The sequence below is a fragment of the Notechis scutatus genome, chromosome 2 (genome assembly GCF_049901735.1).
Source record: "Notechis scutatus isolate UNSWTSFEM ecotype Mainland chromosome 2, rNotScu1.2, whole genome shotgun sequence".
Lineage (NCBI taxonomy): Eukaryota > Metazoa > Chordata > Lepidosauria > Squamata > Elapidae > Notechis > Notechis scutatus.
The window spans coordinates 3,596,641-3,740,819 of record NC_142010.1 but is presented as its reverse complement, the minus strand read 5'-3'; the positions used below and the strand labels follow the sequence as shown (position 1 = coordinate 3,740,819).

The 144,179-nt window shown below is 44.1% G+C and overlaps 3 protein-coding genes across 5 annotated transcripts in view; all 3 read right to left on the bottom strand.

Annotated features, from left to right (window-relative positions):
- Positions 1–28,234, bottom strand: part of SLC44A4 (solute carrier family 44 member 4) — a 92,818-nt gene extending 64,584 nt beyond the window's left edge. The window contains exon 1 of the mRNA XM_087952976.1: positions 28,048–28,234. Within this exon, the coding sequence (XP_087809102.1) occupies positions 28,048–28,093 (46 nt within the window). The 5' untranslated portion in view covers positions 28,094–28,234. The remainder of the gene's footprint in view (positions 1–28,047) is intronic.
- An 11,059-nt stretch (positions 28,235–39,293) lies between these two features.
- EHMT2 (euchromatic histone lysine methyltransferase 2) lies at positions 39,294–105,727 on the bottom strand. Of its 3 annotated transcripts, none has more exons than XM_087952880.1 (28): positions 105,602–105,727; positions 95,407–95,470; positions 95,038–95,277; positions 93,389–93,723; positions 89,807–89,879; positions 89,502–89,602; positions 81,624–81,767; positions 79,803–79,946; positions 75,323–75,437; positions 73,540–73,641; positions 71,421–71,566; positions 70,330–70,473; positions 69,597–69,826; positions 65,888–66,079; positions 65,548–65,630; positions 64,342–64,448; positions 62,222–62,344; positions 60,960–61,061; positions 60,749–60,853; positions 57,934–58,088; positions 57,516–57,683; positions 54,877–55,021; positions 51,444–51,521; positions 48,093–48,208; positions 45,309–45,395; positions 45,073–45,151; positions 42,825–43,000; positions 39,294–40,544 (listed from the first exon to the last, which is right to left on the bottom strand). In XM_087952880.1, the coding sequence occupies exons 1-28, from the start codon at positions 105,632–105,634 to the stop codon at positions 40,364–40,366; spliced, it is 3,768 nt and encodes a 1,255-aa protein (XP_087809006.1). In that variant the 5' UTR covers positions 105,635–105,727; the 3' UTR covers positions 39,294–40,363. The 3 variants fall into 3 exon arrangements, with proteins under 3 accessions (XP_087809006.1, XP_087809007.1, XP_087809008.1); XM_087952881.1 differs by lacking the exon at positions 105,602–105,727 and adding an exon at positions 102,117–102,202; XM_087952882.1 differs by lacking the exon at positions 105,602–105,727 and adding an exon at positions 99,816–100,301.
- Positions 103,475–112,681, bottom strand: ZBTB12 (zinc finger and BTB domain containing 12). The gene is given in 4 exon segments (XM_087953158.1): positions 103,475–107,740; positions 107,742–108,351; positions 109,832–110,404; positions 112,411–112,681. Coding segments are annotated over 3 exon segments (1,527 nt in total). The 5' UTR covers positions 110,329–110,404; positions 112,411–112,681; the 3' UTR covers positions 103,475–107,320.
- Positions 112,682–144,179: the final 31,498 nt, after the last annotated feature.

Here is a 144,179-nt window from a genome sequence, read left to right as displayed (position 1 = left end):
CCCCTTCCCCTGTTGTTAGGCTAGGATGGCTGGATGTCACAAACCCATCTTGCTAAACTCCCTAGCTTGTGGTTTTGTTACAAGTGAGACTAGGTTTCTTGGCAAATGTGACCAATAGATGATCCTTGTGCTTTGACTTTTCAAACTTCCTTGTTCTTTCTCTTGCTAATACCACATATCTCTAAAATTAATATATTTTTATGTCCTGCCTTACTAAGATGGGGCCCAACAGAGGGCATATAACTAAGGGTCTCTCAGCATCTTGGCCTTTTTTTCTTTCCCTTCACCCAACACCTTGAAGCATGTGATCGTCCTTTTCACTTTGGAGGCTCCAAGCCATGAGGTCCTGTCCACCATTAAACCATCTTTCCAAACAGCCTCCATATTTCCAGTGTCTTTTTTTCCCACTTGGAACTGAACCCAGAAGGATAATTCTTCCAACACAAGTGTTTTAAGTGTGATCTTATCAAGGGACTCTAACGCGGTACTCACTTTTCACATAAGTTTGATTCTATCTATCTATTAACGCAGCCTAGGATTGTGTTGGCTTAAAAAAAAAAAGACTGCATCAGGTTGTTTGCTGGCTTCTTTGTTGGCTGCAGCTGTAGGTCTTTGTGTTAAGTGTCCAAAGTAGGATAATTTGAGCTTGGTCATTTGTGCCTCCAGTGGCTTCAGGTTGATTTGTTTGATGTTTATTGTCTGGGCTTTTCCACAGCCTTCTCAAGCAACTAGCCTACAGCTTTGGAATTCCTAAGCGGCAGACTTAAATAGCTTGAACTCAACCCATCTGAGGCGATGCCTGAAGGGCTTTATGGTTCGGCAGGCCGGAGAGAAGCCTTCTCTCTGGTGTAGCATCTTTAAAGATAGGACAGCGTTGTTGATCCGGAGGCCATTCTCAGTAATCGATTCCTGGAATGAAGGGATCAAACAAACCCCTGGGTTTCTCTCTCCGCCTGCTTTCTTCTTTATTGAATGCAGAGTGCTGAGGGCAGGTGCTGAGGGGCAAAAGACCCAGGCTGGTTTTTCAACAAGAAAAACAACTTTTATTGAAGCTTCTGTGGGACTTACATATTCCCAACATCTTTGTAGGTTTTGTAGCAGGTTCCGGTGTTGTTTTTTTGTTCTCCTCCTCTGTCAATCTGATATTTATTTTTATTTTTATTTATTTATTTGATTTGCCAATTGTTTACAAGATAATAAGTATAAGTGTATACATAGTTGTGAATACATGAAATGGGTACATATAAGAAAAATAAAAGAATAAGAGAAACAATAGGACAGGGACGGTAGGCACGATGGTGCGCTTATGCACGCCCCCTCTTAGGAAAGGGGTGAGGTCAATAGTAGACAGTCTAAGGTTAAAGTTTTTGGGGTTTGGGGAAGAGACTACAGAGTCGGGTAGAGTATTCCAGACATTGACCACTCTATTGCTGAAGTCGTATTTCCTGCAATCAAGTTTGGTGCGGTTTACTTTGAGTTTGTATCTATTGTGTGCTCTTGTGTTGTTATGGTTGAAGCTGAAGTATTCATTGACAGGTAGGACATTGCAATGTATGATTTTATATACCATGCCTAAGTCAGACCGAAGACGGCGTAATTCAAGGTTTTCTAGTTTTAGAATTTCAAGTCTGGTGGCATAAGGAATTCTACAACGAGTAGAAGAGTGGAGAACTCTTCTTGTGAAATATTTCTGGACTTTCTCAATTGTGCTAATATCAGATACGTAATGAGGGTTCCAGACTGATGAACTGTATTCGAGTATTGGTCTAGCAAATGTTTTGTATGCTCTGGTTAGTAGTGTGATATTACCAGAGAAAAACTACGTAGGATTAGGTTAACAACTCTTAATGCCTTTTTGGCTATGTAATTGCAGTGGGCTCTAGCACTTAGATCATTAGAGGTGAGTATTCCAAGGTCCTTTACAGAGCTTGGGTCATCAACAAGATCTTGACTATTCAGCTTGTATTTTATTTTCTGATTTTTTTGCCAATATGTAAGACAGAGCATTTATTTGTTGAGATTTGAAGTTGCCATTTGTTTGACCATTCAGATACATAGTCAAGATCTTTTTGTAGGGTAGCAGTATTGTCTGTGGTATTGAACAGCTTTACATCATCAGCGAAGAGAACGCAATTGCTCTTAATATGATCACAGAGGTCGTTTATGTAGAGTATGAAGAGAGTTGGTCCTAGAACACTGCCCTGGGGGACACCACTATTGACAGGTACTGGATTTGATAGGACGCCCGATTTTGACCATTTGTTGTCTGTTTGACAGGAATGCTTCTATCCAGTTATTCAGTTGTCCAGAGATACCATAGGATTTTATTTTTAGGAGTAGTTTGTCGTGTACCACTGAATCAAAGGCTTTACAGAAGTCTATGTAGATTGCGTCTATTGCTTTGCCCTGGTCGAGTTGTGTCGTCCATATGTTTTTGCAGTGTAAGAGTTGCAGATTACAGGATAGTTTTTTCTGAAACCAAATTGTTTATTGGAGAGTAGGTTGTTTGTCTCTTAAGTGGAGGATGATGGATTGGTTAATAATTGATTCCATGACTTTACAGGTGACGCAGCATAAGGAGATTGGCCTGTAATTTTCAACTAGGCTTGGGTCTCCCTTTTTGAAGATGGGGATGACTGTGGCTTGTGACCATAGGTTAGGCAAGGAGCTGGTCCTGAAAGATTTTTCAAAGATTATGCTTAGAGGTTTGGCTATGGCAGTGGATAGCTTTCTTAAGAAGTAGGCACATATTCCATCCGGTCCAATAGATAGAGATGGTTTTAGATTGCGTAGTGATTTTTCGACATTGTCTTCTGTGAAATCGATATGTATTAGATCATTGTTGTTATCTGTGGTACGGCTAGGAAATACTGGGCATGATCCATTGCTGTTTACAAATACTGAGCCGAAGAATGTGTTAAAGATGTTGGCTTTAATGGTGTCGTCATTGCAGTCTTTACCATCAGGTCCTATCAAGGAGGGATGGACCTTGAGTCTTTTAGTTTGTTGTTTACAAAATTGTAAAAAGCTCGGGTGGAATTGGTGCTTAGAAGGTTTTCCTCTTGTTTAATGTGATAATTGGTGCATTCGGTCTTTATCTGGTGGCATAAATTTTTGTATCGGTTTTTGAAATTGGCAACGTGACCAGATTTGTTTTTCCGCCAGAGTGATCTCTTTTGGGATTGAAGTTTCCTTATTGATATGGGTAATCTGCTTTTTGTTTTGTTTTGGGAGTTGTTGTTGGAACATATAGTTTGATGACTCTTTTGACTTCAAGTAAAAATATGTTGTAATGGTCTTCAACGGTATTGCATCCAGTGAATAGAGATTGCCAATCAAGGGATGAGAGATCGTTGTCAATAAGATCATAGTTGCCTTTTTGAAGTTACAATAGGGGATTACATCATTGTGGTGATTTTTGTGTGGATGTATGTTGAGACAAAAGTCAATCATATTGTGGTCACTACTGGAAAAGGGTTCTTTAGTTTGTATTCCGTAAATTAGGTTCAAACTGTTGCAGAAGATGAGATCGAGGCAGTTGTTTAGTCTAGTGTTGTTGATTACTAGTTGTTCCAGTCCCAGATTTGTAATAGCATTGTAGAAGGTTGTGTGTATGATTTCAGTTGTACAATCATTTAGGGTCCAGTCAATATGAGGTAGATTGAAATCACCAAGAAGGATAAAAGGGTATGGGCAGGATGCAGCCCATGTTAGTAATGTATTTAGCTTGTTTACATGTTCGATGTCATAATCAGGTGCTCTGTAACATAGTAAGAATCGAATTGTGATATTTGAGGATAGTTCACAGATGATGGTTTCAGGAAGGGCAAGCTCCTGGGTAACTTGGATATTTTTAGATGTAAGGATTTTTATAGAATATAGCAACACCACCTCCTCGACGATTTTCACGATCTGATCTGTAAACATGATAGTCTCTTACTGTGGTAATGGAGTCGGGGAGAGATGCATTGAGCCATGTTTCACAGACAAATATAATGTCGAAGTTAGCCATATTTAGGAGGAAGAGAAATTCAGGTATTTTATTCACGAGGCTTCTTGCATTGAGTAGTTTGCATTTAAGGCTGGTAGTAGTTGGAATTGAGGTAGTTGGGGCCGTGCGTGCCTAGTCTTGGGTGATGGTGGATGGGTTGAGGTAGGGTTGTGGTTGAGGGTAAAAGCTGAGTATTGGGTTGCGTGGCTTACTTTTGATACAGTCAGCATGGTAGTCAATGTACAGGTCCTTCTCTCCATTGTCTAGACGGTTTTTGAGTTCGACGTTTTTTTCATTGTCTAGACGGTTTTTGAGTTGCACGTTGAAGAAATCCACTCCACTTTTAAATGTTGGCTTGAAATGGGTGTTGCCTCCAAAGAGACACCCTTCCCTTTTCATGTGTTGGAAGTTAAAACCCACCCCTCTCCTAGAAAAAAATGAAATGTTTTAGGATATATATTTTAAAAGGCAGAATATTTCCCCTAAAAGAGAAGTAGAACCTCAGAGAGGCAGAAACTCAGCTGCCAGGAAAAGGGAGTGAGGGAAAATAAGGCATTCCTTAAATGCCTAGATAATCACCCCAGCAGCCCAAAGTTGTCGGAGCATAAGAAGGTTATTGGAGAGCATAATGGAGGACTCTTGGAGATGGATGTGTCCCATTGGAGAAGTCACACCCAGGGGGTGGGGGAAAGGCCAGGGTCAAGGGGGAAATGTATGATGCGATTTAGTATCGGCTGCACCCAGCCACACCCCAACATGGCAACTGCTAGTAAACCAATTTACTTTTCTCTGAGATGTGGCTAAAAACTTTTGATTTGAATGAGGGTGGATTTGTTGGAGCCCTGACACACTTTTTACAACCTTCTGACAAGCAAAGTCAATGGGGAAGCCAAATTCATTTAACAACCATCTTACTAACTTAACAACTATAGTGATTCATTTAACAATCGTGGCAAAAAAAGGTTGTAAAATGGGGCAAAACTCACTTAACAACAGAAATTTGGGGCTCAGTTGTGGTTGTAAGTCAAGGACTACTTAATTAACTCTCATGCAACTTCAGGACGCCAAATAAATTGGCAATGGTGGCCTGCATCTTTGTTTGTTTGTTGATTAAATTTGTATGGCACCCATGTCTCCATCCATCACGCAACGTTCAACATAAGTAACAGAACAAAACAATTCCAGGATTAAAATATCAAACATTGAAAGCGGAAACATTACCATTTATATTAAAACGGATAAGCTAACCTTCAACTAGTGTAACTTCTTTACATTAAGTATAAAGGTTTCGCCCTAACCCATACATGATGTGGCTTTGTTAGTTTTGCGGTTGTATTATGGATCCTTTAGTACCAGAGGTCAAGGAAGATATTGCCAAGCTATCATGTTTAAACTGTTCTATGTACATTATAAATGCATATTTCTCTGGGCGTTTTCTCTTAAGGTAAGATACTCAGAAAAGAGGAAAGCAAATGTCATCTCATATTCAGTTTTTAAGCTTGCCTCACAGGGGGTGGGTCCAGTGGATTTTTATACTTTAATTGGATTGTATTAATATATACCAGGGACAGGCTGCAATGTCCCCTTTACGACCTGTGGACTTCAACTCCCAGCATTCCTGAGCCAGGCTGACTCAGGAATGCTGGGAGTTGAAGTCCACAGGTCGTAAAAGGGACATTGTAGCCCATCCTGGTATATACAATGCATCTATTTCCCTAATTCAAACTTGGCAAGTTTAAGACTTGTGGACTTCAACTCCCCGAATTCCTGAGCTAACATGACTGGAGAAGGGATTCTGGGAGTTGTAGTCCACAAGTCTTAAAAGCTTGAAGATTCCTGTCCTAGTTGGTTGTGATTGGTAATTTATTTGTTTATATCCTGCTTTTATTGTTTTCATCAATAACTCAGGCAGGTGAACATAGCAGATACTCCTTTCTCCTGCTTCCCCCCCCCCCCCAGAGAGAGAGGGGGGGGAATTGGCCCAAATGCACCCAGCTGGCTTTCATGCCTAAGGCAACCTGAAAGCTCTGATATAAACAATAAACATTACCAATAGCTGAGAAATAATTTATATAACCAGGAAGTAAAGCTATGATGAAGAAAGAATAGCAGAGACGCAGTCCTTAGCCCTCATTCCATGAGGTAATTACACTGGGATGAGTGTTTCAAGAACAGGGTGTGTTAAAAAAAAAAAAAAAACCACGACTCTCCTACAGCAAGAAATCCAATGAAGCAGATTTTAATAGGTCATTTACTTTGGTGATTATTTCTTGCTCAACGGCCATGCATTGTTTTTAGACAGAATCTTGATCTACCAGTTCCAGATTGTTGCTCTTACAATTCTGCATCTACCAGTAGGCACCTGGATGAGTTGCCACAGAAGAACAGCCATTTTTGGTCCTCGGTTATTGAACAATAGCAGTACACTCCAGGCCGTCCTCGACGTAGGGCCGCAGTTGAGCCCGGCGTTTCTTTTGCCTGAGAGAGACACTTGTTAAGTTTGCCCCATTTTACAATCTTTCCTGCCACGGTCATTAAGTGAATCGCTGCAGCTGTTAAGTTAGTGACACGGTTTTTAAGTGAATTTGGCTTCCCCATCGACTTGCTTGTCAGAAGATCGCAAAAGGAGATCGCATGACTCCAGGACACTGAAATCGTGATAAATACGTGCCAATTGCCGTCTGAATTTTAATCATGTGACCATGGGGATGCCGCAACAGTCGTTAAGTGTGAAAAAGATCCTTAAACCATTTTTTCAGTGCGACGTCAGTGTTCATATAGTTTTCCCATTCACCTACCTACGTGAACTTCAGTATAACTTCAGTCACTAAATGAACTGTTGTAAGTTGAGGACTACCCATATTGTCTTACATATATATGTGATATATATGTAGGACCTGTATTGTCCTAAGGTAGGTAGGTAGGTAGGTAGGTATATAGGTAGATAGATAGATAGATAGATAGATAGTAGGTAGATAGATAGACAGACAGAAAGACAGATACATACATACATACTTACATACATACATATACACACACACATATATGTGAGGATACACACACACACACACACACACACACACGTACTACATGTCAGGGTTCCAAGTAATACATCCATAGCAAACAGAACTCTGAGGCAGGTAGATTCCTCAAAGAACAGTTTTATTTATTTATCATATTGGCACAGACTGGTGAAAACCAACTCTTAAAGGTTCCCACGGTTTTCACCTAATTAAAAGTAAAAATTTCCCCCTTTTCCCAAACAAATGAATCACATGGTCCAATCAGATTGCTGTCCTGTTGCTTGGTAACTTCATTCCTCCTCCTCTTCAGCCACCTGGTTGGAATGTCCTTGGTTCCCAGGGGAAACAATTTTATTTTAGCTACAAAACCCCAGCTATCTCTATTTCCTAACCCTCATCACTGTTGTGGCAACACTGAAGCCTGAAACATGGCCACAGCCAGGCCATCTTCAAAGTTGACACTACCTGTAGGTGACTATATGTAAGCCACACTATGGTGGCTGGGTTCAGAAGCTACATTTACCTGTTGTGCGGTTTGTTTGAGTTGCGTTGTTAGGGTTCAGAAATTCTAGTTCAAGTCTTAGCATATTGCGTGAATGGCTGTAGCTTTTTGAATAAACATGGCACAGAATACATCCAATCCAGTGAGTTCTCGCTGTAAGCAAGATGATATCTATCGTCCTGGCCTTTTTCAGAGCAGCTCCCTGTAGCACAGCTGGTTGGTTTTTTTTTGCTCCTTAGCTACTTAAGATGTGCTTTACCTTATCATGCAGATCAACAGCATCTTTCACACTGGGAACTAAGCCAGAATTCAAGTTTCATTTCATAGCCAGTAACTGTCAGGCTAGATAAGCCAAGATGTAACTTCCAAAGCCTTAGAAGTTCAGGATGAGATGAAGGACTGAGGGGAGATGGTTGGTGGACTTCCACAATTCCCCATCAGCATGACTATGGACAGGTCCCCAGCTTACAGAAGCTTTAGTAGATCCATCCACCCCCTCAATCCTTGATGTTGATGCCGATATTCATTCAGTTGTGTTCAACTCTTGGCGATTCTATGGGCCAGGTCTTTCCCACATCTTGCACTACTTCTTTGAGTTGTTCAACATCTGCCCGGTGTCATGAGCTTTGATGGTGTCCAGCCATTGTGTTCTTTGATGGCCTGGTTTCCTTTTACTGCTAACTCTTCCAAAAGATAATTGCTTTTCTCCAGTGAATTCTTCCGCATCACATGGCCAAAATAGGTGAGACACAATTTTGTGGTTCCCCCTTCCCCACTTCCTAATTAGAATTAAGATCATAGCTTTTGAATTGTTGTTCTCCTAAAGAGATAATTAAGGGAGTGGGGCTCACTGCTTTCCCAACCTCTAGATGTGCTGGGAGTTATGGGATCTGAATTCCAACACTTCTGGAGAGGACAAACTTGGGGAAAGCCAAGGGCAATTTTCTGAGTTTTGCTTCCTGCAGAAACAATCACATGAAACATAATCTAGGGCAAATAATACACTTATTCTTATTTGCTTTGTTGCATTTCCTTGTTTTGCTTTCTCCTTTCTCTCCTGCTTGTAAGGCTACACCCTTCTGATCAAACATCCCGGTCAGTTTCCATAGATTCTTCATGACCCACCCACCCATCCATCCTCTGAAGAACAGGACATCAAGCCCCTTGGCCCAAAGGGGGAGATGGAAGTTGCTTAAGTTTTTGGGTAACTATTCCAAAGCTACTTTAGAACAACCTGTTTTTAAGAAATCATTAATTTGAGAAGCATTTGGAAGATGCATAATCATTCCAACATTAAGAGAAACAATTTGGGAAAAATGTTTGTTTGAAAATTGCAGAATACCACCCGAAACCTTCCTGCTAAGTATGATAGATTTAAACATGGAGAAAAAATATCAATATTTAATTTTGCACATCGTAACTGCGGCCAGAATAACCTACGCACAAAACTGGAAACTGTCTTTCATTCCTTCAGAGGATATGGTAATTAAAAAAATACATGAATGTGCTGAGATGGATAGCCTAACCAAATTGTTAAAAAATAAACAAGATAGTGACTACTATGAAATATGGAACATTTGGTATGATTGGTTAAAGAAAAGGTAAGATTTGATATTTGGATAAGTTATGGAAATGACAGAAGACGTGCATTTAATTATAAACTATATAGTGAAATTAAAACATTAAAAGAACGAAGGAGTTATTGTAACAAGGCAGATCATGTCAATGATAAAGAAAAAAAATTTAACCATTGCTCAATACACACTGTAAAAAGTATATATGTATATGTATATGGATCTTTGGTTATTCGGGTTTTCTCCCGCGTAAGATTGGCACAGAGCTGAAGACAGAAGCCTGAAGATGATGAATGAGACTTCATTGAAACGTTGCCTAGATACTTCCAATCTTACGCGGGAGAAAACCCGAATAACCAAAGATCCACATACAAATACCCGCGAGAACCTCAGAAAACATGTATATGTATATGTATATATATATGTTGATTTGTCTGTTTTAAATGTATGTCAAATAAATGTTTTTTTCTAGAATAAAAAAATTTTTAAAAAAAGAAAATTGCAGAATACTTCATGCCACCAGACTCGAAATTCTAGACCTAGAAAACCTAGAACTACGCCGCCTTTGGTCCGATCTAAGTATAGTATATAAAATCATACATTGCAATGTCCTACCTGTCAATGAATACTTCAGCTTCAACCATAACAATACAAGAGCACACAATAGATACAAACTCAAGGTTAACGGCACCAAACTTGATTGCAGGAAATACGACTTCAGCAACAGAGTGCTCAATGTCAGGAATACTCTACCTGATTCTGTGATTTCTTCCCCAAACCCCAAAAACTTTAACCTTAGACTGTCTACTATTGACCTCACCCCTTTCCTAAGAGGGGGCGTGCATAAGGGGGCGTGCATAAGCACACCAACGTGCCTACCGTCCCTGTCCTATTGTTTCTTTTATATATATATTTACTATTCTTATATGTATCCATGTATTCATAACTATGTTTTTACTTATACCTATTATCTTGTAAGCCATTGACAAAATAAATAAACAAACAAACAAGCAAATAAATAAATAAATAATAAATAAAAATAAATAAAATTCACTACTGATAATATAACTAATGGGAGAGCACAGTGAAAAACATCACAACACATACAAAAAAGGGGGCTAACAGATTAACAGAGTTGGAAGGGGCCTTTTAACGTCATCTAGTCCAACTCCCTGCCTGTTCTGACCCAAACCTTGTTCCAAGGAAACAAACATGAAACAGAGGTAACAGCAAAACCTTTTAATGATTCTTTATGAATTCTGTTCCTTCACAGTAAAAAGGCTGTTTCAAACTAATTGCCTTTGATAAGAATGAGCCTTGCCAAGGTTGTGCAAGGCTGCCAAGAACACTAAAGTTACTAAGAAATATTTCAAAAACAAAGAGTCTCCAAACACCAACCAAGATATTCTGAACATCCACAAAGCTTGAGTGCAAAAACTTCTTTGCTTCCTGCAAAGAACTCCGGTTTCTCAGCTGGCTTTTATCTCTGAAGGGAGGGGCCATTACCTTGCAGCCTTACTCCCCAGTCACCTATGCTGCTGCAACGGCTCTTTCCTTTGAGCTGCCCTGCATGCACACGCACTGGGCACAGGCTTCTCGGGGATCTTTTCATCACTGCTGCCAGCCTCCACAATCTCCGAAGGCAGCATTCCACTCCCTGATGGTCCTGGCCCCACCCCTGAATCACACGCAGGCCCTTCTTCTGAGTCCTCACTCTCCGAGACCTCAGCCGTCCACACCTGCTGCCAGCGAACCACAACACTGCCCAAGCAGGAGACCCTACACCATTTCTGACAAATAGCAGTCCAATCTCTTCTTGAAAGCCTCCAGTAATGAAGCTCCCACAACTCCCAAAAGCAAGCTATTATTCCACTGATGGATTGTTCTCACTGTCAGAAAATTTATCCTTACTTCCAGGTTGAATCTCTCCTTGATCAGTTTCCATCCATTATTCCTTGTCCTTGGAAAACAGGTTGACCCCTTCCTCTCTGTGGCAGCCTCTCAAATATTGGAAGACTGCTATCCTGTCTCCCCTGGTCCTTCTCTTCACTAGACCACCCATGCCCAGTTCCTGCAACTGTTCTTCATATGTTTTCTTCTCCAGTCCCCTAATCATCCTGGTTGCTCTTCTCTGTACTTTTTCTAGAGTCTCAACATCTTTTTTTATAGTGTGGTGACCAAAACTGGATGCAGTATTCTAGGTGTGGTCTGGGGTTGATTTGGTTGTGACTCCTATCTTGACATTTTCAACCCTCTTCCTACACCCATTTTTGTCCATTAAAGCTAATAAAATGTGTGAAGGCACCCAGTTTCCCAAGAGAGAGCGTAATATTTGAAACTAACTACAAATGGTCCTCAACTTACAATCGTTTGTTTAGTGACCATTCAAAGTTACTTAGATAAAGTGACCTATGACCGTTTTTCACAGTTATGACCATTGCAGCATCCCCGGGGTCATGTGATCAAAATTCCGATGATTGGCAACTGGCTCATACTTATGACTGTTTCTGTGTCCCAAAGTCAGGCAATCCCCTTTTGCTACCTCCTGATGAGCAAAGTCAGTGGGGAAGCCGGATTTATTTAAGAGCCACATTACTAACTTAACAACTTGCAGTGATTCACTTAACAACGGTGGCAAGAGAGATAGTCAAATGGGGGGGGGGGAAACTCACTTAACTGTGCTGCTTAACAACAGAAGTCTTGGACCCAATTGTGGCTGTAAATCAAGGACTTTCTGTAGTCTCCAGTTCATACAAGCAACTTCAGGATGACCATCAACGAATTAGAAGAGAAAAAAAAACAGCCCTTGATTTGAAGGGCACCCACGATGTCTGCATGATGCTTCTCCAGCATTAAGTTAACCACAGTTTACCTAACCCAGAGGTCGACAATCTTGAACACTCAAAGAGCCATTTGGATCTGTTTCCCACAGAAAACACCGGGCGTCACAAAACCCTTCCCATGCCTGGCTATTTCCTAAGTGGCCACAAAATTAGCATATGTATTTGAATTAAACATTCTGTTTTCTTCTGACACTTTTTTTTCCTTGGATTAATCATGTTTGGTAAAAAAAAACTCAATAAATCGCCTGCCGGCGGGTGTCACACAGGGGCAGGATCCGACTACCGGTTCGGTAATATATGTTTTGCTGCACACGTATGTGAAAGGTCGTCAGCTTGCTGTCTCGACAGCTGAAAAGCGCTGCGCGCGGGTGCACAGCATTTGAAAAAGTACCACTTTCCTGCTTTTTCAACTGCAGCTGTGCTGCGCAAAGCAGCTAAGGTTGAAAAAGCAGGAAATAAAGGTCAGGTAAGAACCCGGGCGGGCGTGTAGGCCAAAACAGCAGCAGACACGGAACCGGTTCTGTGTCTGCTGCTCTTCAGAGCTACCGGTTCTACAGAGCCGGATAGAACCGGTAGAATCCCACATTGGCGGTTGTGACACATATTTTGAGTGACAGGGAGCCATAGTAGAGTGATGAAAGAGCCCCATGCGGCTCCAGAGCTGTGGGTTGCTGACCCCTAACCTAAGCCAACTGAACCAATTTCCTGTTGGTGGTAAAACACACCAAGCTACCCTATCATTAGCAATGCAGGCAGGTTTCCAAAGAACACCTAGTAAAAAGAAAAGGGCTGGTTTGTCTTTCAATGTGTCATGCCAACGTTACTGGAATTTGGTGTGAATATAAAAAAATGATCAAAAAAGAGCAGCTAAAGGATTTCCCACAGGTAGATCTACAAAGCCTGGCAATGCCCTGATCGCTGCCTTTCCCCTGTGGGGAAATAGTAATAGCACTTAGACGTACGTACATACCGCTTCACAGTGCTTTACAACCCTCTCTAAGCGGGTTTACAGAGTCAGCAAATTGCCCCCAACAATCTGGTTCCTCATTTTACCCACCTCGGAAGGATGGAAGGCTGAGTCAACGCTGAGCCTGGTGAGGTTCGAACTGCCAAATTGCAGGCAGCCGGCAGTCAGCAGAAGTAGCCTGCGGTACGGCACTCTAACCACTGATTAAATAAACCTATAAATGATGCAAGTATGGGCATATATACATGCACATGTGCATCTAGGCAGATCTGTAAGAATTAACCCAGGGCAAATTTAAGGCGTGTTTATTCTGTTTTTCCTTGGGGGGAAATAGAAATGGCCACCGTTCTGCTTGGTGCTTAAATCCAGAGGTGCTTAAATCCTGCAATCTGAGACATGATTGATCCAGCCTGTGCCATTTCATCTTGTTATGTTTGGAGAATAAGGAGACCAGACATCTGACCAGTGACTTCAACTCTTTAATAATAACAGGAATCAGAATGGAACAGAGCAAAGCTATGGGCAGCAGTAACCCTTTTATAGGGTTAGCTGCTACCTTATTAACCAATGAGCTTGCAACAGGTTCAAACTACTAACCAATAAGAAGTATTCCCAAAGTGGCCAATCAGGGTCTAGTTCTGGCCCAATCCCAAGTTGTTGTACAAGGACCAATCAAGTCTGCAGGTTTTCAACCCCTGATTTGCATTTAGAATATCAACTTTTATTGATTCACAACACCCCTCCCCTTGGGTTCCGTTTGAGGGGAGCTGTAATAAAATCCTCAAGATAGGCAGGCCGCTTGGTCTGCCTGGATGATTCGGGCTCCACCGGGTTTTGTCTAATGTCCGGTTCGGTGGAGCATTTGGATGACCTTTATTAAATTCTATTTCGCTGCACGGCGATTCCGTGCTGCATTCGCTGTGGTTGTCTCTGCTACTCCGTGTTTCTTCGGGTTTAGCAGTTCAGTTTCCCCGTATTAAAGTTCCCTGGAAAAGTCAACTCCCTTCCCGCTTCACGCTCCGGTGTTTCGCTGGGCTGTAGGGCCTCCGTTGGCCCGCTACTAATTGTATCAAAGTCACCCTCCTCGATGCTTCCTCCCCTTGAGTTGGAGAAACCGGGGGCCATGACCGCTGGGTGGTAATCTCGACCCGGAGCTGGTCTATGTGGCGTTTCCACACCCTCCCATCGTCTGTAAGCAGGTGGTAAGATCTAGGCCCGGTGAGGTGGGTAACGGTTGCGGGTATCCATAGTGGGTCGCCGGAAAAGTTTTTGGCAAAGATTAAATCGCCTACCTTAAATTCCCGGCATTTGCTGCTGGAACCGAAAGGCTTTTCTGGTGCGAAAGCGGGGTGGAGCCGGTCAAGGTGCGATCGGAGTTTCCGCCCCATAAGAAGTTCAGCGGGCGTTTTGTTGGTCACGCTGTGAGGCGTGATGTGTTGCAACAAGAGAATTGATTGATTTTCTCGTCGATGTTGCCAAATTCCATTTTGTGAAGGGTCTTTTTACGAATTGTACCATGCGTTCTGCACGTCCATTCGCCGCAGGGTGCGCAGGCGAGGTTAACGCATGGCGGATGCCCCGATCGGCAAGATATTGCTCAAAGGGCAATGCAGTGAACTGAGGGCCGTTGTCCGAGACCAACACGTCCGGAAACCCGGTGTGGCAAATAGTCTGTTTAATTTATTAATAACTGAGTCTGTTGTAGTTGTGTGCATTCGATGAATCTCGAGCCAGTTAGAATAGGCGTCGACAGTAATCAGGAAAGTGTGCCCTTTGGTAGGCCCCGCAAAGTCAATATGAATACGGGACCACGGTCCCCTCGGCGTTTCCCATTCGGTTGGGCTTGCTTTAGGTGGGGCGTTGCTGACGTCCTGGCAACGTGGCAAGTAGCGACCCAGGCCTCGATTCCTTTGTCGATTCCCCGCCACCAAGCGTAGCTGCGTGCAGTGATTTCATCCGCCACGATACCGGATGTCCCTCATGCAATACCGCCAAAACAGTCTGTTGCAATTTGTCAGGGATTACGACTCGATCGCCCCACAAGATACAGCCTTTTGGGAAAACAGCTCGGTTTGGCGGGCTTTGAAAGGCGCCCATTCAGGTGCTATTTGGTCCGTCGGCCACCCCCGTTCAACCCAGCGGAGTATGTGTCGCAGAACTGGGTCGCGTTTGTTTCAAAAGCAATGTCTCTAGCCGTCAAGGGTGGTGCCTGTAGAGCTTCAATCTGGAGCGTTGAGATGGTTGGGGCTGGATCCACAACAGAGTCTGGAAGCGGTGTTCTGCTCAATGCATCAGCGTGGAGAATCGATTTCCCTGGGCGGTGTTGCAAGGTGTAGTTGTAGGCCAAGAATTCGGACCATCGGGTCATTCTGGGGGACAATATATACGGGGTTGGTTTATTACCCGCAATGATCCCCAGTAGCAGTTTATGATCAGTGATTATTGTAAAATGCACGCCATAAACATATTCATGAAATCTTTTAACTGCAGCAACAATAGCTAAAGCTTCTTTGTCCAGCTGACTATAATTTCGTTCAGCTTTAGCTAAGGTTTGTGAAAAAAACGCGATGGGGGCTTCCGCTCCGTTTGGTAACACGTGGGCCAGGATTGCCCCAACCCCAAAAAGCGACGCGTCACACGTGATAGTGAGCGGCAGAGTCTTGTACTGCATAAGTACTGAATCCGAAGTTAGCAATTTCTTTACTTGTTGGAAAGCATGTTGTTCCCGTTGCCCCCAAACCCACGTTGCTTTTTGTCTAATAGTCTATGCAATGGTTCAGCTACTGTTGCTTTGTGGGGTAAAAAACATTATAGAAATTGATAAGTCCAAGGAGGTCTGCCTTGTTCCTTGGAGTGGGTGCCTTTTTAATTGCTCGTAATTTGTCTTTGGTGGGATGAATTCCTTGGCTGTCCAGGAGATATCCCAAAAATTCTACTCTTTCGGTACATAACTGGCATTTATCCTTTTTTACTCTGAGGCCTGCATTCTGGAATCTTCGTAAAACCTCTCTGAGTCTTTTTCTAGAATGTCTCTGTTAGGGGCGGCAATGAGTACATCGTCGAAATATGGGACAACGCCTTTTATCCCCTGTAACAACCTTTCCATTAAACTCTGGAAGATTCCAGGGGCGACGCTTACCCGAATTGGAGCCAGTTGCATTTAAATGCGCCCCTATGTGTTACGATCGTTTGTGCCTCAGCTCTGGTTGGGTCTACCGGCAATTGTTGATACGCCTGGGCTAGATCTAGTTTGGCGAAAACTTTCCCGCCGCCCAGGGAATGGAGCAAATGTTGTACTACCGGTACTGGATAAGCACTTTGCTGTAGTGCGTGGTTTAATGTAGCCCGGTAGTCTCCATGAAATTCTTAAGGACCCATCAGGCTTGATAGGCGTCACTATTGGGGTTTCCCAACGGGCGTGGTCGGTGGGTTCCAGTACGCCCTGCGCTATTAGCTTATCGAGTTGTTCGTCGATTTTAGGCTTCAAGCGACGGCACCCACGCGGTTTAAGGCGAATGGGTGCTATCTCAGGGTTCAAGTTAAACGAGATTGGGGTCCCCTTATACTTGCCTAGTCCATTCGCGAAACGTCTTGGAATTCTTGCACGAGGTCTTCCTCCCAATCGACGCTTTCGGCCTTGTGGACTCCGGCTACAGTGATTCCGGCGGCCCGAACCATTGAAGGCCTAGAAGACTAGGCCTGTCTCGATCCACAACAGTCAGTGGTAGTGCGACGGTGCGGTCCTTGAATGAGACCTGGAATCTGCAGGGACCTGATAACGGGAATTCTGTTTCCCTGATAATCTTTGATTATAACCCTTTGAGGGTTAAGGTCTTGGCGGCGGATCGCGGGAATGAGCTGTTGGAGCGTTTTCCACGAAACCATCGAGAGGGAAGATCCGAGTCTACCTCCATCACGCAAGGTTTGTTTTCGATGGCGACCTTCACTCGGATTTTCCCGGCATCAAGGGATGTGGCGTGGCCTATGGTGATTGTTTGGTGGGTCTCTTCCCGCCCGGGTTTCTTCGCGCCTGGTGGAAGTGGTGGACGATTTGTTTCTGTAGGAGTGGTTCACTTTTTCTCAGTGTGTGCCGAAGAATCCTGAAGACTGGCTTTTGGCCTGTCGGGTTTTGGAATTCTGTTTGCTTCTGCAAACCTTTGCGATGTGACCTCGTCTCCCGCAATGGCGGCAGAGTGCGTCAAGGAATTTGCAGCCGGCTCGTGGGTGATTGGCTCCACAGCCGGCGCACGGTCGAAATGAGTGTTGTGTGGACTGGTCTCTCTCTGTTCAAGTCGGTTGACCTCTTCCTCATCGCTGTCGGACGGGGACTCTAGGTCTTCGTGGTGAGTTGATACCGGGTGTCTCTCTGAGCGAGGCGAGGTATCCGTGGCGAGTTTGCGTAGCGGTGCGTCGGTGCGGCGCATTCGGGCTGCCGACTTCTTGGTCGCCTCTGCTGCCGAGGCTTCCTTAAGGGCGTCGGTGAGGCTGATGTCTCCCTTAGCCATAATTTTACTCTGGATCGTGCCGTCTTCTAGGCCCAGAACCAGGCGATCCCGGAGAGCTTCTTCTAAATTTGCGAATCCGCAGAGGCCTCCCAGGTTTCGGAGGTCCGCGATGTAATCGGCAAGGCTTTCACCTTTCTGTTGGTCCCTCCGGTAATATTCGTGTCTTCTGATGAGGGTCGGCACCATAGGTGCGTAGTGAGCCCGTAGTAACGGCTTGAGGACGTCCCAGTCCATCTCTTTTACCTCTGCTGGCCTGGCAAGTGACTTTGCCATCTTAAACACGGTCGGCCCGCAGTGAGTTAGAAAGATAGCTCTTTTTTTCCCGCTGTTGCATTTTTTAGGTTGTTGGTCTCCAGAAACATCTGGAACCTATCCATGTATGACTCCCAGTCTTCGGTTTCTGGGTCGAATGGAGCGGGTGGTACGACACCGCTGGCCATGTTGCCGTTGATGGTGCGTGATCAACCACGTGCTCTGTAGGTTGCTCTGTAGGTTTAGTCAGCTCTTCGGTCTCCGAATCCCATCCTCGTCGCCAGTGTTATGTTTGGAGAACAAGGAGACCAGACATCTGACCAGTGACTTCAACTCTTTAATAATAACAGGAATCAGAATGGAACAGAGCAAAGCTATGGGCAGCAGTAACCCTTTTATAGGGTTAGCTGCTACCTTATTAACCAATGAGCTTGCAACAGGTTCAAACTACTAACCAATAAGAAGTATTCCCAAAGTGGCCAATCAGGGTCTAGTTCTGGCCCAATCCCAAGTTGTTGTACAAGGACCAATCAAGTCTGCAGGTTTTCAACCCCTGATTTGCATTTAGAATATCAACTTTTATTGATTCACAACACATCTCATGCCTCTTGCCCTCAGGAAATTAAAGAAAGTTCTCACCCACCCTCGTTCAGGAGAAAATGCTCCTTGAAAATCTCAGAATGGAAGGCTTGAACCTGTTTGTGTAAAACTCTGTCCCTGAGATTTGATTTCTCTCTATTTCACACCTTCTGAGGCATGTTCAGCAAGTAGCCCCAAGGCTATGAATCATATGATATCCAAAGTATAAAATATTAATTTGAGAGCTTCCAAAATAATGTCAGGGCCCAACCTAGGTGGCACAATCATGCAAAAGGCTCAGGACTAATATTTCTTTCTTTCTAAGATTGGGGAAAGGAAATTGAGTGGATTCATTTTTAAAATAATAATGTATAACCCAAAAGTAAATTAATTGTATTTTAAAGTCCTTCCTTCCTTCCTTCCTTCCTTCCTTCCTTCCTTCCTTCCTTACTTCCACTTCCACTTACTCCCTCACTCCCTGTTCCTTCCTTCTTTCCTCCCTGTTTCTTTCTCCCTTCCTCCTTCCATTCTTCCCTCCCTGTTCCTTTCTTCTTTCCTCCCTCCCTCATTGTTTCTCCCTCCTTCACTCACTCACTCACTCATTTCTTCTTCCTTTTTTTCCTCCCTCCCTCATTGTTCCTCCCTCCTTCACTCACTCACTCACTCACTCCTTGTCCCTTCCATCTTTCCTCCCTCCCTCATTGTTTCTCCCTCCTTCACTCACTCACTCACTCATTTCTTCTTCCTTCCTTTTTTCCTCCCTCCTCATTGTTCCTCCCTCCTTCACTCACTCACTCACTCACTCACTCACTCCTTGTCCCTTCCATCTTTCCTCCCTCCCTCATTGTTTCTCCCTCCTTCACTCACTCACTCACTCATTTCTTCTTCCTTCCTTTTTCCTCCCTCCCTCATTGTTCCTCCCTCCTTCACTCACTCACTCACTCACTCACTCCTTGTCCCTTCCATCTTTCCTCCCTCCCTCATTGTTTCTCCCTCCTTCACTCACTCACTCACTCACTCACTTCTTGTTCCTTCCTTTTTCATCCCTCCCTCATTGTTCCTTCCTTCCTTCCTTCCTTCCTTCCAGCTTCTTCCTCCCTGTTTCTTCCTCCCTTCCTCCTTCCGTTCCTCCCTCCCTCATTGTTCCTCCCTCCCTCCCTCCTTCCTTCCTTCCTTCCTCTTACTGCCTGATTCATCTTATTGGGGAATCCCATTCCTTTCAGAAGGGGCACCCAACAGTCACCGAGAAAGGAGCAAGACAGCTTAGGAATGTCTGCCAAGAAGATTTTTAAAAAGTTCCAGTTGGTGCACAGAATGGTGCGACAGAAACCATCCTCCTCCCTCCCGCTTTATCAATCATGTGCAATGGCCAATAAAAGGGAATGGGGCTTCGATCATACCATCATCCTGACTTCGACATCTACCCCTTCTCCCCCCCCCCCCCCATGACTGATATGACTGATCTAACGTGGCCTGTATAAAAAACCCCGTAGCCAATCTTGTTTTTCTGGGAAACAATTAATGTGAGATTAGACTTTGTTTTCTTCCCCACATGATTGCAGGTCTAATTTTAGAGCAACCAGGAAAGGTATCAAAGAATAAAACGAAGAAAAACATGCGGAAATCTTATTTAAGACACTGACAGAACATTATAAAAGTAAATTATTACACCAATTTGATTGCTGACATTTCTGGTATGGTGCTCCTCAGTACCTCAAGAACAGCTTCTCCTTCCTGATGACGCTCATTTTTTACAAGCTTGGAATGTTAGACTTCCTCATTTCTCATAGCCAAACTATTTTTTATAGCAAAAGACATTCCAAAAAGGGATTTTTCATCACTAATTCCTAGTACAATCGGAGCGTCAACAAGATCAGATCTTGGAGGTGTCTGCCAAACACCTGACAGATATTTTTCTAGGTCCTTCCATAACTTAAGTCAATTTACCTAAGGGACTCTATAACAGAAGAATTTACGGTATCTAAGATTAGTGAAGTGTTCAGAAATCTTAGTTACCTCAATGAGGAAGTATTGTTGTTGCGTATGAAACCTAGTAACCACACAGCCAGTTTTTGAAATCCTGAGGGAAGGAATTTTGAGTAGATCTCTCTTTTAGCAGAAGGAGCTATAACCCTAGATTAATTTTAGAAGGAATCAGAGAATCAACTACCAGTAATCCTCAATTTACAACAGTTCATTTAGTGAAGTTACAACGGCACTGAAAAAAGCAACAGGACCATTTTTCACACTAATGACCTTTGCAGCATCCTCATAATCACGTGATCAAAATTCAGGCGCTCGGCAATTGATTCATACTTACGGTGGTTGCCATGTCCCAGGGTCATGGGATCACCTTTTGCGACCTTCTGATAAGTGAAGCCAGGTTCACTTAACAACCACGTTACTAACTGATAACAACTGTGGCTAGACAGTTCGTAAAATGGGGCAAGACTTACTTCACAAATGTATCGCTTAGCAATGGAAATTTTTGGCTCAGTTGGGATTGTAAATCAGGGACTACTTGTAACTGAGATAAAAGATAAGCGTCTGATAGAAGTGCAAACAAAAGATCCCCAAAATATAGCAGTAGCACTTAGACTTATATACAGCTTCACAGTTGCCCCTTTCCAAGCGGTTTGCAGAGTCAGCCTACTGCCCCATATAATCTGGGTCCTCATTTTACATTCTACTATTACTATTAATCTTCTCATCACCCATCCCCTCCCACTTGTGACTGTAACTTTGTCACTTGTATCCTTTTTATTGACTGTTTCCTCGTATGATTTGATTGCTTATAACCCTATAACTATTATTAAGTGTTGTACCTGGCGAATGTATCTTTCTTTTATGTACACTGAGAGCATTTGCACCAAAGACAAATTCCTGTGTGTCCAATCACACTGGCCAATAAAGAATTTTAATTCTAATTCTATTGACCTCAGAAGGATGGAAGACTGTGTCCACCTTGAGCCACTCAGAATTGAACTCTTGGCAGTGAGCAGAGAGTTAGCCTGCAACACTGCATTTTAACCACTGTGCCACCATAGTTGTATATAAATAAAGTCGATATCAATGAAAGTTCAACTTTCACTCTACAATTAAAAATGTACATTCCATTTTCCAAGGCATTTATAAATACTACTAATACCCAAACCCATAAGTGATGATTTCATGTTTTCCTGTTTTGCACAGAAAGTCCAAAAGGGCCAACTGATATTAAATCCAAATGAAATTAAATTTCATGAATGAAGGTGAATATACATGTCCTGGGATAACATGAAAGGATCCAATCTGGGTTGGTCACCGGGATCAGAAGTTTTGCCTTCCAATCACACATTCAATTTTGCAGCAACTCAGATTGTTGGGGGAGCAGGCACAAAAACAGCCAGTGAAGGGATTGAAGCCTGGGAAACAGACTCCTTGTCAGTCAACCTGCTGATTTACCACCAGCCTATCAAGTAGCTAAAAGGCGAAGGCCGGGCAGCACAAACAAATGACAGGTAATGACTTAAAAGCCAGTCATCAACACACTCCAATCAACATCTAAAAAGCCACTTACAACAGGCACTATAAATACCACACACAAAACAGCACACACTGCAAGAAAGAAATTCCTTGAAGATAAGACTTCAACACGAATCTGAAAGTTTTGGAAGACAAAACCTCTGGTACTAGTGACCGACCCAGATCAGATCCTGGGAAATTAAATGTAGTCAACATCTATTCTCTAATCAGAGCCACAAGCCACAGAAGCCAAGCAACTCTATCAACTTTATCAACCATTCCTCCCTGTGGAATCCTACGAACATCAGGCATATCAAAATCCTGCTGCTGTTGTCACATATAAGAACAAAACACCATGCAATTTTTCCAAGACTTTTGTCCATTAGCCCAACAAAAATCTCTCTGGTTTGAATTGTATAATGACCTTTTGAATTAATATATGTATTTCAGTCCAATGATTTTTAGCTTGTTTACCAAATATGATAAATACTGAACTTATTTTTCATTTTCCTTATTAGCTTTTTTATTTTTTTACTTTTAAAGACTTTATCAAGTTATATATAGATATATAATATAGATTATATATATATTATATATATATATATATATAACAAAGCTGAATACCATACATGTAAGTACCCGTGAAAACTTAAGAAAATAAATATATAGATTTTTTTATTTTCCCACGTCATTATAGTTGTGCTTTTAAAGTTGTAGCAACCTTTCGGCAGAATTTCATCTGCCATCATCAGGCTTCTGTATTGTGTTCATCTGTGAGTCAGACTTTCACAGCCGTTTCTGTTTTAAAAATTCTGCCGAAACGTTGCTACAACTTTAAAAGCACAACAATAATGACGTGGGAAAATACCCAAACAAAGCTGAATACCATATATATAACCCGAATAACCAAAGATCCATGTGTGTGTGTGTGTGTGTGTGTGTGTGTGCCTGAAAAGTGAAGCAGGGCAAAAAAATTAAGAGGATGACTGCAACTGCACAGTTCAAGCTCTGCTCCTCTTTAACATACATGATGTGTATAAAATGGATGTAGCTTTGATCACATAATCACAGACATTTATTCACACACATTAATTATTTTTTTACCTCCCCCATGTACATCCAGTTTGATATGTCTGGCATAATATCCGATAATAAACTAAGATGCATGAAGCAATTTTAGTTTTTGGTCAGTGGGTTGGGTGAACCCAGATAATCGTGTTTGGGAACAAACCATGAATGATCCTCATTTGATAATCTAGAACAATGTTTATCAAACCTCAGCTACTTTCAGATGTGAGTTGAAGTCTACACGTCTTAAAGTTAGACTTTTAGACTTTACAACGACTTTATTGTCACTTTAAATGTTACTGAGGATGTGAAACATTAGGTGAACCCATCTCCATGATTAACATTGACACTGTGCCTCATAAGATAACCTTTATTGTCGTTTTTTTTAAAATTGTGAATGCACTGACACACATTGAAAATGAAACTCTGTTGCCTGCTCTCAAAAGGAAGTATATATCTTACCCACACACATTGGTAACACACGTATGGATTGACATTAAAAGGGGCCTTTCTTTCTGATATGTTTTCAGGAGAGTCAACCCATCAAACAGTTTAGCACTTAAGGTTTCATTCTGACTGGCAGAAAGGATCAAAAGGCAGGTTGAAGACTCTTTCATGCTGAGGGCACCAGATATTGAATTCAAAATCCTTTTGCAAACCAACATTATGTTCTGCTATGCAGAGCCACTTTGGTCTAGTGGTTAAGTTGCTGGTTTCGGAAGTCGAGAAACTGTGAGTTCAAAGTCCCATCTTAGGCATGGGAAATAACTGAATAGTTTTGGGGGGCGGAAATTCTCTCAGCCCATTTCATCTCACTGGGTGGTTTGTTGTGGGGAAAAGAAGAGGAGGAAGTAGTATTAGGTAAGTTTGTTAGTTGAGTCACGGCAAGTGGACCTCATTTTCTTTTTAGTTTGAAATGTTTTGCTGCTTGTCCCAGGATCTTCTTCCATCAAGCTGGTTAGGGGGATCAGTTGCCATTACTCAACTTCTAGACAATTCTACCTGGATGAGTGAGAATCTTCATCAACTAGTATTAGGTATGTTTGCCACATTTAATAATTTATATCTATATATCTATCTCTATCTATCTCTATCTCTCTACCTACCTATCTATATATCTGTGAAATACCACTCACGCACAATCACAAAATCTCCAGAACCATAAAGCCTACAAACTTGACATTTGGCACGAATGTTCTTCTTGGCTTCAATAAGAAAAGATTTTTCAAAATGACCATCAGAACATTAGTCTTTCCTATATTATTATTAACACGCTCTGATGCTAAAGAGTTCTACCCCCCCCCCCACCTGAAAAGAAATCTGTTCCAAATGCAAAACACAAGCACAGGAGAGGAGTTTCAGTTTTAGTTTCACATCAGCAACCAGCTTCAGTACAGAACAGTTGAGCTAAGCAACGCCCAGGCTCCTTGCTGTCTCCTTCTTGCTCACCCAGCAAATACTGTTTCAGTTTCCAAACAGCCCTCAACTCTCTCACACACTGACAGGACGCTAGCCAGATGAATACCGATGGATGCTGGTAGGCAGAGGCAGAATCCCCAGCCCTTTATTTTCCTCCCCAAAAGCTAAGACCTATTTTAATTAGCTGGATACCTGTATCCAGCTAGTAAAATAATAAAGGTGGAATAAAGATCAAATAAATAAACACGATAACATTTGCCTTCCCACTTCAAAATGCAGAGAGTCCATTTGATGTAGTGGTTAAGGCACAGGCTAGGAACCATAGGAGATTGTGACTTCTAGTCTTGCCTTGGGCTCAAAGCCAGTTGGGTGACCTTGGGCCGGTCCTTCTCTGTCAGCCCTAGGAAGCAGGCAAGGGCAAAGCACTTCCAAAACCTGGCCAAGGTATTTCCAGGAAGTTGTCAGGACTCTGACCAAAGGCACACAAGTCCATTTCCAAAATGTTGCCAAGCAACCTGCAGAGATCCATCCACTCAGGAAGTTGCCAGTGACACTGGCTCAAAGGCCCACACGCATATCACTTCCAAAATCTTGCAGGGAAAAAAAAAAATCTGCAGAGACAGTCCTGGAAGTTGCCAGCCAGGAGTCAACACTAGTCAAAGTCACACACATATACACCATCCCACATCCAAAATCTTGCCAGAAAATGGGCAGGGACTAATCTAGGCATTTGCCAAGAATCCACATTGATTTCTGTGGCATACACTTATCCACACCCATACCGATACACACCACTTCCAAAATTGTGCCCTTCCACACCCCCCACACATGTCTAAATGCAAGGACAGGTAGTCCTCGAGTTACAACCACAAAACTTCTGCTGTTAAGTGAGACATTTGTTAAGGGAGTTTTGTCCCATTTTACAACCTTTCTTGCCTCAGTTGTTAAATGAATCACTGCAGATGTTACCTTAGTAACCTGGCTGTTAAGTGAATCTGGCTTCCCCATTGACTTTGCTTGTGAGGTCATCGCAAAAGCAGATCCCATGAACTTGGGGCACAGCAACGGTCGTAAATATGAACCAGTTACCAAGCATCCGAATTTTGATCACGTGACCGTGGGGATGTTGCAATGGTCGTTAAGTGTGAAAAACGGTCATAAGTCACTTCTTTCAGCACCATTGTAACTCCTAACATAAATATTAGGAGCCTCTGTGGCGCAGTGGTTAGAGTGCAGTACTGCAAGCTACTTCTGCAGCCAGCTGCCTACAATTTGGCAGTTCAAATCCCACCAGGCTCAAGGTTGGCTCAGCCTTCCATCCTTCCGAGGTGGGTAAAATGAGGACCCAGATTGTTGGGGGGCAATAGGCTGACTCTGTAAAACACTCAGAGAGGGCTGTAAAGCAGTATATAAGTCTAAGTGCTATTGCTATTGAAGGTCGCTAAATGAACTTTTGTAAATCAAGGGCTACTTATACCAGGGGTCTGCAACCTGTGGCTCTGGAGCCACATGTGGCTCTTTTGAGCCTCTGTTGTGGCTCCTTCTCGGCTGATCCCACCACTGGCTGTCCCCTCCCCGTCTGGCCTGAGAAGGTAAGGGTGATGGCATGGGATGGAGACTTACTCCATATTCCAGAGCAGGAGGTGACTGGGTAGGTGGGAATATGTGACGTGGAGTTGGCTATGCCCACCCAGTCACACTGGTTGTTCAATTTTTGGCTCCTGGTGTTTTCCTTTCAGTGGGAAACTGGTCCCAATCAGAGGTGGTATTCATCCGGTTCTGACCAGCTCTGGAGAACCGGTAGAGGAAATTTTGAGTAGTTCGGAGAACCGGCAAATCCCACCTCTGACTGGCCCCATCTCCATCTCTTCTCTGCCTCCCTAGTCCCAGTTGATTGGCTGGGTCTTCTTTTGTTGCCCTGCATAGGAAAACGGAGCTGGAAAGCAGGTTAGTGGGTGAGGAGGGAATGGAGATTTTACAGTATCCTTCCCCTGCCACGCCCACCAAGCTATGCCCCACAGAACAGGTAGTAAAAAAAAAAATTGAATCCCACCACTGGTCCAAATGGTTCTTTGAGTGTTTAAGGTTGCAGACCCCTGGGTTATACTGTAGTAGATTAAGAAACTTCTTAAAATTAAAATTAGTAGGCTGTCTAAAACCTGGAGAACAACAGCCAGAACACACCTGCTTTAAGTGAAGTTAAAATACATGTAGCCTTTACAATTGTTCATTTAGTGGCCGTTCAAAGTTCCAATGACACTGAAAAAACTGATTTATGACCATTTTTCACAGGGACGACCTTTGCAGCATCCCCCATGGTCACGAGGTCAATATTCAGGCGCTCGGCAAACTGTTTCATACTTATGACCATCGCTGCATCCCCAGGGTCGCCGCGACCTTCTGAGAAGCGAAGTCAACGGAGAAGCCGGATTCCCCTTAACAATGGGGTTACTAACTTATCAACTGCGGTGATTCACTTCGCAACGTTGGTGAGAAAGGTCGTAAAACGGGGCAAAACTCGCTCAAGCAGCGTCTCACTCAGCCATAGAAACCTGGGGCTCATTTGTGGTTGTTAAATCGAGCGCCACCATGTAACAAAGATATCAGCTGAGACCGAGTTTGCATTTATAGTTTCTTCCTCTTTCCTGGATGAATTCCAAAGTTTCTTTTGCCAGCAGAGCCAGGAATGTGTCCACCCAAAAGCGTGAAGAGATCCACCAAAAGTTGTCAGCGATCAGCTCTCCATTTTCCCTCAACAGCTCCAACTTCAAACTTTCTTTCTTTTTCTTTCTTCCTTCCTTCCTTTCTTTCTTTTCTTCCTTCCTTTCTCTTTCTTTCCTTCCTTCTTTTCTCTTTCCTCTCTCTCTTCTTTCTCTCTTTTTCTCTTTCTTTCTCTTTCTCACTTTCTTTCTCGCTCTCTTTCTCACTCTTTTTCTTTCTCACTCTCTCTCTTTCTCTCTCATTCTCTTTCTCTTTCATTCTCTCTTTCTCGCTTTTTCACTCTTTTTCTCTTTCCCTCTTTCTCTCTCTCTTTCTCTCCTTCCTTTCTTTCTCTTTCTTCTCTCTCTCTTTCTTTCTCCCTTTTTCTATCTCTTTCTTTCTCTTTCTCTCTCACTTTCTTTCTCGCTCTCTCTCACTCTTTTTTCCTCACTCTCTTTCTTTTTCATTCTTTCTTTCTCGCTCTCTTTTTCACTCTCTTTTCTTTCCCCCTCTCTCTTTCTCTCCTTCCTTCCTTTCTTTCTCTTTCTTCTCTCTTTCTCTCTCTTTCTTTCTCTTTCTCACTTCTTTCTCGCTCTCTTTCTCACTCTTTTTTTCTCACTCTCTCTCTTTGTCTCTTTCATTCTCTTTCTCGCTCTCTTTTTCACTCTCTTTCTCCCCCTCTCTCTTTCTCTCCTTCCTTCCTTTCTTTCTCTTTCTTCTCTCTTTCTCTTTCTCTTTTTCTATCTCTCTTTCTCTTTCTCTCTCACTTTCTTTCTCGCTCTCTTTCTCACTCTTTTCCCCACTGTCTCTGTCTCTTTCATTCTCTCTTTCTCGCTCTCTTTTTCACTCTCTTTTTCTCCCCCCCCTCTCTCCTTCTATCTCTGTCCACCCCCCCGCCCCATATCTTTCCCACATCCTCCTAGTTCCAAAGCTCCCCTTTGCTCTCTCCCTTTGCTCGCCCTTCTCACACGCCGCACCACGGGTCTTAAAAAGTCTAGGAAAGAAAGGCAGCGGGGAGGGGGGGCGGAGGAGGTAAAAGGCGGGATCAGCGCCAACCACTAGACTTTCCAGCCTCAGCCCACTTTTTTTTTTATTTCCTTCCTTCCCCACCGGGACTCACCGTACTGGTCGGAAGCCTCTTTGCCTTCTCTTTTTTTGCCCGCCATGTCGAAGCCGGAGAAAGCGGCTTCCCCCGCTGCGACCCTGAGCAGCCCCGGGAGTGATGGGGAGGCGAACGAACGGAGAAGTCTCCGAACGGGGCGATTCTGAGCTGGAACCTGTTGCCTGGCAGTGCTCCGCCCACGCTGACGTCACCGCGGCCCCGCCTCCCGCCGAGCCACACACCTGCGGGGGGCGGCTATGCTCACCTGCCGCTGGCCTCGGCCACGCCCCCTGCCGCTCAGGCCGCTTTAACCCTTTCCGCGCCGGCGCCTCGGAGCTGCTCGACAGATGAACAGAGTTGGAAGGGACCTTGTAGGTCATCTAGTCCAACCTCTTCTCCTCCCCTTGCCTCTTCCCTCCCCACCCCACCCCTTAGATTTCAGGTCAGGACGAGCCAGCTTGACTTTTCGGGGCACCGAAAAAGGAAGCACTTTTAGCTATGCCATTTGGGATGGTCACCCTTTGAATGGTGTGGGAGTAGGAATGGATGGCCGGGAATGGTGTGGGGTGGTGTGGGGTGGGATTGCAGACTACAGAACCCAGGAGGACAACTCAGGTGACCCTGAGGACACAGATCAACCTCCAAGGGCTTCAACGCCCCTCTTACACGGTGTCTTCTATTTTACTCCTACGACAACCATCTGTGACAGAGTTGGCTGAGAACTAGAGCACCCAGGTTCCTAATGTTTTCCTTTAATTGAAGTGTGAGTAGAGCAGAGCAGAGCAGAATAGAATAACAGAGTCGGAAGGGACCTTGGAGGTCTTCTAGTCCAACCCCTTGCTTAGGCAGGACACCTGCTCAGACAAATGGTCTACCTCTAAAAGGATGCAAATAGCAATAGCACTTAGATTTATTTATTTATTTATTTATTTGATTTGCCAATTGTTTACAAGATAATAAGTATAAGTGTATACATAGTTGTGAATACATGAAATGGATACATATAAGAAAAATAAAAGAAGAATAAGAGAAACAATAGGACAGGGACGATAGGCACGTTGGTGCGCTTATGCACGCCCCCTACAGACCTCTTAGGAAAGGGGTGAGGTCAATAGTAGACAGTCTAAGGTTAAAGTTTTTGGTGTTTGGGGAAGAAACTACAGAGTCGGGTAGAGTATTCCAGACATTGACCACTCTATTGCTGAAGTCGTATTTCCTGCAATCAAGTTTGGTGCGGTTAACTTTGAGTTTGTATCTATTGTGTGCTCTTGTGTTGTTATGGTTGAAGCTGAAGTATTCATTGACAGGTAGGACATTGCAATGTATGATTTTATATACCATGCTTAAATCAGACCGAAGACGGCGTAATTCAAGGTTTTCTAGTTCTAGAATTTCAAGTCTGGTGGCATAAGGTATTCTACAACGAGTAGACGAGTGGAGAACTCTTCTTGTGAAATATTTCTGGACTTTCTCAATTGTGCTAATATCAGATACGTAATGTGGGTTCCAGACTGATGAACTGTATTCGAGTATTGGTCTAGCAAATGTTTTGTATGCTCTGGTTAGTAGTGTGATATTACCAGAGAAAAAGTTACGTAGGATTAGGTTAACAACTCTTAATGCCTTTTTGGCTATGTAGTTGCAGTGGGCTCTAGCACTTAGATCATTAGAGGTGAGTATTCCAAGGTCCTTTACAGAGCTTGGGTCATCAACAAGATCTTGACTATTCAGCTTGTATTTTATTTTCTGATTTTTTTTGCCACTATGTAAGACAGAGCATTTATTTGTTGAAATTTGAAGTTGCCATTTGTTTGACCATTCTGATACATAGTCAAGATCTTTTTGTAGGGTAGCAGTATTGTCTGTGGTATTGAACAGCTTTACATCATCAGCGAAAAGAACGCAATTGCTCTTAATATGATCACAGAGGTCATTTATGTAGAGTATGAAGAGAGTTGGTCCTAGAACACTGCCTTGGGGGACACCACTATTGACAGGTACAGAATTTGATAGGACGCTCCCAATTTTGACCATTTGTTGTCTGTTTGCCAGGAATGCTTCTATCCAGTTATTCAGTTGTCCAGAGATACCATAGGATTTTAGTTTTAGGAGTAGTTTGTTGTGTACCACTGAATCAAAGGCTTTACAGAAGTCTATGTAGATTGCGTCTATTGCTTTGCCCTGGTTGAGTTTTGTCGTCCATATGTTTTTGCAGTGTAAGAGTTGCAGATTACAGGATAGTTTTTTTCTGAAACCAAATTGTTTATTGGAGAGTAGGTTGTTTGTCTCTAAGTGGAGGATGATGGATTTGTTAATAATTGATTCCATGACTTTACAGGTGACGCAGCATAAGGAGATTGGTCTGTAATTTTCAACTAGGCTTGGGTCTCCCTTTTTGAAGATGGGGATGACTGTGGCTTGTGACCATAGGTTAGGCAAGGAGCTGGTCCTGAAAGATTTTTCAAAGATTATGCTTAGAGGTTTGGCTATGGCAGTGGATAGCTTTTTTAAGAAGTAGGCACATATTCCATCCGGTCCAATAGATAGAGAGGTTTTAGATTGCGTAGTGCTTTTTCAACATTGTCTTCTGTAAAATCGATATGTATTAGATCATTGTTGTTATCTGTGGTACGGCTAGGAAATACTGGGCATGATCCATTGCTGTTTACAAATACTGAGCCGAAGAATGTGTTAAAGATGTTGGCTTTAATGGTGTCGTCGTTGCAGTCTTTACCATCAGGTCCTATCAAGGGTGGGATAGACCTTGAGTCTTTTAGTTTGTTGTTTACAAAATTGTAAAAAGCACGGGTGGAATTGGTGCTTAGAAGGTTTTCCTCTTGTTTAATGTGATAATTGATGCATTCGGTCTTTATCTGGTGGCATAAATTTTTGTATCGGCTTTTGAAATTGGCAACGTGACTTATATACCACTTTTAAGTGCTTTACAGTCCTCTCTAAGTGGTTTACAGAATAGAATAGAATAGAATAGAATGGAATGGAATGGAATGGAATGGACGGGAAGGGAAGGGAAGGGAAGGGAAGGGAAGGGAAGGGAAGGGAAGAGAAGAGAAGAGAAGAGAAGAGAAGAGAAGAGAAGAGAAGAGAATACTTTATTGGCCAAGTGTGATTGGACACACAAGGAATTTGTCTTCGTGTAAATACTCTCAGTATACATAAAAGAAGAGATACATTCATCAGGAGTCGAGAATCATAAGATACGACACTTAATGATAGTCATAAGGTACAATAAGCAAGAGTCAGCCTATTGCCCCCAACAGTCCGGGTCCTCATTTTACTCACCTTAGAAGGTGAGTCAAGCTTGAGCCTCGTGAGATTCGATCTGCCAAATTGCGGTAGGAGTAGCGTGCAGTACTGCACTCTAACCACTGCGCCACTGACATTCATTCACCAGCTAACTACAAGAATATAAATCTTTCCACTCCCCACTATCCTGTCAGAGCTGAAGAAGCTTCTTGGATGAGAAGCGAAACGTCTTCAAAAGAAAAAAAACAAGAAAGTCCAGTTGCCTCCTGAAAATAAAATCACCTTTGGAACAACCATGACCCGGATGACTAAGAATCTCTACAGACTTTTAACTTGGGTGTAAATGTTTATGGAGATTCTCAGTCATCCGGGTCATGGTTGTCTCAAATGTGATTTTTTTTTCAGGAGGCAACTGGACTTTCTTGTTTTTTCTTTGAAGATGTTTCGCTTCTTATCCAAGAAGCTTCTTCAGCTCTGTTGAAGCTGAAGAAGCTTCTCTGCATGAGAAGCGAAACGTCTTCAAACAAAAACCAAAAAGTCCAAGTTGCCTCTTGAAAATAAAATCACCTTTGGGACAACCTGTTGGATCAGTCCCCTGAAAAGATGGAGAGGCAGGCCCTTGGATGATGGGTTTACTGTTGCACCAGAGCTGGTGTTTTCAATTGCAATTTGGTTGACTGGAATAAATCGTCGATAGCCGGGCTAGGTTCCAAATATATAAATATAAGTAATGCCTCTGCCAGTGGAAATGGATCTTGTGATGGCAGTGTGTGGCCCTCCTGGGCTCTGTTTTCTTCCACAATGGCCTCCTGTAGCCCTCTGACAGTGAAAATGGAGCACACACACACACACACCCCGAGCTCTGTTTTCATGGGCAAAGGGCTGAGGAGGTCATTGCAGCTGAAAATGGACTCGATGAGTGACGTCGAGCTGGTCATGCCCCACGCCTCCCTGAGGTCAAACACAACCTTGATGCAGCCCTCAATAAAATCAAGTTTTGACACCTCAGCTTTAGGTGAATTTAGGTGAATTAGGTGCCTTAATTCAGAGCAGGGGTGAGAGTTCACTGCCCAGTTGATGGGTGGGCATGGCCATGGTTGGCGTGGCCTACCAGAACGTCCGAGAGGGCCATCTTTCACCTTCCTAAGGATCCAGAGGCTTCCCTCGGGCCTCTGGGAGGGTGAAACCAGGCCTTCCCCGGGCTCTGGAGACCCACCAGAAGCCAGAAACAGGCCTGTTTTGCGACTTCTGGTACTTCCGGGAGGGGTGTTTTTCGCCTTCCCAAGGATCCGGAGGCTTCTCTCGGGCCTCTGGGTGGTGAAAGCAGCCTCCCTCAAGCTCTGGAGGACCACCGGAAGCCAGAAACAGGCCTGTTTTGCGACTTCTGGTACTTCCGGGAGGGGTGTTTTTCGCCTTCCCAAGGATCCGGAGGCTTCCTCGGGCCTCTGGGTGGGTGAAAGCAGCCTCCCTCAAGCTCTGGAGGCCCACCGGAAGCCAGAAACAGGCCTGTTTTGCGACTTCTGGTACTTCCGGGAGGGGTGTTTTTCGCCTTCCCAAGGATCCGGAGGCTTCCTCGGGCCTCTGGGTGGGTGAAAGCAGCCTCCCTCAAGCTCTGGAGGCCCACCGGAAGCCAGAAACAGGCCTGTTTTGCGACTTCTGGTACTTCCGGGAGGGGTGTTTTTCGCCTTCCCAAGGATCCGGAGGCTTCCCTCGGGCCTCTGGGTGGGTGAAAGCAGCCTCCCTCAAGCTCTGGAGGCCCACCGGAAGCCAGAAACAGGCCTATTTCCGGACTTCCGGAAGGCCCATTTTTTTCCCCGCTCTCAGACCATCCGCACGGACCCTGCATTTACCTGCATGGAAAATTGGCAGTGTGGAGACTCCTGGGAGGGATGGGGTGGGCGGGGACAGCCAGTCAGTTCAAATATTGGTTCAGTGAACCAGATGCAAATTTAACATCCGGTTTGCCCGAACCGGTCTGAACCAGTAGAATCCCACCCGATTCAGAGGCATTGCCAGAAAGAAAACAGAATGAAATTTCCTCCTTAAATTTTTGCATAGAAGGAAGGAATTTGATGATTGGGCACTCTGTCAGTGAAGAACGTTGGTACACTTAGTAAAACCTTGCCCTTCCGGTCCACATAAAAATATACAGAGATCGGAGGATCTATCCCGGAGTTTTCAACCTGCTGTGAATCTCATCTTGTTCTGAAAAACAGTTGCAAGCATATCCGGGCTGTATATTAACCATATCCTCAATCTCACCCAAATCCTGTGATGTAACCTTGCTAGAAAATGTTGCAACTGGGATTTGTTGGAGGGGGGCGGGAACAATATTGTAAAGCAGGCATCGGAAACAAGCCCCAGACTGTTAGTAAGAAAACGACATACTCTTGCCTTATAGAGTTGGGCAACGTTAGGAATCGACATCTTTATTTATTTATTTATTTGATCTGTCAATCGCTTACAAGATACAGAATAAACATACTTTTGAATACATGAGATGGATACTTATAAGAAAAATAAAAAGAAACAATAGGACAGGGACGGTAGGCACGATTGGTGCGCCTAACCACGCCCCCTCATCTCAATTAATCTTAATCTTGAATTAATCTTAATTCATCTTAATCTTGAAGCTCAAGGAGTTTGGAGCTCAAAGTCTCAAAAAACGTTCTACTTAGTACATTAGCACAGGGGTCCCCAACCCCCAGTCCATGAACCGGCACCGGGCTGTGGCATGCCAGAAACTGGACCACGCAAAGAAGCAATCCCCTCCATCGGCGGGATGCAGGCAGCACATGAAACTGTGACCCGACTGATCTGCAGAAAAACCTCTCTCCAAGGAACTAGTCCCTGGTGCTCAAAAGGTTGGGGGCTGCTGCATTAGTATATGGATCGTCCTTGAGTTATGACCATTAGTTCAGCACCTGTTCAGTGATATACAGTGGCACTTAGCAATAGCACTTAGACTTATATACCGCTTCACAGTGCTTTATAGGCCCTCTCTAAGCAGTTTACAGAGTCAGCCTGTTGCCCCCAACTATCTGGGTCCTCATTTTACCGACCTCGGAAGGATAGAAGGCTGAGTCAACCTCGAGCCTGGTGAGATTTAAATTGCAGGCAGCCGGCAGGCAGCAGAAACAACCTGCAGTACTGCATTCTAACCACTGTGCCACCATGGCAGAATGATATAAAATTACAATTTTAATGATTGCAGTAGTGTTTATATTGTTGGTTGTACAGGTAGTCCTAGACTTACGATCACAAATTCACAACTGAACCCAAAATTTATAGTTAAGGGAGAATGTGTTAAGTGAGTTTTATCCCATTTTACGACCGTTCTTGCCACAGTTGTTAAGTGAATCACTGCAGTTGATAAGTTAGTAACCTGGTTGTTCCGTGAATCTGGCTTCCCCATTGACTTTGCTTGTCAGGAGGTCGCAAAAGGGGATCCCATGACCCTGGGACACTGCAATGGTCGTAAGTATGAGCCAGCTGCCAAACATCCCGTGGCCATCAAGATGCTGCAAAGGCCGTGGGTGTGAAAAATGGTCATAAGTAACTTTTTTCAGTGCTGTTGTAACTTTGAACGGTCACTAAATGAACTGTTGTATGTCAAGGACTTCCTGTGTTTACATTTCAATAGATTTCAAGATACTAAGAATTTTCTAATACCTTTAAAGTCACGTGCTTTACTTTTGTGCATTGAAGCAGCTCCAAAATATCTGTAATCAATCATTGGGGATTAAGAGAGCTGCTTTCCAACTGATCTAAAGTGGGGATTTGGTAGGTCAAACGTGTGTTCTGTAAGTGAACAGCCAGTTCTCTTTTCCTGATCCATTTCATCATCCCTGAAGAAGCCTTGTTTTCTTCTACTTCCACCCTCTGCTGGCAGTTCTCACTGTACAAGGAAATATACATCTACTCATTTCAAGGACACGCATCACTTCTCTATTCAGTATCGTAGTCACGTCTTCCAATTTCTCCATCCTGGTTCCAGATGCCTGTTGTGTTGCACTTCAACTCCCATCAGCCTCAGCTGCTAGCCCTATACCTTTTTATTTTCCACTTGCCTGCTTTCCTCCCCTTTTGTAGAGGAAAAATCTCTCCTCTCTTTTAAACGTACTTTAAAGGTAAAGGTTCCCCCTCGCACATATGTGCTAGTTGTTTCTGGCTCTAGGGCAGGGGTGGGCAAACTTTTTGGCTTGGGGGCCTCATTGACTTTTAAAATTTGACAGACGGGCCGGGTCAGCACAAGATACGATACATATAAAAAACTGAAAAATCTCCCATAAAATCAAGTCACTGCGCCTAATGCACCACCTGGTGTCGAAATGCCTGTCATTACAAGTCAAAATCAAATGAATGCAATCATTCAATCATTCACATCAAACCTTAATTCTGTACCAATCTTGGCGGGCGATTAAAAAGACCAACGGGCCGGATGTGGCCCGCGGGCGTAGTTTGCCCACCCCTGCTCTAGGGGGTGGTGCTCATCTCCGTTACAAAGCTGAAGAGCCAGCGCTGTCCGAAAATGTCTCCGTGGTCATGTGGCCGGCATGACTAAAAGCCAAAGGCACATGGAACGCTGTTACCTTCCCACCAAAGTGGTCCCTGTTTTTCTATTTGCATTTTTTACATGTTTTCGAACTGCTAGGTTGGCAGAAACTGGGACAAGTAACAGGAGCTCACTCCATTACGCAGCTCTAGGGATTCGAACACTGAGCCACCACATCCGTAGTTCTAAATAGTATGGGATGAGAAAGAACAGGCAATGATTTTCACTGGAAGATTGGAGTGGGACATAACATGACCAGCAATAATGGGACAATGACAACAATACTATTGTTTTCTTTAAAACAAGGAAATTAATGTGTATTTGTACACATTTGTACACATTTGGCGGTGCTAGGGATTCGAACCGCCAAATTGCCGACCTTTCTGATCGACAAGCTCAGCGTCTTAGCCGAGCCACCACACAAAATAAAAATATAGATGCTTTCAAAGTTCTGGCTGGCTCATTTTGATGCCACCTTCTACGTCAATCTCTTCCAGCAGTTCCCATACCCAAACTTCCTCCAGTTTAAACAGGTAGTTATAATCGACAAAGGCCCCCGTGGCTTGAGACCAGCTTCCTGGCAAGTTTAATGACTTTCTGAGCTGGCCATGCCTTTTGTGCTCTCTGTCCCCCTGGGAGTCAGTGAACCACAACTGCTGAATACGCGAGGTGCTGTTTTGTACGCTTCAAGGAACAAACACATAGAACAAAATGTAGAACCTTTCTTGCTGCCCAGGGGAAAAAAATGCCAAAGCTTTCCCCGCCGATCTCTGCCCTCTGAAATTAATCCAGAGAGCCTTGAAAGTTGGGCACTCAATGAGTATCTTATGATCTTTTGCACAGGTCTTAGGTTACAAAAGAGCAAGCTTTTTTTTTTTTTTTGGCAATGGGAGCCTTAACTTCCAAAACTTACTTCAAGCCAGATAAGGTAATCCTTGATTTACGACTGTTATTGAGCCTGTCCATTATGGTCATTAAGTCATGACGGTTGCAAAGTGGGTTACTATCAACTTGTAAAGCATTCCTATGCCTGTTTTAGAGTTGCCATAAATGGGAGGAGGGAATGAAGGAGCAGGCGGCAGTTTAAAACCAGAAGTACATTCCACACTTATCTCACAAAGTGTTATTGGTTAGCCAGCAGCAGGTGCGGATGGTGGAGGAGAGAGAGGACTCAGATGAGAGGCCAGGACCATCAAGGTTAGGGTTCAGATATTCTGGGGGCTGGTAGCAGTGATGAGGTTCCCGAGGAGCCTGTGCCAAGTGCGCACAGGAATGCTCATAGGAGAGAACAATTACAGCAGCATGGGCGACTCGGGAGTAAGGCTGCAAAGTAATGGTAAATTTTATCCTCAAGATGATAAAAGCCAGGTTTGAAAAAGCATTCTTTGCAGAAGGCAAAGACGCTCTGAAACTCAGCCTCATGGACATTATAGTATTTGAAAACTCTTGTAACCTATTTCTTATCTGTGGGTTTTTGGCAGCCTTGAAGAACAACTTGGCAAGGCTCTTTCTTGTCGGAGCTAATTTGTTGGAAGCAGCCTTTTATCTGTGAAGAGGATTAGTGAATGAAACCTTAAAAGGTGGGGGCTGCTGCCTTTATCTTGTGTTTGCTGTCTTGGAACCAGGTTGGGTCAGAACACAAAGAAACTATCCGGTCTTCTACCCCTGAAAATCCTTAATTGGAGAACGTGATCGATGACACTCAGCACATGCTTCATTGGAGAATCTGATTTATGATACATACGGGGGAGGGGGGAAACAGGGTCACGGGTGACTAAATACGTATGCCATACAGGCTAATGCTGGACATGTTGCTCCTAATAAATCTTCTGGATTCTTTTGAAGCTTGGCTTGAGGCTCATGATTTAATTAGGGCAATTGCCGGAATCCTGACAGTTCCCTCCGTTATGCAGATTCAAACTGCTGACCTTTCTGATTGACAAGCTCAGCATCTTAGCCAGAGTCACCACCATGTCCCCTTATAGGAACATTAGGGGATCGTATACCTGGTGCCAAGGGGTTTGGATTACCTCTGGGTCTTGTAGATTTGGAGACCTGGTTTATTTTTTGTCCGACAGTGAAATGAGATATAACTGGGCCAGTTCTTGGAAAGATATGGGAAATATAACCGAGCCAGTTCTTGGAAAGAACTGGAAAGATATAGGAAGAAGAATGCAGGTTGCAGGCACTTCCTTGACTGAGGAACGGAGAACAAAGCGATGAAATCATATTCAAGCTGCTGCCGTTGCTTTTCATCGTATCAAAATCCACCTGGTTGCCAACTTTTATTGGTTTTACGGTGCGGATAAAATTACATTATAAAACCCCCAAGTTATGAAACCCATACAAAAAGAGACGGAGATAAGGCTGGCCCTCAAAACCGAGTCAAACCTCTCTTGCCAGGGTCGAAGAGGGAGGGAGAAAAGAACTTTAAAAAAACAACAAAAAAGCCTCGAAGACAAAGAAAGCAGACAAGCTGCTGCTCCGACTCCGAAGTAAACCTTGATCCAAAATGAACTTGGCCCCCAAGGAGAAGGGCCACTACAGACATAGGTCCTGCCAGATCGCCATACACATTTTCACACACGAGCAAGAATGTACTAGGTCAGTGATGGCTAACCTATGACACGCGTGTCACTCGTGACACGCCGAGGCACTTTGACTGACATGCCTGTTGGTGTGGGGAAAACCTGCACATTTAGAGGCTGCCTGTGCTCTGCTCCAATCCCTGCTCCCTGCTTGTTGCGTGGAGGCGTGGTGTCACCGCTGCCGCAAGATCTTTGCAGCAGAGAACCAGTTTTAACCGCCATAAACTGAGGTTTGTCAGTTTCATTACCTCAGGAACAGGAGGAAAGGAGATCCATGAGGTTCACAGCCCTGTAAGGTGGCCTTCCGATCCCCACATCCTGCACCTGCAGCCCTGAGACCAGGGAGACGAGTTTCACAGCCCTGTGTGATCACCCCAGCCCAGTCCGTCATAAACCAAATTGTTGATATTTCTTGAAGTGACACACAACCCGAGGAAGGCTACACTTTTCCCCAATTTTCGACACACCAAGCTGAAAAGGTTAGCCATCACTGTACTAGGTGATGGCAAAAAAAGGCCTTTCAAATTGATGCTTGGTTTTTAAACTTCTATGCCTTCCCAGGATGAGTTGATGCACAAAACAAAACAAAAACCCACGTACAACCTGTCTGCAGTAGAATTTGGACAGCCTCCTTGCTTCTCTACTCAGAAAAATAAAATAAATTGAGCATTCCCAAACCCCCGAGAGGTTGCTTTTTTGGCCCAGAAAGCTGGAGAGCGCTCCCAATTTCTTGCTTTTGCTGTTTTGCCTCCAGGATAGGGGAAACAGGGGCACAAAATGGGACAACTCGCCTCAGCCAACTCGCCTTGGGACAACTCAACAATTTCATTTACTTATTTAATCATTTAAAAGTTATTTTAAGATTTGCCGTTCATGTTTTATTTTGTCCCTCCTTTGGCATTCCTTTCTTTAATGCAGAGGTCTTCAAACTTGGCAACTTTAAGGCTTGTGCACTTCAACTCCCATAGCTGGCTGGAGAATTCTGGGAGTTGAAGTCCAAAGTTGCCAAGTTTGGGGACCCCTGCTTTAATGACTCCATTTGACTATTTCTCAAAAAAGCTCTCGTCCTGCGGCGAGTTGGCCCCCAGTCAGTTGGCCACAGCAATTTGGCTGTGGCGAGATGGCCATGGTGAATTGGCCACATCGTCGTAGACCAAAGATGTCAAATTCAAGGCCTGCAGGCAGGCCCGATCCGGCCCCTGTGGGATGCTTTAAATCTGGCCTGTGGGGAACGGCCTAGAAATAACAAAGATCCAGCCCGCACCCCATTTTGGCTGGCAAGGTGCCGCAGGAATCATCCATCCGGTCTCCCCCTTGGCCTCCTCTCAGCCGGCCCACGGAGGAGAACTACAATGCTGATCAGGACCTCGAAGAAACCCAGTTTGACACCCCTGTCGCAGATCCAAGTGTCAAAAGATTTGGCTGGGTCACGTAAAGTTAGTGAGCTCAGGGAAGAGAGAGAGAGAGGGCAAAATGGCCACCGCCTCAGCCTTCACATCAAAATAAAATCAAATGAAGATGACACCCCACCCCCCCACCCCCGCCGGTTCTCTGGTCTCCCATGGATGTTTCTCCAGCAGACCACGAGAGTCAGACATTGTGGGCACATCAATTGTGAGGAAAGTCCTTCAGGAGCTCAGATCTCTCCTGGGCCAAGAGTTGTCTTTGTTGCAGAGGTTTCATTTCCTTTCACACCCAACCCGCCCCTTCCTCTCCAGACACGCTTCTTCCGTCTTCTTCTCTCCTTTCCACCAACGTGGCGTTTTCTTAAGGCAAATTCTTCTTGGGAGCTGAGCAGCTTCGGTGTTCCACAAATGACGAGACGAGAGGAAGTCCACACGGTGGGGGTGGAAGAAAGGGGAAGTCAGGGGTGGGGCCCGGGAGGAGAGGCGATTTCACATGCAGAAGTGGGCAGCGGGAACCAGGTTTAAACCTGAGAGGGAGGGAAGCTGCTGCTGTCCGGCAGCACGTCCTGGTGGGCCTCCAGGCGAGCCAGGCGGCTCTGTTCCAGCGCAATCGCTTCCGCCGAATGTTTGCATTTCTCCGAACCGCACTGGCAGGTGAAATATTTGCTTTTGATGTCCCAGAAACGGTCCCCGTAGTCAAATCTGCAGCACAGGTTACAAGGAAGAGGGGGAAAAAAAGAGAGAGCATAAAAGTGACTTAGTTCACCCTGAAAACTGGAACAATCTAGCTTTTCAAAACCCAGAAAAGCTTAGGGACAAAACCGTCTCCTGCTTGGGCAGGGTGTTGGATTAAATGACCGACAAGCTCCCTTCCAGCTCTAATCTAATCTAATCTAATCGGTCATGTCTCCTCCTCTCTTTTATGGATGGATGGACTCCTGTCAGCCTCCCCAGGCAGACCAGGCAAGAAATACAACCCGACGAGCTAATTCTACTTTATTGTAAGCCTATCTTAACAGAATCTTAAAAGTCTGAACATACAAAGCTCCCACTGTCTCTTTTTAAAGCCTGCTTAAATTAGGAAGCATTTTGCTAAATTTCTTTCTGTGCCTGTTATGCAGCTAGGGGCTCTCCTTATTCCCCAGATAATCCTTTTATCTGATCTGCCAGCTGTGGGACACGCGGGCCGCCATTTCGGGGGTGGTGGTGCATGACTCGCTCGGCACTGATAACGAGCCGGAGAGCCAGAAGGAACTAGCCAACAGCTGAGAGGCACTAATTCAGAGGCCGATGGCGTTTCCCTTATTTGGCTGTTGGGAGTTAATCACCAGGTGATTTTGGGGGAGGCTTTTGCGCGGGGTTAAAAGGTGGTGGGGAGCACTAGGTAGGCAGTCCTGACTAAATTTGCATTACATGATCGTGCTGCTTGCAAATAGAAGATTAAACACTTCAAAGCCAAGTCAAGCGTGCTTGTGATTATTGAAACGGAACCTGACAGGTAACCAGGACTCTTTAGCTACTTAGGATGGCAGAGGGTTCTCTAGGCAACATCCCTTCCTCCTCTTCCAAAGTCATCCCCTTATACCATTACAGCGGAACCTCGGGTTGCGAGTGCTTCTGTCCACGACCAAATTGGGTGACGACCAAAAATTTCAGAAAACGTTTGCATCTGGTCGCGAACACATCTTTGGGTGGCAACCAAACACAGCCGCAGCAATTTCCCCTTCCGCACCATTTTTTTTTTATTTTTTGCCTGCGCATTCTCCACCAGCCGTGCTTCCGGTCACGACCAAATTGGGTTACGACCAAAGTCCTGGAACAGATTACGGTCGTGACCCGAGATTCCATTGTATTTGTATGAGCCACGGTGACGCAGTGGTTAGAGTGCAGTAACTGCAGGCTACTTCTGCTGGCTGCCTTCAATTTGACAGTTCGAATCTCACCAGGCTCAAGGTTGACTCAGCCTTCCATCCTTCCAAGGTGGGTAAAATGAGGACACAGACTGTTGGGAGGCAATAGGTTTGACTCTGCAAACAGCTTAGAGAGGGCTGTAAAGCACTGTAAAGCGGTATATAAGTCTATTGCTGTATCTCTCCAGTCCACTTTTTCAAACACCCTCCCCCAGCAAAAGAAGGCAGAAGTTACAAAGGAAAGGAGCCTCCCAAGTTATATTTCCCTACCTAGGGGAGGGTCCGAGCCCACCTTCATGCTTGTTCAATTCCTGTAATGGTACGTGAGACTGACCTGTGGTGACAGAAGGAAGAGCCGCAGACCGGACACCAGTCAGATAAGAGGCAGCATAGCCTGCAGCAGGAATGTGGGTGTGGCAAACATCTCGTAAGAGACTCACCCTAGTTTCTTGGACAGGAAAAGCAACCGGAGAGAACCAGGGGTGGGATTCAAATTTTGTAACAACTGCTTCTATGGTTGTGGCTAGGTGGGCGTGGTCATGTAACTGGGTGGGCATGGCTTTTTTGGGCAGCCCCCCCCACCCCGATGGTTGTTTTTACTCCCAGAAGGCTCCCCTGGGGCTCAGGAAGAAAAAAAATGGAGCACAAGGATAGCATTTCTGAACAGTGGTGGGATTCAACATTTTTACTACTGGTTCTGTGGGTGTGGTATGGCTTGGTGGGCGCGGCGTGACAGGTGTGGCCAGGGAAGGTTACTGCGAAATCCTCATTCCCTCCCCACCCCACTAACCTGCTTTCCAGCTCCGTTCTCCTGTGCAGGGCAACCAAAGAAGACCCAGCCAATCAGCTGGGACTTGGGAGGCAGAGAAGAGATGGGGGTGGGGCTAGTCAGAGGTGGTATCTGCCGGTTCTCCGAACTACTCAAAGTTTCCGCTACTAGTTCTCCAAAACTGGTCAGATCCTGCTGAATACCACCTCTGATTCTGACTCTGCAACCGTTTCCTGGCTAATTCCACACAATGCTCTTTCATCCCAGATACACACTCAACACACAATTTCCCTTAAGACTGACCCAAGCTCTTCGCCAGTCTGAATGTCCCGGCTGCTGAAGAAAGCAATGCGTGGGAAGCGCAGATCCTGGTGCAACATGAACACTCGTACGGGGATGATATTAGGGTCACACAAGTGGTTGATGAATCGGCTGACATTGCCATAATAACGGGCATCGATGCAGTAAACCTCGCCATCCTGTAGGAGGAAAAAGCAAGCATGATCCAAACTTTTCTTTTTTGACATTTAACTTTTTAATTAGTTGATCCAAGTATAAAATATGAAGAAAAAAAAGCGTGAAAAAATAAGAAGAGAGGGAGGGAAAAAGAAGGGTATATAGTGTAACAGGAGAAAAAGGAAAAAGAAAAGGGCACAGACTTCCGACTCTCTTTAGCACAGTAGAAAATAACATTACAATCACAACTTTTTGCTTTTACACAACGGTATGAACAAGCAGTTTCTATAACAATAAGCCTGTCTAGTTTACAAAAACAGAATCAAAGTTTCATTTCCCCCCCTACTGTAAGCACAATATCCGGAAGCAATTTCAAAATAAATAAAATAGAGACAAAATTAAATATATTCTCTTCTTCGGATAAACTATCTCTTTGCTGTGGGGGATAATATATCATTCATTCTCATATTTTCAAATCTAGTCAAAAATATTTTACAAACTTTGGGATATTATCCAAACTCTTCTGAATGGTAGTAGAATCCTAGGGTTGGAAGGGAATTTAGAGGTCATCTAGTCCAATTAGATGACCTGATTGAACTAGAGGACCGATAAGATGAAACGAGAGGGATAAGGATTAGGATTAATAATTTAATTGAAACAGATATGAAAATAATATTCTAAGATAGGATTACTAATTAAGATATATAAGTGTACACGGAAGATATTCGAAATTAATATGCAGTATGGGGAAATATGTGGAACCTGAGAGGAGATATATATATATATATATATATATATATATATACATATATATATATATATATATATATATATATATCTTTGGTTATTCGGGTTTTCTCCCCCGCGTAAGATTGGAAGTATCTAGGCAACGTTTCGATGAAGTCTCATTCATCATCTTCAGGCTTGTGTCTTCAGCTCTGTGCTTCTCAGAGCATGTGTGGCTGAGATATTGGCTGTGTGTCTATCAGTCTCCTGTGTTGTAATGACCTGGGTAATGGGCTGTGCGATGAACATCGCATCACAGCCACCTGCTCAGGATATCACATCACAGAACTCAGGAGGTTACACCACAAAACCTCAGGATGTTATAACACAGCCAACGACCCAGGAGATTACAGCACAAGATCCAGGATGTCACAACAGTAGAACCCAGAAGGTCATCACACAGCCCATACCCAGGTCGTTACAACCCTAACCCTAAAGATGGAGCTGATGGGGAGAAGAAAGGAATTGTTATTTCCCATAGCAAAGGTGTCTTTTAGAGTTGCCAACAGAAAGGGAGGGGGGAGCAGTGCAGCAGCTTGCAAACCGAACCTGCATTCCATAAATGTTTTCAAAGAGAAACTCTAGGTGACTGAAGTTTCTGCCACACAAAATTCTAACTGGAGAATATGATTGATGACTCCTGGCTATGGATGTGTCCCATTGGAGAATATGAATTACGATACACCCAGGGGGTGGGGGGGAAACCAGAACCAAGGGTGACAATGAATGATGTGTCTCAGAGTCGGCTACACTCAGGCAATGCCAGACCTTTTAACTTCCAATAAATCCTTTTTGAAGTTTTGGAAGTTTGGCTCGAGACTCATGATTTAAATGGGGTTAAGTGCTGGAATCCTGACAGCTAGCTGGGCTCAGAAGGTCGCAAAAGGGGATCGCATGACCCCGGGACACAGCAATCGTCATAAATACAAGTCGGCTGCCAAGTGTCTGAATTCTGAATGGTCATAAGTGAGAAAAATGCCACTATTTTCAGTGCTGTTGTAAACTTTGAACTGTTATAAGTTGAGGGCTACCCGTATGAAGATAGGTGTAAGACACAGTAATAAGGACAAATAGGCTGAAAAACAGCTTCTATCCCAGGGCAGTAACTCTGTTGAATTCTACCGTATAGAATAATATTCATGCAATATCAGAGGTTTTCAATTCAATTGCACAGAATGTGAAGGATGTGTGTTTGTGTTTTATTTTCATAGTCATAATGTATACTGAAGATGGTCTTTAATTTCGTTGTACAAGGTGCAATGACAATAAAGTAAACTAAACTAAACTGATCCCCAATTTTTAACTTTACCTTATTGTCTAGATCAAACAGGTATGAATCGTCTTCCCTTACGTCAGCTTCGGCATCGGAAATTAATTCTCCTACATACCTTTTCAGACAATGAAACGTAACAAGGGGAGAGAGGTTAGCAAGGATGACTTTCCCCCTTAAGTCAGCATGTTACCAAAAGCCCCCAACCCTGAAGGCATACAGCAATCCTCCCTTCTCCCCTCCCCCATATATAAAATGAAAATAGTTTCACTCACTCGCATATGAAGGTTCCCTGGGGGATGGTCTGAAGGGCACGGACCCCCCAACCCATTTTCGCCGTTCGGTACAGCTGCAGGCGAACCCTTCAATCAAGAATATACCAAAGGTGCAGTTGTGAAAATGTAAAGCTTGCTTCCTTAAATGTTATTTATAGAGCCATGTTTGTCAACCTTAGCAGGTTTCAAATAAGTGAACTTCAACTCCCAGAATTCTCCAGCCACCATAGTTGGCTGGGGAATTCTGGGAGTTGAAGTCCACTCCGCTGAAAGTTGCTAAGGTTGATAAAGACTGCATAGGGTATTAAAAATAAAGAGGGAATCCAATTTAAAAAACTTCTAAAAAAACAACCGCCCTCTGGGAGAGTAGGAAATATTTAAGCCAGATTTCCTTAACCTGTACCCTTCAGATGTGTTGCACTGCAATTCTTCCCAATTTCCAAATAGTAAAAGGGTAAAGGTTCCCCTTGCACATATGTGCTAGTTGTTTCCAGCTCATCTCCGTTACAAAGCTGAAGAGCCAGCGCTGTCCGAAGACGTCTCCGTGGTCATGTGGCCGGCATTGACTAAATGCCGAAGGTGCACGGAACGTTGCTACCTTCCCACCAAAGTGGTCCCTATTTTTCTACTGGCATTTTTACATGCTTTCGAACTGCTAGGTTGGCAGAAGCTGGGACAAGTAACAGGAGCTCACTCCATTACACAGCGCTAGGGATTCGAACACTGAGCCACCACATCCCTAGTTCTAAATAGTATGGGGTGAGAAAGAACAGGCTATGATTTTTACTGGAAGATTGGAGTGGGACATAACAAAGACCAGCAATAATGGGACAATGACAACAATACTGTTGTTTTCTTTAAAACAAGGAAATTAATGTGTATTTGTAATAATACTTTGGAATGATCTTCGGAGATGGGAAAAAGATGCTGCCTAGGCAATGATTCGAGAAGAGAGAGCATAGCCCACAGTTGCATAATGGGCAGAGAAGAAAAAAAAACTAAAAAAGGAACTTCCTTATCTTCTCAGGCTGTAAATTAGATGGCAGGAGACTTGTACTATCAGACCTGTTAACAGTGGCCTTAAAATAAACAGAATTAGCTCATGTGGTTATGTTTCCTGTCTGGTTTATCTGGGCAGGCTGTCCCTATTATCTCGTGTTGTTGTAATTTGTAGGGTGTGTCAAATTTTTCAACTTTCAACTTCCAAACATTAGGGGTGCTCAGCAAGGCATGTGACATGCCTTGGGGATTGTAAAAATATTTTGGTTTAACATAATTTAGCCATGCTTGGTAAGTAGCTACATAAATATAACTTTTTAACATTTTGTTTCACAAATGCAGTAAATTCCACAGGTGAGAATTCATTCCCACATGCTACTAATTTCCAAGTCTCCACCCCCCGCCCACCCTCAATTTTTGCAATTTTCTATTTTCAGAAGTGTTTTGGCGTTTTGTTCCAATAGTTGAGGGGTTCCTACCAAGATGAGGTCAAACTATTTTCCAAAACACCAAAAGGCAAGACGAGAAACAATGCATGGGAACCAAGCAAGGAGAGAAGGAAACTAGAGCTAAGGTGAATTTTCCTAACAGTGAGAGCAATTAACCAAAAGAACAGCTTGCCTTGGGAAGTGATGGGTGCTTCATCCCTGGAAGCTTTCAAGAAGAGACTGGACAATTATTTATCTGAAATGGTATAGGGACTCCTGCTCAAACAGTGGGTTGGACTAGAAGACCTCCAAGGTCCCTTCCAAGTCTATTATTCTATGTTCTAATCTATGCTTTCTTTCTAGTGAGGAAGGGAGAGAGACAAAGGACGTGTATGTGCATGTGTGTGTGTGTGTGTGTGTGTGTGTGTGTGTAAGAGAGAGAGAGACACAGAGAGACAGACAGACAGAGAGCACAACTATGGACAAGAAAGTCCCAGTTGGATCACAAAGAAAGGAAGCAGATAGTAATCGATTTATAAGAGGCTTAAAGGAAAAGATCAATAGAGGGAAGGAATTACATAAGGTTGGTTCACTGTCATTAATGTTTACATGCATGGAGAGATCCCATATGGCAGGGGTCCCCAACCGCCGGTCCGTGGACCGGTACCGGTCCGTGGAACAAGTCTTACCGGGCCGCTGGTTGCTGGGCGCCGCCATCTTTTTTTGGTAAAAAAGTGCTTCCGGTGAGCTTTTCCCAAAAAAGCTCACCGGAAGCGCTGGCGCCGCCATCTTTTTCGTCAAAAAAAGATGGCGGCGCCCAGTTGATGCCGGTACCGGGCCGCGGCGCCCAGCTGATGCCGGTACCGGGCCGCGGCGTCAAAAAGGTTGGGGATCACTGCCATATGGAACTTTCTTCCAATGTTTACTAAACTGACAAGGCTAACAAATGAATGTGTGTGTGTGTCTCTGTGTGTGTGTCAGAAAGAAAGAGAGAAAGGGGAAGGAAGGAAGGAAGGAAGGAAGGAAGGAAGGAAGGAAGGAAGGAAGGAAGGAAGGAAGGAAGGAAAGAAAGAAAGAAAGAAAGAAAGAAAGAAAGAAAGAAAGAAAGAAAGAAAGAAAGAAAGAAAGAAAGAAAGAAAGAAAAAGAGATTGGCCAGTCACCCAAATGGCTTTTGTGCCTAAGGCAGGACTAGAACTTGAGCCTTTATACTCCTACTCTAGCTGTTTAAGTGCTGGACCAAATTGGTCCTCTCCTGGATATTTTAGTCTCTGTTTCTTTAACCCAGAAACAATTTCTGCTCTTGCTTTTTCCAGTTTGGGAGACAAGTGAGAGTAATAAAGCAGTCAAAGATCTCACTTGATGCCGCCTTGCACCACCCGGTTTTTGCAGTTCCTCCAACAGGTGCAGGCCTGGTTACATTCAAAGATCAAAGGGGGTTCAATCTTGTTGAATTCTTGTAGCAAACGTCCATCCTGCAAAGAGGGAGAGAGGGAGGGAGATGCTGATGGTTCAATTGCCATGGTAACAGTTTCTCTTTCCTGACTTGAGGTTGTGGGGATGTATGCTGGCCTCATTTCCTCCCCCCGCCCTCCACAACTGCTGTCCAAATGAGGAGAAGAGTTGAGGGGAAAAGAGAAGTTGTCAACTTCATGTTTTCTTACATTGAAGTCCTAAAGGTGCCTTTTCAAAAGGCAACTGGACTTCGTTTCTCCTTGAAGATGTTTCGCTTCTCATCCAAGAAGCTTCTTCGGTTCTGACTGAAAGAAGCCCCTTTGGGACATATCCTATGACCTGAATGACTAAGAATCTCCACAGACGCTTAGATTAAAAGTTCCTCTCACTGGGCCGAGAATAATTTAGGCCTCAATTTTCTCACATAGTTAAGTCGAGGTACAGGAAGTGCTTGGTTTATGACCGTAATTGGGGCCATAATTTCTGTTGATGAGCAGGGTGGCTGTTAAACGAGACATGCCTGATTTGACCTTGACCGCCTTTTCTGCCACGGTTATTAAAATGAATCGCTGCAGTTCTTAAGTGAATCACATGGAGGTAAACCAGATATAGATTTAATTGAGATAAATACAGAAATGGAATTTACTATAACAATATTGATATTTAACAAAGCGATGAGTAAAGGAAAAATTGAATTATGAGAATTGCAATGGAAAGACTATTATCAGCTCCCAAAATGAAATGTATGTATGTATGTATGTATGTATGTATGTATGTATGTTATTCAGCTTTGTTCGGGTATTTTCCCACATCAATGTAGTTGTGCTTTTAAAGTTGTAGCAATGTTTCGGCAGAATCTCATCTGCCATCATCAGGCTTCTGTATTGTGTTCGTCTGTATACACATACACACACACACACACACACAACACACACATACCTATGTGATATGTGTAGTTAGGGGATTATTGTTATTAATGTAGAATGTGATAATTAAAAAATGACTATTATGGCAAACTTTTACAATGAATTAAAGGGAATAAAATGGGGAAATGCATAAGGTAAAGGGGTGACAAGCTCGAATTGACAATGAAAGGGGATAACTTTTGGTTAATTAGAATTAGGATGAAATTTATTGAACAATGAATGGAACAATAGTATGTGATAAACTTGCAAATGTGACAGATAAAAGGAAACATGCGTAATGAGTATAGAAATGAAACAAGAATTTAGATAGTATTGTAAAATAAGGCATGAGAATATTTAAAGAAAAATGAAATAAGCTATAATGTGAAGAATTTGGATAAAATGAGTGTAATGAATATAATAGTATATGAGAATATTTAAAGAAAAATGGAATAGGTAATAATATGATATGAAACTGAATATGAAAGCTGAATATGTAAACATGGTCATGTTTGTATTGAAGTGTAAAAACCTGGAGCCATATTGTTCACCCAGAGATGTTTTTTAAAATATAAAAATAAAAAATGTATTGCAAAAAAATATATCACATGGTGGTAAAACAAACATATTTCCCTCCACTCATTTTGCTCATCAGAAACTGGCTGTGATGTTCACACATGGCAAGAATATAATCCCAGAAACGCTACAACCGGCATAAATACATGCCAGTTGCCAAGTGTCTGAATTTTGAACCCGTGACTCTGGACATCCTTCTAAGAATCGCAAGTGTGATGGCTGGTTACTTTTTAGGGTGCCCTTGTAACTTCCCACTGTTGCTAAACGAATGAGTATAAGTTGAGGACTACCTGCATTGGTGGCTACCACTTCCAGAAAGGCAGACTGAACCTGGAAATTTGGAAATGTATAACCACAGTGCGTTTGGAAGGCACCAGATGTCAGGAAAGTCAAAGATATTGTACATGTTCTCCTTTTCAGGCACTGGCATTCATTGCTAAATCCACTGAGAAGATCTAGAGATCCTGTTAGGGATAACATTGTTTACCCTAACTGGTTTGGGTAAAAATAATAAATAAGTTATCATGGTTTGTTGGTTAAAGTGTGTGTAACTTTAACTACAAGAATGTAATTAAGGGTGTGGTTGTAAAAGCACCATAAAAGAAGCAAGTCAATTGCAGCTCGCTCTCTCTGGCTTAATGATCCCTAATTACTGGATGGATTGATGACTGCGTTTTTCCTTACTGGAACGGAGGAGAGAAAGGAGTGTTGATTTCTCAACGGAGAGAAGACATAAGAAGGACTGATTTATTGTAAGTGAACTGACATTGGCTATTCAACACGGATTTTGCAAATTGAGTATCCCCGGCTGGACTGACTGAAATGATACATGACTAATGGACCATTTATTTTGACTATGCTATAATTCCTAATGGAATAAACTATATTTTTTGATAGCACAAGCTTATCTGTTTTTTACTGCGTGTTAACTAAAATACAAACTTATCTCACACATTTACCTGTCTGCCTATCTGACTACGCTACACATTCTGTTTAGTTTGTTTTCCTTAACACTCGTTGGGGAATTCAGGCTTAACAGATCCCATTTCAACAAACAAAAGAATTACGAAGAGGTTTGTGCTACTAGGGAAGAAGCATAAGGATCTAGTCAGGCAATGGCCGGGATTAAAAAGAGACAGGACAGTCGTTTGTCTGAAATAGTACAGGGTCTCCTGCTTAGGCAGGGGGTTGGACTAGAAGACCTTGGCAGTCCCTTCCAACTCTCTTATTCTGTCCGTTATTTTCTCTCTCAGGCCAACCCACTTCACGGTGTTGTGAAGAAAATAAGAAGAGGAAAATATGTTGGATATGTTTGCTGCCATGAGTTAATTGTAAAACTAATAAAGGAGAGATACAAACAAAAAAACAAACAAATATATTCCACAATGCTCCTTCAGTAGATATGAAGCAGGATCCAGGTCTGTTCAGTTTCAAGGTAGCTTCCAACTCTGTTACAGGTAGTCCTCGACTTATAACCACAATTGGGGTTCAAGCCCTACTTTTAAACATGGATTCTCAAAATGATTTGGGGCCAGGGCTTCTCTTCAGCTCACTCTACCTTAAAGGACGAGGTTGGTGTCTGCTGCTTTAAATGCCTGATAAGAAATTTAAGTATTAAAAACCCAGGGAAACAGGTTAGCAAAGAAAAGATGGCGGCTGAGTAACATTTCTCACATGCCATCCAGGTAGATTTTTTTCCCCCACACGTCTCTCAATCGGAAGTTTCCAGTTTGCTTAAGCAGCTCTTCTGCCCCACACAAAGGTACCACCTCACCTTGTCGTACCAGCAGCGGATGCTGAGTTGTCCACAGAGACAGTTGCTGGAGGAACAGTCGTCCTGGCACGTGCAATGCTACCAACGTAAAAAGAAGGGAGGTGAAAACAGAGGTGACGTGGCAGGAGATGGTGCCGAACATCATCCAGCTTCTATGCCGGTGTTTTTTCAACTGTGGCAACCTGAAGACAGGGGAACTTCAACTCCCAGAATGATGTTGGCTGGGGAATTCTGGGAGTTGAAGCGCACCCAACTTAAAGTTGCCACGGTGCAACAAACACTGCTCTAGGCCAGGGTGGGCAAACTACGGCCCGCGGGCCACATCCGGCCCGTTGGTCTGTCCAATCCGGCCCGCCCCTGAAAAAAAATCGCTGGGCGTGGCGTATTGCCCTGCGCCGCGTGGCCTCCAAAGCTGCAAAACAGTGCGGAGCGCTCTCGGGTAGGAAAGAAAAGAAGAACTTTGCAAAGGCCTCGGCTGGGAGTTCGAAATCACCTTCGAGTGCGACCTCTCCGAAGGTGAGTCCCCGCCGATCCCCTTTTTTTTCCGGGGCTTCCAGGCTTAAACTTTGCAAAGGCAAAGTTTGCAGGCGGGAGCGTCTTCCAGCCGAGGAGTGGGAAGGGTTCCGCCTGGCGGGCGGGCGGGCTGCTTGGAGCCACCTAAAGCTAGGCCGCTGCTGGTGGAGACTTGCCCTGCCTTGGTGCCCCGCTTCCTGGCTCGGGCGGTCCTGCTCGGGCAGCACTTTAAAAGCCTGCTCCCAGCACCCGAGGAACTTCCCAGCAACTTGCGGCTTCCTTTTAACTCGCGGGCGCTCGCGCCTGGCCCCGAGCCGCACGGCAGAGGGAAACCTGAGAGCACCGCCGGGTCGCCTCCTCAAGCAGCCCGCGGAACCCTTCCCGCTCCTCGGCGGGAAGACGCTCCCGCCTGCAAAGTTTGCCTGTGCAAAGTTTAAGCCTGGAAGCCCCAGAAACCCGAGCAACTTCCCAGCAACTTTCGGCTTCCTTTTAACTCGCGGGCGCTCGCGCCTGGCCCCGAGCCGTGCGGCGGAGGGGAAGCCCGGCGGGTGGGCGGGCTGCTTGGAGGAGGCGACCGGCGGTGCTCCAGCAGCAGCAACAGGCAGTTCCGCCCGGGCTCCGCTCAGGTGTCCGGCTGGGGCTGTCAGGAGTTGCTACCGCCGGCGCAGCTCGCGCGCCCCAGTCCGCTTTGCCTTGGGAAGGAAAAGGCAAAACCAGGAGCAGCTGAGCCTGAGCCTCCGGTGCCGCTGCTGCCGTTGCAAAGCACCACCGCGGCTCTTCCTTTTTGCCTTTCCCTTCCCGAGGCAGCGGGACTGGAGCTGCGCGGCGCCGTGCCGGTGGTAGCAACTCCTGACTCAGGAGCCTCCGAGGGGAGGGGAAGGAGGAGAAGGGGGGAAGGGGTGGGCGATTCCCAAAAATCTTGTGCTGACCCGGCCCGTCTGTCAAATTTTAAAAGTCAATGCGGCCCCGAGCCAAAAGTTTTCCCACCCCTGCTCTAGGCTAAGGCAGCTAAGCAACCTCTCCATAGGCAGGCAACCTATACCGTATTTTTTGCTCCGTAAGATGCTCCGGAACATAAGACGAACATAGCTTTTGGGGAGGAAAACAAGAATATGAAAAATCTGCCTCTGCCTCCCAGCCCCACAGGGCTCTGCTCCGTTGCACCCACCCCAAGTCAGCTGAATGACAACTGGATCCTGGCCTCCCGTAGCCCCACCAATCAGCAGGCTGGCCAACCAGAAGGGGCGCTATTGCTGCCTCCTCTGTGTCTGCTGCCTCCGCCAGGGAACACGGGAGCCTTTGCCAGGGTTCCCTGGCTATCGCCGCTGTTATTCACCACCGCTGCCTATTGGTGGTTGGATCGGCCTCCCGGAATACTGCCGATCAGCTATTCCAGACAGTAGGGAACACCGCTGCCTATTGCTGGTGAACTGCGGGGCAATCCCTGCTGCCTGGAACAGCTGATCGGCGGCATTCCGGGAGGCTGATCCAACTGCCGATAGGTGGCGGTGGCGAACGGCGGTGAGGGTAGGCAGCAGCAGCGACAGGCGTCTTGCGTGGAGTCTGAAAACGGGACACGTGGAGGGCGAAAACGGCCAAAGGGTGGGGGCTGGCGGGGCTTTGGTAATATTTGCTCCATAAAAAACAGACAGACATTTCCACTGACTTTTGGGAGACAAAAAAGTGTGTCTTATGGAGCAAAAAAATATGGTAAATCATAGTTCTGTGCTACAGGCAAAGTCAGCCACTGAGAAAGCAAAGGTAGCAGAAATGGCAGCCCAGAAACTGTATCTAACAGGTAGCCTTGTACTAATATCAGATCTTCTCTGTGAAGGAGGTGGGCGGTAAAGAAGTTTGATACCTAAATAAATAAAAATAAATCTTCACTTTCACTCCTTTTCTTACACTTTTTAATTGTTAAGCCGATAGTCAGGAAGCTAACCAAATATTTCTTAAAGACTAGAGTCCATATTTCACAAGAGCTCAACACAGTCCTCTTGCAGGTTCTTTCTTACTAATACTATGCTTAACTCTTAAAAACCTTAATCAAAGCTCAGATTTGATCCTTAAATCACATTATTTGATTTGGAATGTTGGAAATGCCACATAAATACATTACAAATGTGGAGTCCTTGGTGCTTTTGGGGTTTGGCTTGTAGACCTTGACACGACTGCTAGTTGTCAAGCGTTCCAACCAAACTCTTGGTTTCACTGACAAAGCTCCAGGTCACCCATCTTAGCCGTAACAGTGTCTAAGTTCTCCTCAGGGTGCCTCAATTAGCACTTCCATCCCAACCCAGAGTCCTGACAACCTGGTTAGTGGCAAGGAAATCCTGCAAGGAATCCGCTGGAGGAACTCTTCTGGAGCATGAATGGTCGTCTCCGACAACCACACTTCCCACATCCCTCCTCCTTATATCCCAACCAGGGACGGGGCTTGTTAACACTTCCTTCTTTTCCTGGATAGCTGGCCCTCAGCCCCGAGTTGCTGTGCTCTCTGCACTTCTCTGCGCATGCGCATCTGGGACAGGGCCCAGCTGTTCCTCCCTCTCGCTCAGCTCAGGCCCTGAAAGCAGCTCTATCTCCGTCTGGGCGTGACTAGGTGGGAGCTGCTCTGCATCTGGCTCTGAGGCCTCCTGCTCCTCAGAGCCTTCCGTCGGCTCCGATGGTCATCCAGAAACCCCTCCACCTCCTCTGACTTGACTGCCATCTCCGCTGGCGGTTGACGAACCGCAACACGAACAGCCAAGAATCGGATCAGAGACCCTTTGCCTTGCAAAGAATCTACTCTCCCACCTTCCTGGGCTAAAATAACTCTCCCAGAGCCAAGCTATACTTCTTGCCTTTGACTTTCTTGCTTTCCCCTCTGCTGGCTGTGCCCAGGAGTCCCGCTGTTTCGGGAATGGATCCAAAAGGATACCTGTAAGTGGGTGATATTGCGATCGATGTTCATGGTGGAAGTCTCGCAGTTTTCCGAGATGTACTTGTAGTCATCTGGGCAGGGTTCATCATCCACAGAGTTGACACAGGGAATGGGCACGTTTTCGTAGCCCCGAGCCACATCCCTGGTTAAAGAAAGAGGGCAGAACCTATGACGGATAGCAACCGCACTTAGACTTATATACCACTTTACAGTGCTTTACAACCCTTCCTAAGTGGTTTACAGAGTCAGCCTATTGGCCCCAACCATCTGGATCCTCATTTTACCGACCTTGGAAGGATGGAACGGCTGAGTGAGCCGGTGAGATTTGAACTGCCGAACTGCAGGCAGCTGGCAGTCAGCAGAAGCAGCCTGCAGTACTGCACTTTTAACCACTGCACTCACCGCGGCTCTTATCGGATGCTACTTTTAAGCACACCGCCATGTTTTAACAGCTACCGCTTCCACTTCTATCTTGCTAAATGATATGTCATCCTGCTTAAAATGAGTATTTACTGTGGATGACTGCTGGGCAATCTTTGTAAGCCTCAGTTCATTTTATTATCATTTTATTTCTCACAGCCTATTCTCTTCGTTGTGCTTTATTCTCTTTATTATGCATTGTGTACCACAGGAAAAAAGAAACCGTAAGAATCCTAGGGTTCTAGGGTTGTGTGTGATCTGGTTCAACCCCCGTGCTGGGTAGGAATTTTCACACCACCCCAGGCAAAAGGCTGCCCAATCTTTTCTTGAAGACCTCCAATGATGGCACCCCCACAAGAGACAAGCACTTTTCCATTGCTTAATAGCTCTTTCACTAGGAAATTCCCCTAGTTCAAATTTCACTTACTCTGTACGCAACTGTTTGCCATTATCACAGGAATCAAATAGTAACTTTAAGACTAATCCTCACATGTATGACCTCACAGATGTGTAAAGAAAAGCTGCCCACTGTTTCACTTAACAGTGAAATTCACTTAACAGTGAAATCAGTTGATTTGCCGATCTCAATTGTGATTGCTAAATGAAATGAAGCTTCCACCTAGTTTTTTTGGCTTACTTTCAGATGCTATGCAGTATAAATCTAAACCCTCATTGCTATTAAATGTCGGGTATCTAGTTTCTCTCTGCCTCCTGATAAACTCCTCTGTTTGCTTAAATCAAGGGTCTTCAAACTTGGCAACTTTAAGACTTGTGGACTTCAACTCCCAGAGTTCCTCAGCCAGCTTTGCTGGGAGTTGAAGTCCACAAGTCTTAAAAGTTGCCAAGGTTGGAGACCCCGGATTAGAAGCAGAGGTTTTGCAACAGCTAATCTCCCGTCTTGCGATACAGGATCCAAAACAGAGACTTTATTGTCAGCTCTGCCTGTTGCTTACAGGACACAATTGTGGTAGCTCTCCCGGGCAGCTATATGCAGAGACACATCTTCCCACATCTTTTGTGAAGTGGTTTTCTTAAATACTTGCTCTATACCTACTGGAAGTGACGAAACGGGCCTATTATTCATCCTGCAAACCCTGCAGAGGCTTTTTTCAAGCCTCTGGGAGGCCGAAAAAGGCCTCAAACCAGCTGAAAAATCAGCTGTGAGGTGCAGTGCAGGTAAGGGGGCAGCGTGTGTGTGTGTGTGGGGGGGGGAAATTGCGCATGTATGCGCAGGGTGTGTGTATTGCCTTCTGGGTGCTGGCACGTGAGCGCAAGCGTGCCCACAATTTTTGGCACAGGAGCCCAAAAAGTTTAGCCACCACTGATGTAGGGGCTATAATAAAATGGAAAATACTGTATATACTGTATATTTGCAAATAATGTTAGAAATGAAATGTAGGAATAATTATACGGCATATAGAATAGTAACTTATACAATTAGAAACTATTTTATTATAAGTGAATACTGTTACCGGAATGCTGTAATGAGTGGAAATGTGGTTTTATGGTGAAATATGACTAATAAAAATTTACTTTGGGAAAAAAGCCATAAAATGGGGCAAAACTCACTTAACGAATTTCTCACTTAGGAACATAAATTCTGGGCTCCGTTGTGGTCATAAATCGAGGACTACCTGTACTGCATTCTTTTTTTTCTTTCTTTCTTTCTTTTTAAGTATAAGTTTTTTATTTATCCATGAACATTTTGAATACAGTGTATTGTCAGGGCATACCATTTGCAGAAAAGCGAAAAAAAGAGACAAACCAAAATATTAATGCACATACTGATAACAATAGTGGTGGTATAACAGAATAATTTTAACTAGTTTTCGCATTCTAAAACCACTGCGCCACCATCGCTCTATGAAACCGAAACTCAACCAAATGTGCTTGCTGTCAGCTCTGAGTTCAGCTGCCATAAGAATGTGAAAAATGCAATGCCAGTGGGGGCGAGGGAGTTGAACAGCCAAAGTTATTTAGTATGTCGCATTAAAAAATTCCACCTGCAGTTAATTGGTTCTCGTGATTTATGAAGTTTTTATGAATTTGGGAGACGGGCTGGAAATGAGTTTCAGTTTTGAAAATGCCGTCGATGTACCAGAGCTGTTCCTAATAAATCAATTGGAGATTAGAATTGTCTCGGAGTGATTGATTACCATGGACAATTTCTGGATGCCTAACACTTGTGTGCCTACGTTCCACCTGACCACCTTTACCTGCTGATGATGCGTTCCGTGCGCACCGAACGGTTAAGGATGCCTCGACGGATCTTGCGATTGAGTTGAAGGGCAAACCAAACATCCGAGTTCTCCAAGGTCAGGTCCACGGGCAAATCCCCCTCCTTGTTCCGGATTTCCGTGTCAGCTCCCCTTGACAGGAACAAGCTGTGGGAGGAAGGAGGACGTAGTAGATTAGAACAGGGGTCTCCAATCTTGGCAACTTTAAGACTTGTGGACTTCAATTCCCAGAGTTCCTCAGCCAGCTTTGCTGGGAGTTGAAGTCCACAAGTCTTAAAGTTGCCAAGGTTGGAGACCCCGGATTAGAAGCAGAGGCTTTGCAACAGCTAATCTCTCTCCCGTCTTGCGATACAGGATCCAAAACAGAAACTTATTGTCAGCTCTGCCTGTTGCTTACAGGACACAATCGTGGTAGCTCTCCCGGGCAGCTATATGCAGAGGCGTGTCTCCATGGAAATTGACCGCGTGGAGGTCACACTGGGCATTAAGCAAGACCTCGGCAATCTCCGCGCTTCCTGTGAAGGAGGCCCAGTGCAAGCAGATATTCTCTTCCTGGAGGGAAGGAGAGGAAGGCGTTAAAGAAAAACGACAGGCAACGGGACGGGTGTCCAAACTTCTGCATGTTCCCTCATAGAGGCCTGTAAAGATCTGCAGAAGGTCTCCTCTATCGCTCTCAGCAGTAGCCCCTAGGAGGGACCCCAAAAGGCAAGATGGCTTCCCTGACTAGCAGGCCCAAAGCCTGACTGTCCATCAATTTCGCATGCGCGTACAAAGAAACGAGACTTCAATGGCACTGCCATATCTACCATCCTTTTACTCCCCTTCCCCCTTAGCAGTGTTACTTTCCTAATTGCAAAGATTTCTTTTTAAGCAAGGGCCCAACAGCAACGGGGTGACCAAACCCAGAGGTCTCCAATAGCACTTAAACTTGTATACCGCTACACAGTGCTTTGTAGCCCTCTCTAAGCGGTTAACAGAGTCAGCATATTACCCCACCCAACAATCTGGGTCTCATTTTACTGACCTCGGAAGGATGGAAGCAGTGGTGGTGTTCTACCGGTTCGGCTCGGTTCTGGCGTACCGGTAGCGCCGAAGAGCAGTGGAGACCAAACCGTTTCTCTCCGATGCTCTAATGTTGGGCCCTCCATACTGTCCTTCATTCGCTGCTTTTGAAGCGCAGCTGCTTTGCGCGGCAAGGCAGATCGCCGCGCGGCAGCTGCTGAAGCGACAGGGAGAGTGCAGGATTGCAGGAGGTGAGTCGGAAAGCCTCTGCGCCTGCGCAAAGTGCATGTTTGGCACACGCACGCAAAGCCACGCCCACCGAACCGGTGGTAAACATTTTTTGAAACGCACCACTGGATGGAAGGCAACCTTGGTGTCAGCCAGCGGTGGGATTCAAAATAGTGTTGCCATCGGTTCGGTGGGCGTGGCTTGGTGGGCGTGTTTTGCAGAGGCATTTGCGCAGGCACAGAGGTGTTCTAACTCGCCTCCTGGAAGCCTGCACGATCCCAGTTGCTTCAGCAGCTGCCGCGCGGCACTATTCTGTGCCACGCAAAGCAGCTGCGCTTCAAATTCAATAGATAAATGTTGTGACTCAGAGGTTTGAACCTGCTCTGTCAGAAGACATAGGCTCGAGTGATGAGGAAGATCTGGCATTACGGTTTGAGCCTGCCTTGTTGAGTGACATAAATGGGAGTCAGGAGGAAGAGGAGGACTTGGCATTGGGGTTTGAACCTGCTTTGCTGGAAGTTTCGGAATCCTCATCCTCTCCAGGACCTTCCTCATTAGTTATGCCTCAGGTGTTGGCAGATAAGCAGGAGAAGGTGTCGGAGTCCTTGGATGAAGATCAAACCGAAGAATGTTGGTTTGATGCAAGGAACAGACGTAAGCAGAAACGTCAAGCACAAACTGGAAGGAGATGTCGAATCAGGGACTGAGGAAAGAGACTGACACGCCCCTCAGGGAATATAAGGAGGCGTGTTAGCTTTGAATCCCCGTTCGGGTCAAACTTGTTAATTTGCGTCTGCAGTTTGGACAAAGTAATTCTGTTTGCCGTTTGTCTCTGATTTATAGTTCTGCTCGTTATCAGAATTTGCAGACAGCTTCTGGGAAAACTGCCAACGACGAATTCAGCCAAAGGAAAGTTAACTCTGTTGTTCCTGATATTGTCTGTTCGTGTTTTTTCCTTTGGACATTTGGACTCTCACCTCGTGGCCACAGGTGAGACAGAACAGATAAAAGTGAGTATGGGAGACCAAGCGGGCGGGTGGGCCCAACAGCAGAAGCGGCGGAAAGAACGGGTTTGGTCTCCGCTGCTCGTCGCTCCTACCGGCTCGCCAGAACTGGGCTGAACCGATGGAATTACCACCACTGGTGTCGGCCTGCATCTTTGCTTGCTGCCAGCTGCCATGGAAATGGTGGGAGGGGGAGCAATGGGCACTTGAGAGGAGGAAGCATGCAGGAAGGTGCAAGTGGAAATTTTCCAGAAGCGATAAAGCTGCCAGCTTGGATTTTGTTTACCATCCTCACAAGGACAGCTGCCCTAGCTTCGGTATGCAGAAGGGAGGAACAGCGCACCTGAATCAGAGCCTTTCCCAAAACATCTTCTTGGCCGATGATTGAACTCTGGTTGCCTGGCTACAAGGGGGAGGGGCATATCTAAGACAGGGCTGTCAAACTCCCAGCCCACGGGCTGGATGCGTCACACACTGCCCACGCCCGGTTTAGCGAAGGGGGAAAAAGTCCTGATACGTCACGTGACGCTTCTGTGACGATGTGAGTTTGATACCTCTAGGGTTTGTTTCAATTTGGTACTTGGGGCGTTTTTTTGCTTCAGATCTTGTCTGACTTAGCTGTGTTCAGCTCCTTACTAGTAAAAGTACCTTTTCTCTACTTTTCATGGAGTCGAGGGTTTCCCTTTCCTAGGGATTGAACAGAGGCAGCACTGACACTTGGCAACTTTAAGACTTGTGGACCAACTGTGGCTGGCTGGAAATTCTGGGAGTTGAAGTCCACAAGTCTTAAACTTGTCAAGGTTGGAGATCCCTGGACAAACCAACCTTGTCCATTCTGTTTTGCAGATAAATCCAACCAGATATCCCACCCATCCCCCGGGCTACAGTTCGGGCTCCCGGGAACAAATCTCACTCGTCTCTGTTTTAACTCAACTTCGCAAAACCTGGTGCTTCCCCAGGAAACCCAAACTCACGTACGTTGTCAGTCAAGGTGACGTCAGCTCCTCGGGTGAGCAACATACGGATCACTTCAATGTGCTTATGCTCGGCAGCCCAGATAATGGGGGTCCAACCTCCATTATCCTAAACAAGGAATAGGAAAAACAAGTATTGTGTGAGAGTCCAGGGAGAGCTGGGTGAAGCTTGTAGCCACTGTCAGCAACCAAGGGAAACCAGCCTCCTCACTTACCTGGGCATTGACATCCACCTGTCCCGTGGAAAGGAGCAGGCTGACCATTTCCACATTTCCATTCTTGGCAGCATGATGAAGACAGGTAGATCCATCATCCTCCTTTTGGCAGTAACAAAAGGAGGATGAAACACCATTAATTTAAGTTGCATGTAGGCACTTCCACTCCCCGAAGTGACTCCCGCCCTACTTTTATCATTCTCATAACACAATGATGGAATCCCGAACTCTAGTCCCACAAGAAACAGCCTTACAAGCTTGGATTCATGCGTTACACTAATTTTTGTGTGATTTTTTTTTGGCTTTAGCTCAGGGTCTTTTATAAACCTAGTCAATATGGTTTGCACCCAATGGCTTGGTATTATGTGCAATCCAGCCCATTTCTGATAGGCTCAACAAACTATGGTTGAAGCAAACCAAGGTTTAACCCCATCACTGAGTTATTCTATTAAACCACCTGGAACAGTATTGTTAATCCAGGATGTTGGAAATGTGCGGTTGTTTTGGAAAAGTTAGTATTTTCTACCAAAGGATGTAGCAATATAGGTTACTATTGCAGAAATCAATCCTGTGATATCTTACAATAATATATTATGCTGTTTATTTCACCATTTCTCAATCTTTGGCAACTTTAGGATGTGTGGACTCCAATTCCCATGCTTGCCGGGGGAATTCTGCGAGTTGAAATTCACACATCTTAAAGTTGCCAAGATGAGGGAAATATTGTCGAAGTTTCAGTGGTGAACCAGTGGCTATTGATTAAAATATAAGATAGGTTTGGTTTTTTAAAATTTTCCTTTCTTAGTTTCTATGTTTGATTTTCTTAAGATTAAATACTGTTTTGTTACAAAAAAAGATGAAAAAAAAAAGCATTTTTGAGGTGAACGTCAAGTTTTTGAGGAGAAATTATTTCAATAGAGCGCAAGCCGGTTAAGGCACACACATTTGTTCCTCCACCAAACTATGATTTTTTTCAAACATAGCACACATTGCAAAGAAATGATACAATCAGCTACTTTGTATACATTATGTTGAAGACTCTCATTCTTTTAAAAGCAGCAAGACACATAGAAATGAAACCACAGTGTACCAAAACAACTGAACACATACAATTTCTTCTTGTCACATTAAGGACTTTTCCAGAAGAAAAAAATCTTGCACTGACCCCCATTAAGAAATAAAATACCCCCTCCCCCTCAATTCCCTTCTATACAGCCCTCCTTCCACCAAAAGATCATTTCTAAAATCATTTATCTCCTAACCTTTGTGTACACACAACCTCCCCTCTTGACCAAGTAACGTGCGAGCTCCACATGGTTGTTTGCAACCGCTTCCATTAAAGGGGTTCGACGCAACTTGTCCACCGTATTTATGTTGGCTCCAGCCTGCCGGAGGAAATATTTATGATTTATTATTAATTGATTTGTTGACTTGTTCAACTGGATACATAGGAAATCCTAGTTTAGTGACTGCCTTGGATAGTAACAGTTTGCAATTCTCGCGTTAAGGAAGAATAATTTTTCCACCAGTGCCTGTATTTAGGACAACAAAAATCTTCAGTGCGAAACTGATTAAGGTCTGGTCAGTTTCAGCAGCAGCTGAGAGACCGCCAGGAAGGTTCTAATGAACTAATTATAAGGTCCCAGAGCTGAGCTTGTTAATTAGCACATTTTAGGAAAGGGTTGGAAGCAGAGGTGGGATGTTACCGGTTCTGCCGAGCTGGTAGCGCCGAAGATCAGCTGAGTCAGAACCGTTTCTCTCAGGCGATCGGCTGCTGGGCCCGCCTGCTCAGGCTCCCATACTGACCTTTATTTCCTGCTTTTGAAGCGCAGCTGCTTTGCGCGGCACAGCAGATTGCCGCGCGTCAGCTGTTGGAAGACACAGGGAGCGTGCAGGATTGCAGGAGGTGAGTAGGAAAGCCTCTGTGCACATGCAAAGCGTGCGTTTGGTGCATGCGACGCATGCAAAGTGTGCTTGCGCGCCCACTGAACCAGTGGTAAACCACTTTGCAACCCACCGCCGGCTGGAAGGCATAGAAAAGTACCCCAGGAAGTGACCATTTGTTTAAGGGGCAAAAAAGCAGCAACCCCACCCCCCAAACAGAACAGGATACCATCCAAGTGAACTTTAATTTGAGTGAGACTGTAGGATCTTACAGCATCTTTGTCACTCTCTCTATCACTGGTTTGCTTAGTGACTGTGTCAGCAACCAGAACAATTGCAGTTGTTCAGCAAGGACTATTCTGTGCCAATTTGATTTGATGGTTTGATTGCTTATTGTACCCTATGACTATCATGAAGTGTCATACCTTATGATTCTTGACTCCTGACGAATGTATCTTTTCTTTTATGTACACTGAAAGTATTTACACCAAGACGAATTCCTTGTGTGTCCAATCCCATTTGGCCAATAAAGAATTCTATTCTATATTTAATATACTGAATATTCAACACCTCTGCTCTCTCGCTCTCAGCAAACCCAGAACTGTGTATTTCCCTCCTTTAACCTTTCCATCCCTTCCTCTTTCCAGAAGTTCATTTAGTGACTGTTCAAAGTTACAACGGCGCTGGAAAAAAAGTGACAGGTCCGTTTTTCACCCTTATGATCATTGCAGCATCCCCCAGGGTCATGTGATTAAAATTCAAACGCTTGGCAACCGACTCATACTTATGACGGGTTGTTGTGTCCCGGGGTCATGTGATCCCCTGTTGCGACCGCCTTGCAAGCAAAGTCAGTAAGGATGCCAGATTCACTTAACCACCGTGTGATTGTTAACAATGGCAGTGATTCACTTAACAACTGCGGCAAGGAAGGTCGTAAAATTTACTTAACAAATGTCTCACAAGCAACATCAATTTTGGGCTCCATTGTGGTCGTAAGTCGAGGACGCTGTAGAACTTCCACACAGAGGTTAAAATCAGGAGCAAGTGAGGAAGAGGTTCAGGTGGAGCTGTCTCACTTAACAACAGAAATCTGGGGCTCAATTGTGATCGTAAGTTGAAGACTACCTGCACATTCAAATCTACATGTGGGTTGCACGTAAATCTGAACTGCCCTTTCTCAAAACCGGCTGCAGAATTTCCAAACAGCAGCAAACCGGTGCAATGTATTTTATAGAGTAGAATACTATAACTGGAAAAGGAGTGAGATGATTCAAGGAGATAGTATATATTTCTTTTTACTGTCAAATTTGCCTGCAATGTTTAAACTGCTGAATGGGGGTTTACCTCCTTCAACTCAATAAGTTGGTGAAGGATATTTATTTACTTCTTGCTCAGGGGCTGGTGTTGCCAGCTCTAAAAGTCAAGCCCAGGACAAACCAAGGAAAAAAGGAAACCCAGTAGATCCCAGAGGCCCGGGTTTATTTACACACAGACAAACCTGAAGCAAAACATGGCAGATTTCCATGTAGCCCTTCTGTGCTGCAGCATGCAGTGGGAAACGCTTACTTTGTTGCTCAGTCTGGAAATTGGGGTCTAAGCTGTCTACTGAGGGGGAAAAAAAGAGAGAGAGAAGATAAGTGACAACTAAAAAGGAAAAGAGAATAAACAATTGTCCCAATTGGCTAGATTCATGAAAATAAAATGGTACATTTCAACCCCCTAAGGAAATACTGAAAGAAACACCTTTCTTTTACCAACTCTTGATGGCTGGCTGGGGAATTCTGGGAGTTGAAGTCTAGAGACATCTTAAATGTCTATGGAGATTCTCAATCATCCAGGTCATGGTTGTCCCAAAGATGCTTTTTTTCCAAGAGGCAACTGGAGTTTCTGGTTTTTTTCTTTGAAGACGTTTCGCTTCTCATCCAAGGAGCTTCTTCTTCATTGATTCATTCTTCAGAGCTGAAGAAGCATCTTGGATGCAAAGTGAAACGTCTTCAAAGAAAAACCCGAAAGTCCAGCTGCCTCTTGGAAAAGCACCTTTGGGACAGACAATCTTAAAGTTAGTAAATTTGAAAAACACTGAGGAAACCCAATAGAAAGCCCTTATTCAGGGGTGGGCTTCACATTTTTTAGCAAGGGGCTCTCTGCCCTAATGATTGGCTGGGTGGGCGTGGCTGGGTGGTCATGTGGCTGGGTGAGCATGGCTAGGTGGTCATGTGACTGGGTGGGTGTGGCCAACTCGATGTTGCTTCTTTGCCCTAACTACCTAAAAAAAGATATATACCAAAAAGTTGTTTATTATTTTGTGCATTTAATACTTAAATAAAAGTCTGGGTGAAACAAGGCTTAATAGCAGTGACTGAGAGAGGGATCTTGGAGTCTTAGTGTAGTTTCTGGTGAGTTAGGTGATTCTTCTTATTTGGGAATTAATCCCCTCGGAGGCTGGTGGCTATGTTATCTGATTTTCTCAATGGCTCTTACACACTTTTACGAGGTGTGAAATGTTCTTGGCTGAATGCCCAGAAGTTCAATTAAGCCTATTAAGAGCTTTCCCTTGCTGCTTGTCTTTCTGAGGTTACTGGGAGCTCTCCGAGCCCTGCACAGTCTTAGCTAGGAGAACCCCTAGCAGCTCACCCCTGCCCTTATTCCTATCCCCGGTCTCCCCATTCCCCATTCCAGCAGGGAAGTGGGCAAGGCAACTTACACAACATCAGGACCACTTTCTGCAGTTCCCCTTGCTTAACGGAGAGGTAGAGCTGACGCGGATGGAATCGCAGCTTCTTGCGCCTGGGAGCGATAGAGGAGAGACGAATCAAAGAGAAATAAGGCCAATGAAGCCTGGAGAGAAAGACAAACTGGAAGGCAAGAGACAGGGCAGAAGGGGAAAACCATGGCAACTCGGCACCCATTTAAGCGTTCTCACTTTGCTTTGTTGCCGAGGCCGGACCTCTGCTATCAAACAACGAATGTTTGCCGGAATAATGCTAATGATAATCCTGGTCTTAAAATCAAGGCAGAGAGGGTGAGAACAGTGGCTTGCTTACCTTTCGGATTCCTGTACCACCAGGGCTCGCTCTAGCTGCTCCCTTCCAGCCCCCACTGGCAATCCTTGTGCTGAAAGCACAGCTCCGTTAGGAAGAGTCAGCCGTGGTCCCGCGCTATCAATACCTGGGCCACCGAAGCCCGCCGTATCATTTGGCGGGTGTTCAACACCTGAGCCCCCACGCATCCGAGCACTGAGGGAAGAAGGCCAAACAGAGCCAGTAAGAAAGATTCCAAGCTAAGAAATCATAACGTCGTAAGTACAGGTGTCAACTCATATTTCTATGGTCTTTTTAGAGTTGCCAACAGAAAAGAAGAGGGGAGAAGTGGGCAGCTTGCATTCCATAAATGTTTTTAAAGATAGTTTCTAGGTGACTGAAGTTTCTGCCGCATAAAATTCTAACTGGAGAGCATGCTGGATGACTCTTGGCTATGGATGTGTCCCATTGGAGAATATGAATTATGATACACCCAGGGGGTGGGGGAAAAACCAGGGTCAAGGGTGACAATGAATGATGTGTCTCAGAGTCGGCTACACCCAGGCAGCGCTGGCATGTTTACTCCTAATAAATCTTCTTTAAGCTTTGGAAGTTTGGCTAGAGACTCATGATTTAAATGGGGGTAACTATTGGAGCCCTGACAAGAATGACCACAACTGCGTCACAAATTTCTGTTAAGCAAGACGGGTGAGTGAGTTTCATCTCATTTTACGATTTTTCTTTGCCACGGTTGTTAAGCTACCGTGGTTAAGTTAGTAACGTGGGTGTGAAGTGAATCCGGCTTCCCCATTGACTTTGCTTGTCAGAAGGTCACAAAAGGGGATCGCGTGACCTTGGGACACGGCAACCGTCGTAAATATGAGCCAATTGCCAAGAGTCCAAATTTTGATTGCGGGATTACGGGGAGGCTACAACAGTCGTTAAGTGTCAAAAAACGGTCCTGGCTCACTTTTTTCAATGCCGTTTTTACTTTTGAACAGTCACTAAATGAACTAAGTGAGTCGAGGGCCACCTGTATGTGGTGGAATTTACAGCTAGAGTGTGAAGTGGGAAGAGACTGGTGAGCTTGGAATCCCTGCAGTTGTGCAAGTGACCGAGATCTGATTCCCTCTAAGGCAGGGGTGTCAAACTCAAGGCCCGAAGGCCGGATTCAGGCTGTGGGGCTGCCCTGGAAACAGTGAAAGACTGGCCTACATGCCCCCCCACCCCCCGACCCTTTGCTGGCAGAGAGTTGCAGGAGGCCATCGCAGCTGGAAATGGAGCTTGGGAGCCAGTTTTCACCGGCAGAGCGCTTGGGCCACCACAGGCACCCCCGAGACAAGTGACGTCGAGTTGGCTCACCCTGGCCACGCCCACTCCAGTCCCCTCCCCACCCATGGTGGTCAAACACAACCCTAATGCGGCCCTCAATGTAATCGAGTGTCAGGATTCCAGCAGTTACTCCAATTAAATCATGAGCCTCAAGCCACACTCCCAAAGCTAAAAAGGATTTATTAGAAGTTAACATTCCGGCATTAGCCTGGGCGTTTGACACCCCTCCTCTAAAACACCTGAAGGCTGTTCCCAACAGAATGCAGTCAGCCTGGCAAAATTCTTCTAAACAGGCAAGCAACAATAAAGAGAAGCAACTCTGATCAGGTCACAGTGTCGTTCTGTTTCCTTGTGCCTGATAATTAACCTTCGTGTCCCCTTTGGTGTTGTGACAAGACACAGTTCATCAGTTTTGCGTCGTCGCAAGCTGTACAAATAACACAACGACATACAGAAGAATACAACCAGTGGTAACCAGTAGGAAAAAACATGGAACTTAAGTCTAGAAAATCAGGAAAATGTGAAAGAAAAAAACTCATGATGGTCCTGCCTTGATTTTCTTTGGTATAAGAGGAAGGAAAAGAGAAATGCTGGGAGGTTTCCAGATTCTGTGATTATAGCCGAAATCGATGTTCCTCAACCTCAACGAGTTTTTAAGAGGTATGGACTTCAATTCCCAGAATCCCAGCATGGCTGGCTGGAGAATTCTGGGAATTGAAGTCCACACCTCTTAAGCCTGCTAGACTGAGAAACACTGGCTTAGATCAATTAGGTAGAGTAGAGTAAAGTAGAGTAGAATAGAATAACTGATATGGAATAGAACACAAGAATGAGCATGAAATTGAATTTGTGTCTGTATGAAGAAGTGTAACCCGGGACCATGCTATTTTCAAAAAAAGATATTCTATTTGTATTATGTTTTTTGTGTGAAACCCCAAATAAAATTTTCACACACAAAAAAGAATAGAATAACAGAGTTGGAAGGGACCTTGGAGGTCTTCTAGTCCAACCCCCTATTCAGACAGGAGACCCTACACCACTTCAGACAAATGGTTATACAACATCTTCTTAAAAACTTCCAGTGTTGGAGCATTCACAACTTCTTGAGGTAAATTGTTCCACTGATTAATCGTTCTCATTGTTGGGAAATTTCACCTTAGTTCTAGGTTGCTTCTCTCCTTGGTTAGTTTCCATCCATTGATTGCTTCTTGTCCTGTCCTCAAGTGCTTTGGAGAAGAATTCTAGTATATCTTGGGGATCTGTTTCTTGATCTGGCCGACTTCAGAGGGCTAACAGGATGTCACTGGAAAGGAGTGAGGCTGAAAACCTTTGAAAGCTTTTGGGTGCATATTTGTGGAGAACGGTGGAATGGAGGAACTTTGGAGTTTACATCAACCCTCCTAAGCTTTGCTCAAATGTGGCCCTTTTGCCGCCTGCGAGTTCTAGCAGTGCCACTTTTCTTTTATGGGATTTAGGGACAGGAAAGGAGAAACTGCTTTCGCCACAGACAGTGCCCAAAGTTGGAAGATTTAAAAATATTTGGTCAATTCTGTGTCCTTTGGAGGAGTCCAGCAGAGATAGGCATCAATGGCCCCTTTATGACCTGTGGACTTCAACTCTCAGAATTTCTGAGCCAGCACGAACTCAACTCCCAGAATCCCTCAGGATGGCTGGCTCAGGAATTCTGGGAGTTGAAGTCCACAAGTCATAAAAGGGCCATAATTCCCCACCCGTTTTACAGCTTGAGAGTAATACTAGAGAAGACCTCTGGCATGAACTAAAAAGATTGCATTTATAAATAAAAAAATACATATCCTTTTAAATAGCCGGATACTCGTGCTTCACTACAAAACTATGCGGTCAGACTTAGTTTTTAGGGAGGAAAATAAGGAGAGAAAAATCCTGCCTCTGCCCACCAGCATCCATCGGCATTCATCTGGCTAGCTTCCTGTCAGTATGTGAGAGTTGAGGGCTGTTTGGAAACTGAAAGTTTTTGCTGTGTGAGCAAGGAGACAGCAAGGATCCTGGGCGTGGTTTAGCTCCACTGTTCTGTACTAAAGCTGCTTGGTACTGTGAAAACTGAAACTTCTCTCCTCTGCTTGTGTTTTGCATTTGGAACAGATTTCTTTTCAGGTGGGGAGGGGGAGTAGAACTCCTTAGCATCAGAGCGTGTTAATAATAATAATATAGGAAATACTAATGCTCTGATGGTCGTTTCGAAAAATCCTTTCTTAGTGAGCACCTAGAAGGCAAGAGGAACATACGTGCCAAATTTCGAGTTTGTAGGCTTTACAGTTCTGGAGATTTTGTGATGATGCGTGAGTGATATTTCGCTTTTATATGTATCGATTTTCTGAAAACCCAGGAATTGGGATCCCTGCCAGATGCAGCCTACTCTCACCTGGGTTGGGTGGTGTCAGCACGGCCAGTGGACTCGGAAGCGCTGTGGCTATGCGACGGTGGGATGGGGACAGGCGTGGAGGTGTCCGCCTTGGCTATGGTGATCTCCTGGGCCTCCGAAGCATCTTCTCCACAATGTGGACAGAAGATCATGCCGTTGAGTTGGGAAACGCAGGCCTTGTGGAAGCGGTGAGCCACACGGAAGTCCGGGTGGCACTCCAGAAAGGTGCCCTGAGAAGAAGGAAAACAGCCGTCAGGAATCTGATGGACTGGCCACACCTTGTGTATATTAGCGCTCAGCAAACAAATCCTAGGGTTCCTCCTCTGTCCAAGCTCGCCAAGACGGTTGGGGATTGTAATTTCCCAAACATTTGGAAGGTTAACTGGATAGCCAACATTGGAATTGACAGCCAAGCTTACTAGAAATGACAGAGTTGAATCTTCAGGAAGAGAAGATATGAAAACCCAACCTTTGCCATCAGCAAGCAGCCAAATTCTCCAGGAAGGCCAGGCCTAGATGTAACTGAAGCCGCCTGGTCCTCTCTGCTTTCCTGATTAATGTGGCCAGGCTTTCTTCTAGTTGACCTTGACTCAAAATGGCCACCAATGGATTCATTCAGGTAGAGACAGTCTTAGGACTGTGCTCTTCCTCTCAATATATCCCCAGAGGGTGGATGGTGACCCTCTCACCCCATTATCAGGTCCCCACACGCCTGCCGATTTCCGTTCCTCACCGCCGTGCAGAAGTAGCCACATCCAGGGCAGCAGTGATGCTTCACCATCCGGGCGCGATGGGTTTCACACAGGACCATGAGGGGAACCCGGCTGGAGGGACGCATCGTTTCTTGCTTCAAGATGCTGCTGCTGCAGCCATTTAGCTGTAAAGGCAGAAAGGAGAAGCTGTCGCCACCTTTTTGTGGGCCAGGTCCCACTGAGGTCATTTATTAGGGTAATTTGAAGGTGACTTCCAGAAGTGAAGGGAGATGAATGTCAACTAAAAAGTTACTCCTTTTTTTAGCTGCCAGAAAAAGGGAGTGCATTCCTTAAGTGTCTAGATAATCAACCTGGCAGCCCAAAGTTATCGGAGCGCAAGAAAATTACTGGAGAGCATGATTGATGACTCTTGGCGATGGATGTGTCCCATTGGAGAATATACATCCAGAGGGTGCGGGGAAAGACCAGGGTCAAGGGGGAAATTAACGATGTATTTTAATATCGGCTGCATCCAGCTAACACCAACATGGCCACTTCTAATAAATCAATTTTCTTTTCTCTGAGATGCGGCTAGAGACTTATGATTTGAATGGGGGTGGATTTGTTAAGAGTCCTGACAGTAATAACGTTTCAACCTTGGTGACTTTAAGATGTATGGACTTCAACTCCCAGAATTCCTCAGTCAACCATGCTTGGCTAGGGAATTCTGGGAGTTGAAGTTAAAACCCCTGAAGTTAAAACATATCTTAAAACCCCTCAGATTGAGAAACACTATTGGGGGCTAAGCTATTTTGTTTCAGATAGCAGAAAGCACTTAGCCGAGCAAAAGAAGACCCATTTCATTCAGATGTCAAGCTTGCCATCTTCAGCTGAAACTTAATGTCAAAGATCATCTTATAAAACTGGGCTGAGGGCTATTTGTATTGGACAGAATCCTTATTATCTGACAGGTTCTGACATTTTTGGTTTTCTGGAATGCTGACATGTATCATTATTTAGAAGCAACGGGGGGGCTGCAATGAATGATTTGACTTAAAAAATCTTCAGGGCAAAATGGCTTCAGCAAAGCCACCTGGAGCCTCTTCCTTCCCAATTCCCTAGCCATGCTTACCTCCCCATCAGCGCTCTCCGTTGCCATGCACTGATTTCCAGCCTGCTGGCTAAGCCGCTCAATGGTTGGGGCTTCCATGCGGCAAGAACACAACGGAAGTTCCTCAAAGCGTTCGGTTTCCAGCGAACTTGTCTCATTAGACACACCTGGGAAAGAGGAGAAGGAGATGATGTGTCTCCTCAAAAAGCGTACTTGTCAGCCATGCAGGTCCATGTTCTTTGCCCGTCCAGGTCGAGCTCTATCAATTGGGCATCCCAAAGTTTATTAGATGCTCTAAATCGGGGTCTCCTACTTTGGCCTACTTTACGAGTTGTGGACCTCAACTCTCAGAATTCCTCAGCCAGCCATGATCTGAGGAGCATGATGCCAGCTGGCTGAGGAATTCTGGGAGTTGAAGTCCACAAATCATGAAGTGGCTAAGGTTGGAAACCCCTGCTCTAAATTATGACGCTTGTGGCTTGAGTTTGAAGAGAAGATGGCAGCCTCTCCATGTACAAACCCTAATGCAACTATTCTTCAACACTGGCAATTGGAGAGGAAACTTCTACAGCAGATCTGTTCTGACCCAACCGAGTTCCCAGGGAGCAAACACAGACAAACTCAGTAACTTAAACTTTCACAACTTTAATCTGCAAACAACTTCTTCGTAGATAAAAGATGGCTTGAAGCCAATTAGTCCAACCAGAAAAGCCTTGACAGAATTCTTCAGATAAGCTGGAGTCTCCACACACAATGTTGAGTTCTTAGAGAGTTTTTGCCTTCCACAGAACAAAACCCTTTGAAACCAGGCTTATATTCCCTGGAGGGTGGGGGGGCATTAATTAGCATTCTTATTCCCAAATCGCCTGTGTTGCTCTTCTATGAATCATCCTGCGCTCACTCGCACTTAGCACAGGCTCCTTGGGAACCTCCTCCTCATTGCTGCCGGCTAACCACAACAAGGCCTGAGCGGCCCCCAGACCACATCTGGCCCTTTGGCTATCCCTGTCTGACCCAAATGGGTGACTATTTTTTTTCCAGTTTACATATGCGAGTGCATGCATGCATGCCTACACTCTTTCACATCTTATTGGTTCAGCCTTCCACAACTGTCCCAGTTTTTCACGTGGCCGCTTAAGACAAATTCATTGTTCTGCAGCATATGAAGGCACTACACTAGCAAGAGTATTTAGGCTTATATTCCACTTCATAATGTTTTACAGCACTTTCTGGGAGGTTTACAATATAAGCATTATTTGCATTATTGCCCTCAACAACCTGGATCCTTGTTTTACCCACCCCAGAAGGATAGAAGGCCGAGTCAATATGCTGCTTCACAGTGCTTTACAGCCCTCTCTAATGAAGTTTACAGAGTCAGCCTATTTCCCCCAACAATCTGGGCCCTCATTTTACCAAACTTGAAAGGATAGAAGGCTGAGTCAACCTTGAGCCGGGCAGGATCGAACTCCATGCTATGGACAAAGTTTGCCTGCAATACTGCACTCTGACCACTGCGCCACCTGAACTCTTCACCTACTGCTCTGGCTGCAACTTCCCATCGCACAACTCTGGGTCTTAAATCAACACCCTCCTTCTCAACAATGCTCCTTCCCCTGAGCTTGCAGGCTCTGCACAACTTATGGGTCCAAAAATGATGAGCCACAAATGATTCACAAACGATTTGCTGTTGAGGTTGCAATGGAGGAAGCCCACGTTGTTAAAAAAAAAAAAAGAGATTATTTAACGGAGGCGATGTTCAAAAGGTACCCCTTTCCTCTGCTCCGCATATAGTCAGATATGCCTTGATAGCTTTTCTTTTTATAGTCCCCATTTCTCACCTGCACAGTACAGTGAAAGCTGTGAACAATTCTCCCCTTTAAAAAAGGAAACTAAGATATCCACAAACCTTTCAAGAAGAGATTGGGCTCCTATCTGTAAGAAATGGTGTAGGGTCTCCTGCTTGGGCAGGGAGGGGGTTGGACTAGATGACCTACAAGGTCCCTTCCAACTCTGGTTATCTGTTAATATCTGTTCTACACTTGAGACTTTCAAGCTACGCCACCTCCCCCCAAGACAACGGGGCTTGAATTCTTGAACCCATTGCTCCAAAGGAAGAGGAGGGACGGATGTGGGCACACACCGGCATTGTTGGGGGACAGGGCCCCCTCATTGGGCAGCTCCAGGCAGCCAAGAGGCACCTCCGTGTACTCGCTCTGGGTGGCTGACGGGTCACCATTCAGACCTAAGGAAGGAAATGGAGAAAGAAAATGTCTCCAGTAAGGAAAAAGTACATCCATCAGATGCCCGTTGATTTCTTTCCATTAAGTAATTCCGATTTTGAGGGCCTTCTCCTCTGGAGGTTCTGAATGAAACTAGCAGCCCCTTCAGACTTGGTAACCTCCTAAATATTTTCAGATCAGGCCAACAGCTACAGGTAGCCCTCAGCTTACGACATTTCATTTAGCGACCATTTCAAAGTTACAGCAGCCCTGAAAAAAAGCGACTTACGACCGTTTTTCACACTTACAACCGTTGCAGCATGGGTCAGTCACATGTCCCAGGGTCACGTGATCCCCTTTTGAGACTGTCTGACAGGAAAAGTCCATGGGGGAAGCCAGATCCACTTAACAACTGTGATACTAGGTTAACAACTGCAGTGATTCCCTCAACAACGACGGCAAGGAAGGTCATAAGACGGGGCAAACACGTGTTTCACTCAGCAACTCAGTTGGACTCAATTATGGTCGTACGTCGAGGACTACCTGTACTACAGATACTCCTTGACTTACAACCATTCGTTTAGTGACGGTTGAAAGCTACGACGGCCCTGAAAAAAGTGACTCATGACCATTTTTCACACTTACAACCCTTTCTGCATCCCCATGGTCAAGTGATCAACATTCAGATGTTTGGCAACTGGCATGTATTTATGACAGTTGTAATGCCCTGGGATCATAGGATCACCTTTGGTGGCCTTCTGACAGGAAAAGTCCATGGGCAAGCCAGGTTCACTAAACAACCATGTGACCAGCTTAACAACCACAGTGATTCACTTAACAGCTGTGGCAAGAGAGGTTGTAAAATGGGGCAAAGCTCACTTAGCAAAATGTCTCAATACCACCACAGATATTTGGGGCTCAATTGTGGTCATAAGCCGAGGACTGCCTGTACAGCTGGTTCAGAGTGCAGTGGTGTGAGTAGTTAAGGGTGCACTTGATACAAGCCCTGGTCCCTGTGTACTTTTGCAAGCTTTACTATTTGGACTCTGGGTACAATTCAAGGTCCTGGTTACAGGTAGTCCTTGACTTCAGGGGTGGGTATTCAACAGGTTCTGACCAGAACCGGTAGTGGAAACTTTGAGTAGTTCAGAGAACCGGCAAATACCACCTCTGACTGGCCCCGCCCCCATCTATTCTCTGCCTCCCGAGTCCCAGCTGATTGGCTGGGTCTTCTTTTGTTGCCCTGAACAGAAAAACGGAGCTGGAAAGCAGGTTAGTGGGGTGGGGAGCAGTGGTGGGATTCAATTTTTTTTTACTACCAGTTCTGTGGGTGTGGCTTGGTGGGTGTGGCAGGGAAAGGAGACTGTAAACTCTCCAGTCAGAGGTGGTATTTGCCGGTTCTCCGAACTACTCCAAATTTCCGCTACCGGTTCTACAGAACTGGTCAGAACCTGCTGAATATCCACCTCTGTACTGCACCGAAGGGATTGGGTGGTCAATGCATTTTTTTTCTTTTTTCCTTTCTTTTCTACCCTTTTCCTTCCCCTTCTCCCTCCCCTATTTTTTCCACTATTTTTTTTTTTTTGTATTTTGTATTATAAACTAAAAAATAATAATGTAGATTTAGGATTGCAAAGGGATAAACAAACAAACAAACAAACGTTTTTGCATTCCTGATTTGGTTGCCTTGAGAGAGAAAATCACCTTTGTTTTCCTTGGGATGCGGCTCTTTGCGCTTCCGTTTTCGGGATGGTTTGATCCACGGACTGTCGTGCCGCCACCGCTTCCTGGCTTTACGTTTGGAGCTGGAGGCAGTGCTCTAGAGGGTAAGAAAAACAGAAGAGCCCCCCGAGAACGATGAGCAGGAATCTGGAACGAGTCTACATGCAGATGGCTACTCTATGCATCTTGGCCTTAAATGGGTACAGAGCCTCATCTACTACAGGCAGACCTCGGGTTACGACCACAACGGAGCCCAAAATTTCTGCTGCTAGATGAAACATTTGTTAAGTGAGTTTTGCCCCATTTTACGACTTTTCCTGCCACGGTTGTTAAGTGAAGCACTGGATATGTTAAGTCAGTAACATGGTTGTTAAGTGAATCTGGATTTCCTCATTGACTTTGCTGGTCAGAAGAGTCGCAAAACGGGACACCCCCCCCATGTCCCCTGGACACTGCAATACGTCATAAACATGAGTCAGTTGCCAAACATCTGACTTTTGAGAACGTGACCATGAGGGAACGCTGCGACGGTCGTTAAGTGTGAAAACTGGTCATGTCCCCATTTTTTTCAGCTCCGTTGCAACCTTGAGTAGTCACTAAATGAACTGTTGTAAGTTGAGGGCCACCTGCACAAGCCTGTTAGAAGGACAGGCAGTCCTCGACTTATGACCATTCATTTGAGAACCAAAGTTGTGATGGTGCTGAAAAAATGACTTCTGACTGGTCCTTGCGCTTACGACTGTCACAGGGCCCTCGAGGTCACACGACCAAAATGGGTTGCTTGGCAACCAGCGTGTATTTATATGACAGTTGCAGCGCTCTAGGACCGTGATGGGGAACCTATGGCATGCGTGCTACAGGTGGCACGCACAGCCATTTGTGCTGGCACGTGAGCTGCAGGCAAACTTACCTCACTGCACATGCGTGCGCCTCACAGCTGTTTTTCGGCCACTTTGAGGCCTTTTTCAACCTCCCAAAGGCTTGAAGAAGGCTTCTGCAGGCTTTGCAGGCCGAAAAGTAGCCCAGTTTCATCACTTCCTGTTTTTCCTAAAATACTGGAAGTGACGAAACAGGGCTACTTTTCGGCCTGCAAAGCCTGCAGAGGCCTTCCTCAAGCCTTTGGGAGGTTGAAAAAGGCCTCAAACCTGCCAAAAATCAGCTGTGAGGTACAGTGCAGGTAAGGGGCGTCGGGGCTGGGTGAGAATTGTGCATGCATACATAGGGGGCATGGGGGGGCGTGCATTGCCTTCTGGGTGCTGGCATGTGAGCGCAAGCGTGCAAGCGCCCGCACAATTTTTGGCACAGGATCCCAAAAAGGTTAGCCACCACTGCTCTAGGATCATCATTTATGACCCTGGCATGGGGTTCCAACAAGTAAAGACAACAGGGGAAGCCAGGTTGACCATGTGATTCACTTAACGGTGTAGTGATTCGCTTAACCATGCAGCCAAAATGGGTGTAAAGTCAAGCGTGACTCACTTAATGACTACTTCATTTTGTGACGGAAATTTCATTTACAACTGTGGTCGTAAGCCGAGGTCTACCTGTACGTTTGACTGAACAATAAATCACAGGTGGGTAACTGGTGCCTGAAAGTTGCACACAGGTCTTGTGCTTTCAGGCCCACAGAGTGCAAAATTGGTAGTTTAGTAGCAATCTCAAAGGTGCTTTTTTTTTTTTTTTTCAAAAGGCAAGTGGACTTTGTTTTTCCTTGAAGGCATTTCGCTTCTCATCCAAGAAGCTTCTTCAGTTCTGACTGAATAGTGGAGGATGGGAAAGATTTATATTCATCTGGTCGTTAGCATTCTTTCTGAGAGTCGTTGATACCACTTGGAGGTTCATCTTTGCCCTCATGAGGAATATAAATCCTTCCATTCTCCTCCATCCACTCAGAGCTGAAGAAGCTTGTTGGATGAGAAGTGAAACACCTTCAAGGAAAACCAGAAAGTCCAGGTGGCTCTTGAAAAAAACCACCTTTGGGACAACCATGACTTGGATGACTAAGAATCTCCGTTGAAGAAGGAGAATGCAAAAGTTGGCTTGAAACTCAACATTAAGAAAACTAAGATCATGGCATCCGGCCCTCTCAATTCCTGGCAAATTGATGGGGAAGAAATAAAGGTAGTGACAGATTTTATTATCACCGCAGATGGGGACTGCAGCCAAGAAATTAAAAGATGCTTGCTCCTGGAGAGGAAAGCTACGGCAAATCTAGACAGCATACTAAAAAGCACTTTAGAGAGGGCTGTAAAAGCACTGTGAAGTGGTATATAAGTCTAAGTGCTGTTATTATTGCTATCATCAGCAGAGATATCACCCTGCCAACAAAAGTGCGAATAATCAAGGCTATGGTTTTCCCAATTGCAATGTATGGCTGTGAAAGTTGGATCGTAAGAAAGGCTGAGCGCCAAAGAATTGAGGCCTTTGAACTATGGAGAAGACTCCTGTGAGTCTCTTGGACTGCAAGGCGATCAATCCGGTCAGTCCTAGAGGAGATCAACCCCGACTGCTCTGATGAAACTGAAAGACTTTAGCCATCTAATGAGGAGGAAGGACTCACTGGAGAAGAGCCTAATGCTGGGAAAGATTGAGGGCGACAGAAGAAGGGGATGTTGTGGTTAGCTGGCAGCAGGTGCGGATGGCTGAGGAGAGCGAGGACCCTGATGAAGGGCCAGGACCATCAGGGAGTGGACTGCTGCCTTCAGAGATTGTGGGGGCTGGCAGCAGCGACGAGGAGGTTCCCGAGGAGCCTGTGCCAAGTGCACGTGCACGAAGGATTGCTCGGAGGAAAGAACAATTACAGCGGCACAGGCGACTCGGGAGTAAGGCTGCAAGGTAATGGCCCTTCCCTCAAGAAGATAAAAGCCAGGTTTGAAAAAAGCGTTCTTTGCAGACAGCAAAGAAGCTCTTAAGCTCAACTGGTGGACGTCTTAGTTCAGTGTTTGGAGAATGTTGTAAATTAGTTCTTATCTCTGGGTTTTTGGCAGCCTTGACAAACAACTTGGCAAGGCTCTTTCTTGTCGGAGCTAATTAGTGGAAAGCAACCTTCAGAACAGAATTCGTTATTAAACCTTAAAAGGTGGGAGCCGCTGCCTTTGTCTATTTTTGCTCCTTGGGAACCCGGTTGGGTCAGAACAGGGGACGGCAGAGGGGACGTAATTAGTGGAAAGAACAGGGGACGAATGAGGTGGCTGGATGGAGTCACTGAAGCAGTCGGCGTGAGCTTAGATGGACTCCAGCAGATGGTAGAGGACAGGAAGGCCTGGAGGAACGTTGTCCATGGGGTCACGATGGGTCGGACACGACTTCGCAACGAAGAACAAAAGCAATACTTATCTGTTTGTAACTAAACATGGTAAATGTAAAACCAAATAGCAATTGACAGGATTAGATGCTGCAACTAATTGTAACACTAATGTAAAACAAGAGGCCTCTAAACCAGTGGTTGCCAACCAGTGGGCCATGAGAAAATTTTGGTGGGCCGCAGAGAAATCTCACCCCCAGAACAACCCCCCAAAGCAATTAATCCAGGCTGCGCAGAAACACAAGGCTGCGCCGCCCACATGGCCCGCGAGAACCCTCCCCGCCCACTCACTCCTTACCCGGCAAACTTGCCTGCTATTTTTCCTTTTTCCGACCATCAGTTTGGTGGTCCCTGCTGTGCTGGGAGATTTAGATTAGCTAGGAAGCAGAAAATGGTTGGATTTCTTGCTTTCTAGCTAGTCTTTAGATCTTTGGCTCTGCTTTTAAGCACAGCCGAACCTCTCTTAGGACTGAAGTTTTGCTTGCAAGCAAATTCAGTGCAGACTCACGGCAAGCAAATTGGAGAGACTGAGCTAGCCGATGGCAGATAGATAGATCACTGAATGATTCTGTGAGCAACTCAATCTGCCTGCTTTGCCTGATTTTGGGTAAAAGTTGCTCTTTTTAAAAAAATAAAAATTCAGTATTTACATGCATGGTGTGTTGTGAGTTAATTTTGTGAGTTTGCTTGCAAGCAAATTTTATGTGATAGACTGAGCTAGCTGATGGCAGATAGATAGATCTCTGAATGAATCTGTGATGCTGTGAGCAACTCAATCTGCCTACATGCTTTACCTGATTTTGGGTAAAAGTTGCTCTTTTTTTATAAAAAAATCAAATATTTATAATATTTACATACAAGCCATGCCCAGCCAGTCACAGTACCACCAAGCCACACCCACAAATTAGGCTACAGCCACAGAACCAGTGAGTGGTCCCTGGGATCTAAAATTATGAGTTTGGTGGTCCCTGAGGTCCAAAAGGTTGGCGACCCCTGCTCTAAACCAAATGGGCTGCAACGTATCAAAATATTAACCTCTGTGCATTAAAGCGAACAGATCTGAACTATATGAAGTGATTAACAGAAATCTTACAAATAAATAAACTGCGGGGTCGCCGAGAATAAATCCTTATCCAATCAAGATGAGGGTCAACTCACCCTATCAGAGATATTTCCCGACTCTTCCTCATCGTCTTCATCTTCATCTTCTTCATCTTCGTCCTCCTCTTCTTCCTCTTCTTCCTCCTCTTCTTCTTCTTCCTCTTCCTCACTCATATGTTCTCCAGTAACATCTGCATCAGACTATAATCAAAATAAATGAAGTAATTAAAAGATGAGGAGGGGGAAAAAAAACCTAAAATTGGAAGTCCTGCTTTCAATTCCAACCAGACTTCCTATCAGGGCTTCTTATCTTGATGGAACTTCCTAGGTAAGTACCAAAGAAAATCTGGAATATGCTTTCCCTGATAAATATTCTGAAGGTATACTTAACCAGCTGTTTTCCTAAAGGAATATCCGCTCATTAAATGCCACAAGTGCTATTGCTGTTACTACAGTTTGATCTATCAGTTCAAGTGTTGGACTAGAAACTGGGGTCAGCTCCGGACCGCCAGATGGCCTGGGGCCACCATTCGGGTGGGGGAGGAGTGGCCAGCTGGAACGCATGCGCATGGGCATCAACAGCCACACCGGGCAGCCTTCCTGGTAGGAAGGAGCCGCCAGCTAGGATGGTGTTCCAGATGCATGCCTGCGTCCTGTATTGCATGGATCCTGCATTCACGGGGCTACCGGCTCGCTAGCAGAAGCCCGGGCTTTACCTAGCTGATTGTCAGCTCATGGAGGAACAGCTGAATGTCGGACCGCAGGAAAACAGCTGATTGTCAGATCGCAGCTGGAAGATAGAGGCAGGGCATGATAAGCCGGGATGGGTGGCTGGGGGTGTGGCTGGACTGTGGCGGCCATTTTGGCATAAGCAATCAATGGGAGGGGAAGGGTGTAACATGGGGTGGTGGTGGAGCACAATATAAGGGGTGAAGTAATCACGGTAGCACAAACTTTGATTCCTGGAGGGCTATGTACGGAGCTGCCCCATGTGTGCCGCCATTCCTTTCTGGTTGGTCGCTTTGTGCCAGGTCTGTGTTTCCAGATAGACATTATCACATCGACCTGTGTTGCTGGTTTTTCTTTACGTGAGACATCGGAACCTGACAATTGGGAGGCCGTGATTTCTTGTATTCCCTGATGCACAAAAGGCAGCTGGCCGATTTGGGGCCAGTGTCTTTCGCTCAAGCCAACAACTTCACATAGTTGTTGTTGTTGTGGGGAAAATAGGAGGTGGATGCACCAACTGGAATGGCATGAAAGGCACAATATAAATCTCATAATAATAATAATAAATATGAAGAGCTTACAGCCAGCGACGATATCTGTAACATCATCAAACATCCACATCTGCCTATCCTAGGTCCTTGGGAAGGACTCAATAGGCGGACAAAAATACCAAATCCAGTCTGAACATCTGGCTGTGTGAAAAACCACAAGATAAAGGAAGGCCTTGTTTAACTAGAGAGGAAGCATGAGTTATCCCAATGGGCAACGGGAACCATTTTAATTCTTCTACAATGCCTTTAACACCAGCATTCTGGGAAATTTAAAGGGCACCTCCCAACTCCAAGAGAAGCCTCAGCATCCTGGGTTGGGTTACAACAGCAGGATTCTGGTAGCTGCGAAAAAGGGGTTAATTATATTTTTTTTAGTAAATTGCACCATCCTGCACTCCTTGAACGAGTCTTAAAGGGATTAATAAAGTGTTTCAGAACTTTGGCGAGTTGAAGATGGGTGGACTTCAACTCCCAGAATTCCCTAGCCAGCATGGCTGACTGGGGAGTTCTGGGAGTTGAAGTCCACCCATCTTCAACTCGCCAAGGTCGAGAAACACTGGCTAAAAGTCTCAGACGTCCACCATCTTAGTCTTCACACCTTGCTGTCCGAATCGATGTGGCCATCCACAGAGTAGCTGTCGTAGAAGAGGCTGAAGTCATCCCCCACTTCCGTCTCCCATTCTTGGCCTCCATCATCCTGCGAAGCCGTAGCAGGAGCCGTCATCTCCTCCGTCACGGTGATCTATGGGAAAGGATGGGCTTTCATTAAAACCCGGTGAAGGATTATTTTGACGTGAGGTGTGGGGTTGCTAAAGACTACAGTTTAAGGTTACTGAGGAAGGAGGAGATTGCTTTCGGTTTTTCTACCCTAGGAGTCGCTTCTCAAAGGCTGGCATCGAAGTCATGCAAAATAAAGACATGAGGTTTTTGTTTTGTTTTTCCTCCTTCAGAACAACTTCGAAAACGTTATTCAAACTCAAAATTGACTTTTAAGATGGGTGGACTTCAACTCCCAGAACTGAAGATGGGTGGACTTCAACTTTAAGATGGGTAGACTTCAATTCCCAGAATTCTCCTGCCAGGAATCCAATTTTGTTTCACAGGACAGTGTGTTTATTTTAAATGTTCAACCACTTACAAATAAAATAAGCCATTCTAGCTACAGAGACGTATAGTCCTCGACATATGACTGCAATTGAGCTAAAAAAAAAATGTTGCTAAGCGAGACCCTTGTTAAAGTGAGATTTGCTCCATTTTACGACCTTTCTTGCCATTGTTAAGTGAATCACTGCAGTTGCTAAGTGAGTAACATGGTGGTTCAGTGATTCTGCCTTCCCCATTGACTTTGCTTGTCATGGCCCCAAATGTCCCCAGGACACTACAACCGTCATAAATATGAGTCGGTTGCTAAGCGATGGAATACTGATCACATGACCATGGGGATGCTGCAAAGTCTTAAGTCTGAATAATATTCATAAGTCCCTTTTTTCCCGTGCCATTGTTAACTTTGAACGGTCTCTAAATGAACCGTTGTAAGTCGAGGACTGCCTGTATTATCAGCAGGACTCACTTTCCCAGTTACTATCAGGGCCTTCCTTAGACAATTTGAATACCCGGATCTGCTGATAACTTTTCCTGCATTTTCCCTGGGATGCATCTGTGCATCCAACTTAAAAATATATATTTTCTCTCATCCTTCCTGGTGGCTTCTGTTCCTTACTCAATGAACTCACAGCTTGAAACTCATCATCATTCATGCAAATAAGTTTTTTTAATCAAAAAAGGTGGTCCCTGTTCCAATCCAGACTTCAGGAGCCTCACTCAATAGGGCTACTCGTGAGGAGAAACCCCTTGTTGGGTATAACATTGATACCAAATATGGTTTGGGTGAATAAATATATAAAACTTAGATATCATGGTTTAAGTGCTTATCACTTTAAGCACAATGCAGCAGGCAATTAGCCGATTAAGGGTGCGGTTAGAAGTTACAATATAAGGAAGCATTAGAAGCTGGAAAGCTTACTGTGTGTTACTGTCTGACTGTTACTGTGTCTTGCTGCGACTAACTGTGATTACTGACTGTGAGTGCTGTGACTGAACTGTTATTGTTTGCTACTGTTTACTGAATATCCAGCGTTTGTTTCTCTGGAGAGTGAAACCGGAGGAGGAGAAGATATCTTTATCGGCTGATAAAGATATTGCAAGGACTCTTAACTTGGACTATACTAGTGAGTCTTACTGGATGGAAATACTGTGAATGACTTAATGGACTGAATGACAATGCTTAAATTCTAACTGGATTAAAAACTATTTAAACTACAAACAGTGTTTGTGTTCAGTGTGTGTATACTCTGGGGCCCTTCCGCTCTCCTTTGGTTGCCTGGCTTGACTACTGCTGCAATACTCTTCTAGGGGTTAATCTCCAAACCCTAACAATGGTTATGGGCCCAGCAGCATAGTCTAACTAACCAGGATATAGCAGAGAGAGTTGGTGTGAGTTGCACATTACTGTAAAAACAAACTGTTTTAATTAGTTTAAAATAGTCAAAATATCTGAAGAGTAATGGCACAAGTAAATTTGTCACAACTGTCCATGATATCCAGGCTGGATGGAACAAACTATGTTTCATGGTCAATGAAATGTAGTTTACTTTCTACGCAGAGAAGGTTTGTGGGACATTATAGCAAACCCACCAGATGTGAGTAGCTGGGATCCTGCTAATGATGATGATAAAGAAAAGTTACAAGACTTTAAACTGAAGAATGAGCAGGCTTTATGCATCATAGGACTGACTCTCTGTGATCAGCAGCTTGTCCATATTCGTGGAGAAGAAAATGCTGCAAACTGCTGGGAGAACCTCAGGAAGATTTATGTTCGGGACAGTGTAGGAGCACATATAAATCTTACACGGAAGCTTTTTGAACGCATCTTCAGAGGAATGGAGATATGTTAGTTCATTTAAACTGTATGAAGAGCATTTTTCAAGATTTGCAAGAAAAAGAGCTTATATTTAATGAACTGCAACAAGTCTACATAATATTATCTTCATTAGATCAAAGCTATGATGACTATGTGACTTCATTAGAGGTATTGCCAAAAGAAAGCCTCTCATTAACCGAGATTACAGGCAGGCTACTAGAAGAAGCCAGAAGAAGGCGTGAGCGTGACGAGCTGAGAGAAGATAAGAAAGAAGAGAAATTATCTTCAAAGCTTGAAAGAAACCAGCAAAGCAAAGTAAAGCACCTGGAAGAAGAGAATTTATCTTCAACAGCATACACAATTAAAAAGTGTTTTAATTGTGGAGGCAGAGGACATTTGGCAAGATTCTGCAAAAAGAGAAAAAGCCAGAATATAAAAAAGCCAAAGAAAGCATTTGAACTAGCCACGTTTAGCAACTCTGATGTGAAGAATAATTTATGGGTGGTTGACAGTGGCGCATCCCACTGCATCACAAGAGATAAGACAAAATTTATAAAAATGTCTACAAGTTCTCAACATATATCTCTTCCTAACGGCTGGAACCTGAAAGCGAAAGGTCAAGGTTTTGCACGTTGTCCGTACATAAACCAGGATATAAAAATGTTGTATGTACCGCAACTAAAGTTTAATTTGCTTTCAGTAAGGGTATTAGATAAATTAGGTTATGTAATTACTTTTAAGGATAATAATTGCATAATTGAAAAGATAACAAAAGGGTAACTGCAGCTTTAAATGGAACATTATATGTATTAGATAATAGTAAGAAAGGGGAGGCTCAAACTGTATTTAATAATATAAAGCCTCATGAAGAATGTATCCATTTATTGCATAGGCGTTTGGGGCATGTAAATTTTAAAATGCTAAAACGTACAGTTGAGTTATCTGAAGGAATAAGGTTAAAACCTTGTGAAAATATTTACGTTGTAATGTTTGCTGTGAAGATAAGAGCAAGGTATTGCCTGCAAATAGGCTAAATGGTTTCAAAACAAAAGAACCTTTAGAAATAGTATTTGCAGACATAATAGGTCCAAAGAAACCCAGTATGGGGGTGCTAGATATATACTGAGCATTATGGACCATTATTCTAGATATGGGTTTTGCTATTTAATGAAAAGCAAAACTGAAACATATCAACATTTTTCAATTGGCTTAGGTTTGCTGAAAGAAAGTCTAAACGACAACTGATAACCCTGGTGACAGATAATGGCACGGAATTTGTTAATAACAAATTCCAGAACAGACTTAAGGTAGCTGGAATAGAGCATAAGAAGTCTGCTCCATACAGGCCAGAACATAATGCTTTTATTGAAAGAAGAGGCCAAACACTACAGGCAATGGTTAGAACAATGTTAAATGATTCTGGGTTACCTGATTCTTTGTGGGGGAGGCTACAATGTGTGCTAATAACATATTGAACAACGTTGTTAATACAACAACAGGTGAAATTCCATTCACCAGATGGCATGGCAGGAAACCTGATCTAAGTTACCTGCACACATTTGGTGCACCAGCATGGGTGCATATTCCTGCACAACTCAGAAAAAAAAGGGCAACATAGAGCTAAAAGATTTTTCTTCGTTGGTTATCAGGCAAACCATAGGGCATATAGATTTTGGGAGAAAGGCACATCTAAAGTGTTATGTAGTGCTAGTGCCCAATTTCTAGAACATGAAGGATGGGAGAAATTAGAACAGGATGCCAATAAAGATGTAATTATTGAATCCTATAGAAATCCCATTAGTTATCCCTGTAAATTTAAAAATAAAGTAAAGAGACAAATACAGGATGAAATAGTGCCCATAAAGGAAGAAACAGATTCAATAGCTGAACAGGATGAGGAAGATGAACAGGTAGTAGTTCAACAAAGTCCTCCTGTAAGCCCTGTAATTCCCAGAAGAACTACACGTATATCTAGACCGCCTGATAGGTACCAGGCTAACACAGTGTGCCAGATTAATCAAGTTCCTAATTCTGTAGAAGAAATTAAAAAGTATCCTAATAAGGAAAAAGAAAAATGGTATGCAGCAATGAATAAGGAACTAAATTCATTAAGAGATATGAAGGTGTATGAAAATGCCAAATTACCTGTAGGAAAGAAATCCATTGGCTGCAAATGGATATTTAAGGTAAAAATAGATAAAGATGGTAATTTAATCCATAAGGCAAGGTTAGTAGCCCAAGGTTTTAGGCAGAATGCTAATGACTATGATGAGGTGTTTGCACCTAGTCTTAAGGCAGCAACCTTGAGGGCAGCTTTAGTGTGGGCAGCTAGTAAAAACTATATAGTTAACCATCTAGATGTGGAAACTGCTTACTTGCACGCCCATTAAAACATATTATTTATATGAAAAACCTGTTGGTATTAAAAGTGAAAATAAGGATAATAATGATTGTTGGTTGTTAAAGAAAAGCCTCTATGGTCTAAAACAATCAGGCTATGAATGGAACCAGTATATTGTAAAGGAACTAGACAATATAGGATTTAAAGCTGGTTTAGCCGATCCATGTCTATTTAAGAGGGAGACAAATGGGAAAGTATCATTATTATTACTATTCACAGATGATATTGCATTGATAACTGAAACTAATGATGAAGCAAATAAAATAATAGCATCATTAGGAAAGAGAATAAAGATCAAGCAATTAGGGAGATAAAGAAGTATCTCGGTTTGAATATAAAGAAAACACGGAAAGGTTTTAAGATATCTCAGGAAGATAAGATAAGCAAATTGTTAAAAGATTACAAGATGGAGCTTTGTAAGCCGGCTAAGACTCCAATGAGTCAGGAGTTTAGCAACACTGATGTACAAAGCCCTGAGTTTGATAAGGTGATTTATCAATCTTTAATTGGTAGTTTGAGTTATATTAGTAATTGGTCTAGACCAGATATATCGTACTGCGTGAATCAGTTGGCTAGATTCAATTCTGCACCATGTGAAAGACACTGGATTGCAGCTAAGAGGATATTAAGATATCTTAAAAAGACAATGAATTATTCATTGTATTTAGAACCAAAGGGTGATTTAATTCTGTGTGCATATGCAGATGCTAGCTTTGCATCAGAAAGAGACACTAGAAAGTCGACTTCAGGAACAGCCATAATGCTGGGTAATACATTAATAGGCTGGAAGTCAATTAGACAACAGCATATAAGTTTGTCTACTATGGAGGCAGAATTCTCCTGTTTATCACTGTTATGTACAGAATTAATAATGTATAAACAAATGTTAATTGATATAGGTATAACTGTAGATTATCCTATAATTATACATGAAGATAATCAGGCAGCAATTCAAATGGCCACAAATATTGGAGTAAAAACAAGGAGCAAGCATACAGATCTAAGATACCTAAACGTGAGACAATCTGTAAGAAGTAAGATGATTCAGCTAGAGTACTGTATGTCGGAGGACAATTTAGCTGATAATTTTACTAAAGCCCAAGGTGCCAGTAAGCACCAGGAGAGTTGTGAAAAATATGGGATTAGATTGTAAGGTATTATATATTTATTTCACCCAAAAGGGGAGTATGTTGGGTATAACATTGATACCAAATATGGTTTGGGTGAATAAATATATAAAACTTAGATATCATGGTTTAAGTGCTTATCACTTTAAGCACAATGCAGCAGGCAATTAGCCGATTAAGGGTGCGGTTAGAAGTTACAATATAAGGAAGCATTAGAAGCTGGAAAGCTTACTGTGTGTTACTGTCTGACTGTTACTGTGTCTTGCTGCGACTAACTGTGATTACTGACTGTGAGTGCTGTGACTGAACTGTTATTGTTTGCTACTGTTTACTGAATATCCAGCGTTTGTTTCTCTGGAGAGTGAAACCGGAGGAGGAGAAGATATCTTTATCGGCTGATAAAGATATTGCAAGGACTCTTAACTTGGACTATACTAGTGAGTCTTACTGGATGGAAATACTGTGAATGACTTAATGGACTGAATGACAATGCTTAAATTCTAACTGGATTAAAAACTATTTAAACTACAAACAGTGTTTGTGTTCAGTGTGTGTATACTCTGGGGCCCTTCCGCTCTCCTTTGGTTGCCTGGCTTGACTACTGCTGCAATACTCTTCTAGGGGTTAATCTCCAAACCCTAACACCCCTTTTTATTTAGAAAGGCAGGAATACACTTAGACATTCACTGACATTCACACATCCATAGGTGATTCCCAAGCCATAACAGTGTCTAAATTCCCCTCAGGAAGCCTCAGTTAGCACTTCACAAAGAGTCATCACCAATCTGGTTAGTGGCAAGGACATCCTGCAAGGAATCCACTGGAGGGAACTCTTCTGGAGCATGAATGGTCGTCTCCGACAACCATGCCTCCCAAACCCCTCCTCCTTATATCCCAGCCAGGGACGGGCTTGTTAACGGATAGCTAGCCCTCAGCCAAGGGTGGGATTCTACTAGTTCGGACCAGTTCTATAGAACCGGTTGTTACGATTCTGTGCAGTTCGGAGAACCGGCAAATCGCGCCACTGGCTGGCCCCTCCCCTCCCCTCCTGTTGGATTTCTGCTTTCTAGCTAATCTAAATTGCTGTTGTACTGCTTTGCCTTCGCCCGGGAGGCATCCTTGAGGCCCAGTCAGGGGTGGTATTCAGGGGGTTGGGGAGAAGTGGCCTGAGAGCAGAGCTGAACCTTCCTTAGGATTGAAGCTTCTATTTTTCAGTGCAGACTCAGGCAGCAGATGGCAGAAAGGTAGATCTCTGAGTGAATCTGTGATTCTGCAAGCAACTCAATCTGATTTGCCTGATTTTGGGTGAAAGTTGTTTTTTATATATATATATATATATATATATATATATATATATATATATATATATATATATATATATATATATATATATATGTGTGTGTGTGTGTGTGTGTGTGTATCTTTGGTTATTCGGGTTTTCTCCCGCGTAAGATTCGCAGGAGAAATCTTACGCGGGAGAAAACCCGAATAACCAAAGATCCACATACAAATACCCGCAAGAACCTCAGAAAACACACACACACACACACACACACACATATATATATATATATATATATATATATATATATTCATTCAATATTTACATAAATATTTACAATATTTACATACACGCCACACCCACACAGTCACATGACCACCAAGCCACACCGACAAATTAGGCCATGCCCACAGAACTGGTTATTAAGAAATTTGAATCCCACCCCACCCTCAGCCCTGTGTTGCTGTGCTTTCTGCACATATATGCATCTGGGACAGGGGCCAGCTGTTCCTCTCCCCCACTCAGCTTAGGCCCTGAAAACGGCTACCTCTCCACCTGAGCATGAGTAGATAGGCCCTGCTCTGCATCTGGTTCTGAGACCTCCTGCTCCGCAGGCCCTGATGGTAACTCAGGCACCCTCTCCATCTCCTCTGACTCATCTGACTCGACGAACTGTGCCTAAACTCAACCTTCAAGCCTCAGTCCTTAATGGAGACCCATTAAGCCTTTCAAAGGAGGAGATGCACCTCTGTGGTAGCTCTGGGACTCGAGCGCTGAAGCGAGAGGGGAATCCTCTTGTGCAACGCATCTGCCATGTAATCGTATTTCCTGTGCTTCGCGGGTTCTTCTTTAGAAAGAGAAGAAAAAAAAGAGTGAAATTAGAATCCAGTAGACTTAACCCCCTCCCTCCCCTGGTGATAGGACTACAACTCCCAGAATCTCCAGCAGGAGTAGAAGACTAGGTTGAGTAATCTGCTCTAGCCAAAGCCTTTAGTCCCAAATATATTTCCGTAACAGCCCAGTCACCCTTCTAAATCTACGGCCTCCATACCTGGTTCTAAAATGCTTCTCAAGTCATCTGAGACACGGAAATGCAACATCTCCGAGACTCTCTTTTCAGGCACCTTGGGGGAAGGAGGAAAGGAAAGCCGATCATCCATACAGTCAACATTTCATTTTATTTTAGATATAGCCCTATCAATTATCTATGGAGCTTCTCAGTCATCCAGGTCATGGTTGTCCCAAAGGTGTTTATTTCAGGAAGCAACTGGACTTTCTGTTTTTTCTCTGAAGACGTTTTGCTTCTCATCCAAGAAGCTTCTTCAGCTCTGACTGGATGGTGGGGAATGAAAGGATTTATACTCTTTGCAGACAGTTGGTCATTGGCATTCTTTTAGAGCAGGTGTCAGCATTCCAGAAAACCTCCATTCCAACAAATAACTCCGAGACAGACATCCTCTCCAAAGTTCTTTTTATTAGAGTAGTAAACTGGCACATCTGGGAAATCCCGACTCTGAAAGTTCTGGGTTTCCTTGCAATAAGTAAAAACTACAAAATCCACCCCCTGCACCCATCATCGCATCACATGCCCCAATCACCATCCGTCCAAACTTGAGACTTTCCCTCACCCAGGTGCAGAAATAACACGACCTTGACTTAGGAGAAGAATGCTATTATGTCTAACCACATACATTCCAAGAAATTCCCCCCTCCCATTTTCCCAGGCTCAAGAATGTGGCCATGTGGAAGCTATGTCTGGTGCTAATATGGCTTCCAAAACTGACAGTAGGGATGTCAAACTCATGTCATCACAGTGGCGTCACATGACATATTGGGACTTTCCCCCCTTTGCTAAACAGGGTGTGGGCGTGGCCAGCATGTGACACATCTGGCCTGCAGGCCACGAGTTTGACACCCCAGTTTTAGAGAGTCGTTGGCCTCAAGGAGTATAAATCCATCCATTCCCCATCATCCAGTCAGAACTGAAGAAGCTTCTCGGATGAGAAATGAAACGTCTTCAAAGAAAAACCAGAAAGCCCAGTTGCCTCTTAAAAAGCATCAATTGATATTAGCAGAAATCTCACGTGGGGCAGTAACACAAAAAAGTTCATCATGCAAGCCCAAATATTTCACAGAATAGAATTTTGCAGCTGTTTAGAAAAACAATTCAAAATTCCTGTTTGGGACTATATCAGTGTTTTTCAACCTTGGCCACTTTAAGAGAAGTGGACTTCAATTCCCAGAATTCCCCAGTCAGTTTGCCAGCTTCTCCAGCCCACTACCAAATATGTTGGACTATCATGCCCATTACTCTAGAGTGGCCATTTAGGGTAATGGAAATCAAGTCAATCTTCCCAGATGGAAGATACCATGTAAAAAGATCCCAAACCAGATGATCTATTTCTCTCCCCCTTAAAAATTAGTCATTCTTGAGCATCAAAAGCGACTGTAATTTTGTTGGTGCTATATATATATTTATAAAAAGAAATCCAATATTCACTGAGGAAATACTATTAGGTATTTGAGTTTCGAGAAGGGTTAGGAAAAAGAAATGAAGAAATGTGTCTTGATGTGCAGCCATGTCACAATTAGGTTACATGGACAGATAAGGAGCCTCCCAAAATGGCTTTTGATCAGATATACATTAACGTTAAGTTGCACTACTAGTTCTCCCAGTTGTGCTATCGGTTGTTGGAGGAAACAATTGTGAGTTCCCCATTTGGGGAAACACACATGCCATTTTCGTCCTGCAAGAAGTACTGTGATGGCCTCAAGGGCATAAACCACCAAACTGACTAGACAAAAGAAGTATTTACACCCTGAAAAGCATTTCTTGGTGATTTGTGGGAATAGTCGGCTTGGTATAATAATTAAGGTGCTGGCCTAGAAACCAGGGAACTGTGAGTTCTAGTTCCTACCTTAGGCATGAAAGCCAGTTGGGTGATTTTGGAGCAGAAATTCTCTTTCAGCCCAACTTACTCAACCCACAAGTTATTGTGGGTGGCAAAAAAGGAGATGGAAGGAGTATTAGATATGATCACCACCTTGAATTACTTATAAAATAACTAGCTGGATACCTGTGCTTTGCTACGAAACTATGTGATCGGACTTAGTTTTTGGGGAGGAAAATAAGGGGAAAAAAATTCTGTTCTGCCTAACCAGCACCCATCGGTATTCATCTGGCTAGCGTCCTGTCAGCGTGTGAGAGAGTTGAGGGCTGTTTGGAAAACTGAAACAGTATTTGCTGTGTGAACAAGGAGACAGCAAGGAGCCTGGGCGTGGCTTAACTCAACTGTTCTGTACTAAAGCTGCTTGGTGCTGTGAAACTAAAACTGAAACTGAAACTCCTCTCCTCTGCTTGTGTTTTGCATTTGGAACAGATTTCTTTTCAGGTGGGAAGGGGGAGTAGAAGTCCCTAGCATCAGAGCATACTAATAATAATATAGGAAATACTAATGCTCTGATGGTCGTTTTGAAAATCCTTTCTTAGTGAGCACCTAGAAGCCAAGAGGAACATACATGCCAAATGTCAAGTTTGTAGGCTTTACGGTTCTGGAGATTTTGTGATGATGCATGAGTGGTATTTCACTTTTATATATATATATATATTTATATATATATATATATATATATATATATATATATATATATATATATATATATATATATATATATATATATATATATATATATATATATATATATATGGATCTTTGGTTATTCGGTTTTCTCCCGCGTAAGATTCAAAGTATCTAGGCAACGCGGCGGAGAATCTTACGGGAGAAAACCCGAATAACCAAAGATCCACATACAAATACCCATGAGAACCTCAGAAAACAAATATATATATATATATATATATATATATATATATATATATATATATATATATATATATATATATATATATATATATATATATATATATAAAATCCCGCCTTTATCTATATCTATATCTATATCTATATATATATAGATAAAGGCGGGATAAAAATCAAATTCAGTAGGGAAGACACTTTTTGCCCGCAGCCTCCAAGGGGGGGGGGCGCCTTTACACGGGAACCATGGCGGCGGTTGAGGCTGTTGACGCAGAATCCATGGTCCGATCCGCTGCTCACCAGCGGGGGGGGGGGTTAATCGGGGGGGGGGGGGATAAGATGTACAATCATTATACAGCCTAATGGCAAAGTGGGATTATTTGTATGTTAATTGATTTTGCAATTTTAGCGATACGAAAGAGTTGTTCTTCATTATGTAAAGATTTGCCATCACTGATTAACTTGCACACTGATGTAGGGATTTCTCTGGACCCAGTTGTTTAATAAATGCCTTGGTGAAATTATTGCTGAAAGTTATCCTTATCATCATTAACAAAGACAACCCAGTCTCTAGGTACATCTCTTTGTAGCCAAAACAGTATCGTACATCAATGCTTCTCAACCCTGGCAGCTTTAAAGCTGTGCGTACTTCATATCCCAGAATTCCTCAGTCAGCAAGCTGGCTGGGGAATTCTGGGAGTTGAAGTCCCCACTTCTTAAAGCCGCCAACGCTGAGAAACACTGATACACACACGATCAACCAACAGGTCTTCTGAATCACCTTCCCTGGGCAGAAGCTACATTTGCAAACCTACCTGTACGCTGCTGGGCTTTGACATTGTTTTCCGAGCCCGGTGAACTTTGGGTTTGACTTCCTCAGTGGTTGATGCTGAAGGCTGAGCAGGAGGAGAGGACACTGCTGGAGGAGGAGTGGGGGCCGAATCTGGCGCTGGGGCTGGAGCTGAGGCTGGGCCTTCTGTGGTGGGAGACCCAGAATCACCTGGAAGACGTGATCCAGGCATCGTTAGTAAGCGCATAGCCAGACTCTGCATAGAAGTTGGGGACTTGCTGGTCCCGGTAAGGGACATCTTGGCTCGGCTGGGCCCAGCTGTTTTACTGGGGGATGATGGGAAAGTCTTGGCAGCATGACCTGAAGAGAAAGGGATGAGATGTTAGGACACCCAGTCTAGATCACATGAAGGCAGATGAGAGGGACAGAAAAGCCACAGGACAGTTCCACACAACATGCCTCTCTTGTTGCAGTTTGTGGACCAGTAAAATCCGTCTTCTTCAACAAGCCTTTGGCTCTAGAGCAGGGGTGTCAAACTGGTGACCCGCGGGCTGGATGCGTCACGCACTGGCCACGCCCATGTCTGGTTTAGCAAAGGGGGGGAAAGTCTCGATATGTCACATGATGTCGCTAACGTTTGACACCTCTGCTCTAGAGGATTTGCATGCAGGTATCCATCACGGACATTTCCAATTGGATTAACTACATTGGGGTTTTCCCTCAACAATCTATATTTCTTGTGTTATTGTCCATCTTTCCCTGGCTGGCTCAGGCCACAAATAATATTAAATATGTATGAATAAAAGTTAATTAATAAACATGCAGCTGAGAGGAGACTTATATCTGGATCCCCCGGTCCAAGACAAACTTAATGTACGATAGCCAATTTTCAGTCTAGGAAGATGGCATCCGTTGAAACACCAGCCCGAGAATAGAGATGCAAAATAGCACATCATCACTCAACAGAAGTCACCCGACCACAATGTTGTGGCCCAACAGGGGACAGTGGAGCTGGCAGCAGATTCGGACAGTGAGGAGGTTGGGGAGGAACATGGGCCAGTCCTGGAGGCTGGGGAAGGCTCTGACAAGTGCTCTGTGTCAGAGGGAGAGATGGATCCAGGACTGTCTGACAGTTATCAGCTGCCTTCGGAGTCAGACATCAGTGAGGCAGAAGAACAGCTAGAGCCTATTCCCAGTGTGCGCATGCACACAGCTGCCAGAAGAAGGGAACAGCTGAGGAACAAGTGCCGACTTGGGAGTAAAGCCACAGGTGGATGGTGAATGGCCCCTTCTAGAGGGAATAAAAGAGGAGCAGAAAGGGAGCTTTGCAAGAGACAGTTCATTCTGGCACGCTTGTCAAGTATTGCAGTGTCTGACCACTCTTGGCCTGGCCACTCTTCAAGCCTGATAAAGATCAGTAATTAGGAACTATCTTGAAAGACTGTTGGCCGGGACTTTGTTGGAGAGGAAATTCATTGTAAATTAAATAAAAGGGGTTTATCGGGATGAAGACTTGGCTTCGTGCTGTTGGGGAAGCCAACACACAGCCTTACAAGTCTCCTCACCATAATCCTGCCAAAATGTCATCCAGTGAATCCTTGGTTTTTTTTCTACAAAGGAAAACAACCTTCCTACTAACATGCTCCTCCGTCACCAATCCCCTTCCCGACTCACCAGGTAAGCCTTTGCTCCCTGGGGTGGGACTAGGGTTTGAGCCAGCCAAGGGGCCTTCTGATTCTGGAGACATATGTCCTCCTTCTTTTCCGCTCCCCGTCGCTTGCGTCCAGACTCCATCATCCCCATTTCGGCTGGAGACCAGGAGGCCATCCCCTACTCCTCCCAATGTGCTTTTGGTCTTCCGAGGAGACAAAGTTCCCAACGAGACCTCCAAGTCCTCTTTGGAAGGTTCAGGATCTTGAGAAAAAACATAGACAGACATGAGACTCTTAGGGCCCAAGAGGGATCTGGAGTCAGTGGGGTTCAAATCAGGGCTGCAGAGGAAAGCAGCACCTTCCCCAGCTTCTAATCTTCCATAAAACTTACCTATTTCGCCTGCTTCAACTTCCACCACAGCCGACGCCCCCGCTAATCCCCGATGGGCGTCATCCTGAGGGAGGGGAAATAAACAGCGATTCAAAACTCAAGATTAATTTGCAAATGTTTATCTGGATTTACATGAAATACTAATCGTGGTTTATTTCACCATGGTTCATTACAGAGGAGATAACAGAGATACCAATGACTTCTCCGGAAGTTCGTGAGGTTGACATATTAGACATATTTTTAGGGTTCTGAAATGGGCTGAAGGAGAACGTATCTTTTATTTCAATATTAACATGCTTCTATCTTTCAAGTGCTAATTTTTATGCATACACATATTTATATTTTGTTCCCAATCACAAGCATGCAATCTGCTATCGTGGGAAAACATGGTGATAGATGAATTATAATCAAACTTGAGTCTCAGCTAAACATCCCCCAATAATCAACCAAGCTCCATTCAACATTTCCTAATATATTACAGATATAAGTCACAAAGCCATTTTTTCTTTGCTTGGTCATGATTTAATGTTATAGGAACAATCATCACTGTTTTTAGTCTATACGATTCTGCACAATCCCAAGCTGTGGAATGTTTTAAAAACCATGATTAAATTGTAGGCTAGTTAGCACCCACCCCTCTCCTAGAAAAATGAAATATGCTGGGAAATATTTAAAAGGCAGGATATTTCCCCTAAAAAGAGTAGAAACTCAAGAGCAGAAACACCTCAGAAGCAGAAGCTCACCCCCCCACCTTTGTTAATAGGTGGCCATTAAGGCCTGGGCCAGAATACTTTACAAAACAAAGATCTCCAGGTAAAGGTATAGCAATTGCCCAAGAACCCTTTCAGTACATCCTCATCCAGCAAGGCTCAACCAAGTCTGGAACTCAGGGCAGCCTACAAAGTTAGTTAAGACCCTCACTCCTGGGAGTCTGACAGCCAATGGGATACATTTCTTGCACAGGAACAGGAAACACTATGGTAGGGCCCAACAGAGGGTATATAAAGGTGTCTCAGTATCTTGGCTGGCCCTTCTTGATCTTTTCCTTCACCTTGAAGCATGTGATCACCCATTTCACTTTGGAGCTTCAAGCCATGTGGTCCTGCTGTCCACCATTAAACCATCTTTCCTAACAGCCTCCATGTGTCCAGTGTCTTTTCCCCCCACTTGGAACTGATCCCAGAAGGATATTTCTTCCAACACTAGCATACAATGCAAACCCAACAACTAAAAACACCAACTTTCTTAATGCATCCTACACTAAAACAAGGCTTCAGATTCAACCCCTTCTTCCTCAACAAAAATATTAAGTTTGGTTCCCCCCCCCTCTTTTAATTTCTCTCCAACCTTAGCTAAGGTGTTAGAATTCTTCTGACCCATTTCCCGCAGAGGAACGATTCAAGCCTTCTTCCCTCCAGCCAATGAAAGTATAATTTATTGTCAATTACCTAAGCCCGTTCACCTGTTCTACCAATCCAACCCCTACAACAATACAAGATGGCTTTATTTAGCTCCTTCCCATTTCGCCCTATTGATTTTTAAGTCAAAAGATCCATCACAGCCCTTTTGTTGCTTCTAAATAGTGGTGATAGTAAGGATTCTCCTAATTCTCTTTAAATCCTTGACTTAAAAACATTCGTTTAGTTACAGTTTAAAATTATAACAGCAAAAAAAAGTAGCTTATGATTGGTTCTTGCAGTTACAACCTTTGCAACATCCCCGCTCTTAAATGGTAAATAAAAATAAAAATCAGGTGCTCATATTTATGATGGTTGCAGTGTCCTGGGAGTTCACACAATCATCTTTTGTGACCTTCTGATAGGCCAAGGATTTCAAACTTGGCAAGTTTAAGACTAGTGGACTTCAACTCCCAGAATTCCTGAGCTAACATGACTGGAGGAGGAATTTTGGGAGTTGAAGTCCACAAGTCTCAAAGCTGTCAATTTTGAAGACCCCTGTGATAGGCAGTCAATGGGAAAACCAGAATCACTTAACCGGCTCACTAACTTAACAACTGCAGTGATTCACTTAACAGAGATTGCAGGGTCTTGAGGTCATGTCACTTGTGATCTTCCCATCATCAGTGCTGCCAGTCAATGTGGGGTTTGCTTCCTGTTATTGTTAACTACTGCTGTGCCAATGTTGGTAGGGATGTGATTTTCTCCTTAGTAGTTCCTTAATTAAGGCATTGTCTTCTGCTTTTTTTCAACTAATCCTGCAGTAATGGAACCACAGAGAAAAGTATATTGCCACCAACATTGGCAGGACAAATTGCTGTATATAAATAGGGAGCAAACCCCACATTCACTTGTACTGATGATGTTATCCAGTTGCAAACATCTGCAAGCAAACTCAGAAAACACTAAGGACTCCATAAATTACAACTGTATTTTGTATTCAATGTCAGGATGCCAATAGGTGATAGTAGCAGCTGCTTGATGACATCACAATTGAGAGACCGGGCTAGGACTGAAAAAAAATAAAATGGAGGAGCACACCCTCTTAAAGGCATAGGAAATAAAGAGACTCTTAATCCATCATGCAACCCTTCTGGGAAAGAAATTCACAAGCTTCCAGGAAACCCAAATTAACATTAAATAAAGGGATGGCATACCCTAATTTTTGCCATCAAAACTCAGTTTTAAAAAAATCTAACTGAATCTTCTTTGATTGTGCTTTGCATGTTAAGAGGATGGACAACGCCATAAGAATTTTTATTTTGGCATCAATGTCACTGACTGCAATAGACTTTAAATTAAGGCTTACAGTTTAGATAGTCTGGACATCCAAGGTAGTTTATATTCCAATAAGAAGCAAACTTCTAAGTGCTGTTGATAATGTTTGGTGGAATGTGTTTAATTGCCCCCATATCAGAGCTTGTTAGCTGACCTTTACAATTAGCATGCCAGAAACACAACCAAGATGTACACTTTAGCATGCTCGCATATATATTGACTTTCTCTGGATTTATTAATTGCTGGTTGTAGATCCACAAATAGAAAACTTTGTTCTACAAATCATGGCTGGTTCTAAGTTTCTTGCCAATTTTTGTTCCTTTGGCAACCTTAGCAACTTTATGTGCAGACTTCAACTCCCAGGATTCCCTAGCCATCATGGGGAAGCCTGGGAGTTGAAATCCTCCTATCCTATCTTTTCTTCAAGATAAAAAAAACAAAACCCAAAGTCAAGATAAAGATTTTAAAAAAAAACCAGAGCCTTTTGAAAAAGCACATTTGAAACAACCATGACCTGGAGGACTGACAATCTCCACAGATTATCTTAAAAGTTGCCAAGGTTGAAAAGCACTGTTCTGGCTTCTACTTCAGAAAATAATGGATAACTATAGCCTGAATTTACAAGAAGCAGGGAATTCTGGGAGTTGAAGTCCACACATCTCAAAGGGGCCAAAGTTGAGAAGCACTTAGCCACTTAGAACAAGGGTCTTCAAACTTGGCAAATTTAAGACTTGTGGACTTCAACTCCCAGAATTCCTGAGCTAACATGACTGGAGGCGGAATTCTGGGAGTTGAAGTCCACAAGTCTTAAAGCTGTCAAGTTTGAAGACTTAACCTTGAGAAAACTGTGGAAACACACCTATGAGGGCAGGTTGCCTTTAAACTGGCTAACATCTGGACTGATGACGTCCTGCCCCTTAAAGACCTTTCTCTAGCCAGTCCAAGCTGCCCAGTATTATAATACAATAATACAAACCCTATAAAAGCTGAGTAGAAAACAAAACAGTGGAATGTGGTAGTTGTTACGGGAGAGAAGGTAGTGTTTTTTGGAAATAAAACAATGGGAAGCAGCGTAGGGCTAACAGGAATATTGTTCTTTAGTAGTAAGCATCACAAACTGCAGTAGTCTACTACTAGTAATAGTAATAGTAGACTATTACAATTTGTGAGGCCTACTGCTAAAGGACAATTCAGAGTTCTTAGGAACAGACCTGGGGAAGTTGTAAGAACTGTGAGCACCAGCCATTTTGTGTGTGTGTGTGTGTGTGTGTGTGTGTGTGTGTGTTGCTTAAAGGCCAAGGATGCTTGTGTTGTCTCTGGAGTTTTGGGAGCCTACTGACTTTGGGATTTTAAAATAAATAATTTTTATCTATTTTTATCGGTAAAAGAACCTGTGACAAAGTGGTATCAGAAGCGGAATATCCAAAGAGTGCTATATCAGACCCAAAGGGGCAATCACACAAGTGGTAGCGGCAATTTAATATACACCAAATGAAAACAAACATCCAACTAAGGTTTAAAAAGGGTGCAAAAGGAAGGGGGTCCTTGCAGATCGCAGGTTTTGCTGAATTTGCTCAGCTGACGTCCTGCTTGAGGAAACCAGACCCCACACCAGAACTTACACCAAATACACTGACATGGACAAGGGTCCTGGTTACTTGAAGAACATCTCACCCTTATGGCTTGCCCCACTGGTGCTGGCAAAGCAGGATGCTGTGGATCCCATCAATCAAGGAATTTCGGCTGGTGGAGTCCAGAAGGGCCTTCTCTGCCATGGCCCACAGTCCTTTGAAATATCTCGGTGCCTAAGGTGAGATTGGTTCCCATCCTCCTGACTTGACTGCAAGAGCCTGAAGCCCTGGCTCTGCCAGTTGGCTTGAGACCCCAATGGGGGAGCATCAAATCTGAGGGGGTTGATTGACCAATAGCAACTCCCAGTTCATGCCCCCCCATACATTGTTCTATTGCTCCCCATCTTTCAGTTTTAGTTATTTGTATTTCTATTGTGATTTTACACACATTTGTATCACTATATCACTATGTGTATATGTATGTATGTCTGTCTGTCCTTGGTGCTCCATTGGATGATTTAAGGCAAGAGTCTTCAAACTTGACAAGTTTAAGACTTGTGGACTTCAACTCCCAGAATTCCTGAGCTAACACGACTGGAGGAGAAATTCTGGGAGTTGAAGTCCACAAGTCTTAAAGCTGTCAAGTTTGAAGACCCCTGATTTAAGGGGAGCCAAATCTCTCTCCTTTTTGGATTTGACAAAAGGATACTGACAAATCCCACCGAATACCAATCCAGAGAGAAGACTGTGATTATTATGCAAAAGACAGAACTCTCTGTCATGTTTTCAGGAGACAGGAGGAAAAAAAATAGTGTATTTGAAATTACAAAGATGTAGATTTTGTTTGGACATCAGAAAAACAAACAAACCTTCTAACGGCAAAATTTATTCAACAATGGAAAAGGTTTCTCCCAGAGGTGGAGGGCTCCAACTGGGTGACCTTGGGCCGGTCCTTCTCTCCAGCTCAAGGAAGCAGACAATGGTAAGCCACTTCAGAAATCTTGCCCCCCCCACAAATTGCAGATATTTGTCAAGGAGTCAAACACTGACTAGAAGGCACAGGAACAAAATGTTGCATGAAGTTGGGGTGACTAAATGATCTCTTAAGATTCCTCCCAATTTCTCCATTCTATGATTGTTATGTGAATCGGATCATCTCAGTAAATCATTATGCGACTGGTTTAGCATTTTCCCCAATTCATATTCCATTCATATCACCAGCTGCATGAACATGGGCAGCAAGAGAGCATGGGCAGAAAGAACAGCCACCAAATGCAACTCGGTGGAACCATCAGGTAATCCTCGATTTACAACAGTTATTGACCGTTCAAAGTTTACACCAGCACTGAAAAACGTGACTTGTGACCATTTCCTCCCACTTACATCCTTGCAACCCCACCATGGTCATGTGATTTACATTTGGATGCTTGACCCTTCACTCACATTTATGACAGTCGCAGTGTCTCGGGCGCACGTTTTTTGTGACCTCCCCCCACAAGCAAAGTCAATGGGGGAAACCCAATTCACTTAACAACCGTGCCACTCGTTTAAGAACTGCAGCGATTCCCTTTAACAAAGGCGGCGAGAAAAAAAAACCGTGGCAAAACAGGTCCAAACCACAACTTCCCCAACGTCTCCCTCAGCAACATAAATCGTTGGGCTCCATTCCGGTCATAAATTGAGGACCACCTGTACTTTTAATCGCATTCTAAGGTGGTCTCAAGATGAAGGCACCAACCTTCAACAAAGAGCCAACGGTCTCTTGGGGCAAAGCTGGGGGAGGTCGAGGACGGAAAAGGGGCTGGCCCTTAAAAGCCAGAAAGATGCACGCGGGTTCTTAAAACGCCACCGGGGCTGCAGGCTGGGGTTAAGAAGAAACGTGCCCGTCGGTCGTGAGAAAAGAAGATCGGGTGACACGAGGCGATGGGGGGGAGGACGGGCAAGCTTAGCACACGCTTCAAAGGAAGCGGGTCCCTTTTAGCCCCGATTGCCACGGATTCCTAAATTTTTTACAGTGGATCCGGAAAGGATCCCAGGCTCCAAACCCACCCACCCACCCACCCAGCGCCTCCTTCTCTTTGCACCCAGAGAAGCTGGCCGGGCCAAGCGGTTAAATTGCACCCCCCGCTCCCTCCTCCAGCTGCGGTCCAGGTGGAAAATGCACCCTCCTTTCTTTCTTTTTTTTTTTTTTTGCATTTCCTAAGCGCGTTGCAAAGCAGCCCCTCCCCGCGTGCCCGATCGAGGCCGAAAGGAGGCGGCAAAGCCGGGCGGGGGTGGGAGGTGGGAAACCCGAGGAATTCCTGCCGCTCCTCAGCCCGATTCGCACGATCGTTGGTGCAATTCCCGCCAACGCCGCCCGGATCCTCCGTCTCCCGGCCCCCACCCTCCCCTCCGCGACCCAAACCTGAGCGACTCCCGCTCCGACATCATCCATGGCCTCGCGCGGCGGTGGCAGCAGCACAGCCGGCCCCTGCGCTGACGTCACGCTCCCGGGGCGAAGGAAGGAGGGGAGGGGAGGGAGGGGAGCCCCTTAAAGGGGCAGCGCTTCCATTCATCCGGCTCAGACAAAGAGCGAGGAGGAATTCCCGCTCGCTATCTATTCAGGCCGAGCTTGTCCGCGAGTCTCCCTTTGGAAGCTTTCCCGTATCCGGTTATTACCGGATCTCTTCAGGATCCTTCCCAGTATTTCCAGCCGCCGAAAGCCACGGGGGGGCTGGGGCTGATCGGTGGGCATCGAACATGCAACGGAGTATGTTTGGGGTGCTAAGACTGCGACCCCCATAACCCCCAGCCCTCGTGCCTTTCGCCGGCTGGAAATATTAGGAAGGGTCCTAGCAGATCCTGTACAACCGGATTGGGGAAACCTGAATTCCTGCCTTTCGATGGGGGGGGAGGAGGGAAGACTGCGGTCCCCATAATCCCCAGCCCCCGCGGCTGGGCATAGTATCCGTTCTAGAGTTTAGAACCCAAACTTTTTTAGAATTCTTTATTGGCCAAGTGTGATTGGACACATTAAGGGATTTGTCTTGAAACTTATACAAAAGCGTAACTTAGAAAGGGGGTGTTTGAAATCTGTGTTTTCATGTTTACTCAGAAAAATACCACTGTTTCATCTAAACAGAAAAGTTTACACGGATTCGGTGGAGCATCGAACATGCTACTTAATATATTTGGGGTGACCCCTCTGCCCCATCTCCTGGCACCCAGGATAAACAAGTTATTGTGTGTGGGGGGGAGGAGTGCAAAGAAAAAAAGATCCAGGGAGAACAGAATCTGATTTGTGGGATCCCTAGTGCCCTGGACTTGTCTGTTTGCTCCCAGACGTCTCATTACCCTGCAAGGTAACATAATCAGAGAACTCATTTGCTTTTTTTTACATCTGTGGTACACTTGGAAGGGGATCTACTCAACACTACCAGAGCTTTTATTAATACTTGCTGGCATGGGCAGTTCATAAGACTTGTTTCCATTTGCCCACCTGTAAATATGCTCACCTGTAAACAAGCACTTAAATGGTGGCAAGGGGCACATAAGACCAGTCATTTCCTAAACAACTGGGCAATAAGCCTTTCTGGGGTTGAACTGCCTTTGGTGTGGCAGGTTTAATTGAGGTTCATTTGACCATGTCTGAATGGGTGATTCTGCAAACTGAAGTCTACCCGATCAATTCTCCTCTTAAAATCTGGAAGTCAAGAGGACATCCAGCAAAGGACTCTGAAATTTTGGTCCCCTTCCCCAATGAAATCCAGTCAACAACAGGAGCACCAGTATTATGGTTGGTTTTATTTTTATTTTTTTAAGAATAAAATAAAATGGGGGGAAAAAAAACTAGTTAGGGTCCATGGGATCAAAGTCATGGCAAGGGAAATATCCCCCATTCCCACACTTGTGGCAGCCGTTCCAGCGTGATTCAATGCAGGTTGCCCTTTTCACTACTGAATATACAATACAGCAATCCAGAACAATTCAATTCCCAGCTGGGTTGGTTTTTAAACGTGTTTTTTTTTCTAGCCCTCAAGATAATTGATAAAAGTGCATGGGTAGCATCCAAAAAGCCATTAACTGCCTTTCCAATGAACAAGCCTTAAGATTCTGTACTTGCAACATTTCTTATCCTACAGCCCCGTTTCATCAACTTTTCCAATTTCTACAGACTGCAAAATCCATCTTTTCAAAGATTAGCATGTTGATTACTTTTAAGCATGAAGTATTCACTGTCTTCGTAAGGATGCTCCCAAAACTTTCTGTCGGAGTCACAAATTATAGGGATGGTTTAGGTTTCGTGAGTTGTGAGAACTCTTCATCAACTATGGTTTGTTCAGTAAACGAAGTTTACAATAATTCCTGCTTAGCACAATATGTGAATAGAACCGTGAAGATTTATGGTGATTTCATTAATGGGAAAGTAGCCAAATAATAATTATGCAATACTGGAAAGGATGAATCTATGCCAAATCTACAGCTGTGGATATTTTAAGTTCCCTGCACTGAAAAGAGACCTCAGCTGGTATTAGAAAGCAAAGCCTTCTAAAATCTAAATAAGTCAGCTTATTACTTGGATGGGACCACTAGAAAAATTCCAGGACTGTAGATTTTTTTTTTTTTTTGAGAATGAAACCTCCTGAAAGAAGACAAGAAGAATCAAGTTCCATGCCAAGAACAAAAAGGACACGGATATGATCATGAAATGACTGGGGATCAAGGCCTAATTTTACTACTCTTTAGCAACATCTGAATTAGTTCTTGACAAAAGAGGGAAGAGCACCCTTAAACCACCTGATCAAATTTGCTTGAGATTTCTAGACGGTTAAAAAGTTATTCTTTCTCTATAATGGTACATAGTCACTATCCTATTAAACAGCGTTTTGTAATGTGTGAACAGCACTGAGCCCAAGATCTGTTTTTTTGGTTTTCTTTCTGTACAGGTAAACCTCGACTTAAAATTCATTTAGTGACCATTCAAAGTTACAATGGCACTGAAAAAAGCGACTTATGACCATTTTTCATACTTATGACCTTTGCAGCATTCCCCATGGTCATGCGATCAAAATTCAGATGCTTGGCAACTGATTCATATTTATGACCGTTGCTGTGTCCCAAGGTAACCTGATCAACTTCTGTGACTTTCTAACAAAGTCAAGGGGGAAGCCACATTCACATAACCCTTTTACTAACTTATCCACTGCAGTGATTTACGTAACAACGGTGGCAAGAAAGGTCATGTAATGGGGCAAAAAAACAAATGTCTCACAGAACATAAATTTTGGGCTCAACTCTGGTCATAAGTCGTGGACTACCTGTACTGATTCTGCTTAAAAGAAAAAAAAATGATAACACTTGTTATTTTTGAATAGAAAATGCTCCATGTTTTCCAGAACATCTGGTGCTCATAATACACCAAATACCCTGGAAAATACCCTAGAACAGGGGTCTCCAACCTTGGCCACTTGAAGACTTGTGGACTTCAACTCCCAGAATCCCTCAGCCAGCAAAGCGGCTGAGGATTCTGGGAGTTGAAGTCCACAAGTCTTCAAGTGGCCAAGGTTGGAGACCCTGCCCTAGAAAAGCCAAATTATGTGACAACAGCAAGCTACTCAGAGCTTGTTTTGCCTCTCTTGGGTGAGCAGAAAGGGGCCATCAAAACCCGCAAAGGCCTGGTCTCCATCTTGAACGCCATGTTTATGCTGATAGCCATGTGATCAAAGAACTTCCTTCATGTTGGCTGTTCTTACCAAATGTCTCAGGAGGATGAATTGCTCTATTTCTGCGGTACAATTATGGAGGAGGAGCCGAGGAGAACCGGCCCTATGACTTCCTCCAGCAGATCCCTCGCTCCTCTGCCATTTCCTGTTGAATTATTGCCTTTTTCTAAAAAATATACATATATACCTGGGTTAAATGGCAGTAGGCGGCCGTTCCCATCAAACGCCACAGTGGAGGCTTTCTTTTGACATCCAAACGATGTCCAATTCAGCAATTGTCACCCGTGAAGTTTAGGTGGCTGCCAACTTTTCCTTCCACCATTTTCAGGTTCTCGAAGGCTTCGGGTATTCAAAAGCCTCGTCTGTGAAGTCTTTTCTAAAGGTGTTCTTGTGGCTGATGACAAGACGATCGGGGAGAAGGTCCAAGGCCACAGATGGCTGGCAGCATGTACCAACTGCATTTGAACGTTGGTGGAGAGCAATCTCCTGTATGCCACAAGGCTTCAGGTTTTTTTTCCCCCCACCCAGTTTCTTTGGCTGAGATAGTTCCAGGTCTCATCCATCTCAGTAGGGAAGGAAGAGGTATCTCAAGTGAGATTTCCCCTTGGAACAACCCATAGCCACAATCCTACTATGCCTACTTGGATGGCAGCTCTGTCCACTGTCATAGGATGTCTGAACAAACTCTGGATAGGACTGGGCTGTAAAAGAGGTAGCCATTTTATTTATTTTTTGATAAAGGGCCATATGGATCCTGTGAGGGATTTCAATAAAGCTGGAAGGGACCTTGGAGGTCTTCTAGTCCAGCTCTCTTGCTCAAGCAGAAGGCCCTATACCATTTCAGACAAGTGGCTGTCCAATCTCTTCATTAAAAACCTCCAGTGATGAAGCAGCCACAACTTCTGAAGGCAAAGCTGTTCCACTGGTTAATTGTCCTCACCGCTAGAAAGTTTCTCCTTAATTCCAGGTCGCTTCTCTCCTTGGTTAGTTTCCATCCATTGTTTCTTGCCCTGCCTTCTGGTGCTTTGGAAAATAGATTGGCCCTTTCTTCTTTGTGGCAGCCTCTCAAATACTGGAATACTGCTATCATGTCACCCCTAGCCCTTGTTTTCCCTAGACTAGCCAAACCCAAATCCTGCAACCATTCATGTTTTAGTCTCCAAGCCTTTGATCATCTTAGTTGCTCTTCTTTGCACTTTCCCCCAAAGTCTCAACATCTTTTTTGTAACGTGGTGACCAAAACTGGATGCAGTATTGCAGGTGTGGCCTTAGTAAGGCTTTATATAGCAGTACTAATACTTTCCGCCTGTTTGGACAACCAAGGATTGTATTAGCTTTTCAGGCTGCTGCCGCACACTGCTGACTCATGTTTAAGTCATCGTCTACCAGGACTCCGAGGCCCCTCTCAGAGTTATGGTTTTTTGAGCCAGGTTTTGCCTAATCTGTACTTGTACCTTTGGTTTTTCCTGCCCAGATGTAAAATCTTGCTCTTCTCCACATTAAATGTCACGTTGTTGGATTGGGCCCACTGTTCAAGTCTGTCAAGATCTTTTTGGATCCTGAGCTTGTCTTCTGGAGCGATGGATGAGGACAGATCCCAGGAACCCCATCTCCTCATGCCTTCTATTCGAACTAATTAGATCCTGTTCACTTCCCGGACTATCCAGGAGCTTCACTTCATGTACGGTCTACTCTGCTAATCCACTAGGCCCTTCCCACACCCATCCAAAGAATCCAGGGCTTCCACCCTCTATCACACTAGCACTAATCCTATCCCACAAAACTCGGGGATCCTGGCTCGTTACCCCTACAACTAATCCCTACAGCCCACGTCCCTCCCTCAGAGCTCAGGAGTCTCCCCCACCCCCCTTTTCTACTTCCCACCGCTACCCGACTTCCTCCTCCTTCAACGTATGAGGACGTTGATCTCGGTCACGCTGGCCTCCATGACGTTCTCCGCCGTGGTCTTGCCGTGCTGTTCCTTGAGGTGGCGGCGAATGGCGGGCTTGTGGGCAAAGCGCACGTCGCAGTAGGAGCAGCGGTAGGGCCTCTCGCCGCTGTGGAGGTTCATGTGATCGTGCAGCGTGGACTTCTGGGTGAAGCACTTCCCGCAGATGGTGCAGGAGTGGGACTTCACCCCGCGGTGGACATTCATGTGCCGGTTGAGGTTGCTGCTGTGGTTGAACTGCTTGCCACACCGAGGGCACATGAAAATGAAGTGATGGGCCCGCATGTGGAAGACCAGCTTCTCCACCCCTTGGAAGACTTCCTCACATTTGGTGCAGCAGATGATCCTAGAGATCCCGCTACCTCCCCCCAAGGGTTCCCGAACTGCCCCCTCTCCCAACCGCAGGAAAGGTGGAGAAAGGACGGCCGCTCAGTCCTGCGAGGACCAGACCCATCCCACCGCTGCTGCTCTGGCACTCGGCCGCAACGGCTGCTGCCTCGCTGGTCTCCTCCAAATAGCCTCCCCCAGGGATGATCAAGAGGCCTTTCCCTACGTCATCCTCAGAGAGGCTGTAGGAGGCCTTGACCACACCGTGCTGAGCTTTCTCTGGTGTAGACTCTGGAGAAGACTCAACGGCTTCCGCCACCGTAGAGTTGACTTGAGGTTCTTCCTGGTCTCCGGATTCGGCTTTGTCCCATCCCGGCAAAGGAGACAATTCCTTGTCCCAAACTTGCTGTGGTGAGCTTTCTTTGTTCCAGCTTTGCTGAGGCGATGTGTCTTTGCTCCAGCTGGTGCTCATCTGCTGCTGTTGCTGCTGCTTCTTCTGCCGCTGGGCCACTTCCATGGCCGATTCGATCTTCACGATGCAGATGTCAGAGACAGAGTCTTCATACCCAAAATCCTCCTCCTGCTCCTCCTCTTCCTCTTCCGCCTTCATCTCCAACTCCTCTTCCAATGGGAACTCCAGCTTAACAGGCCGCTGAATCGACCTATCAACCATAAGAAGACATTGAGAACATTAGAAAGTGGGTAATGCCACTGTTCTTACAAGGAATCAGGCGATTGGTTCATTATTGCAAACCAATAACTCTCAAGTCTAATTAGCTCTATCCATACTCTAGAGCAGGGTGTCCAACCTTTTTTATGCCGCGGCCCGGTACCGGCATCAGCTGGGCGCCGCCATCTTGTTTTGATGAAAAAGTGCTTCCGGTGAGCTTTTTACCCGGAAAAGCCCACCGGAAGCACTTTTCATCAAAACAAGATGGCGGCGCCCAGCAAACCAGCGGCCCGGTAGGATTTATTCCACGGACCGGTACCGGTCCGCGGACCGGTGGTTGGGGACCCCTGCTCTAGAGACAGGCAGCTCTTCTCAACACAGGTAGTCCTTGACTTACAACCAGGAGCCCCCAAATTTCCATTGCTAAGCAAGACAGTCGCAAAATGAATTGGGGGCCCCCTTTTACGACTTTTTCTTACCACAGTTGTTAAAATGAATCGGTGCAGTTGTGAAGTTAATAACACGGTTAAGCGAATACACGGTTTCCCCACTGACGTTGCTGGTCAGATCATCACAAAACGGGACCACGTGACCTTGGGAGACAGCACAAAGCAAGAACGCCAAAATGACGACACAAACCAAGTCGTGTCATCCTATAAACGCCGGGGTCCTGTATTTGTGCCTCTGTACTTGTGCATCTGATGCAAGTACAGGTAGTCCTCCACTCACGACCGTAATTGTTGAGACCCAAATTTCTGTTGCTATGCAAGACGGTTATTAAATGAGCTTTGCCCCCATTTTGTGACCTTCCTTGCTGCAGTTATTGAGTTATTAAGTGCAACACTGCAGCTGTTAGTAACATGGAATAAATATGAGTCAGTTGAATTTTGATCATATGACCACAGGGCTGTTGCGACGGTCATTTAAGTGTGAAAAATGATCAGAAGTCATTTTTTTCAGTGCCGTTCTAACTTTGGACAGTCACTAAATGAACTGTTGTAGGTGGGGGACTATCTGTAATTACACAGGATAGACAAGACTGAAGCAGAGAGCTATTATGGGTTTGGCTGCCTGGACATGGTGCTATTATCTTGCTTACCCAATATATTCCTTAGAGCAGGGATCCTCAAACCTGGTAACTTTCAGACTTGTGGACTTCAAATCCCAGAATTCTCCAGCCAGCTAAAGTTGCCAAATTTGGAGACCTCTGCCTTAGAGCACGCAGTTAAAGAAATACCACTAAGAGCAATTTTAAATAGCTTGCATTGGTCAGCTGGGGTGAGTAAGAATCACCTCTAGGTGACCAGGCTGGAAACTCCCTCCCCCCTTAAAACAATTGGTTCTTTCCATGGATTCCCCCCCCCCTTTTCTTTTAGGAAGGAACTCGGGCTAGTGGCGAAAAGGGCACCCAAACAGGCTAATAACTGTCTTGCACAAGTATTTGCACAAGACTGAGGAATTCTTCAGCAAACCTCTTGCGTGAGTGCACTTTATTGGATGAGGTAGAGCAACCCACAACGCTGGAAGACTTGAATTTCCGGTAGCCTCCAAATTTGGACGTTTCCTCCTTGAGGTTGATCTTGGGTTCGATGAATTGGGACAGGGCATTCCGACATTTCTCCACCACGTGCTCCATCTGGAGGTAGCTGGCAGCGGTCAAATAGTTCACAATGTCCCTGACGGCAAACTCGAGTGCTCCAGTGTAGCAAGAGAGAAGTAGGTCAGCTACAATTTTGGCACTGTGCATGAGAGACACTTGAAGCTCGGAGGAAGGGTTGAGCAGGAACTGATCTCTCAGAAATGGGGAGCAGGCTGCCAAGATGACTTTGTGGCCGCGGAACTTGAGGCTGTCTGCCACGATGGTGACGTCACAGAAACGCTCCTCAAAGCGCAGCTGGTTCATGTTGCGGAGGGTGGCCGCCTCGTGGCCAGGCAGTTGAAAGCGAAGAAGCTCCACGCCAGATGCCATTTTGGCTCTTGCGAGCTGGCCGACTTTCAAACGGGGAGGAGTAATAGAAGAGGCAGAGGGTCGAAGAAAACCAGCACTGTAAAAAAAACAAAAAAAAAAAAAAAAGGGAAGAGGAAGAAGAAAACGAATGTAAGACTTTAAAATAATCTCACTTTGGACAAAGTGCCACAATCCTGCCCTAGACCACCCCCAAGGCTTCACAGAAAGTGCAAAATCTTAATTTATCCAGTTTGGGATTAGCAAGTTGTATGAACCAAGCAGGCAAACCCTATCCAACTAATCATGCTCTAATTGGAGTTACGGAAACTGAAAAAAAAAGCATAATGCTGGCTGAGTTTACACAGTGTGTTGTCATGTGTGTTATGTGTGTGTGTGGATGGATGGATGGATAGATAGATAGATAGGATAGATAGATAGGATAGATAGTCAGATAGATAGCAGTTTATTATCTGCTTTTCTTTTAAAAAGGATCAAAAGATTTTGGATGTGTATATACACACACACACACACCCTAACCTTTTGCTCCTTTTTAAAAGAGCAGATAATAAACTGCTCTATGCCCTAAATTGTGGTTCAAATTGAAACATATCTCAGAAGTAAGTTTGCCTGATTCATAGTACTTACTAAGCTATAAACCAGTTTTACAAACAACCACAGAAATGTTCTAAATCTAGAGTTGACCTGTGTTGCAATACTTCGAACCACCACTAAAAAAAACCACCTGCAAATAAAATTGGTCTCTGCTGCCACCTAATGGTTGGGTGGTGCTCTGCAGTCCAAATACTAGCAACAATACAATTGTTTCCTTAAGGCACTTCCTTCAACTATACCTCAAACTTCTGATTGCTTTATCAATGATATACTGCAGGAATATGGGAGGGGAGGGGAAAAAGCCAAAAAGAACATATTTTTGTTCCCCAAAGCTAAGAGCTATTTGTGACCTCAAACACAGTCTCTATCCCTGTTCACACAACACTTCAAGATTTGATTTCTGGCTTGGGACGTTAAGGGAATCCAGTCAATATTATTCTGCTCTTTAGTTCAGGGTTTGCAATATCGTCTCCAGATCTGGGCTTCCCTTGCAAAATATCAAAGCCTACGTTGCATTTTTTTTGAGGTTGTGCCATGAAGAAGTTATTTTCGGCTTCTATACATTTTCTGCAAGGACGAATATTACATACACCCATACAAAAAAAGAGGGAAGCACCCGTCTAGGCTCGGCTCAATTCCCCAAGTGTTTTCTACGCCCTACTCCTCTTTCACTTCGCTGGCCTGTTACCGTTTAATTTAAAGAGCCGACGTTTCAGGCATCGAGCCAACGGACACGGCTTTTCCAGCACACACGAGCATCTTCCACGTGTGTGCGCCCAACTTACAGCGAACAACTATTCCGCCGCCACAGAAGTTGCAAGCGAGTGCTTGCAAAAAAAAAAAGGAAAATAAAACAAGTGTGGATTAACTTTACGGGCGATGGCTGGGGAGGTATGGCGTTTAATTCCCACCCAAAGGGAAGCGCCGTGGGAAGGGGCAAAACCCCCGCGGTGCGTGTGAAAAGTCTGCCGCGTTGTCCCTCTCGGCTTTCCCAACCAGGCGCCCTCCCAGCTCGCTGGATCAAAGATCGGAAGCGATTCTTCGATTGCAAAGCGCCGCTTTCCAGGCACCGAAGAAAAAAAAGAGAGAAAAAAGGCGGGAATTTTCCCTTCACACTCTCTCTCTTGCAGCACAAAGCCTAACCTGCAACCTTTTCTTTTCTTTTCTTTTCCCGCGCGGGGGTGCAAGAAAGAGGCTTGCACTTTTCTTCCCCTCGTTTGCACGCTTCCCCAACCCCGGGATCTCTCGCGTGCACGCTTGCACACACAAACCACCCCGCTCTGCTGCTGCTGCTGCTGATCCCCGGCTCCCTTTCCCCCGCTTTTGCAAGCTCCTTTCTCCCTTTGCAAAAGAACCAGTTTCGTTTCCTTGCAAAAGAACCGGAGACCCACCTACCCACCCACCCACCCTCTCGTCCCGGGTATAGATCCCCGCCTCACACCACCCCCACCCCCGTTTCCCCAACCTCTTCTTCCCCCCTCCCCACCTCACCTGGATCGCGGTTCCCCCTCTCTTGGAGGAGAGGGGACGGCCCCAAATCGTCCAAAAAAAAAGAAGGAAGCCAACAGAAAGGAATTAAAGGGGCCTCCTTAAAGGGCCAGAAACGAGGGGGAGGCAATATTTGTCAGCCAGATAGAAAAAGAAAGAAGGGGAAGGGGGCGGGGGAAACCCTCCGAAAAGGGTCAATGAAAAGAAGGAGGGAAGAAGCAGAAACAACTTCATTGCATTGTGGGAGAGAATCCACCCGTGGGATCCTTTAAATACCCATCTTCTTCCCCTTTAAGGCCGGTGACGTCATCAACCCGCGCCTGGAGGGCAAGAGGGGAGGGATGTATTCTTCAGCCTCCTCCAAATCACCTTGGCAACTAATCCCTCCCGCTCCTTGGAAACCGCTTTTGTAGAGATGGAGGAGTTTTGGTTTTTCCCCCCCTCCCTTTTTAAAAGAAAATTATGAGGTTTCCAAAGGGGAAAATCAACTGGGAAGAGCCTGAAGTTTTCCCGCTATATGCCGTCTTCGAGATGGCAAGGGTGCAAATCTAGCCTCTGAAACCAGCCCGAAAAGCTCTCCTGCCCTTTCCCAGTTGTCGGGCTGCAAGAAATTTCCTTTTTCTCATCTAAACAACCGGCTTCCCATCGATAAGAGCTTTAAAACTATTTAAGAGAGTCGTTAGATTTTTTTAAAAAGTCCTACAACTGGCCCAAACCGATTTTTAAAAACATCCCCTGCTTTGAATGTGCTTGCAAAGCAGTATAGGTAGTCCTTACAACCACAATGAAGCTGCAAATTTCTGAATAGGAGTGGATAAGAATAGAATAAGAAAAGAGAAGAATAGAATGAGAAGAGAGAATAGAATGAGAAGAGTGGAGAGATAGAGTCCAGAAATATTTCACAAGAAGAATTCTCCACTCCTCTATTCATTGCAAAATACCTTATGCCACCAGACTTGAAATTCTAGAACTAGAAAACCTAGAATTACGACGCCTTCGGTCTGATCTAAGCATAGTATATAAAATTATACATTGTAATGTCCTACCTGTCAATGAACACTTCAGCTTCAGCCACAACAATACAAGAGCACACAATAGACACAAACTCAAGGTGAACCGCACCAAACTTGATTGCAGGAAATACGACTTCAGCAACAAAGTAGTCAATGTCTGGAATACTCTACCTGACTCTTCCCCAAACCCCAAAAACTTTAACCTTAGACTGTCTACTATTGACCTCACCCCTTTCCTAAGAGGTCTGTAGGGGGCGTGCATAAACGCACCAACGTGCCTACTGTCCCTGTCCTATTGTTTCTTTTTATTTTTCTTATATGTATCCATTTTCATGTATTCATAACTATGCTTATACTTATACCTGTTATCTTATAATCGCTTGACAAAATAAAATAAATAAGAGAGAAGAGAATAGAATAAATAGAAGAGAGGAGAGAATGAGAAGAGAATAGAATAGAGTAAGAATAGAACAGAACAACAGAATAGAATAGAACCTTTATTATTTTGTTTTTGTTTTTTTGAAAACAGTTTTATTAATTTTAACAACAAACAAAAACACATAAAACATAAAAACATCATCTTTCCTTCATAAGTTTACAGACAGTGTATCGGTTGGTTTACCACTTTTTTTGTGCATCCATTTCATAGTCTCCATTGTAATTATATTACATAATAGCTCATATTATCTATCAACAATTATATAGCCTGATATTATTAAACAATCATTTGACTATAATTTTATTAATTCATACTTTAACGAGATAACTATAGTTTACTTTATTTTATAGCAAATCATAAAGTCATACCAAGTCTATCTTAATAAAATTTTATAAAGATAGTATTAAAGAAAAAAAAGAAATATGTATTCATTGTTTCCTAAAGTTCTAAATATTCTATTATTATATTTTATTATCTAGCCATTGATAGAAAAGGTCCCAAATTTCATAAAATTGTTTATCTTCTTGTTCTCTAATTTCAAATGTCAATCTACTCATTTCAGCACATTCCAATATTTTCTTAATAATTTCTTCCTGTGATGGTATTTTCTCACTCTTCCAATTTTTAGCAAATACAATCCTAGCTGCTGTTAACACATTTACAATCAAATATTTCACATTTTTATTGTATGTATCAGGTAAGATTCCCAATAAAAAAATCTCTGGTTTTAAATCTATGTTTCTTTGTCATTTTTTCCAACCATATGCGAATTTTAGTCCAATATTTTCTAGCATCCTCACAAGTCCCACCACATATGGTAATATGAGCCAGGTATCTGATGACATTTCCAGCATTTTTCAGATTTATTCTTGAACATTCTTGCTATTCTTGTCGGGGGAAAATGCCACCTGTAAAACATCTTATACAGATTTTCTTTATATGCTGTTGACATTGTCATTTTATAATTTTGAGACCACAATTTTTGCCATTTCTCTAAATCAATCCCATATCCAAAATTCTTCCCCCAAACAATCATAGTTTCTTTAACTTGTTCTTCCTCTAGTTTAATTTCCAGTAAATAACCATATAATTTTTTAATCACTTTTTCATCAGTACCTGTCAAAATCTTATCTAAGTCAGTCAATTTATCATAGAATCCCTCTGTTTTAGAATCTTTAACATACCTTGAGTGTATTTGCGCATATGAAAACCAATTCATCTTTATATCTTGTTCTTCTAGATTTTGCATCGTTTTAAGTTCACCCTTTTCATCCAATATTTCCCCATATCTAACTGTTTGTTCCTTCTTGTATGTTATAGGATAAGAAAAAGCTTCAATAGTTGATAACCAAACTGGGATTTTCAAATAACATTGTCTCTTAATTTTCTCCCAGTTTAACCATAAAGACTCCCGTATATAATGCCTTCTAAAATAGCCCTGCGATTTAGTTCCCTTATACCACAGAAAAGCATGCCAGCCCAGTAATAAATCATGTCCTTCTAGTGTCAACAATCTAGTCTCTTAATGTTATCCATTCTTTGACCCACATCAAATTTGCAGCTTGATAATACAACTCCCAATTAGGAAGGCCAAATCCTCCTCTAGTTCTAGCATCTTGTAACAGTTTTAATTTTATTCTGGCTTTCTTGCCTTGCCATATATACTTCAACACAATTTTATTTAAGTCTTCAAAATAATCTTTGCCAAGCCTAATTGGTATTGTTTGAAACAAATATAAAATTCTGGGTAAAATATTCATCTTGATTGTTGAAATTCTGCCTATTAATGACAGTTGTAGGTTTTTCCATTTCTTCAGATCAAGTGCTATCTGCTGTTTGAGTTTAATATAGTTGTTCTCTTTCAATGTAGTACATCTTGACATCAAATATATCCCCAAATACTTAACCTTATTCGTGACTTGAATTTTCAATAGGTCTGCCAGTTCTTCTCTTTGTCTTAGCAGCATGTTCTTTGTCAGAATCTTTGTTTTATCTTTATTTATTTTCAAACCAGCCATCTCACCGTACGTCTCTATCTTTTCCAATAGTTTTAAAGCTGTCTCTAGAGGATCTTCCAGAATGAAAACCAAATCATCCGCAAAAGCTTGTAGTTTAAATTCCTCCTTTTTGATTTTCATTCCTTTTATATTTTGGTCCTCTCTAATATTTCTATTCAACACTTCCAAAATCAATACAAATAGCAAAGGTGATAATGGGCATCCTTGTCTTGTGCCTTTTCTTATGTTAATAGAGTCTGTAAGTTCTCCCTCTATCATTACTTTTGCCGTTTGCTTATAGTATATGGCTTCTATTGCTTGAATAAATTTTCTGGCAAAACCCATCTGTTCCAGTAGTAGTAACATAAATCTCCAGTTCACATTATCAAATGCCTTTTGGGCATCTAGGAATATCAAAGCCATTTATTTTTCAGGATGCGCCTCATAATATTCCAAAGTGTCCAGAATTACTCTCATATTGTCTTTGATTTGTCTCTTTGGCAGAAATCCATTCTGATCAGGATGAATAAAATTATTTAAGTATTTTTTAAGCCTTTCTGCCAAAATTGAAGCAAAGATTTTATAATCTGCATTCAATAAAGAAATAGGTCTATAGTTCTTGATTTGTAATGGATCGGCCCCTTCTTTTGGAATAAGTGTAATGTAAACTTCTGACCATGTTTTAGGTATCTTCTTATTTGACATAACTTCATTCATGACTTCTAGCAATGGAATGCTCAACGATTCTTGTAGTGTTTTATAAAATTCTGCTGGAAGCCCATCTGGACCTGGTGCTTTTCCATTATTCTGTCTGTTGAGTGCTTCGGTTAGTTCCATCATTGTTATAGTACTTTCTAGCATTTTTTCAGTCTCTTCAGGTATCTTAGGTAGGTTAGCATTTTGTAAATAGTGTTTAATTTTTTCCTCATCAATATCCTCTTGTTTATATAGTTGTCCATAAAAGTCTCGGATAATTGCCTTTTTCTCCTTGTCACCATAGCACATTTGACCTTGATCATCTATTAACTGTAATATTTTCCTTGATTCTTTCTCCTTTCTCAGTTTGTATGCTAACCATCTACCTGGCCTATTTGCATCTTCAAAATAGTTCTGTTTAGCACTTCTAATTTTTTGTGCCAATTCTTCTTTCTCTATCTGACCCATTTTATGTTTAATTATGTCCATTTTAAATTTAATATCTTTTTTCTGTAGCATTTTCTGTAATTCTTTTTCCAGTTTTTTGTGGTCAACTTCTAAAGCTTTGATGGTTTGCCTCTTCCTAACGTTCTTTTTCTTTGTATAGTCTATTATTAGTCCTCTCTCATATGCCTTCATTGTATCCCAAACATTCTGTATTGAAGTATCTTCTTTTTTATTTTCACTAAAGAAGAAAGCCAATTCTTTCTCCATCCATTGTGTGAAGTCTTTTTCCTTTAAAATAGTATTATTTAATGTCCATCTAGATCTTCTTTTTTGTCCTTTCCATTTAATTGTCATTAGATTATGGTCTGCCCATGTACTTGTTTCAATATTTATTTCTTGGATATTAGATATTAATTCTGTTGATGTCCAAATCATATCTATTCTGGACCATGATAAATGTCTATTTGAGTAAAAAGTATATTGTTGAATTTTAGCATTTCTTTCTCTCCATATATCTTTTAAGTTTAATTCATCTATCATTTTGAAAAAGGATTTAGGGAGAGTCTTTCTATTTTGTTGTGTTGCTGTTGCTGTATAGTCCAGTTTATTGTCTACAATTCCATTGAAGTCTCCCATCATAACTATATTAGCATAGTCCAGTTCAATTATTTTCATATGTAATTTTTTGTAGAATTCTTCTTGTTTATCATTCGGGGCATAAATTGCAACCAGGAGTGTTTTATTGTCATTTTGAATGTACACTAATTGGCATACATTAAAATGAAATTTTGTTGCACGCAGCTCTCAAAGGGTCTCCACCTCCAATACACACTACATAAACGTGACTAAATAAATGGTGGTGGCTAAAGCAAGACGTTTGCTAAGTGGATCTTAGAACATAGAACAACAGAGTTGGAAGGGACCTTGGAGGTCATCTAATCCAACCCCTTGCTCAAGCAGGAGAGTCTCTTCCAAATATTAGTCTCTAGGACTGAACTCACAGCCTCCTGACTGTGAGGCAAGAGCTCCACCTCTAGGCCACCACCCCATTGTATGACCTTTCTTGCCCCACTTGTTAACTGACTCACTACAGTTTTTATGTTAATAATGTGGCTGTTAAGTGAATCTGGCTCCTCCCCACCCCAATTGACTTTGCTTGGCAGAAAGTCACAAGAGGTGATTGCATGAACCCAGGACAGTACAACCGTCATAAATATGAATCAGTTGCCAAGCATCTTGATCATGTGACCATGGGGATGGTAATGGTCATGTAAAAAACGGTCATAAGTCCCTTTTTCCAGTGCCATTGTAACTTTGAATGGTCACTAAGCAAACAGTTGTAAATCGAGGACTACCTGTATTTTATTTCTTTATTATTCCTTTTATTTACTTCCCAGGCATTTGGGAAGTTCTCATCTAAGTGATGGCTGTTATTAGGGGTAGATGTTCCGGACTAGCAGACTTGAAAGCCTGCAATCGGATTGGTCCGCTAACAGCGGGTCGTGATTGGTCGCTCCAGACTGATCTGATTGGCTAGTTAACGAGCTGCCGTGATTGGGCAAGCCAAGCGCGGCAAGCTCAAATCGTTGTCATTGGACATTTAGCCGCAGCCAGCTCTATAAAAGGGGCTGCTGCGGCTAGGATATTTCGCTCAGATCTGAAGTCACTAATAAAGAGCTGTTGTTGCTATCTGAGTCTCGTCTCCGTTCTTGGACCCATCCTCCCAGATTTAACACTGGCGACGAGGATGGGATGCGGAGACAGCAGAGCTGACTGAGCACTCACGGAAGATTGACTGAGCACGTAGCTGACAGCGCGCAGACGTCGGCAGAATGGCCAGCAGCACTATACCACCCGCCCTGTTCGATCCAGCTAGCGAAGACTGGGACTCATATATGGACAGGTTTCAAATGTTCCTAGAGTCCAACAATCTGAAGGATGCAACCCCCAGCAAAAAGCGAGCAGTTTTCCTAACGCATTGCGGACCCGCCGTCTTTAAGATGGCCAAAGCACTTGCAAAACCGGCTGAAGTTAAATCAATGGACTGGGATACCCTTGCTCCCATCCTCCGCAACCATTACGCTCCAGCAGTACCGACTCTCATCCGCAGACACGAATTTTACCAAAGGGATCAACGTGAAGGTGAGAGCATCGGGGATTTTGTGGCTGACCTACGGAATTTAGGCGGATTATGTGGCTTCGCTAATCTAGAAGAAGCCATGCGGGATCGAGTCGTCCTTGGCCTGAGAGACCCAACGGTCCAAAGCAAAATCATGGCCAAGGGAGACATCTCCCTCGCGGATTCCATTACCGACGCCACTGCAGCTGAAGCCACCCGCAAATCAGCAGCACGAATGCGCCGGGCAAATGGGGCCAGCCGCCAACCCACCAACGATACGGCAACGCCATCAGAGAAATACACGTCAGCCACCCATCATGAAGACATCGAATCCTCATCAGATAGTGAAGAGGAAGAAGTCCACAGACTCCGGTCAGAACGCGAGCAATGAGACCAGCGAGATTGAAAACCCAATTTCCAATGCGCTGGATGCGGGGGAAACCACCCACGATCTGAATGCAGATTCCTAGGTGCCATCTGTCGTTTTTGTGAAAGACGAGGGCATATTGCTAAAGTATGCTGGAACAAAAGAGGTTCCAGCCCCAGACGGAAAGAAAACAGTCTCCGACAAACTGAGGGCAACCCCACCACAAATCGGGACCGCCCAAACAACCAGTGGAACCAATACAACAGAAACCGGAAATTCAATGGCACACCCAGACGGGAAGAAGCACATCAGACTATCACCATCGGCCACGCTTCATCCTTGGACACCAAGAAAATCCGTGTAGAGGTCACCATTGAAAATCAACCGTGCATCATGGAAGTGGATTCCGGGTCCTCCCTGTCCATGGTCTCCTGGAAAACCCTAAAGCAGCTGATTCCCAACATCCGCCGCCGAGATCTCAGCACCCAGAGACTTATATTAAAGGACTACCAGGGCAACCGAATTCCAGTCGCTGGCTCCAGTCACTTCCAGGTCTCCTTCAAGGACCACACCGCAATATTACTACTCACCATCGTTGATAGAGACCGACCCAGCCTACTGGGTCTACAGTGGTTCGCGCCATTAGGAATCGGAATGGCAGGCATCAACCAGACTGAAAACGAAGACTGGGAAGCGGCCCTCGTCCAGGACTTCCAAGAAGTTTTCAGCGAAAAACTAGGCAAGTACAAGGGGTCCCCTATCTCTTTTAATCTCCGCCCTGACATCGCGCCCATTCGCCTAAAACCACGCCGAGTTCCTTTTGCCCTCAAGCCCAAAATTGACGAGCAACTGGACAAACTAATTGCACAAGGCGTGTTAGAACCCATTGATCACGCCAGATGGGAGACCCCAATTGTAACCCCCATAAAACCTGACGGATCTTTGAGAATCTGTGGGGATTACAAGGCCACCCTCAACCACGCATTACAGCAGAGCGCCTATCCGGTACCAGTGGTCCAGCATCTACTTCACTCACTCGGGGGTGGCAGAATATTCGCAAAGCTTGACCTGGCCTAAGCTTATCAACAGTTGCCAGTAGATGCTGAAACCGCCAAAGTCCAAACCATAGTTACACACAGAGGCGCGTTCAAATGTAACAGACTCCAGTTTGGAGTAAGCGTAGCACCAGGCATCTTCCAAAGTCTGATGGAGAGGTTGTTGCAGGGCATAAAAGGGGTCATGCCCTACTTCGATGACGTGTTAATAGCTGCCCCAACAAGGAGTCAATTAGAGAAACGGCTAAGAACAGTCCTTCAAAAGTTCCAAGACGCTGGCCTCAAGGTAAAGAAAGAAAAGTGCCAGTTATGCGCTGAAAGGGTTGAATTTCTTGGTTACCTCCTTGACAAACAAGGAATTCACCCTACAGAAAAGAAATTGGCCACCATCAAAAATGCCCCAAGACCAAAAAACAAAACAGACCTTCAAGCCTTCCTGGGACTCATTAACTTTTATAACATTTTCCTACCCCAGAAGGCGACCGTTGCTGAACCCCTTCATAGACTCCTCGATAAGAAGGCTTCCTGGATTTGGGGATGACGGGAGGAACATGCCTTTCAGCAAGTAAAAGACCTTTTAACTTCGGATGCAGTACTCATCCAATATAATGAAACACTTCCATTAACGGTGACTTGTGACGCCTCACCTTTCGGGGTAGGAGCTATCCTGAGCCACGTCCTACCAAACGGTACGGCCTATTGTATTTTTTTCAAGAACTTTGTCAAAAATAGAAAGGAACTATAGTCACCTAGACAAGGAAGCCCTCGCTATTGTATCTGCAATCAAAAGGTTCCACGAGTATGTGTATGGGAGATCATTTTCCATCATCACAGATCATAAACCATTACTTGGCATCTTGGCAGGCGACAAACCTACTCCACACATTCTATCCCCTAGAATGACACGATGGTCGGAGTTTCTAGCCGCCTACGACTATCAACTGACACATCGCCCAGGTAAAACCATTCCCCACGCAGACGCTTTGAGCCGCTCTCCACTGCCAGAACTCCAAGATGACCCAGCTCCCACACTACCAATACTACAAATTGAGACACTGCCATCACCTCCACTAACAGCACAGGACATCGCATTAGAAACCAGAAGAGACTCATGCTTGGCGCGAGTTCTTGGCTGGGTGGAGAGGGGATGGCCAGAAATCGAACCCAACGAAACCTTTAAACCCTTCAAAAACAGACAGACAGAACTTTTTTCACAAAAAGGGTGCGTGTTGTGGGGAGACCAAGTGGTCATACCAGCAAAACTACAAAAAAAAGTTCTACAATTGCTGCACGACGGGCACCCGGGCATCGTACGTATGAAAGCGTTGGCGAGAAGCTACGCCTGGTGGCCAGGTATGGACAAACAAATTGAAACCTGGGTCGCCACCTATAGCAGGTGCCAAGAGACACGCTCGGCCCCACCAAAAGCCTCACCAGCCGAATGGGAAACGCCCAGAGGCCCCTGGTCACGCATCCATATCGATTTTGCGGGACCTACAAAAGGGCATACTTTCCTAATAACAGTAGACGCATATTCTAACTGGCTCGAGGTTAACAAAATGAAGACTACCACCACTGATGCAGTCATCAAGAAATTGAACAGACTTTTTGCAACTCACGGCTTACCAGATGTCCTGGTATCCGATAATGGCCCTCAATTTACTGCTTTAGCCTTCGAACAATACTTAGCAGACCGTGGCATACGACACACATTGACATCACCGGTTCACCCAGCGGCGAATGGTAGAGCTGAACGAATGGTCCAGTTCACAAAAAGAACTCTACAAGAAATGGAACAAGGCAACATCCATGATAAAGTCACCAGGATGCTCCTTCTCCAGCACATTACACCAAACAGTACGACCAACAAAAGCCCAGCTGAACTTCTGATGGCCAGAAAACTCAGATCGCCTCTCGACCGCCTACACCCTGCGTACACCCCGGAAAAACCCCTGGGCTCCAGTAGTAAACACCGCGCCTTTAAGGTAGGAGATCCCGTATTTGCAAAAAACTTTTCCGGTGACCCATTGTGGATCCCTGCCAAAATAACTCAGATTACAGGCCCCCGTTCCTACTGCCTGGAAACCACAGATGGGAGACTGTGGAAACGCCACATCGACCAGCTACGATCCAGGCTGACCACATCTTCCATTAGTGACCCCAACCACGAAACCAGAGGGGGAGGGGAAACAGGGGGTTCTGAAATTGAACCAACATCTGGCCTAGAAGAACAAATCATATACTCACCAGCTGATGGAGAACCTTGGCAATTGGTCACCTCACCTAGTAGCAGCAACCGAGCAGGTTCAGCGAACCCGGAGAGCCCAAGCGGTAGCAACGAAGGAGGCGTTTCAATCATTCCAAGGTCACCAGAGGGGAGTCACAGCTATGGAACCGGCTCACCGACCCAGGCAATCCCAGCAAGCAGCCCGTCGGAACCCGAAACCGGGCACAGACATTTTGAACCTTGAAAGTCAGGTAGACAGGTGTGAAGACCCGCCTACCTGCAAGACTACATAACCCCACCCCTTAGACGGAACCTAGCAGACTTGAAAGCCTGCAATCGGATTGGTCCGCTAACAGCGGGTCGTGATTGGTCGCTCCAGACTGATCCGATTGGCTAGTTAACGAGCTGCCGCGATTGGGCAAGCCAAGCGCGGCAAGCTCAAATCGTTGTCATTGGACATTTAGCCGCAGCCAGCCCTATAAAAGGGGCTGCTGCGGCTAGGATATTTCGCTCAGATCTGAAGTCACTAATAAAGAGCTGTTGTTGCTATCTGAGTCTCGTCTCTGTTCTTGGACCCATCCTCCCAGATTTAACAGTAGAAGTCATCAAATCTGTAATACAACAAATTTCCTTTTTCTCCTTCAGCGTCATTGTTAGACAACCAGCTTCCTCTGGCAGATTTCCAATTGTTAACACATTTGTCAAATTTTCATCCCAGGCATTTAGAAGTTGAATAGTGGCTGAGAAATTCCCCACTTGGTCCTCAAGTCTAGTTACTTTCTGGAATATGGAGGCATCTTTGTGGAGACTAAAATATATGAAGAATGGTTGCAGGATGTGGGTTTGGCTAGTCTACAGAAATGGACTAGTGGAGACATGATAGCCGTATTCCACTATTTGAGAGGCTGCCACAAAGAAGAAAGGGCCAATCTATTTTCCAAAGCACCAGAAGGCAGGGCAAGAAACAATGGATGGAAACTAATCAAGGAGGGAAACAACATGGAATTAAGGAGAAACTTTCTAGCAGTGAGGAGAATTAACCAGTGGAACAGCTTTCCCTTCAGAAGTTGTGGGGGCTTCATCACTGGAGGTTTTTAAGAAGAGACTGGATAGCCACCTGTCTGAAATGGTATATAGAGCCTCCTGCTTGCTTTGGAAGGGGGACCCCAAAGTCCCTTCCAGCTGTATTTTGATTCTGGATCACAGATCAAACTTACCAAGGAGTTCCAGAAAATGAAGTGGCAGAAAAAAAAATTGGTTTAAATACGTTAGAGCAGTGGTTCCCAACCTTTTTTTCGCCCCGCACCCCTAAAGAAATTTCACTCGAACCTCTCACCCCCTGAAATAAATAATAAATAAAAATGCCAACATAGAGCCAATATCCTATTATTTACCTGGACTTTTCTCGCACCCCCTGGAATATCGTCTCGCAACCCCCAGGGAGTGCAAGCACCCCAGGTTGGGAACCCCTGCGTTAGAGGATATGGATGTCACAGTACTTTTTGTTGCTTTTTTGTTTATCTTATTGTAAGGCTGGTTATTTCCAGTGAAGTGGCATAAGTAAATAAATTAATCCTTTTGGTTAGAAAATGAATACAGTTGAATACAATACGTTCTTACTTAGGTTTGTGACATAAAGACAACAACATTTCAGTGCCGTGCTGTCTTCATTACATCAATGGAATGCCATCTATAAGACTCGTTTTAATAACTCATGCGGAAATAATGGATGGAAACTAATCAAGAAGAGAAGCCTTTTGGAATTAAGGAGAAACTTCCTCACCGTGAAGACAATTAACCAGTGGAACAGCTTTGCCTTCAGAAGTTGTGGGGGCTTCATCACTGGAGGTTTTTAAGAAAAGACTGGAGAGCCACTTGTCTGAAATGGTATAGGCCAGGGTATACTGCTTGAGCAGAGGCTTGGACTAGAAAATCTCTAAGGCAGTGGTGGGATTCAAAAAATTTTTTTACTACCAGTTCTGTGGGCGTGGGTTGGTGGGCATGGCCGGGGAAGGTTGCTGCAAAATCCCCATTCCCTCCCCACCCCACTAACCTGCTTTCCAGCTCCATTCTCCTGTGCAGGGCAACAAAAAGGAAAACCCAGCGGATCAGCTGGGACTTGGGAGGCAGAGAATAGATGGGGGTGGAGCCAGTCAGAGGTGGTATTTGCTGGTTCTCTGAACGACTCAAAATTTCCGCTACTGGTTCTCCAGAACTGGTCAGAACCTGCTGAATGCCACCTCTGCTCTAAGGTCCCTTCCAGCTCTATTTCCTTCAGAAAAAAGTGCAAGACATTTTTTTGCTAATAAAGTCACTTTCCTATGTTGACCAAAGGAGCCAAGGAGATAACTGAGCTAACAATTTTGCAAAATGATTAGGAATTGGTTCAATCTTATTGACTCTAAAGATGTCAAGCGTTTAATTTCTATCACCAGTTTGACCATCATTCTTCCTGGCACCTTTTGGTGGCTAAGGTGGGACTGAGGGAATGGACTTGAGAAATAAGGGAGAAGGGCGGTAAGAAGAGTGAAATATAAATAAAACCTTTTTTGAGGTTGGGAGGTGATAGATATCTGCAGCTATGAGAAACTCTCTTTGGAAGAGGTTATCTGTCAGCCCCACAGCGTTTCTATCCATTATTACGACAGATCTTGGAGAAAGTATTGGGACTTCAGCTGTAAAGAACCTTGGATGAAACTGGATGATCCAGCTCAGAACCAGCTGTGTGTATGTGTGTGTGTGAGAGAGAGAGAGAACTGGCTGTTCCTGTGAATGACCTTTGTTGAGACTTGAATGTTAGGAATGCAGCTTTCCTTGCTAGGTTTGTCAGCTGCTTTTTTATTGCCATCAATCATAATATATTTTGCAACACCTTATAGGAATTGAAACTGAGGGCACTGCATTATAATTCTCCTTCCTGAGTGGGTGATATCAGTCACTAGTGATGAGGGCTGAAGGATGAGACCCGTAACCTCTTTTATGTGGGGCATTGCACACACTATATAATAATATATAATATCTACATGAAGCCAGCTGAGGAAGTCATCTGGAGTTAAAGGTGAAATATCCATACAGGTAGTGGCTGATTTACAACCGTTTGCAAAATGGCCAACCAATGTTATGACAGTTAACTCTCACGGTCCCTGCAGTCGCGTAAGCAAAATTCAAGAACTTGGCAATGGGCATGTATTTAAATATCCTGGGGATTCACTTAACAACCACATGGTTTACTTGACAGCGAATGATTTGCTCAACAACCATGGCAAAAAGTGGCCAATTGGGCATGACTCACCTAACAATGGTCTCACTTAGCAACAAACTGAAGTTCTGGTCCCAATTACAATAGTTAAATTGGGGACTCCCTGTATGCTAATCACATCTAACTAATTCATCTCAACGCAGGGATGAAAAGGTTGTGTGGAAGTTCTTACCCAAGTCCTTCAGAGTAAGACTGCGTGAATGAGTTGAAATTGAGTCCCAGGAAGAAAAAGAAAGTATTTTTCCTGTACAGGTAGCCCTTGACTTACAACGATTCACTTAGTGACTGTTCAAAGTTACAACGGCACTGAAAAAAGTGACATGACAATTTTTCACGCCTGTGACCTTTTACAGCATCCCGATGATCATGTGAGCCACATTCAGATGTTTAAGCAACTAGTTCATATTTATGATGGTTGCAGTGTCTTGGGGTCATGTGATCCCCTTTGGTGACCTTTTGACAAGCCAAGTCAATGGGGAAGTAGATTCACTTAACAACCAGGTTACTAACTTAACAACAACTGTAGTGATTCTGTCAGCTTTGGAAGCCATATTGAGACCAGATGCTCCCACGCAACCACATTTTGAGCCTGGGAAAATGGGAGGGGGAAAAATTTTTGGAATGTACATAGTTAGACATAATAACGGGTGGGATTCAAATTTTTTAACAACCAGTTCTGCGGCGTGGCTTAGGTGGTTGGCGTGGCTTGGTGGTCATGTGACTGGGTGGACATGGCTTGGTGGTCATGTTATTGGCTGGATGTGGCCAACTCAATATCACTCACATCGAGGCACGCATCTCCTTGCCTGGCCTCTCATGACTGTGGGAATGCTGCAACAGTCGTAAGTGAGAAAAATGGCCATAAGTCACTTTTTTCAGTGCCATTGTAACTTTGAATGGTCACTCCACACAAGCAAAGTACCAGCAAAGGAGGGGAGAAAAACTCCAGAGAAGTTCCAGAGACAGGAAGTCCAGTCCTGTCAAGAATGTAATAAGGGTTAACGGAGAGGCAGTTTCTGCAAGCAACACCAGAATGTTTCCTTCCTGTCTTCCTTACAGGATTAGGCCAGTAATTTCTTCTAACAACCGGTTCTCCAAACTGCTTAGAATGTTAACAACCGGTTCTAGCGAATACGTGCGAACTGGTAGAATCCCACCCCCGCATAATAACATTCTTTTTCTAATTCAAGGTCATGTTATTTTGCGCATAAGTGAGGGGAAGTCTCAAGTTGGGATGGATGGTGATTGGGGCATGTGATGTGATGATGGGTGCCGGGGATGGATTTGTAGTTTTTAATTATTGCAGGGAAGCCCAGAACTTTCAGATTCGGGATTCCCCCGTTTGTGCCAGTTTACTATCCAAAATAAAAAGGAACCTTTGGGAAGATGTCTGTCTCGGAGTTATTGGTTGGGAGTGGAGGTTTTCTGGAACGCTGACAGATTCACTTATCAGCTGAGGCAAGAAAGATCGTAAAATGGGGCAAAACTGACTTAAGGAATGTCTCACCTAACAACAGAAATTTGGGGGCTCAACTGTGGTTGTGAGTCGAGGACTACCTGTAGCAGTTTGGTGGGCCCGCCTGTGGGTTTCTATAAGGGACAACAGTGTCTCTGAAGGAGTAAGTCCCCAATTTGGCCATGCAGCTGCGTGCACAGTTCCACCTACATCAACAGACAGAAATTTCTCTCTGATGCAGCTGGGAGGAAAGATTACATATATGCATAGGTAATAGATGATGTAAGAATAGATATTCATAACTGGCAAACTACCTGTCCTTTCCCACCCTTATTTTACTCTTATCCTTAGGAAAGAATTATTGTTTTAATAAAAAGAAACATATCGGTTACATTGCCAAAAGAAATTCAGGTGAAGCATGCCGAGAACCAAGCACTACAAGGTTGTCCCGATTAGCACACATTTCTGCTATTTTGCAAACACACAAACAAAAGATATGTTCTATTTCTCAAACACACTTCCACTCCTCCGAGGATTTGTTTTCCTCACAGTCTTGACTAATATGATGAGGCTGTTTGGTAATATGGCAGTTACATTGCAAATACTGACTGGCTTCCAATTGGGTTATAAGGACAGTTCAAGGTGTTAAAAGGATGATTCCCCTCGCACATACGTGCTAGTCATTTTCGGCTTTAGGGGGCGGTGCTCATCTCCATTACAAAGCTGAAGAGCCAGCGCTGTCTGAAGACGTCTCTGTGGTCATGTGGTCGGCGTGACTAAATGCCAAAGGCGCATGGAATGCTGTTACCTTCCCACCAAAGGTGGTCCCTATTTTTCTACTTGCATTTTTTACATGCTTTTGAACTGCTAGGTTGGCAGAAACTGGGACAAGGAACGGGAGCTCATTCTGTTACGCGGTGCTGGGGATTCGAACCGCCGACCTGCCGACCTTTCTGATCAACAAGCTCAGCATCTTAGCCACTGGACCACCACATCCCCACAGTGTTAGCATTAATCTATAGCAGGGGTATCAAACTCATGTTGTCACATTGTCCTGTTGTAGTTCGCCAGCAGCAGGTGTGGACAGCAGAGGTCTCTGACAGGACGAAAGGGAATCAGTCAGGGAGCCTGGCGAGGACTTGGACGAGAGTCCTGCATCTGATGCAGGAATGGGGCCAGGATTATCGGAGAGTAGGGTGCTGCCTTCAGAGCTTTTGGAGTCTGGCAGCAGTGAAGCAGAGGATCCCAGGGAGCCTGTGCCCAGGGCTGCTCGAAGGAGAGAGCAACTGAAGCAGCAAGGGCGGCTCGGGAGTAAGGCTGGAAGGTGATTGCCCCTCCCATAAGGGATAAAAACCAGCCCTCGGGGATGTGCTCTTTGCAGGAAGCAAAGAAGTTCTTTGAGTCCTCGTTGAAGCCCTGTAAACTCTGGTTTGTTTTTGAAACTTCTGTCGGTTGATATTTATCAGTAATTAGACTTCTGTTCTTGGCTGCCTTTTACAACCTTGAAAGGGTTTGCTTTTATCCTTGGACAATTAGGTTTAAATGACTCTTGGCTGGGAATGCGAAGAATTCCCAGCACTGCATTAAAAAAGGTTTGATTTTATACACAGTTTGTGTTTGTTTAATTGGAACAAGGCTTGGGTCAGATCATGCCCTCATATATCATATCCTCATAGACCAATACTCGAATACAGCTCATCAGTCTGGAACCCACATTACGTATCTGATATTAGCACAGTTGAGAAAGTCCAGAAATATTTCACAAGAAGAGTTCTCCACTCCTCTACTCGTTGCAGAAAGCCTTATGCCACCAGACTTGAAATTCTAGAACTAGAAAACCTTGAATTACGCCGTCTTCGGTCTGATCTAAGTATGGTATATAAAATCATACATTGCAATGTCCTACCTGTCAATGAATACTTCAGTTTCAACCATAACAACACAAGAGCACACAATAGATACAAACTCAAGGTTAACCGCACCAAACTTGATTGCAGGAAATACGACTTCAGCAACAGAGTGGTCAATGTCTGGAATACTCTACCTGACTCTGTGGTTTCTTCCCCAAACCCCAAAAACTTTAACCTTAGACTGTCTACTATTGACCTCACCCCTTTCCTAAGAGGTCTGTAGGGGGCGTGCATAAGCGCACCGACGTGCCTACCGTCCCTGTCCTATTGTTTCTTTTATTTTTCTTATATGTACCCATTTCATGTATTCATAACTATGTATACACTTATACTTATTATCTTGTAAACAATTGACAAATCAAATAAATAAAATAAAATAAAAATATGGTATTGCAATTCCCCCCCCCCTTTGCTGAAATGGGGGTGGGCGTGGCCAGCGCCTGACACATCCGGCCCACGGGTCGTGAGTTTGATACCTAGCGTCCCAAATGATATGGTGCCAGGACATACATGTGACCATCTCTTACAAGTTGTCTCTGGTCAGTTTATTTGACCTGCTCATGAGGAGACATTCCCAAGGGATGAAGAAACAGTGGTGTGGAACCAGGGGTAAAATTCAAATCTTTTCCCTACGAGATCTGTGAGCGTGGCTCGGTATATTTAGTATAATAGTAATAACAACCAGGGGTGATTTTTTTTACCGATTCAAATCATCCCTGTCACCTCTCCCAAGGTGGGCCGAGGTGGTTGAATTTCACCCCATTGTTTTCAGTTATTTTCGTGACTTTTCGAAATAAGTTCCCCTCTGAGATCCAGTTAGCCTTTACTTAAGTCATTTCTGAAAAAATGTGTTAAACATAGCTTGTGAAATAACAACCCCAAGACAGCGAAATAGCAAACTAATACCTATGCTTTGCCTGTCATCTGTTTTGGCCATCTAAATTTTACATTGTTTTCAGCGGGTACTGTGATATGATTTTATGGTTTTATTGCGCCTAGAGATTGCAATGGAAAGCAGTGGAAAGTTACTTTCCATCATAATTACACAATTCCATTACACAGACAAAGGAAAATCAATAAATATTGTTTCTAGAGCTTTCAAAAACATTGATGAGAGATGGTTTGTGCAACACAGAAGAGATTTAACAAATAAAATGGTGAAGGAAAAATGCCACGAAGTGTGTGTTTGTGTACCTGGTACATTCCATAAGCTCTTTTGGACATTGAATTTCTATTCAATTTCTATTCACTGGATGCAATACTGTTGAAGACCATTACAACATATTTTTACTTGAAGTCAAAAGAGTCATCAAACTATATGTACCAATAACAACTTCCAAAACCAGAAAAAAAAACAAATTACCCATTACAATTAGGAAGCTTCAATCCAAAAAGAAATCACTTTGGAGAAAAAACAAATCTGGTCACGTTGCCAACTTCAAAAGCTGATACAAAAATTTATGCCATCAGATAAAGACTAAATGCACCAATTGTCACATTAAACAAGAGGAAAACCTTCTACGCACCAATTCCACCTGCGCTTTCTAAAATTTTGTAAACAACGAACTAAAAGACTCAAGGTCCATCCCACCCCTGATAGGACCTAATGGTAAAGACTGTAACAATGACACCATTAAAGCCAACCTCTTTAACACATTCTTTGGCTCAGTATTTGTAAACAGCAATGGATCGTGCCCAGTATTTCCTAGTCAAACCACAGACAACTACAATGATCTAATACATATCGATTTTACAGAAGACAATGTTGAAAAAGCACTACACAATCTAAAACCATCTCTATCTATTGGACCGGATGGAATATGTGCCTACTTGTTAAAAAAGCTATCCACTGCCATAGCCCAACCTCTAAGCATAATATTTGGAAAATCTTTCAGGACAAGCTCCTTGCCAAAACTAGCCACGGTCATCCCCATCTTCAAAAATGGAGACCCCAGCCTAATTGAAAATTACAGACCAATCTCTTTATGCTGCATCAGCTGTAAAGTCATGGAATCAATTATTAACCAATCCATTATCCTCCACTTAGAGTCAAACAACCTACTCTCTAATAAACAATTTGGTTTCAGGAAAAAACTATCCTGTAATGTGCAACTCTTACACTGCAAAAACATATGGACTACACAACTCAATCAGGGCAAAGCAATAGATGCAATCTACATAGACTTCTGTAAAGCCTTTGATTCAGTGGTACACGACAAACTACTCCTAAAACTAAAATCTTATGGTGTCTCTGGACACCTGCATAACTGATAGAAGCATTCCTGTCAAACAGACAACAAATGGTCAAAATTGGGAGTGTCCTATCAAATCTTGTACCTGTCAACAGTGGCGTCCCCCAAGGCAGTGTTCTAGGACCAACTCTCTTCATACTCTGCATAAATGACCTCTGTGATCATATTAAGAGCAACTGCGTTCTCTTTGCTGATGATGTAAAGCTATTCAACACCACAGACAATACTGCTACCCTTCAAAAAGACTTTGACTATGTATCAGAATGGTGAAACAAATGGCAACTTCAAATCTCAACAAATAAATGCTCTGTCTTACATATTGGCAAAAAAAATCAGAAAATAAAATACAAGCTGAATAGTCAAGACCTTGTTGATGATCCAAACTCTATCAATGACCTTGGAGTACTCATCTCTAATGACCTAAGTGCTAGAGCCCACTGTAACTACATAGCCAAAAAAGCATTAAGAATTGTTAACCTAATCCTACGTAGCTTTTTCTCTGGTAATATCACACTAATAACTAGAGCATACAAAAATTTGCTAGACCAATACTTGAATACAGCTCATCAGTCTGGAAACCGCATTATGTATCTGATATTAATACAGTTGAGAAAGTCCAGAAATATTTCACAAGAAGAGTTCTCCACTCCTCTACTCGTTGCAGAATACCTTACGCCACCAGACTTGAAATTCTAGACCTAGACACCTAGAACTATGATGCCTTCAGTCTGATCTAAGCATAGTATAAAAAATTATATATTGCAATGTCCTACTTGTCAAGTAATACTTCAGCTTCAACCATAACAATACAAGAGCACACAATAGATACAAACTCAAGGTAAACCGCACCAAACTTGATTGCAGGAAATACGACTTCGGCAACAGAGTGGTCAATGTCTGGAATACTCTAACTGACTCTGTGGTTTCTTCCCCAAACCCCAAAAACTTTAACCTTAGACTGTCTACTATTGACCTCACCCTTTCCTAAGAGGTCTGTAGGGGCGTGCATAAGCGCACCAACGTGCCTACTGTCCCTGTCCTATAATTTCTTTTTATTTTTCTTATATGTATCCATGTCATGTATTCATAACTATATTTATACTTATACCTGTAATCTTATAATTGCTTGACTAAATAAATAAATAAATAAATAAATAAATAAATAAAAGAATTCAATTCTCATCAGGCACAGTCATCTTCAGCAATGGTGGAAAATCCTGTGAATTGTAATCCAGCAATAGCGTCTTAGGGATAACAGAATAAAGAAGAGAAAATGCAAAAAACAAAAACAAAAAAATCCTATGAAACCCAAAAAAAGAAGAATTGAAGGGATAAGGTTGAAATAAATTTGTAATTAATCTGTGTATATCTTTTGTCTGTTTCTTCATTCTGCTGTCCAAATATTTATTTCATTTCAGACATTACGGGATATCGAACTAAATTCTCCTGGAAATATTTCTGTATACCTAATTTACATTGAAAAATGAACTGTCTTGCCTCATCTCTTAAGCTCTGGAGCTCTCCTTTTATCAATTCACCTGCTAGTGAAGCCTACCAGGTACCAATTAGGTACCAATTAGGTACGAATTTCAAAAACTTTCTTTTCCTAATCTTTTCAGCTAACCAGAGGCAAAAGTAAGTCCTTTAATAATTAAATAGCCGAACAGGAGATTTCAGCAGATGTCACTACAGCTTCTGGATTTCTTTGGCATTTTTTTTTTTTTTTTTTTGGCCATACCTTTTTGTCTGGAAACGTAAATTGACATCTGAGGGCCTCTTCAGCAGCCTGGAAACGTAAATTGACATCTGAGGGCCTCTTCAGCAGCCTGTGAATCAAACTGGATGAACGATGAAGAAGGTTAACAAATGACAATGCACCTTTCTGTTGAAAGAACTGAAGGCCATTTTTCCCCCCCTCCTTGAAGCCTCAGGGAGATGAGGAACACAAAGTTCTTTGTGAAGGCCTCTAAGGAGGAAAAGACCCAGAAAGGTGTCAAGGAGAAGAAATCTCCAAAGAGGAAGTAGTCTTACAAGAATGTGGGATGAGTCAGGTGGTGTCTCATGTACGTTAGGAGGAGTCTAGGAAGCTGTTCATCGTCCCACAGAGAAGATAAGCAAGTAGTTATGTAAAATCGGGAGAAGAAAGGATTGCTTAACACCTTCTCTGAATCTGTCGTCTTTCAAGAGGAAGAGGGTCTTTCCTAATCTAACTGAAAAAGAGGAGAGGGAAATGAGGTGTAGAATGGATGATCCAAACTCTGTCAAGGACCTTGGAGTACTCACCTCTAATGATCGAAGTGCTAGAGCCCACTGTAACTACATAGCCAAAAAGGCATTCAGAGTTGTTAACCTAATCCTACGTAGCTTTTTCTCTGGTAATATTACACTAATAACTAGAGCAAACAAAACATTTGCTAGACCAATACTCGAATACAGCTCATCAGTCTGGAACCCACATTACGTATCTGATATTAACACATTTGAGAAAATCCAGAAATATTTCACAAGAAGAGTTCTCCACTCCTCTACTCGTTGCAGAATACCTCATGCCACCAGATTTGAAATTCTAGACCTAGAAAACCTAGAACTACGCCGCCTTCGGTTCGATCTAAGTATGGTATATAAAATTATACATTGCAATGTCCTACCTGTCAATGAATACTTCAACTTCAGCCATTACAATACATGAGCACACAATAGATACAAATTCAAGGTAAACCGCACCAAACTTGATTGCAGGAAATACGACTTCAGCAACAGAGTGGTCAATGTCTGGAATACTCTAACTGACTCTGTGGTTTCTTCCCCGAACCCCAAAAACTTTAACCTTAGACTGTCTACTATTGACCTCACCCCTTTCCTAAGAGGTCTGTAGGGGGCGTGCATAAGCGCACCAAAGTGCCTATGTCCCTGTCCTATTGATTCTTTTTATTTTTCTTATATGTATCAATTTCATGTATTCATAATTATGTTTATACTTATACCTGTTATCTTATAATTGCTTGACAAATAAATAAATAAATAGAATTGAGAAAGGTCCTTGAAACTGTCCTCCTGCTTACCTTGGGGATCCAAATAAAATATCTATAAAGATGGAGATACCACATAACGCGATAATGCCAAAATGCCAAAACATGCAAAGTAATGTCATATAAATGCTGGGATCATGTATTTGTGTATCTGATGCAAGTACAGGTAGTCCTCGACTTACGACCACAATTGAGCCCAACATTTCTGTTGCTAAAGCGAGGCGGTTATTCAAAGAGTTTTGCCCCATGTTGTGACCTTCCTTGCCCCAGTTATTAGGTGCATCACTGCAGTTGTTAGTAACATGGAATACTGCAACTGTCATGAATATGAATCAGTGGCCAAGCGCCTGAATTTTGAGCAGGTAACCATGGGGATGTTGCAAACAGTCGTAAGAGTGAAAAATCATCATGTCACTTTTTTCAGTGTCGTTGTAACTTCGAATGGTCACTAAATGAACTGTTGCAATTCGAGGACTACCTGTAAGTAACTTACAACAGTTGTATGATGATGTCCCCAGATGTTGTCATTTGTCTCTCTTTCTTTCCTGTAGATATCTATAAACTGTCGGGCTTCTGAATGAATCCCATCAAAATGTCCTTCAGGAATTAATTCCACAGTTGGTTTGCTCTTTCTAATTAGGGTGGTTTTTTTCCCCCCAGCCTTCTTAATAATTCTTCAAATTCAACAGGATATTCATTTGTGTAAATATAGAATCCTTCTTTCTAAAGCCAAATTAAATGTGTTGCCAACAAATGTACAGTAGATTTCAAAACATTCCCACCACTCAAAAGATATTACCCTTGTAATGGTGCTGACTTTGAAATGTGGACCACATTTTACTGCATTGAGATTTTTACAAGGGACATGATATAATCTGCCTTTTTTTTTTCCTAATTGAAGCCAAGAAGAAATATTTCTGAATATATTAGAGTTTACTCTCAAATAAAAGTCCTAAAATTTTCAGTGGCAGCTTAACTATGGTTATAAATATAGAGTACAGAAAAATTAGGAACAACTTACTCCTAGGTGCATGCCGGTCTTCTTCATTTATTCGCCAGAAGATTAAAATCCAGGAAGCTTCCACTGGCACTTGCATAACATTTGCCCAACAACTTTAACATCGATTCCCAAAGTTGATGGAGATTCTCAGTCATCCAGGTAATGGTTGTCCCAAAGGTGCTTTTTTTCAAAAAAGGCCACTGGGCTTTGTTTTTCCTTGAAGACGTTTCGCTTCTCATCCAAGAAGTTTCTTCAGTTCTGATTCAGAACTAAAGAAGGTTCTTGGATGAGAAGCGAAATGTCTTCAAGGAAGAACAAAGCCCAGTGGCCTTTTTTGAAAAAAAGCACCTTTGGTTTGTCAATGGAAAATCAAATAGGTTGCTGAATGCTCAGACACAGGTAAAGGTCAATTACATTACCGTATTTGCCGGCGTATAAGACGACTGGGCGTATAAGACGAGCCCCCAACATTTCCACTCAAAATATAGTTTTGTTATATACTCGCCGTATAAGACGACCCCCCACTTGGAGGCATGTTTTTCAGGGCAAAAGTCGTCTTATACGCCGGCAAATACGGTAAGTTGTAACACTTGGGGTATTCTGGATATAATTCTTGATTGACACCCCCAACCCCTTTCCCCCAAACTTACAAAGCCACCAAAATGCTTTAGAGAGGCAGCTTCGCCTTTCTCAGGCTGGCACTCAATTCCTCTCCCTTTCTTTGTGACACCGTTGAGCGATCTGCTTTTTCAGGGGAAAATAAATAAATAAAAATAAAACTGGACGAAAAACAGTCGAGTTGTTTCTTAATATCTTTCCACCTCCCCAACCAATTTGTCTCCAAGGGTGCACCACACTGATTGCGACATTAATTATTTCAGAGAGAGAGGGGGGGGGGAGAAATCTTGCTTCCTACTGTGGCTTTTTCCTGCGCATCGTTTTTTCCCTTGGCTTTGTGGTTGTTACTTCTTACAGGGAGGGATAACGAAATACCCACGCTGGGAGAAAGCGGAAAGGATGTCTATTTTCCTGCTCACTAACTTTCCAGAAAGCGTCGAGTTCCTACCCCGAGACTTGCCAAAAGTCCAGTTCATTCATTTGCTACCTTTCTCCAATGAGATCCAGATCTGTTTCCACAACGCGCTTAGGATCTTATCTTATTATCTTATTATTATCTTATTAGCCTTGCTCGGTCCGTCCAAGAGAGAAGAAGGCAGATGGTTTTGCGCTCAGGGAGAAAGGAAAAGAGCCTCTCGCTCACACTGCACACTGCCCCCCCTCCACCCCAGCAACGCTTAGGAAAAGAGTTACACAAGCATCCTTTCCAGAAGTGAATCGGGGGAGGATTCGAGCAAAGGCTGAAACCGGGAAGAGAAAAATTCCCAAAGAAAATCGCACGAGCAGCATCCCATTCCTGGGAGAAAACAAAAAAACAAAAACACAAACTCTTCCCGAAGCACAAAAGCAAGGATGGCGCTTTCTCAGCTTTGAGCTGCGTCGCTGCTCTCCCACCCCTCCACTCGTCCCCACGTGCGGCGAAGTTTCTGCCACTGGGGGGTGGAGGGGGATGGAAGGAGGTGAGGGATGGGGGCAAAGCCTGGAGCCTGCCTGTCGCTCGCACGAGCGGAGTGGGTGGGTGGGTGGGTGGGTGGGGGAGGAGGAGGAGGAAGAGACTCCGGCTGGGCTTGAAGGGGCTTCGCAAGTTGCGGAGCTCCGCCCCCGTCGCTCTTGCACCGAGTGACAACAACGTATTTGCCGGCGTATAAGACGACCTTTGTTATATACTCGCCGTATAAGACGACCCCCCCACTTGGAGGCATGTTTTTCAGGGCAAAAAAGTCATCTTATACGCCGGCAAATACGGTATGTACTTTGCTATTTTTACTTTTTGATCATAATAAACATGACAGACAACAATAAAGCCATGTCTCGAACATCATTTGTATTATGACCTTCTGATGGAAGAACCTATTTATCTTGCCCTTCTTTTCAAGGCTAAATCTAAGCGGTTCCCTCAAACAGAAGGAAGACTCTTGGTGGTCCTCATTGCCTTTCTTTACACTTGGTGGTCCTTCAGTCTGGTTTGTCTGGGCCCTTCTTGAAATACGTTGCTGGGCTCTTTACATGTTTGCCTTTTACAATGATTACAATAGTGTTTCTCAACCTTTACGGCTTTAAGATGTGTGGACTGCGACTCCCAGAATTCCCCAGCCAGCCATGCTGGCTGGGGAATTCTGGGAGTTGCAGTCCACACATCTTAAAGCCATCAAGGTTGAGAAATACCCTGCCATGCCCCTGTTGGAGACTGACTCTGAGGGAGAGGAGGAACAGCTAACAGGGAGTGGAAGTGTGGCTCCGGAGGTTGTGGAGGAGGCTGGGGAAGGGCACAGGCCAGCTGGGCATTCAGAGGAAGACCCCAGGCCCATCCCCTCTCCATCCTAGGGCACGCAGGGAGGAGAGGATAAGGGAGAAACGTGAATGGCGTGGTCTAGGGGGGAGGAAAGGGCCTTGATCCTCTTCATGGGCGGCAGCTGTGAGGACTGTTTAAAAGGACGGACTGCGCATGAGCCAGTGCTAGAAACAAAGCGTGAAAATATTTCTAGCCTGTCCGTTCTTATCCGAGTTTGTCGTTCTTCCCAGTGTGTATTCCGATATCTGTGGACGTCTTCAAGCCCTTATCTGGCCTAGTTTCCTTAATTGCTTCCGTGTGGTTTGTGTTGTTTTTTTCTATTTATAATTTATAGGTATTTTGAGTTTGAACGGCATTTCCTCCTTTTTGCAACTGTTTGTGGGGGAGTTTTTTTGTCTCCAGTCAAGAATATTTGGAGCTTTGAAGCCAAGTTGAAGGTATTAAAGGGACTTCACCTGTTTTTGTGCCTGGGTTTATCTTGTATCCCATCCTGGGTCATCACATACCCTGTTAGAGCCTTCTCTACTTTTGCTTCTGGCGACAACCAGAAGTATGCTAACTTGGGACAATTTCTCATCTGCTTTCTCCTATCTGGCCTCTGGAGGGCGCAAAGGCTTCACCCCAATTTTTCTCCTATCACTAAAGGTAGTCCTCAACTTACGACCACAATTGAGCTCAACATTGATGTTGCCAAGGGAGACATTAGTTAACAGAGTTTTGCCCCGTTTTACGACTTTTCTTGCCACATCGTTTAAGTGAATCACTGCAGTTGTTAAATGAGTAACATGGCTGTTAAGTGAATCTGGTATCCCCCCCTCCTTGCCTTTGCTTGTCAGAAGATCACAAAAGGGGATCCTATGACCCAGGGACACTGCATAAATGTGAGTCAGTTGTCAAGCATCCAAATGTAGATCACGTACCTTGGGGATGCTGCAACTGTCATAAGTTTGGGGAAAAATGGTCATAAATCACTTTTTTTTCAATGCTTTTGTGACTTCGGTCACTAAGTAAACTGTTGTAAGTGAAGGACATACCTGTATCCAGGGGGTGGGATTCAGCCGGTTCAGGCCGGTGCAGGTGAACCAGATGTTAAATTTACATCTGGTTTGCCAAACCGGTAGTTGCTAGCTACCGGTAGTTGCTAGCTAGCCAGCTAGCCCCACACACCCTGCCCCTCCCAGGAGTGTCCACGCGGCCCATTTTGGATGCAGATAAGTATAGGGTCCGTACTGAGGCTCTCCTGGAAGTTCTGGAAGTCTAGAAATGGGCCTGTTTCTGGCTTCCGGAGGGCCTCAGGAGCCTGGGGGAGGCCATTTTTGCCCTCCCAAAGGCCTGAGGGAAGCCTCCGGACTCTGGGGAAGGCGAAAAATAGCCCTCCCAGAAGTTCCTGAAACGGGCCTGTTTCCAGCTTCCTGAGTGTCTCCGGAGCCCGGGGGAGGCTGTTTTCGCTCTCCCAGAGGCCCGAGGGAAGCCTCCGGACTCTGGGTAAGGCGAAAAACAGCCCTCCCAGAAGTTCCTGTAGGCCACACCCACCATGGCCATGCCCACCCAGCAACCAGGCGGAGAACAGGTTGTTGGGATTTTTGAATCCCATCCCTGCCTGTACCCTCTACTTTTGCTTCTGGCCAGCACTGGAATCATTCTAACTTGAGACAATTTTCCACCTGCCTTCTCCTATCTGGCCTCTAGAGGGTGCAAAGGCTTCACCCCCATTTTTCTCCTCTCCTGTAGCTCAGTTTATACAGCCAAGTTGCCTTCCATCTCTGTCCCATCAGCTGGCCTGAACTGCCCTGAAGCTTGCTATCCCATTTCCTGTGCAATTATTAGCCTTGGCAAAGCAGTCCAGACCAAAACAAACAAACAAACACAGGAGTTACCCGCTTTATCCCTATGGCATTGGTTACATGAGCACAGAATCTTTGCAAATTTGAAAGTACCCCTTCCTGCCCTCCTTTTTACTCTCCCCAAAACCAAGGAGGGTCTTTCAACCAATCCTCCTTCTTTGGACTTGAATTATATTTATCATAGTCTTGTCTAGACGCAGATCTTCCTCCTAGCTACAAGGTCATTCCCACAGACCATTACCTCAATTCACCTGCTGAATTGATAGTTTACTTCTATACACAGAATGGGGACTGGGATGCCTGTGTGGGGATGAAAAGGTCCAAACAGGGACCTAGATTCTATTCTTTGCTTAGCCACAGAAACTTAGCCACAATTTGCTTAGCCACAGACTCTAAAAACTGGAATAAGCAGAAGAGCAAAAAAAAGTGATCAGGGGACAGGAGGCTAAAACATATAAAGAACGGTTGCTGGAACTGAGTATCTCTACTTTGATGAAAAGAAGGACTAGGGGAGACATGATAGCAGTGTTCCAATATTTGAGGGGCTGCCACAAAGAAGAGGGAGTCAAGCTGTTTTCCAAAGCATCAGAGGGCAGGACAAGAAGCAATGATGGAAATTAATCGAGCAGATAAATTAAGGAAAAATTTCCTGACAGTTAGAACATATTAATCAATGGAACAACTTGCTTCCAGCCTGTGGGTGCTCCATCACTGGAAGTATTTAAGAAGAGACTGGACAGCGACTTGTATGAAATGGAATAGAGTTTCCCAATTGAGCAAGGGGGTTGACTAGATGACTCCAAGGTCCCTTCCAACTCTGTTATTCTGTTAATAGAGCCCTTATGGTGCAGTGGTTAGAGTGCAGTACTGCAGATTACTTCTGCTGACTGCCGGCTGCCAGCAATTTGGCAGTCCAAATCTCACCAGGCTCAAGGTTGACTCAGCCTTCCATCCTTCCAAGGTTGGTAACATTAGGGCCCAGACCGTTAGAGAGAAATATGCTGACTCTGTAAACCACTTAGAGAGGGCTGGAAAGCACTGTGAAGCAGTATATAATAATAATTATATATATATATGTGCGTGTGTGTGTGTGTGTATGTAGGTCTAGGTGTGTTCAGGTCTTTTCTCGTGTAAGATTAAAAGTATCTTGGCGACGTTTCGGTGAGGTCCCACTCGCCATCCTCAGGCTGGTGCTTTTGGCTTCGTGCCAGCGCAAGCAGTGTGTGATCGGAGCTGCCATCTCTCTATAAATACTGGTGGTGGGGGTTGGTGTGCTGGGCTGGTTGACTGCACTGCTGCCTCTTGATTGGTTGATGTTGGTATAATGGGCTGTGTGATGGCCTTGTAAGTTTTGTTGTGGAGATATCCTGGAACTTGTGCTGTAATCTCCTGGGTCGTTTGTTTTGTAGTGATGTTTTTTCCATTAGCCTCTCCTGTTTTAACGGCTTGGGTAATGGGTTGTGTGATGGGCTTGCGAGTTCTTTTGTTGTGGTATCCTGGGTCCTGCGTTGTAATCTCCTGGGTTGTTTATGTTTTGATCTCTTTTCCATTAGCCTCCTGTGTAGTAACGGCTTGGGTAATGGGTTGTGTGATGACCTTATGAGACTTATTGCTGTGGTATCCTTGGTCTTGTGCTGTGATATCCTGGGTCATTTGCTGTGTTGCAACTTCTTGAGTTCTTGTGGTGTAATTTCCTGAGTTTTCTGATGTGATATCCTGAGCAGGTGGCTGTGATGTAGCATTCTGGGTTTTAGTCTGGCTTCGAGTTTGGGATCTGGGTCTGTGTTCTTGGCATGTTCTTGGCGATTCAAGACAAAATCAAGACAAAAAAAGCTACAAAACAGACAGAAGATACACCAATCAAGCAGAACAACAAAAAAAAAGCCTGGTGATGGCAGATGAGATTCTGCCGAAACGTTGCTACAACTTTAAAAGCACAACTATAATGACGTGGGAAAATACCCGAACAAAGCTGAATACGATAGATAGATAGATAGATAGATAGATAGATAGATAGATAGATAGATAGATAGGTAGGTAGGTCTAGGTGTGCTCTAGACAAATCCGAACTCTGGCTCAGATATGTAGATGACACTTTCGCAATTTGGCCACACGGGGAAAAAAACTGGACAACTTCCTCACACATCTTAACAACCCACAGCCCAAAATACAATTCACCATGGAAACAGAAACCAACAACCAACTTCCCTTCCTGGACGTCCTAATTTACAAAAAACCCAATGGCTACAAAGGACACACCATCTACCGGAAAAAAAACACACACCAATCACTACCTAAATGCACAATCCCATCACTACCCTGCACAGATCAACTCCGTAGCCAAAACCCTCATCTCCAGAACCAAGTGCCTAGCTGACAAAGACCACCTGAGAACAGAACTACACACCCTCACTAACGTATTAATTTCCAACGGATTCCAAAGAAACACTATCACCAATCTAATCTGAAAAGAGATACCCCAAAAAAACCTAGACACAGAACAAGACAACGGTATTGCACTCCTCCCCTACATCAAAGGCACCACAGACAAAATCAGCAAAATTCTCCACAAACACAATATCAGGACAGCCTTCGGCACTGACCAAAAAATAGCCAACATCCTAAGAAACCCCCAAAACAAGATCCAAGATCCAGCTAGAAAACCAAGGAGTTTATGAAATACCATGCAACAATTGCCCAGCCACATACATTGGACAAACCAACAGGAGAATAAATGCACGTATCGCAGAACACAAAAACGCAGTCAGAAGAGAAGAAAATACTTCCTCCCTCTTTCAACACCTTAAAGCCACAGGACATGAAATTAATTTCGAAGGAACCAAATTAATATCCAACACTGAACACTCCAGCAAGAGAATAATCAGGGAAGCCATCAAGATAGAGAAACACCCCCATAACATGAATAGACGGGATGATACTTCCCGCCTACCAGACATCTGGAAGCTAGCCCTCACCAACAAATGAGTCCCAGCCATGAAAACCAACACCAGACCCAAAACAACACGGGACACCACCGCCAATCCCCCTCATCAACCCAGGCCCAAGCCCATCCTATAAACGAAGGACAACCACCATCCAGAAAACAGACCACGGCTGTTTCGCCAGCTGTCACACCCCGTGACTCCCAAACCAAACAAGCTGACACACACCAAGAACACAGACCCAGACCCCAAACTCGAAGCCAGACTAAAACCCAGAATGCTACATCACAGCCACCCGCTCAGGACATCACATCAGAAAACTCAGGAAATTACACCAAAAGAACTCAAGAAGTTGCAACACGGCAAATGATCCAGGATATCACAGCACAAGACCAAGGATACCACAGCAATAAATCTCACAAGGTCATCACACAACCCATTACCCAAGCCGTTACTACACAGGAGGCTAATGGAAAAGAGATCAAAACATAAACAACCCAGGAGATTACAACGCAGGACCCAGGATACCACAACAAAAGAACTCACAAGCCCATCACACAACCCATTACCCAAGCCGTTAAAACAGGAGAGGCTAATGGAAAAAAGATCACTACAAAACAAACGACCCAGGAGATTACAGCACAAGATCCAGGATATCTCCACAACAAAACTCACAAGGCCATCACACAGCCCATTATACCAACATCAACTCCATCAACCAATCAAGAGGCAGCAGCGCAGCCAACCAGCCCAGCACACCAGCCCCCACCACCAGTATTTATAGAGAGATGGCAGCTCCGAGCACACACTGCTTGCACTGGCACGAAACTGAAAGCACCAGCCTGAGGATGGCGAGTGGGACCTCGCCGAAACGTCGCCAAGATACTCTTAATCTTACATGGGAAAAGACCCGAACACACCTAGACCTACATACCTGTACCCATGAAAATCTATGAAAACACACACACACACACACACACACACACAAATATAAAATAGGTGGCAATATAAATCAAATAAATAAATAAATAAAGTATATATTTATTTATTTATTGGGCTTATATTGCTGCCTATTCGCCCATGGCGACTCAAGGCGGCTTACAAGGTATAAAACCACATTTAAAACAGTAAAACTAGTAAGAAGAATCAAATAAATTAATATAATAAAATAAAATAAAAACCCAATAAATGCTATTGCTATTGCTATTCAGATACTTCCCTGGGAGACTCTAGGCCAGTTTCCCACCCACCCCCAGCCTGAGTCAGTGTCATATAGCAATATAGGTTTGTTGTTATTGTGGAAAATGTTG

What these genes read in the sequence shown, in the direction of transcription:
- EHMT2 (XM_087952880.1), bottom strand. Translation starts at nt 105,634, where the DNA reads ATGGGAACGGCCGCCTACTGCCATTTAACCCAG. An exon ending in AGGTGGATGTCAATGCCCAG is followed by an intron (nt 60,854 to 60,959) that starts GTAAGTGAGGAG and finishes TTCCTTGTTTAG; the next exon opens with GATAATGGAGGTTGGACCCC. An exon ending in TCCGCTGCTGGTACGACAAG is followed by an intron (nt 48,209 to 51,443) that starts GTGAGGTGGTAC and finishes CCCTCTTTGCAG; the next exon opens with GATGGACGTTTGCTACAAGA.